The 144,179-nt window shown below is 43.4% G+C and overlaps 1 protein-coding gene across 5 annotated transcripts; it reads left to right on the top strand.

Annotated features, from left to right (window-relative positions):
• Nucleotides 1–24,742: 24,742 nt before the first annotated feature.
• On the top strand, nt 24,743–137,844 carry ADGRF5 (adhesion G protein-coupled receptor F5). 5 transcript variants are annotated; one of them, XM_068961032.1, is made up of 22 exons: nt 24,743–24,923; nt 81,168–81,293; nt 90,883–90,937; nt 101,338–101,508; nt 103,768–103,944; nt 104,076–104,182; nt 106,662–106,720; nt 107,957–108,102; nt 111,089–111,310; nt 112,331–112,534; nt 116,189–116,359; nt 117,500–117,619; nt 117,771–117,980; nt 120,877–121,089; nt 123,324–123,476; nt 125,362–125,570; nt 126,404–126,583; nt 129,756–131,141; nt 132,528–132,569; nt 133,443–133,502; nt 134,341–134,425; nt 136,506–137,844. In XM_068961032.1, exons 2-22 carry the CDS (start codon nt 81,192–81,194, stop codon nt 136,583–136,585), a joined length of 4,152 nt encoding a protein of 1,383 aa, XP_068817133.1. In that variant the 5' UTR covers nt 24,743–24,923; nt 81,168–81,191; the 3' UTR covers nt 136,586–137,844. The 5 variants fall into 5 exon arrangements, with proteins under 5 accessions (XP_068817133.1, XP_068817136.1, XP_068817135.1 ...); XM_068961035.1 differs by having other exon boundaries at nt 104,073–104,182; XM_068961036.1 differs by lacking the exon at nt 24,743–24,923 and adding an exon at nt 64,354–64,472 and having other exon boundaries at nt 104,073–104,182.
• The last annotated feature ends 6,335 nt before the right edge of the window (nt 137,845–144,179 follow it).

Below are 144,179 nucleotides of genomic sequence, written 5' to 3'. Positions count from 1 at the left end.
ATTCTTCATGCAATTTGAATAATGGGCCTCACTCTGGCCCAAACAGTTGTTTGTTTGTTTTCAAATTTTATTTATTTATTTATGGCTGTGCTGGGTCTTCGTTTCTGCGCACGGGTTTTCTTTAGTTCCGGCCAGCAAACTGCTTGTTGCCGTGGCTTCTCTTCCTGCCGAGCCCAGGCTCTAGGCACACGGACTTCCGTAGCTGTGGCTCATAGGCTTAGTTGCCCCACAGCATGTGGAATCTTCCTGGACCAGGGATTGATCCTGTGTCCCCTGCCTTGGCAGGTGGATTCTCAATCACTGGACCACCAAAGAAGTCACTGGCCAAAAGAATTCTGTCTTCTGTATTATTCATGTGTAAATCTGGAGTAAGAAGGAAGTAGCTCTGAATGTGGGAAAGAAAATATGGCTGGAAGAGATGAGGAGAGTAAAGCTCATCCATTGAATGTGACTGTCTATTCACCTCAACCCACCAGGATCCAGAGCCATTCACATCTCCCTGTTTTGTTTTGTTTTTTTGTCTAAGCACACAAATCAACACTTCAAGCTGCATTTTGGTATTTTCCCATCTCAGTTCTCTCCATTGTTTGCCACGCCCTTCTGGACTAGGCAAAAAGAAATGTATTTCCTTTTTGGTGATTGTTTGGTCTGTAGACCTGTGTGTGTGTGTGTGTGTGTGTGTGTGTGTGTGTGTGTGTGTGTGTGTGTGTGCGCACTGCCTGGCTGGTAGGTAGACAGATTTCCCCCACACCCTCAGGCTTTGAATGGAGCAGAAAGGTGGAGATTGTTTTTTAACTTAGTAATAACAATGATGTTATGAAAATAATTGAGACAATACCTAAGGCAGCATCAAAAACAACTAACTTAGATGTGACACATAGCAGCTGTGACTGTCATTAAAGACAAGGCCAAAGATAATTCTTCTAGGTCCTCAGACCAAAAATCATTGAGGCAGATTTTGTGTATGAGGGAAAGTGGGAAGTGATATCTTTTTTCCCCAAGTAGGATATCCCAGGTCTATTTCTGTATTTTTACAGTCTTTTTTTCAGATGCTATGATATTTTCCGCTTGGTGCACATGTATGTATACCTGTATTTATTTTAAAAAGCTGTAACTTATCCTTTCAATCAATCATTTATTTTGAAGGAACATAAACTTGTGTTTTATATTTTATTTTGTTTCATTTTATCTATTTGTTTTCCTCTGCAACAAATGGCAAAACCAGAAATAGTCCCAGATGAATGACCGTGAAACTGTCGGGGGAGTGTATAATTTCCTCAGTTCTGTCTCATCGCAAGAAAAATTTGGAGCGACGGATGGACCAGCGTTACAGCCCTTGGATGGACCAGTGTTATAGCTCCATGTTACAGCTCAGTTTTATTTAGAAAGTAAAATACATCCTTGAGGCATGAGGGCATGAAGACCCAAAAGATAGGAAGAGAAGAGAGGCCCCTGGCACAAATCTGGCTCCTCTTTTTATATGTTTTTTCTCCTCCCCCTGGGCCTGCCCTATGTAAATTGGGCTAGCTAGGAGAGCTGTTTGTTTACCCGAGGTCCTCACTTAGGTCCTCAGGCCTTTCTTTGTTCTATTTTCGAGGGTTTTTGCCTTCTTTATCTTTTAGCCACCGCCATTCTGGACTCCTTTTTCCTATTCTAACTACCTAACATTCTCCTCTCAAGAGGTAAAAGGCCCAATTCTTTGGGAATAGGGGCATTGAAGTCTTTCTGGCTACTTCCTGCTGAAATGGGATGGCAAGGGGCATTGGGCCTCTCCCTCTTGCTAGTCTCAAGCCTCAGAGTCCCTATAGCAGTGTCCACCTAAGGGTGAGTGATATTTTCCGTGGTCAGCCTTAGTTTTGTATATCCTTGTTGAACTGGCACCGCATGTTGTAGCTTGTTGACCTGGGCAGAGACAAAATGGGTTAGACAACTGATAATTCAGGGCAATCATAAGCAGCATAAATATGGTGATAACAAGGACTAGTAGGGGCATTGCTGCTGCTGCTGCTGCTGAGTCACTTCAGTCGTGTCTGACTCTGTGTGACCCCATAGATGGGAGCCTACCAGGCTCCTTCATCCATGGGATTTTCCAGGCAAGAGTACTGGAGTGGGGTGCCATCACCAATTTCCCCATCACCAGGAGAATCCCCCAAAGAGAGATTGTAGCCACCCCAAGAACTCTCCAGCTCATTCTTTGAGATCCTGTAGGGTCTGAATGTTTTTCTTGAGGATTGTGAGACTTTCTTTAACTTAGTTGGAGGTATTTACACAGAAACAACACGTCTCATTCAAGATGGCACAAGTCCCTCCTTGTTCAGGGATCAAGAGTTCTATCTCCTGTCTACCCCTGCCAAGCTGTGCTGGCTCTTTAGAGCTGTCCTGAGAAATCTTATCCCCAGAAATTTAATTTGGGGATGTTCATTAGAATGACACTCATTGGTAGTTCTGAATAGGTATCTGAGATCTCCCAGGGGCTCACAGGTGTATTGAGTGCCCTCTTCTGTTCTCTTCCACAGCTTGACTGGTGAGTAATGAATCCAGGAGTCATGTCCTGGTACCTTGACTGCTGTGGGGATAGAAAGTATTACAGAGTAGGGGCCCTTCCATGTGGGTGGCCCAATTTTGGCTTCTCTTTATATATGTTTTTTCCTCCTCCCCCTGGGCCTGCCCTATGTAAATTGGGCTAGCCAAGAGTGCTGTTTGTTTTACCTGAGGTCCTCACTCTGGTCCTCAGACTTTCCTTTGTTCTCTTTTCATAGGTTTTTCCCTTCCTTATCTTTTAGCCACCGCCATTTGGACTCCTTTTTCCTATTCTAACTACCTAACAAAATCAATGAAAATTAGGCATGGGAACCTTGATGTCACTGGAGGTGCCTCCTTTAGGTATCGATCCTGCTATTCTAATGACTTTTGAATAGCAATGCAATGGGCCTTTTGAATATGAGAGTAGGATGGGAAGCAAGTGGTCAAGCTACAAAGTAAATAGAAGAAAAGAAAGATAATTGTGATTCTGGGTCCATAAGGTGGCAGATGCCTGTGTCTCCATCTTAACACTGCATTCTGAGATCTGTTTATGGCCTGAAAGTTACAGGATCTATGGAAACAGATGAATTCCTTGTGGTTGCCCTACTTCTATGGCTCCAGCTAGAGGAAACTCCCATTTATTTTCTAAGTTTCTAGACTGGAACATGGTGGGGCACTTTGAGTTTTCAGGAGGTCAGAAGACACCTTGTCACACATGGTGGTTGAGTCTTTATATGTCTCCTTCTGTGACCAGATTCCTAGTGCTTTGAGTGTATGAACACATGGCTCATGCATCTCTATAGCCCCAGCCTTGCACATATTCTATGAGCTTTGTTCAGTGAAAGAAGGAATGAGGAATAGATTTAACAGGCAGAGAAACTTCTTACTGAGAAATTCTCTTCTCTCTACAACTGACTTTGTGAAGTGACTTTCTATTCATCGACTTTGTAAACATGGCCCCAAGACCTGGTTTGGGGCTAAAGGTGATCAGAAAAATGGAGAAACTTCTATTATTCTATAAGAAAATGCAGAACTTAAATTGGGGAATAAAAAACACATTTCATGGAAGCTAAATTTGTGGACAATTGGAAAAAATCATTAAAGCATAAAAATATAAATACATGACTGGTTAGCTGAAAGATCTTTCTCTTTCTCTCTCACACACACATACCCACAGAGTTTAAAAGATGTACAAGGACTGTGTGTGTACACGTGTGCACTAAGTCACTTCAGTTATGTCTGACTCTTTGCAACCCTATCCGCAAAGTCTCCTCTGTCCATAGGGACTCTGTCCATGGGCAAGAATACTGAAGTGGGTTGCCATGCCCTCCTCCAGGGATCTTCCCAACCCAAGGTTTGAACCTGCCTTTCTTATGTCTCCTGTGTTGGCAGGCATGTTCTTTACCTCTCAGTTCAGTTCAGTCACTCAGTCGTGTCCGACTCTTTGCAACCCCATGAATTGCAGCACGCCAGGCCTCCCTGTCCATCACCAACTCCCAGAGTTCACTCAGACTCATGTCCATCGAGTCCGTGATGCCATCCAGCCATCTCATCCTCTGTCGTCCCCTTCTCCTCCTGCCCCCAATCCCTCCCAGCATCAGAGTCTTTTCCAACGAGTCCTCTTCACATGAGGTGGCCAAAGGACTGGAGTTTCAGCTTTAGCATCATTCCTTCCAAAGAAATCCCAGGGTTGATCTCCTTCAGAATGGACTGGTTGGATCTCCTTGCAGTCCAAGGGACTCTCAAGAGTCTTCTCCAACACCACAGTTCAAAAGCATCTATTCTTCGGCACTCAGCCTTCTTCACAGTCCAATTCTCACATCCATACATGACCACAGGAAAAACCATAGCCTTGACTAGATGGACATTAGTCATCAAAGTAATGTCTCTGCTTTTGAATATACTATCTAGGTTGGTCATAACTTTTCTTCCAAGGAGTAAGCGTCTTTTAATTTCAGGGCTGCAATCACCATCTGCAGTGATTTTGGAGCCCCAAAAAATGAAGTCTAACACTGTTTCCACTGTTTCCCCATCTATTTCCCATGAAGTGATGGGACCAGATGCCATGATCTTGTTTTCTGAATGTTGAGCTTTAAGCCAATTTTTTCAGTCTCCACTTTCACTTTCATCAAGAGGCTTTTTAGTTCCTCTTCACTTTCTGCCATAAGGGTGGTGTCATCTGCATATCTGAGGTTATTGATATTTCTCCCAGCAATCTTGATTCTAGCGTGTGCTTCTTCCAGCCCAGCGTTTCTCATGATGTACTCTGCATAGAAGTTAAATAAGCAGGGTGACAATATACAGCCTTGACATACTCCTTTTCCTATTCAGAACCAGTCTGTTGTTCCATGTCCAGTTCTAACTGTTGCTTCCTGACCTGCATACAGATTTCTCAAGAGGCAGGTCAGGTGGTCTGGTATTCCCATCTCTCTCAGAATTTTCCAGTTTATTGTCATCCACACAGTCAACAGCTTTGGCATAGTCAATAAAACAGAAATAGATGTTTTTCTGGAACTCTCTTGCTTTTTCGATGCCCTTTCTTCTATACAAGGACAATGCTCTACAAATTTCTGCATGTCCTAAGTAAGTTGCAAAACATTTTTAGTGAGTGTAAGAAACGCCGCGGGAAGAAAGAGCCACCTCTATGGACCGTTGATCAGAGCCTTTATTGGGCGGTCACTCTCGGGCAGAACTCCCGGGGGCGGGTGAGCAAGGAAGCAAAGGGAGTCTGCGAGGTATGAGGGGTGGGGAAAGCTTTTATAGCCAGGGCCGGGCTCCCATATAAGGTAGAAAGCGCGGGCTACAGCGGTGGTTGGTGTCCAAGGGCTCCGTGTTGGCACCTGATTGGACTGCTTGGTTGTCGGCCTGCCTCCGGGACTTGTCTGCGGCACTCTGCCGGGACATGTCCCGACATGCCCGGGCATGCCCAGGCATGCCTCAACATGTCCGACCCTTCAGTGAGCTGCACACTCCTCCATCATGTTGTACTAGATTTAATTTAACCAGCTCCCCCACTTGGGGGGCTCTGTAGTAAAGAATTAATCTCACCCAAAGAGAGGTCTGGTATCCGACTTTGGCTGCGGGGAAGTATTCTTTTGGCAACTGAAATGTCCTGCCTGATAAGAGAGTCTTTGTTTACCTTGGGGTCTTGTGCCAAACCGGATAGTCTAACAGTATAATTTATGATGGGGTCCTTTGGCTACCCAGCACCTGTTCCATCTGCAGAGGAGCTGGAGACTAAGTAGGATACGCAACACGGTGATACAGGGAGTCACTCAAGTCTACAAGATGAACCCGGTAGACACCTGGGTCCACCAAGGACCAGGCGGCCTTCTTTGGGTGGCAATACTCTAGGTATAACGTCACACACTATTTTGAGGGGACTTCACACTGTCCATGACTCTACGGAGAGAGACCAAATGGAAACTCTGCCTCTAGAATTTTCTTGGGACTCTACCCTATCACATCTGTCCTTGGCTGATTTTAACCTGTAGTCATTCTTTGTAATAGACTATAACTATGAGTGTAATAGCTTACAGTGAGTTCTGTGAACTCTTTTGCTGGATAATCAGGTCAGAAAGTGACCTTGACAACTAACCTCAACTCTGCAGTTGGCATCAGACATGAGGGTGGTTTTGTGGACTATACTTCCTAATCGTACTCCCTCCAGCACAGGGAAGCCTGATGTGCTGCAATTCTTGGGGTCACAAAGAGTCGAACATGTCTTAGTGACTGAACAACAACCACAACTCCCTAACTTCACCGGAGCTTTACTATTTCCCTTTGTACTAAGTTGTCAAAGATTTTTAAATGAAAGGTGAGTTTAACATTTTGTAGACTAAAAAAGATTACCTTAAGTATACATCATTTGTAATATGCATTAGAAAGGCTAAATGTGTTAAGATATGGCTCTTAGAATTAAGAAAATAAAATAAGATGCTTCAATTTTTTGGAATGTATAACAAAATAGTAATATATAGAATGCCAGTGGATATGGATCTTTGATCATTTCCTCATATTAGGTTTGTAAAAGTAGAAGTAATGGGTTGAAAGACCTGGACATCAAGCTTGAAAGATGTGGAGCTTTGAAAGTGTAGCACAAGATGGGAAACGGGGGGAAAAGCCTTCCAGGTGGGTCAATGAGAAGAGGCCAATGAATGGAGGCAAGGAGGACGGGAGAAAATGTATTTCATCACACTCTTCCATTTGGATAATTAGGCCTTTTTTTTTTTTTTTGCACTAATATTATGAAGGACAAAAAGCTTATTCAAATGAATTTTCCATTGGAATGCCTTATATTTCCCTACTTAATGGAAAAAGAATAAAAATGTCATCAGCAGATTGTATTCTTCTTGGAAGTTGCAACCCTGAGTTCCAAAAAGAGACAGTTGGAATTACATTTGGAACCAAGTTCAGGTTTAAAGAGTGCCTACTTTGTGCTCCTGAGTATCCAGGGAGAAATTCATTCTCTTCTTAAGCATTTGAGTTGCTTAACCAAGTCCCATCAGAAGGCTGTCTCCTCTCCAGTTTTCATGCTCAGCTCTCACTTGCTTTTTTGCTATATTTCAAAGGAATTGAGAAGTGATAGCTATATGGCAGCTGTGTACAGACTGAAAGGGCATTGTGTAAGAGAGTGGCATAGCCCTGTAGTTCCCCATTTGCAGAGGAGTGACAGCTTGATTCAAATACTGGCTCCATCACTTACTCTGTGGCTGACTTTGGCCAAATACTTAACTTCTTCAAGCCTCAATTAAAATGTACCTAATCATACCAACTATGCCAATGGCACATAGCTGAACCAGTTTAATTGTTAAATGTTCTATGAACACCTATCTGGCTAGGCTAAGGGCACAAGAAGAGATGCAGGTGGAATGTGAGGCATAGGGAGCCTTTTCTAATCTAACTGGGAGATTTCCAGGTTCTTCTTATTTCCAGAAACTATGCTAATGCCTCCACCTAGGGTGGAAGACTTTGGTAGTGAGTACAAGCAAGTCATGACTTATTCTGATCTTCAACACCAAATAGGATCCTCCTTTTATATTCCCGGTCTCAGAAAATGTCACGATCACCGATCTCCTTGGTCTTTTGCCACCCTGGGCATTGTCTTGGCTCCTTCAACTTCTCACCGTGCCCTCTATCAACCAGTCTACTAGAAAATCATTTCTGCCTCTTAAATATTTCTGCCTCATCTTTCTCCTCGCTGCACCCACTAATTCAGAGAAGAACCTTGGAAACAAAAGTACAAAACCTGCCATAGTTTAAGCCCCGGGCTTTCAAGGCCACATCTGGGGATCACTGGAAGTCCCCAAAGTGGTCAAGGACTGAAGAAGTGTTCAAGGTTGTAATGTTCTCACTTTGCCTCATTGCCCTTTTCAAGCATGTTATATTGTTGTTTCTGCAAATATTTTGTATTATATCAGGACTGTGTGATGAAGCCATGTATAAATCACACAAGCTAATAATTGACTGTAGGCATTTAAGATTTTTCACTTTATATTTAAAATTACATACCATGCTGTTTGAAATCTCTCTCCCCTCAAACTCGGAATGTTTGTGTAAAGAAAAAAATAGCTGTTCTGTCTAAATTTTTACAAAATCCCCAGTAGACCTGTGAATCTATTCTTTTATAATTTACCTTTCTGAGACTGACATGTATGTGAAAAATTAATTTTGTGTTGATTGAAGCCATATTTCCTGATAGCTTAGGTAAATAGTTGCCTTAAAGTTTCAGAAAGATAGGAGCAAAGTGTTGAAATAAAGGTATCATTTGTCTTCAATGTGAATTGCCCTAGTGAATCTCAAAATGTTTGCTTTCTTGAGGGAGGGACTTGTCAGTTTCATCAGGCAATCCACATCTTATCAGGAGTTGTCTGTACTTTTGGGTCAAATAAGAGCACTGGAGAAAATAGCTACATTGGTGAAACAAGAATAATATTTATGAAGAATGAATTAATTACCCTCCATTAATAACATGTCATATTTATGGCTTTGCAAAACGATTAGCTTCAGGGAAAGCGATTACTTCCACTTTTCCCAGGCTCAAGTTTTGTTCTTTCCTTTCTCCTTCCAGAGGACAGAATGCCCTTCAGCATGGAAGCAAGCAGACCAGGTAGCCAAAATATCTTAGCAGATTCTGGTTGAAACAAACAGGAACAAACACGCTTGGAGAGAGTTTCTCTTGTTTGATGATATGGTTCCGAGATTTTTCAAACCAGAAGTTTTGAAAACAAATGTGTTCCACAGTCTCCCACCTCTGAGAAGCAGTTATTTATTCCTTTTCATACAGGTGTGTTTATTCCCATAAAAACTGAGATCTTTTTCTGAATCAGCAATTAGATTGGTTATCCTTGTATCGAAACTACAATGAGGAACCAACTCACATGGGTCAAAGTGGCCATTATTTAAAAGTCTACAAATAACAGATGTAGAAAACAAGTTTATGGTTATCAGGGGGAAAGGGGAGGGGCAGGATGAATTGGGAGATTGAAACTGATGTATACTCAGTACTATACATAAAATAGATAACAAACAAGAACCTAGTGTATTGAACTCAATTTAATTTCTATAATGACCTATATGAGAATAGAATCTAATAGAATAGAATTTAAAAGAGTGGATATATGTATAACTGATTCACTTTGTTGTACAGCAGAAACTAACACCTCATTGTAAATCAACTCCAAAAAAATTAATTTTTAAAAAGTCTACCAGAAAAATAAAAAAAAAAAGTCTACAAATAACAAATGTTGGAGAAGGTGTGGAGAAAATGGAACCCTTGTACACTGTTGGTGGGAATGTAAATTGGTCTGCCACTATGGAAATAGTATGAAAGCTCCTTAAAAAAGTAAAAATAGAGTTGCCATATGATCCCGCAATTACACTCCTGGGCATATATCCAGAGAAAACTCTAATTTGAAAAGATGCATGCTCTCCCAATATCTATACAGATCTGAAGAACCAAGGAATCCTGTTAGAGTAAATCAGTAATATGTTATTTGTTTCTTTCCCCCTCTTTTTTTAATGCCAAAGGAAAGGCAACTCCATGTCATTTATTTCTGCTTTCTGATGCTTTCTAACCCTTTCAGCGACCCTAATACCATAGACTAAAGAGTTTGTCTACACATCTGAAATCTGACTCATTACTCACACAATGGGAAGCTGTTAAGAAAAATTATACTTAACTCCTCAAAGGACGTTCTATTAGAGCCATACATTTCTCAATGTTTAAGACAAAGAAAAAATATTTAGTGAAAAATTGAGCCTGAAAAGATGTTAAAACTGGCTCATTTAGAAGAGCAGCCTTCCATCAATCCCTGTTTAAGTGTATTCAGCAAGTTTTTAGTGATGTTGTCTGTATATAGGGGATCATATTAGGAATAGGGAGGAGATAAGAATAGAGAGATTAAGACTTTGACTACAAGAAGCTCATAGTTTATAAGGGGAAAGAGACAAGGAATCAACCAACAGCAAAACAAGAAGAATGTCCTTCCCAGAGACGACCAGGATATTCTGAGAGGGAGGTATCCTTTAGTTGGGAAGACCATCTAAAGCTTCATGAAAGAGGAAAAAAACTGATATTGATTTTGAAGGATGCATAAGATATCTGCAAAGGGAAATCTGGGAGAATGAATGTGTACAGTGAGCAGCTTGACTTGAGCATGAGAGAGCCTGGGAGAAGGGCATCCAACTTAGAAGCCTATTTAAAAGTCTGGACATGCTGTAAATGATGGCCCAAATTAAGAAAGTGTAAGAAAAGCCCAAAAATGGAGGACCGAGAGAAGAGACATTGCTGAGATAAGACCGTGGGACTGACAGATGACATTAATCGTGGGCTAAAGGAGAGGACTGAAGGAACGACTGAGCTATTATCAGAAGGCTAAATGTGGAGAAAATGGCTTCATTAACACATTTGAAATCGGCTGAAATTCCAATATGGCAGGCAGAATAGTTTTAAAGGAGAGCGTTTTGTCTTTGTGAATGAATAAAACTATCCCTGAAAAGCTTATAATTTGTGCCTTAGTCCTTCTTAATAATTTGAATGGTATAATAAAATGGCCTTGTCTTCCAAACATATTTATTTACAGATATAGAGTGAACTCCAGGAGATGGTGATGGACAGGGAGGCCTGGCATGCTGCAATTCATGGGGTCGCAAAGAGTCAGACACGACTGAGCGACTGAACTGAACTGAACTGATAAATAGTAGATTGGGTCCTAAAAGCACCTGATTAGAGATGTCCTTTAATTTATTTTCCTCTTTAAATTCATGGGCATCTTTGTATGAAAGCTCTGGGCATTTTAATAAAAACAGAACCTAAGCCTTCTAACTAGGCAACCGATTTTTATTTTAAATTCAGAGTATTTTGACACTATTGGTCCAAGTTTCATAATCCACCTTCAAGATCAGCTTTGGCCAATGAAATTATTTGTGACTGTAAACTCCTAGACTCTCAATAAAGGAACCAAAATGATATACACAGAAACAATAGCATTTATTAGAACTGGAAAATAAAGGTTGAGTAAATGGAAAACAATTCACAGTATTTAATCACTAAAATAGTCCATTGGGCATTAGGTGATATTATTAAAGGAATAATATTATGTTCAATGTTTATCCAAGCATAATGATGTTTTTGTGGCAATAACAGAATAGTATTTACAGAAAACAATGGAAAATTTCTAGGTTAAGCAGGAATGATTTCGAAATTTGATGCTAAAGTGGCCAAACACAGATAAAATCACAGATTAAAAAATAATGAAACTAGTGATCAGTATCTAGAATGGAAAAATTTTAAAGGGATTTTAAATCAAGAGCCCTAAGATAAAAATATTTAGTACATAAAATTTTGAAGTATACATATCTCAAGTCAACTGAATTATATTAGTAATAAAAGTCTTCTTGTATGCTTACATTTATTATACAAATTATTAAAAACTACTAGATGAAGAAATAAAGAGGTGAACATTTACAAATGTTTTGTAGGCTTTTACATTATTTGTAAAGCTAAGAGTTTTGGCTTATATAAAAAGCTGGCAAAAACAAAACTTTTAATTTTAGGCATTGATTTAAAGTTTGCGAAGAATTTTGCTCAGATGAAGAAAAAACACATAAACCAGAAATGAACTCAACATAGTTTAAATTTGTTACCAAGAGACAAGATTTCAACTTTAGGATAGTAATGGCATTCTATGGACAAATGTAAAGATCATATATGTTATAGTCTCTGTCTGAAACATTGAATAAACCAATGTAAAATTCAAGCTTGCAACCATCATTAAACATGGCATGGCAATGCTAACTGAACACTAGTAAAGCAGTAAAATTTAATTTAGACAAGATGTCAATGCATAGCAGATTTAAGTCAGACAACAGAAGAGGTTCAAATATACACCAGCGATGGTCTTCGGCAGAAAATTAAAATTCATTTTGAATGTGAGTTTCCCGTGCTCCTTTGTTAGCTGGAATGAATTTTATTTGGTGTGAACATTTAAGCAAAACCTTGTAAAAAGAAAAGATTAGAGTTTAACTATTTCATTTTAAAAGGGTTAAGGATTTTTTTAAGGAAAATATGTTTTTATGAATCAAACGAAACTGCACATAACCTGCACGGTAAAGTGACATTCCAATAAAGTATTAAAACAAGGAAACAAAAATGTGCACATGAATGTAAAGAAGATTCATGTACAAATAATCCCCAGACATAATTGGTAAGGATGATTTTCAGTTTTTTATGTATCAGTGTGTTCTCTATTAGAGATTTGGGCAAATGTAACAACACAGTGGTATTTTCAATTTTCTTGTTACTAATGCTGCATTAAAAACTGAAAAAAGAGGACATTTTAAAACATCATACATGTCTAAATTTTGCTTTGAGAAATGGTTAAAATTACGATATGTGACAGCAATTTATATGATAAAACATCTCACAGAATTTTCTATGATAATGTTAATTTGTCATATGTGATTCTATTATTTGAACGAAACATATAAATTCGTGATTATTTCTCAATCTAAATATTTAAGACATTTATTGGGAATTCTAGTTGTCCCTTCCCCATAAATTTTCCAAATTTAAATCAACATATAAAACTACCTAGATGGGACTGCAAACTGGTACAGCCACTATGAAGAAGAGTGTGAAAATTCCTTAAAAAGCTGGAAATAGAGAACTGCTATATGACCCAGCAATCCCACTCCTGGGCATACACCCTGAGGAAACCAGAACTGAAAGAGACACATGTACCCCAATGTTCATTGCAGCACTATTTACAATAGCTGGGACTTGGAAGCAACCTAGATGTCCATTGGCAGATGAATGGATAAGGAAGTTGTGGTGCATATACACAATGGAATATTACTCAGCCATAAAAAGGAATGCATTTGAGTCAGTCCTAATGAGGTGGATGAAACTGCAGTCTATTATACAGAGGGGAGTAAGTCAGAAAGAGAAAGACAAATACCGTATATTAGCGCATATACATAAATATATGGAATTTAGAGAAATGGTAACACCAACCCTATATGAAAGACAGCAAAAGAGACACAGATGTAAAGAACAGACTTTTGGACTCTGTGGGAGAAGGTGAGGATGGGATGATTTAAGAGAATAGCATTGAAACATGTATATTACCATATGTGAAACAGATGACAAGTGCAAGTTTGATGCATGAAGCAGGGCACCCAAAGTCAGTGCTCTGGAACAATCCAGAAGGATACGGTGGGAAGGGAAATGGAAGGGGGATTCATGATAGGGGGGCACATGTATACCTGTGACTGATTCATGTTGATGTATGGCAAAATCCATAACAATATTGTAAACTAATTATCTTCCAATTAAAATAAATAAATAAATTAGAAAAATAAAACTATCTAGAAATGATAATGACTCAAGAAAGATTGTCTGAGTTGAATTATTATTAACATAACAAAATCTTGATAACAACATAACGTGATTTTGTTGCAGTTAAGACAAGAAAAATAGATTTTTATGAAATAAATACATAATTGGAAAGCTGCATATATCTTTATTTTATGAAGCATCCAAACTTTGCTGAGTGGTCAAGAGAACACCCAGAAGTGGATAATAATAACTTTGAGCCATCTTTGATAATTTGCTGGTTTATCACTCATTTTAAAACCACTGCTTAGTATATATTTTTAATATTATCATGATGACTAGAATTATCTCCCCAAAATGTTCATCTCCCTCCTCTATTTAGACCAGTTTCTTTCAAACTTTAGAGTTCAATATTTAAGTCTTTTTTATCCAAAATATTTGTTTCTGCATAATTTTATTACTAAGATTGTACTTATTTTTTGTGCTTATTTTTCTTTGCATATGGACAATTACATAGCTTGCATGGTTGGTTTCAGGAAGCCACTGGTTCATTTATTTCTTTTTTAATTTATTTATGCAGTATTTACTATGAGAATCAAAAAGTAATTCTGTATTTATAAAGTACAGCTAAGTGTCCATGAGTAAGTTACACAATTTCTCTGAGCTTTAATTTTCTAGCAAAGATGAAAGGCCTCATAGCCACCTTTCAGAATTATTATTAGAATTGAATGAAATGTCTTTCAAACTAGTATAATATCTGGTACATTATAAGTACTCAGTGCGCATGTGCTAAGTTGCTTAAAAAGCCGTGTCTTACTCTTTGTGACCCTATGGACTGTAGCTCACACGCCCCTCTGTCCATGGGCTTCTCCAGGCAAGAATACTGGAGTAGCTTTCCATGTCCTCTTCCGGGGGATCTTCCCAATCCAGGGATGGAACCAATGTCTCTAATGTCTCCTGCATTTGTAGGCAGATCCTTTACCACTAGAACCACCTGGGAAGCCCAAGTATTCAGTAAATGGTAAAAATTTTTATTGTTGTTAATTTTAGTAATTTTGTCTTTGTTAAATTTACATTCTGCCTTCCCAAATAAATGACTGTGTTTTGGAGTAGAACATTTTTGGTGACTTCTAAACTACCTTATCCTCATTTCTACCCTATTTGCATCAGATATGGAAATATGATGGGAACAATTGAAATAATTTTTTTTTTTTAATGGTTGTGAGAGTTGGACTATAAAGAAAGCTGAGTGCCGAAGAATTGATGTTTTTGATCTGTGGTGTTGGAGAAGACTCTTGAGAATCCCTTGGACTGCAAGGAGATCCAACCAGTCCATCCTAAAGGAGATCAGCCCTGGGTGTTCATTGGAAAGACTGATTTTGAAGCTGAAACTCCAATACTTTGGCCACCTGATGCAAAGAGCTGACTCATTTGAAAAGACTCTGATGCTGGGAAAGATTGAGGGCAGGAGGAGAAGGGGACAACAGAAGATGAGATGGTTGGATGGCATCACCGACTCAATGGACATGGGTTTGGGTGGACTCCAGGAGTTGGTGGTTGACAGGGAGGCCTGGCGTGCTGCAGTTCATGGGGTCACAAAGAGTCGGACATGACTGAGTGACTGAACTGAACTGAATAATTTTTTTCCAAATGACATTAAAGTTTTATTCAAACTCTCAGTGAGGTTAACATTCTGAAGTTAAAGTGTTTCTAAACTTAAATAGTTATGAAATTATGTAATTGCTCAGACTGTGAACTTCTTGGTTCTTTATTCTTAGGAACAAAACCTGACTTGGAGGGACCCTGGGCTGGAATTGTCACATCTTGGGTGGTGTTGGCAGATTTTTCTCCCTAAGGTAGCTGGGGATGATTAGGGACAAAGCATGTTAAATGAAGAAGATTCTTTGTGATTCTCAGTGAGGAATCAGGAACATGTTTCTATAAATTCAAGCTGATGCGAAGAATTAAGAGCTGAGAACATTGCTATTTCTGTGAAAAGAAATGACAGCTTATTGAGGCAGAGAGACGAAAGTTATCCCCTGGGAATGCACTGAATCACTAGCTTTGGGGCCATTTCAACAATGATAAACCAGAGGAAGTGGTTTCAATTCAGGGCTACCCACGCCCTGGTGTGAGGGTTCAGTGTAGGGAAGCCTTGATGGCAACTGAGTTTTCCTCCATTTCTCATTCCAGAACACAAAGGACTTGAGAGTACTGAGATGCTCAGTATTCTGTCTTTACAGAATACATTTTTTCATTGTAATCTTGGCCCTAGTAAGAGGCAGTGTACTGTGGAAATCGTACAGAATTCTTAAGACCTAGTGAACTTTTTGGTGTGCTTTCTATCTCACAGCTTTGGATTACCTGCAACCATGTAAATGAGGCTTTCTAAGTTTTCCTAGTCTTTAATAGAAACCATTGTCCCTTCTCTTTATCCATCCTAAAAGCCATCTGTCCTTATGCTTTTTCTTTCTCTTATTCATTTATTTATTCAAACAAGTATGTGACATACAGGAGGGTACAAAGCTGTTTAAAAGATGCAGCCAATGGATATATGTCAATGTATAGCAAAACCAATACAATATAGTAAGGTAATCAGCCTCCAAAAAAAAAGACAAAGACTGTCAAAATATTCTGACTTCTTAAATGGTCAATCCATCAATAAATTTACTAATAGGAAAAAAAAAAGATGCAGCCAAGATGCTTACAATATAGAATAAAAGATAAGCCAGGAATATACCAGGAAGCTACCATATACACCGGTGAGGGAAAAAAAAGAAAATGTTGCTGTTTAAATTGAGAAAAATACAGCAACCTTCTAAGGGGGTAGCATAGACAGGGAAGCTTATTTCAGAAGGTACTTCATTTGGGTCATTTTGGAGGTGGAAGCTAAAACTTGCTGGGCATTTGGATGTGAGAGTGCAAAACAAGAAGAGAGATGAGTTGCTTTGCATCATGTGGGTGAGAAGAATTAGAAACTGACACAGCAGTGAGAGCATGGGAGGAGGCAGACGTCAGAGGAAGAAGAGCCCAGGCATGTGAGATAAAGACTTTAGGAGAACACCATCCAGGAAAATTCCCTGTAGGGTGGTGCAGAGGGAGTTTAGGACAGTAATTTCAATGATCAGTGCAAGTTGTTTTCTAGATTTTGATGTAATTACCCTCTTCCTTTTCGCAGACTGTCAGCAAAGAAATCTGTTCCCCAGTCGCCTCAAAGCTAATGAGGCTCTGGGGAAATGAAGTCTTTAGGGTTCAAAGGCAGGAACCAAGCGCTATATCCTGGCAACAAGCCATTTGGTGCTGCTTCCAGTGTAGCCTCCAGTGAGGACAGCTCACAGGAACTCAACTCCTTCCCCCACCTCCTTCTTTGAGGATCCCAGAGGAACAGAGGGTGGGAAGCCTGGTGGAGGATTTCCCACAATACATTGGACAGAAACTCCTGCCATTCCTTTGGTTATCATATAGGAAAGGCTGATATCATCCCAGAAGATTGTGTGTTGGAAGAATCAAATAGGCTAATATGTCAAGGACTTGGCATATAGTAAACGCTCAGTGGGTTTTGGATATCATTATTATTATTTGAATATCTGGGTTATGAAATCATAAATAGATAATACACAAGACCAAAAAGAGCTACAAACCATAAGAGTACAAACAACATGTATTCTAGAATTTTAGTCATGGGAGAGCTTACCTCTGGCATCATTTATCGGAGACAGGCTTCTGGAAGAGCTAGATTTCTTGCTGCACGACTGGACGTACGTGAGACTGAAGGATGACCCCACCTGATGCTCCATTGGCAGGGAAAATCTCAAGGAGGTGAGAGATCAGGGCCTTGAGTGTAGGGATGCAGAAATCCTAGAGAACATTGCAGAGGAAAGAGTCAAAGCCTGAGCCAGATGCCAGTGATCAAGAAACAGTGGAAGAACAAGGGGTGGTGGCTGAGTACGAGGAGGACAGAGTGCGGAGGGAAGGGGAAGGACTTGTGCCTGAAGGTACGGGGTGGGGCAGGTGTGGTGACCAGAATGGGACACCCATCTTCTCCTGAGAAGGCAGAAGGCTTTAAACCCAGAGCCACATTTCGTACATTGGTGGACTACAGAGATGCCTCAGGGTAACAATCCAGGATGCAGAGGCCCAGGAAGCCCTGCATCACCAGGGGCTGTAACATCATCACAGTACCTTCTCCTGGGCTATGAGTGGCTCCCCTCTCACAGCTTTAAAGAGATATGGTCTTTGTTTATTTACTTTTACATCTGAGATGTTGACTCGCAAGGCTGGATGTGAGTCTGAGACTCACCTACCTCTCATCCGTTATCCACTAGGAAAGTCAGAGTTTAGAGAAATTTAGGACACAGCTTACAAAGCCACAGTTTCTTCCTCTATCACTACAACAAGAAAAATTCTTCAACCCACACGAGTTTGCTGCTAAAATTCCATCAATCAAACCAACCAAACAAAACAGGATTTATGCTCGAGGCAGAATACCTAAGTTTAGTTTTTAAAAACAAGTTTCTCCTTACATCATTCAGATAAATTTATTTCTTCTTAAACTTCCTAAGGTACACATATTTTTAGTCTTTGGGAAGTTTTTAGATGTATTCATGGAGGTTTTGCTGGTTCTCTGGTGAACTGTATCAAAAGAGTAGGTGGAGTGGATGATGCTGAGCTGTCAGTAAACATGCGGGTCTCTGCATACCTAAAGGGCCCCTGAGGACGCAAGGTTTCATTTCACGTGGAAGGAGTGAGTGAATCTGAGATGGTAATGCCATTCCTTCAAGGACTGAAGACAATGATCATTTTCCCAGAGTTCTTTTCCTGATTATTTTTTCTGCCACAGTTGCAGGTGAAGGATATGAAAAGAATGTGTCTAATCTATGACTCAACATATCTCTATTTTTTAAAATAATATTTTAGTGGCTTTGATCTTTTCTTTTTAAAAAGATAAACTATACAGAAAAACCAGCATCTCTATTACATGCCAGACAAATTTAAAGTATCAGTATTTTGCCATTTTTCTTTTTTACACCAAAGACATAGAATAAAATGTAAAATTTTATATTGTTTGCTTAGTCCTGTTCCATATTTTCCTTTGCCTGGATTGTATTGTGCATTTTTTCATTATATATCATTGTGTATAATTTTTGAAAGTGGCTTTTTTCACCTGGCCTTTTTTTTAATTTTTTTCAGTTAAAAAAATTATCCATCCATGTTGACACTTAGAGATCTGGTTTACTATTCCTGTAATAATATTAAAATATTTTTATTCATCTCCCTATTGATAGACATATACAGTTCTTCAGATTTTAACTATTAATAATAGTAATGATACTGAACACCCGTGTTTTCTCCTTATATATACAGGCAAGAATTTCTCTCAGATATACAGTAGTCAGTGGAATTTTGAACTCTCTTAGACACACCAGGGGACTCCCTGGTAGCTCAGAGGATAAAGCATCTGCCTGCAATGTGCGAAACCTAGGTTCGATCCCTGGGTTGGAAAGATCCCCTGGAGAAGGAAATGGCAGCCCACTCCAGTATTCTTGCCATGGACAGAGGAGCCTGGCGGCCTACAGTCCACGGGGTCACAAAGAGTCGGACACAACTGAGCAACTTCAATTCACTTCACTTTACTTTAGACACACCAGATTGCCCTTGCAAGTGATTTAACACTTACTAGTGTGAATTTCTTGGAGAAGGCAATGGCACCCCACTCCAGCACTCTTGCCTGGAAAATCCCATGGACAGAGGAGCCTGGTGGGCCACAGTCCATGGGGTCGCTAAGAGTCGGACACAACTGAGTGACTTCACTTTCACTTTTTACTTTCATGCATTGGAGAAGGAAATGGCAACCCACTCCAGTGTTCTTGCCTGGAGAATCCCAGGTACCGGGGAACCTCATGGGCTGCCGTCTATGGGGTCGCACAGAGTCTGACACGACTGAAGCGACTTAGCAGCAGCAGCAGTATGAATTTCTAATTTCCCTCAAAATGCTCAGAAGTATATGAGAATTCCTAGTTTTCCAAAACACCTGGATTTATGTCTTCCTTCTTTCCTTCCTCCCCCTCTCCCCAACCTCTTTCTTTTATTTTTCTTTCTCTTCTTTCCTCCCCCTTTCTCTTTTTCTTTCTTCCTTTCTCTCTCTCTCCCTTCCTCCCTCCCTCCATCTCTTTCTTTCTTTCTCTCCCCTCCCTCCTTCCTTCTTCTGTCCCTCCCTATCTCTTTCTCTTTCTGTCTTAATTTTTTCTAACACCTTCATTTTCCATGGGAGCATGTGACCGTGGTCTTATTTAGGGCAAACATTCACTTTCCAAGAACAACCCTGCTGATCTTTCTTGTATGTGTTCTCTCCTTGACAGTGTTGATATTATGGAACACACACTTCCTCTTTACCCCTCAGTGACACAATGAAAGTCATAGAACTCCTCAGTAGTCCCCTCTCAGCGTTCCATCTTCAGTGACAAATGTGATATTAGTAGTTGACAATGACTTAAAAAAGGCTAATGGAACATGACTAATCTCACCTCCAGTGTAGGTAGAGCCAAAGCTGGTTGGACTGACTTTATATTCAGGAGATTTTTGAGCTCGTGTAGAAGGAGCCCTGTATTTCCAGGAAGTGATCTCTGAGTATCCAGCAGATCATACCAGTTCTGTTACTTGCCATGATTGTTTGTGTCTCCCAACTCAGGAACCATTCTTCCCAGGAAAACATACAAACTTCCACACTGAGCTCTTAGGTGTGTTATTCTTTTCCTTCAAAAAATGGAATCAATGACAAATTAACTCAAAAGTGAAAAACAAAACAAAACATAAAAGCCTTTATGTAGACCTGCTTATCTGGCACCAAGAGCTTTAGGGAGCAGACTAGATTGATTGCCTAGAACATTCCTTAAAGATAAATCATGTTATGTCTTTAATATTAAAAAACTTAAACTAAAAACACAACGGGTATCAAAATTAAAGAAAAAAAAACCACACAAGTATACTGATGGCAAGATATTTCTGAATGGTTGTATATGTGATTGCAGTCTCTGAAAATAGTGTGTTAAAATTTGTCAAATACCTGAAATGTATGCCCCTTGCTTTTCAAGGTCATCTTGCCTCCAAGTAACTAGTTTCATTAGGTCCAGGCATCACTGCTTTTCCCTTGCCCAGAAAACCTGCATCCAGTTATGTTTTGTAATATCTCACTTTGAGCTTCCCCAAATTCTGCCCTTCCTGGAACTCTGTACCCTCCTAATGGTTCAACTGAAGCAGTTCTGCCATTTAGTATCATAATCAACTTCATTCACGCTTCATTCATAGTCAACCTCATGCTTCATTCTTTCTCTGTTTTTATTTTACATACTCAGGGAACATACAAAATTAAGCAAAATATCAAAGAAAACAGAGTTCTGCCCCTGTAAATTTCAAACATGACTTACTTCACTGATTATCACCTGACTTCTGTTAAAAGATCATTTTCAAAAGGTGACATCATCAGTCTCATACAAATATAAGGCACGTGACAAAGGTTTTATTTAGCTCATCTATTAATGAAGGGATGGTAAGTCCTTAAAGCTCTTTCAAAAACAAATCTCAAGAGTAGGTCTATTAGTGCAGGCAAATCAGGAACACTAAACTGAATTGGCTCATAGACGCAAAATTGACTCATATCCTATAGAATATTTGTATTTCTATGGACAAGAATCATCTGTGTTACTATCAGAATTATAAAACAGCCAAAATAATCGAAGATATAGACCATAGATTCAAAACCTCACACAGGGTCTGCAACAATACTTCGTGTTCTGTTGACAGGACACTCAGTCATCTTTTCACCTTTTCACATCTTTCACTATGTTTCTCGACTATTCCACTTTCAGTGAAAGTAACACCCATTAATTAGAAACAAAATTGAGAATCCATGAAGAAAATTCAAACTGTTGGTTTAAGGAATATCTTTGCTTTATTATAGATCTCTGTTGCTTTTGTTTAGTTGCTAAGTCATATCTGAATATTTTGTGACCCCATGGACTGTAGCATGCTGGACTCCTCTGTCCATGGGATTTTTCAGGCAAGAATACTGGAATGGGTTGCCATTTCCTCCTCCAGGGGATCTTCCCAACCCAGGGATAAAACCCGTGACTCATGTGTCTCCTGCATTGGCAGGTGGGTTCTTTACCGCTGAGCCACCTGGGAAGCCCCTTATAGGTCTCTACATATACTAAATTACAGTTAGCTGCACAAAACTAGATCTTCAGAAGAATACACCTTTACCTTATCTTTATAAGTATTATGTTATACATCTCTGCTACTACAGCTTTGTTCTCCAGTCCAACAACCTCAGCTGAGGCTTCTCAGTTAAACACAGCCTTTATATTTACACGAAGTGACCTTTTGGTCCAGAGAAACCATGAGAAGTAACCAGAACACACGAATACAGGCTCAGAAATTCTAGCAGGAACATTGTCACGAAGTATTCACAATCGTGAAAAGAAAAATAATTCTGCGACTTTCAAAAAGTTCCCAGACCCAGGCAAAAGACAGAAGCTAATTTCTGTGTCCTAACAGCTACTCTGTGGCACATCCCGGACTCTCTTCTGCCCTTTGGGTTTTAGGAAACATGGGTTTGACTTATTTGTGAGCATAGGAAAGGCACTGGGGAGTCATGTAGGGAACAAGGAGTTCTAGATACTTCTAGAGGAGAAGACGACCTGGATAGTCACCCCTCCCCCATCCCCCATCCCTCCACCCCCATTGTTTTCAAGCCTTCATTGGGCTCTCCTGTTTCTTCCTGCCTCTCCATCTTTACCTGTCTTCCTCGCTTCCTTCCACCATCCGCCTGCTTCTTCCCTCTTTCCTCCCCTCTTTCCCTTTCCTTTCCTCTCCCATCTGGCATCACCTCCAACCTCTTCCCATTTTCCTTCACCCTTTCTTACTAACTTCAGTCCCCCTCCTCTCGGCATGTCCAAAGCTTCATTTTCTGAATAGGGATCATTTCCTACTCCTAACACAGTCCCTATGGGAATGGGGATCGACAGCCCATGGCAAACTGTGGCATTTCAGTAACTGTTCAGCAATAGCCCTGCCATATTGCCCGTGAAACCACTCCACTCTGTCTGCCCGAATTTAAACGGTAAAACCATAACAACAATCTTATGTTTTCCTCTGAGTCATATGTTTTCCCCTTTTCAAAAAGTGGAGCTCTGTAATGAATAATGCTCCTCCTGCTAAATCTCATCTTACACAAAGCATGACTTTCCAAGTCCTAGGCTTAGGATAGATGCTGAAACAGACACCTTCATGATTTTATCAAGATTATAAGCGGGAGATGGGACAAGTGACAGACCTTCAGTGCCTTAAGCTGTGAGTGTTCGGAGAGAGAGAAGCATGGTCACCTAAGGATGAACACCGAAGGGGTCCAGCAATCCGAAAAGGACTTTCTAGAGGACTTGAGATTCGAAGGTTTAGGGATGTGGAGAGGGCATCCTTCATAAGAAGATTTCTAGGAGAGGAGAGGGGTGGAGAGAAGAGTGTGAGGAGAGAGAAGAGGATTAGGGCTCCGAGTCAGGTGGGAGAGGACAGCCAGTGCTGGTCCTGAAGGCATTGTGAGCCCTGTTCAAACATTTGGGCTTTCTCGTTAGGCTGCTGAAAGATTTTAAGCTTCAGATCATTTCACGAAGACAGCAATTGAGAGGTTGCTCTGACTTCAGGAGGGCTTCCCCTGAAGCAACTTAACATGCACGCACTGACTTCAGGGAAAAGAATGGATGAGGGCAAAGTGGTGGACCAAAGAACGTCCAGGAAACCACTGGGGATTTTAGCTCAAGGATGTGTCTGTGGTCTGTGCCTGCTCACACCCGCAACCCAGCCTCTGCCGCTTTGCACCAGCTTCTGAGTGCCCTGTCCTTCAAAGTCTGGCTGTCGCTCCTCAGAACGAAATAGCCAGAGTCCAGCCTCTTGATGACAGAACTTATTAGACCCAGCATGCCCACGGTTCCAACCTTCCAGCTGGACACCATGGGATCTTTCCGAGGAGAACCCCTCCCCTACATCCTCTGCTTTAGTTCCTCTCCAGAGTGCCCAGATAATTGTATTTCATGCATATTTCCTGAGTTTTTCAGATGTTAAAAACCACCACCAAGCAGAGGAAATTAACTACGTGTTGATCATGAGCACTAGCCCTGGGAGCTTCCGGCACCTAAGCTTAATGTTAACCCCTGTGACCCTGTCCTGTTACCTCATCACCAGACAATCAGAGAACTGTTCTCCAGTTATCACACATTCTTCAACCTCACTCCTCATCCGGCCTTTGGAAATGCTTTGCTGAAACCTTTTGTGGAATGTAGGACTTGAGGGGGGTGTGCCCCTTGTTCCCCTCCACAGCCCTGCAATTAAACCTTTCTCTGCTCTGAAGCCTGATGTTTCAGTTTGGTTGGCCTTAGTGTGTTTCAAGCACATGAACTTGTGGTTGGTGACTCTAAGGTAGATGGGCCTCACGGAGATACTAGCTACACAAGCCACAAACGACTCCCCTCCTCAGAAGGGTCTTGCACTTGGTTTAAAGATCTGCTGTTACCTTCTCAAAATTCTTTTTTTTTCTCAATTTTTTATTATTTCGGACCTGCCACATAATATCTTAGTTTCCCTGCCAGATTGAACCTGTACCCCCTGCAGTGAAAGCAGAGTTTTACCCACTGGACCACTAGGGAAGTTTCCCCATTTCAAAATCCCTAATTTTTGAAGGAGCTTCACATTTTCATCTTGCACTGAACCCTACCAGCTATGTAGAGAGGAGTCCTGTTGCTAGCAATCTAGAGATATTAGCCCTCAGAGAATTCTTTAAACCCTAGGGGAACATGGCCAGAGAGTTTGAGGAAGTGTTCCAGAATTAGACACAGACTATCATCAGCGTTTCCAGGGTCAGAGCTAAAGGGGTCTGTCCCTCACTGGCAAGCCAACCCTTCCCAGGCCCGTTCCCGCCTGCCTCTGACCAATGGCTCCACATCACAGCATCTGGAATGCGGCCAGAAAATTCTTCAGCTCTCTACAAGAGGATGAGGACGTTCTTGACTTTTGCAGAGTTAAACACTTGGAGAAACTTCAGGAAGAAAGCACTTGGTGCAAGGTTAAGCTAGCTGGCCCACCAGTCCTGCAAATTTTCATTTCCACGATTCTTAGCATGTTTATTCTCTTCTTGCCAGTGGCCAAAGGACACGTTTAAATGTCTTATTTCCTCCAGGGAGCCTGGAGAGAAGCAACCAGCACCTAATACAGGAAATCGTGAAGAGATTTAACACAGGCTCCTGTATAACTTCCCTTCCCCCAGCCTCCGCCTCCACCTCCAGCCACACTGAGTCTGTCGGCTTCTTCCTGCAACAGAGACTAGACGGCAGTTCACCTCTGCTCCCTGAGGTCCCTGTGAGTCCAAGGAGCTGGAGTCTGGTCTCGGGAAAACCCCACTCTCCCACGGCTGATATTGAACCAGAGGCGCTTCAGTGCCACCTTCCCAAAGTGGTTCTTTGGGGGCTTTCCAATACAGGATTAAATTTCAGAAGCCTGCAAAGCACAGAAGAGAAAGGTGGGTTCCTGTAAGGATTTTTTTTGTCTTGTTGACTGTGAACCAGGCTGTTCTGAATTGCGTGTCCACATGGCTTTTCTCATAGGCTGTGTGTTTTCAACCTGTGTATCTGGTTGAGGCTTATTCATTTATAGGAATGTGGAAGGAAAAGAGTGAGAGGGGAGAAGACCTTTGGGGATTTTGAATTTGTGCATCTTTGGATAAAGAATGCCGCCCCGCAGAGTACCTAGAACACGGAGCTGAGTCTTCTTCCCTTTGGAGAGAAATCTCACGAGAAGTTGCATTTGGAGGCTTCAATATAAAGTTAAAAAGTTTACCACCTGCCTTTCCTTTACAGCAATATAAGCCCCTCCTTAGATTTTTCTTTTGTTAGTCCTTTCTGAGTTTTGTTCCTTTCAGTTAAAGATGTCCTAGGGGATTTTCTGACACAAGTATAAATAGGTGTTTCTAATTTGGGGTGCTATTGAGTTATAAGAAATAAACAAGCACTGTGTTCAGGATCTGGTGGACTGCCGTGTTGTTTTCCAGAACTTGCTGTGAATCAATTGTTCTTCCTGAAGCTTCCTGAAGCTAGATGCAAGTGCCTCTCAAGTGATGGCTGAGAAAGCTAATTTTATTTGCTCTCTTGTGATTATCGTCTACAGGATCCTGTTTCCCTTGTTGTTGTTTAGTCACTAAGTCATGTCCAACTCTTCGCCACCCCATGGAGGGTAGCCTGCCAGGCTCCTCTGTCCGTGGGATTTCCCAGGAAAGAATACTGGAGTGGGTTGCCATTTCCCTCTCTAGAGGATCTTCCCGACCCAGGGATTGAACTCTTGTCTCCTGCATTGGCACGCAGATTCTTTACCAGTGAGCCACCTGGGAAGCCTTGCTTCCTTTAGCTGGTTGCTTTTTCAGTCCTTACTGGGGCTTGAGATGATGTGTCCACTGAGACCCAAAGCGGGGGTTGAGGTGGGGGGCGGTTGGTCAAGGTTTATTCAAATAACACTACACACAGCATGTTTCTATGATTTTTTTTTGCCTCTTATGTTTTTATTGTTTCATTTTTGTCCTCATAAGCAACTCTTTCTCTAGGAGAAATATTTTATAGTAAGTCCATAAAATATCAGTCAACTTACACCTGTTTATTTGAACGTTGACAGTTCTTTCCCTTACAGCTCTTTTCTTTCCTGAACTTTATTTCTTTCAGATGCTGAAAATTTCTTGCCACTTTTGCATTTCACCCCAGCCACAGTCTCCTTCCATTCTGTTCTCCATACTCTGCTATAGGGTTCTTGGGAAAATGCAATTCTGATAATGTCACTTTTCAGTGAAATACTTCCTTTGCACCCCACTGCTTTTAGCCTTGCTTCCTATAAGGTTGTCCAGGGACTGGCTGCCTCAGGACAAGCTGCAAGGGCAGCTTGTTAGAGATGCTAGTTTTCCATCCCCTCCCAGATTGACAGAATCTGCATTTTAACCAGGTCCCTGTGTAGTTCACATGCACTAAAGTTTGTGAAGCCCCAGCTTAAACTCTGATCATTATCATCCTGCCAGCCTCACCTCTCACTCCTGACTTTCCAGCTGTATCCAGTACCTTATAAATACGTGAGGGCTCTGCTGCCTGCCAGTGTCTAGGTGTGCAGTTCTCTCTGTCCCCAATAACTTCATTCATCTTTTCCACCCAACTGCTCATTGCAGGCTGATTCTCCACCCGCCTCATCCAGTCCACCTTATACTAAGTGCGCCTCAAGTCTGTGATTTTATGGCACTTACCAAAATGCTTCTGCCATAGCCCTTAGTACATTAAATGATGGTTGCTAGGTTTATTTTCATCCTTGAGGAGTTACTGGTCATTGATTTCTGAATGCATAATCCTTGAACCAATGCCAGATACATAGCTTGTACTCAGTGTTTTTGAATTCATGAATGAATGGATGGATGGACCCATGAATGGATACATTGTCCCAAGAACCCCATATCTTCAGACTGAGATCTTGAGTTTGGAGTTTTCCAAGGAGATTGCCAATCTCTATGACATTTTCCCACACTCTCCTTTATGAAATTTGCTGGATTCTTTTCTTCACCACATATTTTGAGTACCTCCCATGTGCTATACCTTTTTGAATCTTTTTTTTTTTTTAATTTCACCATGAATAGCTTCTCCTGGGAGGTGTTTCTCTATCAATGCCCCCATTCTCCACCACTCCATTCTCCGACTCTCCAAGACGGAGACTTACTCATTTTTCAGCAAATATGTATCGAACACCTTTCCCACACCAGTTCCAGTGTTACTCTCAAGGAATATGATGCCCGAAGACAGAGATGTGAGTCCTGCCTCCATGTAGTTGCCCACAGAGAGGGTGTGTTTTTTTATTTTCCTTGAGCTTGCTGCTTCTCAAAAAGCCTGAAGGAAAACTGGAAGCCTCATCTCTAACCAAAGCTGGCACATCCAAGTAAAGACAGCAGGAGTTCGAAGGCAGAGTGATTTAGTAGAAAGAAAGTTGGGCTGTGTTTCAGCATCTGATTTAGTCCATTACGTGCAACTCCCTTGCCAAGTGACCTTGTTGGGTGGGGCCACATCCATCTTGTGGACCTGGATTTTCTCAACTGGTGAACAAGACAGAGAGCAATAAAGAAAAAAAGCCCCTGTCTTCAAGAGCGAACAGAGAAGATACTATCCAGGGACCCTATGCACTCAGGTCTGTCATGTCACCGGAGGACTTGAAAAGCAGGGCTCGGTTGTTCCCTGGGTCAGACTGGCAAAGAGGAGATCTTAAGGGAGTCATTTCATATGCCCAGGGCTTAGCCATTACATTGTCCTTGTCACCTTCCACGGAACACAACGAGGCAGTGGCTTCCAGGGAGCAGCGCCCTGCAGCTTTGAGGAGTCCGCTTGGCATTCGCTGCTGGGTGGAGAGCTGGTTTGAAGTAGGGCAGGCGAGGAGGGAGGTAGTGTCATCCTCAGGCAATCTCTGCTTCTGGAAAACAGCCAGGAGAAGAGAAGGAAGTAGCTCCACCAAGTAGTGCGCGAAAAATCCAGGAACCTATGAGACACGGAACAAAGAAGACATCCCGGACCCCAGCTGCGTGCGGCATGGCTGCGAGGACTTCCGTCCTGATTGCATTGGGTTTTTTCTAGTTTGTGTTCATTTCACCCAGAATCAGAGGTTGGGAGCCAGCCTTGGTTTCCTTTGTCCCCAAGCTTTGTACCTGCGTGGAGTGCATACACAGCTGGGAGGAAACAAATGCTTTCTATTTGTTCTCCAGACACAACCACCAGGCTTAGGCTGCAACAGACTCTTTAGGCTTTTGCAAGGGACCACCCTTCCCCTGTCTGAGCCTTCCCTTCCTGCTCCATCATTGTGTGAAGCTTCCAAATGAAATGCCTTCCAGACATCCTGAGTTCCTTCTTGATTCCTATTCCTTGAGCATCTCTTTGCCTCAACATTTCCTGCACAACCAACCTTGCCACCTAGCAGGCAAAGTATTTTCTGCCGGTCATTTCCTAGCCTCTCAAGTTAGCATTACACCTTGTAGCGACAGAAAAAAGAGGTTCGCCTGCGTGAGGCGTCGTGGGCCTGTTGTGGGTCTCGGGATGTGTCTGAGATCAAGCTCGCCTGTACCGGATGAACATTTTTTTTTTTTCATCAAAGGCATAGAGTGGGCTTAGAAAGAGGCAGACCCACTTCTGAATCCTCCATCTGCCACTTCCTTTAATAGGTGGTTATATATTGAGTCTTAGATTTCTTTCTGAAAATGCAGATATTTACCAAGCAAGGTAGTAAAGATTAGTCATTTATAAAGTACCGAATATGTTGCCTCAAAAAATAGATCAGATCTCAAAAGAGGAAGCTAACCAAGATGGTGAAAATGATTAAAAAAAAAAAGTCATGTGCAGAATAGTTGAAGGAACCAGGGGATATTTGGAGTAAGAAGTAACTCTTGTAGTCCACGAAAGTTAAAGTGTTAGCCACTTAGTTGTGTCCATCTTTTTGCGACCTCACTGACTGTAGCCCGCCAGGCTCCTCTGTCCATGGAATTCTCCAGGCAAGAACACTGGAGTGGGTTGCCATTCCCTTCTCCAAGGGATTTTCTTAATCCAGGGATCGAACCCAGGTCTCCTGCATTGCAGGCAGATTCTTTACCATTTGAGTCACTGGGGAAGCCCCGTAGCCCATGAATGCTGCCTTCAAATATTTAAAGGTGGTTGTGTGTGGGAAAAGTGGTCAACATGAGTGGAAATTATAAGGTAAAAAGTCTTAGCTCAATGTACAGAACGATTTACCCACCATCAGAATTGTCTAAGCTGGGTAAGCTGCCTTGTGGCAGGGTGAACGCCCTGTTCTGGGCAGTATTCCAGGACCCTGGAAGCACGGCCGGGATGTTCCCAAAGGGATGCCTGCACTGGGTGGAGTGTGGGTGATGACCTCAAGGTCTTTCCCGCTCAAATCTCCTAAGAGCCTTGTGATATCAGGGTTCAAGTCCAAGCCACCAAATAAAGGTATCCAAAAAAAAATGATCAGGCTACAGATTGCCTGAGGCTGCCTTTTGACTAGCTAGCCCTACCCATCGTCTGTGATGCTTTTTAAATAGGTTCTTTGCAGCAACAATCAAAAGGTTCGACTTCCAGGAAAAAGAAAAAAAGAAAGGAGAACAATGAGATGGGAAAAGTTCACTCCAAACCACTCTTCTTGGGTTACTCTTCAACTAGATTGTGGGTTACTCCTTGTGTTACAAACAGGTTTCTATTTGATGGCAAATTGCCACATTTTAGGATATTTTCAACTGCACTGGGGTCAGGCAAGTAATAGCAAGACTCAAATCTTTGTCCTTGATTTCTGTTCTATCTATAAAACAAAAGCACAGCAATATAACTATGTATTCTTTGTCATCCAGAAATCTGATTTTTTTTAAAATTTTTATTTTTAATTGGAGGATAGTTGCTTTACAACATTGTATTGGTTTCTGCCATACAACAAGGTGAATCCACTGGAAGTATGGCTATTACTGTATCCCCTCCCGTTTGAGCCTCCCTCCCACCCCTCTAAATCATCCTGGAGCACTGGCTGAGCTGTATGCACTACACAGCAACTTCCCACTAGCTATCTATTTTACACACGGTAGAGCTACTCTCTCAATTCATCCCACCCTCTCTTTCCCCCTGCTGGGTCCACAAGTCCATTCTCTATGCCAGAAATCTAATTTTAAGAAGTGCAAAGTAAAGTAATGCCATCTTCTAAATTGCAGGGATTGTAAGTGAAGTATTTCCCTTTGGGGGGAAGAGGAGAACTGGCTGTAGCTGGCTGTCTGCTCTAAGTTCACCAACCATTATTTTCCACCCACCTTTCCTTTTCTGCTAAGTGAGCCGCATGATAACAACTTTCTGCCAGCTAAGGACCTGGAGACTTTTATGAAAAGCAGAATTTAGCTTAGGCAGAGAGGGACCTGTACTCAGCATCCACTGCTCCCTAGGATGTTTTGCTCATACTTCATCCTTCTAGGACTCAGAAGAACGTTCTGGTCTTGTCATTTTTATCCCTCACATCTTTCCGCAGTCGCTTGGGCAGCATCTTGGCATGCTTTTCGTTTTAGCAGTCTTTGTTTTGAAATCTCAGGGAAAAGAAACTGTTGTTCTTTCAACAGAAGCGGACATCAACAGATGATGTGTTTTGTCAAATCAAAACAAAACTACAGTATATTTTATTTTCCAGGTTTACCTAGGTTTCTTGAAAACAATTTTTAAAAATCCTTTTGAAATATAATCAACTATGCAGGACAAAAATCAGAGAAATCCATGCAGAGCAGCATGTTTATTTTTAGATGCACATTAGCAAGCAGCACAGCATAGCAAAGCGACTGTCTAACGTCCAAACTAAGGCCCTGGGAATTTCCTCTAACAAGCCTGCGCTTCCGCGCATTGTTACAGTACAAAGGGCCGTGTGGGGCCTGAGTGCAGGGCTCCGGGTGACCCCGCCCACCGTGAAATCTGGAACCTGTCATTCCTTAAGTTTACATGGTCCTCAGGGCCGGGGTCACTGTGCAGGTCGCCCCGGCAGCTCTGGGCACATTCAAATGAGTAGATGTGTATGCTTATTTCATCTAAAAATATCTCAGAGACCACTGATGGCGTTTCAGAAACAAAGGTTCAGCTTTCTATTTTTGGCTGTGGATCTCCTCAATCCTCACCCTTGCGGTGAAGTGGACTCTGGTCTAGCCCAGAAATGGGGCTAACTCTGGGTTAGATTACAATTAATAAAGTGGTTTTAAAGCATATTATATATATATATTTTATTTTAATCATAGATGCCTATACACACAGCCCCAACAGACACACACACATACACACACACACACACACACACACACACACGAAAAGAAATCTGACACCTGAACCACCTAGATCTTTCATATTATTCTAGATTAGTTTCTGATTCTTGATTTATCTGCAAAATGGATGCAACAAACCTCACATCCTATAAGTTTGAGGAGAAATAACATGCAGCATTACAAATAAACCGACCCAAACTAGACTCCCACTTAAAGTTTTGTATTTTGGCCCTAATATACTTTAAGTTGACTCTAAGAAACTATTGTCAGAAGCTCGGTTAGTGCTGGGTTAGTCGGTGGAAAGTCTTCTCTCTAAAGTGACATACAATTTGTTGTGTTTAGTTGCTAAGTCATGTCCACCTCTTTTGCCAGCCCACGGACTGTAGCCCACCAGGTTCCTCTGTGCATGGAGTTCTCCAGGCAAAGAATACTGAGGCGGGTTCCCATTTGCTCCTCCAGGGGATCTTCCCTACCCAGTGATGGAACACACATCTCCTGCATTGGCAAGCAGATTCTTTACCACCGAGCCACCTGGGTAGCCCTCTTGTAAGAATATTTGCCATCAAGTCTCCAGGGGTTTTTGTTGTTTGGAGGGTCTGTGTGTTTTGCTTTTGTTTTGTTTTGGTTTGGCTTTTTGCCCTTGCAGAGGAAGAGTCCTCATTTGTTACTAAATGGACACACTATGCTTGGAGAGTTTTCAGGCCTTGGTCAGTCTCTCCCCACCCCGGGGAAGGTGAAGGCTGCCAAGCTCAGGGCTGTGTCGGGGATTACCAGCGAAGAGGAAGAGTGGGTCTCAGATTTGCAAGCAGGGGTCCATACCTGCCCTGTGGGGTCTACTGTCTGCATCCCAGCAGCCGCCTGTGAGGATGGGGTCCGGCATGATCAGACACCCCGGGGGACCTGCACAGAGAAACGCCAGCCCTGAGCCCGGATGAGATGGCTGGGCTTTTTAGGCAGGTGGACGGCCAGGCCACCTCTGGGCCCACAGATGCAGGAAAAGGTGTTCTAGTCCTTTGGTGAAAAATGTGCAAATGTTAGTAAAAAACGCCTTTATGGATTGTTTTGTTTGCAAGTGTTTATTATCAGACACTCCTCAGGGGTTCACAGGGCAGGTCGCGAATGTCCGAAGTAGGGCCTGGGAATTTCCTTCCACCAAAGCTGTGCTTCCTCTCTTTGTTACTCCTCAAAGGACAAGTGGAAGCATTGCTCGAGAGCCTTACTTAACCCTTTCTTCTGTCCGCCTGCCCCATCGCAGACAAATCCATTTGTCAGCCTTTGAAGAAGTAGAAAAATTGCAGACTTGGATTGTGTGGGGACACCCACAGGTGCATATGCAGACAGGCTTGAATATATGTGTGTGTATATGTGTGTATATATGTATATGTATTTATGTGTATATGTGTGTGTATATGTTTGTATATATGTGTGTGTGAATGTGTATATGTGTGTATATGTGTATGTACGTGTATATGTATATGTTTGTGTATATACATGTATATGTCTGTATATATGTGTGTGTGTTTGTATATATGTGTGTATATGTGTGTGTATGCATATGTATGTGTATATACAAGTGTGTGTGTATTAGTCGAGAGGAGATAGATAATAAAGCATAAAACTTACTTCTTTTTTAAAACCTTTTTCTTTTTTATTGGAGTATAGCTGATTAACAGTGTTGTGATAGTGTCAGGGGGACAGCAAAGGGACTCAGCCATCATATACATGTATCTATTCTCCCACAAACCCCCCTCCCATCCAGGCTGCCACACAACACTGAGGAGAGTTTCCTGCGCTGCACAGTAAGTCCTTGTTGGTTATCCATTTAAAATATAGCACTGTGTACTTGTCCATCCCAAACTCCCTAATTACCTCTTCCCCCAACCTTCCCCCTCCAACCATAATAAAACTTGCTTCTTTTTTAAAATTCTCTTTCAGTATTACTACATACACCCAGTCGTTGTTCAGACCAGACAAAATTTCTACTTTATTTACCAAAACATACTTTCATAGTAAAAATGCTCACCCAATTTTAGCTCCCTACCCCCAGAGCAGGCCCCTCCTAGGATAATGGCTGTTATTCCCCTTTGGAGTCGGTAAAATGAGTGGAAACATCTTTCATGAACCAAGTTCTTTATGGAGCATAGGTCACCTGCCTGAACTCCACTAGGGACCAAGGGAAAGCAGAAGTTCTGCCTGTGAGAAAGTTCAAGCCCGTCTGATGTATTTATACCTGTATGCGATACATACACGCATGCCTTGTAGTGAGAGTACAAAGCAGTCAGGGAACTGTGTGATCCAAGTCCAGGAAGATCAGAAGAGGAACTCAAGCCCTTGTGTAGCCAGAGATGCTATTATGATACCCAGACACATTTTTCTGGTGACTCCACTGCCCTCACCTCTACAAGCACCAACACAGCCAAGTACACGCACACAGACTCACATACACACACGGGGGACACACAATTCACTCTCAGGAGACAGCTCTGCCATCTCAGAGGAAATTGCCTCTCAACCCCAGTTTCACAAAAGTTCCTTCTTCCACATCCATCTCTTCTCATTCTTTTCCTGCCTCCAAGGAAAAGACAGGCCTTTGCTGCATCCAGAGCTTGGCTTTAACCCCATCTTATCTCCCAATAGGCTTTTCAGATGGCACAGTGGTAAAGAACCTGCCTGCGAAGGCAGGAAACACAGGAGATAAGGGTTTGATCCCTGGATCGAGAAGATCCCCTGGAGAAGGAAATGGCAACCCACTCTAGTATTCTTGCCTGAAGAATCCCATGGACAGAGGAGCCTGGTGAGCTTATAGTCCATGGGGTCACAAAGAGTCAGACATGACTGAGAACACACACACACACTCACCCTCCCAATGGCATCACTACCTCACTACACGCTCCTCTGATTGGCTCCTCCCACTGTCATTTAAACCTGCGTAGGACCATCTCGTGGCAGAACCTTTACTGACCACGCAGCTACTCTTCATCTTCCCTTCCTCCTCACCATGAAATGCAAGAAAGAACTGTTGATGTTCACGTCCTGTGTCATAATTAACTACTCAACCAGCAAACGACTCTGTTCTGTCTCCTCATCTTCATGACTTCCAAGACTCTCTGAGACCTTCATGCCTCCAAGCCCACCTCACTGCCTTGTCTACAGCATGTGACCTTGTGGACGACACCCTCTGTGCTCTCCTCCTGCCTTCTGGGGTTCCAGAGTCTCCGAGTGTCTAACTACTCAGTTTTCTTTGCAGGTTCCTTTCACCTACTGTTCCTGCCACTCCCCAATGGCCACGATCTGGACCACCTTCCTTTCTCCATCTCCATCACCCCCCTGCTGAAATTCACCTCTCTGTCCAGAGTTCTCTTTTCTCCCTTCTCTGTTAAGTAAACTATTGATCATCCAAGGGCTCAGGCACTCACTCCATGTTCGACTCTTTGTGACCCCACGGACTGTAGCCTGCCAGGCTTCTCAGTCCATGGAATTCTCTAGGCAAGAATACTGGAGGTCTTCCCAACCCAGGAATCGAACCTGCGTCTCTTGCATTTCCTGCCTTGGCAGGCAGATTCTATACCACTAGCACCACCTGGGAAGCCCTCATTGATCATCCAAGTCTGCCTGAAATGCCACTAGATTACTTCCTTTTTACATGTCTCTCCATCCATGAGCTGACTTGTCCTCCAGGCATCCTCTCAACCCTTCCTTATAGTGCCTTTCGTATTTGTATTCTCAGTAATTGTTCCCATACACTTATTTCCTAGAACATAGAGATGCTTCCTCATTCATCTTTGTATTCCTCATCCCCAGCACAGCTCCTGGCACATTGGGTTTTTCACTAAATTATAAACAGTGGAGAATGTCAAAGGGTCATTTAACAGACACTTTAGTGAACTTGTCCCTAAGTTAAATGACAGTAAACGTAAATGGCTTTACTCTCTGGAGATAAATGGTATTAGTAAATTTTTATTTAGATATATATTTAAATTTTAAAAGTGCAAAAATTATATTTGAATGTAATTTTTAAAGTTAAACAACCCACATTTAGACTACTAACAATATTTCACTTTTCTTCAAGATGGAAGTTAGAATCCTGAGCACCTCCTATTTGAGTGTTCAGCCTCTGTTTAAAAGCAGAAAGGAATGACAATTTGGATTTCATGTCGGATTAAATTTCCCTCAGAGAGAATGTCTGAATGTGTCATGAATGACGCTGAATTTTCATGCACCTGAAGTGGGGTTGCCATGGTGGAGCAGGGCTAATATTTTGCCAAGGTTTTGCCACTTCACTATGCAGCTGGCATTACGTAAAATTTCCCCAGCTGCACCTGCAGGTCTTTTGAAGCCACGGAGATGGATTTGCTGAATTGTTTGAAGGAGAACCAGGGGCAGCCCAGGAGAATCAGCCTTATCACTGAGTCAGTACCAAATCTACTCAAGGTCCTGTCTCCCAGGAGCTCAAATGCACGGGTGGGTCTCAGAAGGTGGGGCCAGAGACTCATCCAACTCTGGGTGGTGATAGTATTCTACCTCCTCTCTGGGGCTATGAGGAGGAAACATAGGAACTGCTATTTATGTTGAAAAATGTCATTCCTTTAAATCTCTACATTAGGTTTTTGTAATAATGCATGTAAAATATTAGTACAAAAGAGCAGGAAACGGCAGGTAAAATATGAGCCATAGGTAGCATGGTTTGTCCAAGTATGGTTGAGAGATGGCTGGAGCACTGGTCAACATGCAGATTGCCAGGCTCTACCTAGATCTATGAAATCAAGGAGGAATGTGGGGCAAGAAGCAGGAAGTAGAGTTGAGCTGGGGAATCCACATTTTTTTAACCAGCACTTTAGATGGTTCCTCTGAAGTCTGATGGACATTTTATTATGCATCAATAACAATATATAGGAAACACCTGGCAACCTGTGTTTAGAAAAGTGTCTACACTGGGCAGGTCGTGCAATGGTAAAGAATCTGCCTGCCAATTCAGGAGATGCAAGAGATGCTGGCTCCATCTTTGGGTCAGGAAGGTCCCCTGGAGGAGGGCATGGCAACCCATCCTAGTATTCTTGCCTGGAAAATCCCAGGGACAGAGAAGTCTGAAAGGCTACAGTCCACGGGGTTGGAAAAAGTCAGACACGTCTGAGAGCACACATGTGTGTGCACACTGGGCACCCCGACCTTCTGTGCACCCCACTGGGGAGCTTAATGGTTTTGCCATCGGGGCTCATCTTTGATGCAGTATGCTTCCTGATGAATGTGTGGCCCTTTCGTGGGCTCCAGGTTTGGAAGAGAATCCTGTACCGTTCTGTAGCATCCTTCACACTGTCATTTTTAACAATTTGTGTGTTTATGTCTTGTCAGCTTGTCTCAGCATGATATATTATAGAAGCAAGAGCTGGATTTAGGATTTGGATCTACCCCAGATTCTTCCATTTCTTTGATCGCCAATCTATGTCATTTTTAAATGAGACTTGACAAGTTGATTAACCTTTCCAAGCTTCCCTTTCTCAAGCGGGAATAGCTAACTGGCTCCTAGCTTATTGTGAAAATTAAACATCATGCACACAGTTTTTTTAAAGGCACTCAGCACAGACCCTGTGACAGAGTGGATTCTCAGCAAGAGAGAGCAATTGAAAATAACAACAAATGAACAAGCTCCCACTGCATAGCACAGAAGACTGTATTCAATATTCTATGATAAACTATAATGGAAAAGCATATTTTAAAAAGAATGTCTATGTATATATGTAAATATATGTATAACTGAATCACTTTGCTGTACAACAGAAATTAACAGACCATTATAAATCAACTATATTTCAGTAAAAAAATAACAACAAAAGTTTCATCAACACCAACCACTCAGGAAAAGAGATTAAGTAATTTGTCCAAACTTACTTAGCCAGTAAGTGGTAGAACAAGGACGTAAACCAAGGTAGCCAGGTGCCACAGCCCATGTCCTCAATATTTTATAGCAATCCTAGTAATGTGCAACCTGGGGAGTCATTATCAACAAACAGGAAATGAGCACCAGACTATAGTGTGTTATGTGCCAGGATATAGCGGTAGACAAATAAGGCCCTTCCTTGGACATGAGGGTGGGGCCAGGAAAATTAGAGGATAGAAGAAGAGCTCACAGATCTTTTTAATGCAGTTCAGGAAATGCCTTGATGGAGGCAAGTGAGAGGCAGAGGTGTACACACAACTAGGAGTTAAAGCAGCTTCTTGCCTGGAATGACGTTGACTTGGGCCTTGAAAGACAATGGGCATTAGACCAGTGAAAATAGGGGAAGAAGGCAGTTCTAGGCAGAGGCTGGAGAACACGCTGCTGGCAGGGCACAGAAGAGGGTCAGAGAGGGGAGAGTAAGAAGAGAAGAAAGTGATGGAGAAAAGTGAAGCTGGGAGGGTAGGCAGAAGCCCTAATGATTCAGGGTTTTAGCTGAAGACAATTGTATGTCAAGCTTCCCAGGTGGCTCAGTGGTAAAGAATCTGCCTGCCAATGCAGGAGATGCCGGTCAATCCTGGGTTGGGAAGATCCCTGGAGAAGGAAATGACAACACACTCCAGTATTCTCACCTGGGAGATCTCATGGACAGAGGGGCCTGATAGGCTACTGTCCATGGGGTCACAAAAGAGTCGAACACAACTGAAGCAACTAAACAGCAACAGCAAATTGTATGTCACTTTAGAGAGAGGAGAGACTTTCCGTCAACTAACCCAGCAGCTGTCTCTCTGCCAGTGTTTCTCTAAATTTAGACACAGCTTCTGATTCTACTGGCCTGGACCTGGAGACCAGACACCAGTACTTTCGCAAACTGAGAAGCACTATGGTAAAAGAGTCATTTTATATCTCAGTGATTATGAAGCTTTCTTGTGCCTCAGAATCACCCCCTGCACATTTTTAAAGCACTGATATCTGGGTCTACTCCCAGAGTTTTAGATTCTGCAGGTCTGGAGTGGGCTCAAAAATTTGCATTTTTAGGAAGTTCCCTGGCAGTCCAGTGGTTGGGACTCTGCACAAAAAAGCGTTTGCATTTCAAGCAAGTACCTAGGGAGTGTTAAAGCTGCCAATCTTCAGCACTTTACAGAGGAGAATCTCGGGGTGTGAAGCCAGGAACTTAGGCAACAGTACTTAGGTGATTCTTAAGCTGCTGATTTGAAAATTCCTGGGAGGAGGAATCACTTAAATCTCTTGTCTTCTTTGCTCTAATGCTTCTTTAACTTTTAAATGTTGCCATAGTGTAAGAAAATCAAAGCCAAATATTCCTGATATTCTGGGTCATTTTGCCCTATGCTGCTGTGCTGTGCTCAGCTGTGCCTGACTCTGCGACTCCATGGACCGTAGGCCACCAGGCTCCTCTGTCCATTGGATTCTCCAGGCAAGAATACTGGAGTGGGTTGCTGTTCCCTTCTTCAGGAGATCTTTCCTCTCCAGGGATCAAACCTGTGTCTCCTGCGTTGCAGGCAGATTCTTTACTACTGAGCCACCTAAGAAGCCCTCGTTTATGCTCTGTAAGTGGTCAAAATATGGTGACTTGGAGGGTTCTTCGGAATTTTAAAAATCCAAAATTTGAAACGTTTGTTTGCCAAGCAGGAAGTTTGTTTGCAAAGCAGGAAGTCACTTGCTGCAGAGCAAACACTCAGGTGGAGGGCATGCCCGCTCCGAGGCTTTAGATGTGCGACTTTTGAGCAAGTTTCTCTCCATTTTTAGAACAGCTTGAATCTGAGTCTCCATGGAAAGGGCTGTGAATGTAGAAATGTGAGATGGGTGTCTTTGTGTGTGGTCAACCAGCTAAGGCAGGAAGAGGCTGGGAAACCCAAAGGCAATGAGAACAAGAAAAGTGAGGGCTTCCCTGGTGACTCAGATGGTAAACAATCTGCCTGCTAATAAGACTCAGGAGACTCGGGTTTGATCCCTGGGTCAGGAAGATCCCCTGGAGAAGGGAATGGCAACCTACTCCAGTATTCTTGTCTGGAGAATTCCATGGACAGAAGAGCCTGGCGGGCTATGGTCTATGGAGTCACAAAGAGTCGGACGTGACTGAGCGAGTAACACTTGACTTTTAAAAACCAAATCCTACCCAAACTACCTTTTTTAAATGTCATGGCCACAAACTAAATTTCTCACACCAAAGATTTGAAGAAAAATATTTGTAGCCAAAATAGCTAGTGACCAAATTAAAAATCTTTAATACCAGTGAGTAATGAATCAAAATAAGGCTCCCAGGAACAGAAATAATTACAAATCATAAAAAAGCAAGTTGCAGTGAGGGTTTTATTACCAATCTGGTGTCTTACGTTCCTCTCTCTGGAGTATTGAAATGCAAACACTTTTCTCAGTATCTGGAAGCATCTGGAAATCTTCATTCATCCAAAGAGGATTCAGCTCCATTAACTATCTCTATTTCATAAAGAACAAATGGACTAACTGTATGCTTGAAGGTTTTCCAATACTGCAATTTTCCAATTTTTGACCTTTGTTTACTAGGAAAATGAATTAATGGAGTTCCCCCATTCCTTGGGGGCTTCCCTTGTAGCTCAGCTGGTAAAGAATTTGCCTGCAACGCAGGAGACCCTGGTTTGATTCCTGGGTCCAGAAGATCCCCTGGAGAAGAGACAGGCTACCCACTCCAGTATTCTTGGGCTTCTTTGGTGGCTCAGATGGTAAAGAATCCACCTGCAATGCATGAGACGTGGGTTTGACCCCTGGGTTAGGAAGATCCTCTGGAGGGGGGCATGGCAACCCACTCCAGTATTCTTGCATGGAGAATCCCCATGGATAGAGGAGCATGGCAGGCTACAGTCCATGGGATCACAAAGAGTCAGACACGACGCAGCTACTAAGCACAGCACCCATTTCTTATCCTCACAATATATTCAACCTCTGATGTAAGTTACTTATGAATTTTAAAACAATGAGTTCAAAGGGAAGCTACTAAAAATAACTGAAGTGAACTATGATTGTATGAAAAGGAAATCAACAGAAAACTACTTTCATTGAGTCCGAGAAACAATAAACTTTTATTGACTCCCTCTTTCCCCTCCATTTGTTTAATTTGCACATACAGATTTTAGTGGAAACCTCCAGGCACACCAGTTTGGTTGCCTAGTTACTTTGTGCCTCTGCGAGCTCACAGGCAGTGGGGTGCCTTCACATTTCCTGATGTTCCCCCCCAACACTTTTGAACCCACCTGGGTTCCAGTCCCAGCTCAGCCCTCAGTTCAGTTCAGTTCAGTTGCTCAGTCATGTCCGACTCTTTGTGACCCCATGTACTGCAGCACACCAGGCCTCACTGTCCATCACTAACTCCCGGAGTTTACTCAAACTCATGTCCACTGGTGATGCCATCCAATCATCTCATTCTCTGTCATCCCCTTCTCCTCCTGGCTTCAATCTTTCCCAGCATCAGGGTCTTTTTAAATTAGTTAATTCTTCACATCAGGAGGCCAAAGTATTGGAGTTTCAGCTTCAGCATCAGTCCTCCCAATGAATATTCAGGACTGATTTCCTTTAGGATGGACTGGTGGGCTCTCCTTGCTGTTCAAGAGACTCTCAAGAGTCTTCTCCAACACCATGGTTCAAAAGCATCAATTCTTCAGTGCTCAGCTTTATAGTCTAACTCTCACATCCATACATGACTACTGGAAAAACCATAGCTTTGACTGGATGGACCTTTGTTGGCAAAGTAATGTCTCTGCTTTTTAATATGCTGTCTAGGTTGGTCATAAGTTTTCTTCCAAGAATAAGCATCTTTTAATTTAATTCAGCCCTGCTTGTGTTCAATCCAGATGCCTTGAGCTTGCCCATATAGCTGACCCTGTTTACTCGTGATTCCTACCCATAGGAAAGAATCGCTAGTTAAAGGAGGAAACAGTGAGTCTCTTTTGCTTTGATGATGTCTGAAAAAAAAAGGTGAATCACAGGGGGGAAGATAAGGGCCCCTGTGAAGACCTTTGTGGTGGAACATGGTAGGTGGTCTCTAGGACGGCACTTCTCAGAGTGTAATTTGCACAAGAGTCACCTAGAGAATTTGTTAATGATTCTGGACTCCACCCTGAGATTCTGGTGAGAAGGCTTGAGAGTCCCCATCATTGAACCTCATGAGCTTATTAAGCATTCTCCCCATGAGAATCATCCAGTCCAGGTGCTGATCGGTTCCCACCAGGAGGTTCCCTCTTATGGTATGAAGAGCAGTGGGCCCCAAGGTCTCACCACTGGCTTTGAGGTGAAGGAGAGGAGAAAGCTTCCCTCGACCTCTTAGAGTCACTGGCTCTGTCTGAAACTTGGACTGACAAAGGCAGGTGAGCAGGAGGAAAGTATACACATTTATTTAATACGTTTCCCATGACGATGACTCCTTTATGAAGAAGTGAAGACCTAAAGAGACAGTTAAACCTGAGTGTTTCTTCTGTGGTAGGGCTGGTGAAGAGTGGTGAGTGGAGGAAGGCTAAGGAAGGACAGAGTGGGAGGAAGTGTAGGGAACTGGCGAAAGCTTAGCAAGCTTAGCAAGTCCTCTTTGCTCAGATTCTTCTCAGCATCCCTGGGGCAGAGAGAGGGCACGTCTCACATGAAGGTCCTATGATCTGCTTCAGAGTGGAAGGGCAAGGGAAGATCAGGGAGACTTTCCTGCTTCTGCCATTTTCCCAAACTCTCACACTCCAAATCCCAAGATGCCGTATTTGGGGGGACACTGTCCTGAACTCCATCAGAGAGCAACCCACCTCCCGTGGCCTCATCCCACCACTTCCCTTTTTGATGGCAGCCTCCAAAGTGGCTCATTATCACTGGCCACCTAAATGCCTGATAGAACAGAAGTTACAAAAATATACAAGCACCAGTCAACAGGTGGTAGGGTCTAAGGCCAGCAGAAAGCAGGGCAAGAGAGGAAGATGCTTTGAAGACATCCTGAGTATTGTCTTTCTAGTAAGAAGTTTCAAAAACAAGCATTGGAATTAGTTCTGCAGGGAAAGAAGTGCCTGGGTTTCCCAAACACACAAAATTTAATTATAAATCATATTGACTCACAAACTACATGACGTAGAAAACATGTCTGGTTGTTGGTAATGGAGGATCACCTTGGAACTAGGATGGTAACTGGAGGAGTGCATTTCGCTTGAAAAGTTGGGATACACATTTGAAGGGTGGAGGGTGATAGGTTGACCTGCTTTGATTAATACGGATAAGAAAAATTGAGGATCCAGTGGAAAACCCAATAATAAGAGATTTGAACCAGTGAGGCTGGGGACGGATGGCACAAGGGTTGGAAAGGGGATTTGGGGAATGTTAGAAAGAGTAATGTGATGCCACCTCATCAACACACATGGACACACACACACACTCTTTATTACTTTTATGTTTCTGCATAGCATGTTTGCCCATCTGATAGATAACTTATGTGTTTATTTATTGTCAAAATTACTGTATCTGTCAAGGCCACACCAGGAAAGAAACCACACTCTCAAAGGTTCATTGAAAAGGTGTAGGCTTTTAGTCAACAGGAGATTTGCAGCACCGGGAAGCCCTTGATCACCTCCTGTAGGGCAGGAAAGGGTCAGAGGTTGGGGTGGGGTGTCAGAGAAGCCTGGCAAGACCTGTGGCTGTGGAAGAGGGGGTTCCCCAGAATCTGTGGCTGAGGATGGAGCAATGCAGCCACTGCCAAACTGTAGCCCAGCGAGGAGGGAGGGCAGCAGATCCCCAGCGCTGCTTTCCTCCCATCCTACCATCTCCTGCTGGGATCTCCTGCTCTCCCAGATGACGAGGTGCTACAGGGTGTGGAGTGGATCCCTCGGTGCACAAAGCCAGGCAGAGAAGGGTGGGGATGGACCGGGAGTCCAGCCAGCAAGCTCTTTCAGCTGGAATGAAGCTCCTCGGGGACAGTTGTGTTCATTACCGCTTATCTCTAGGGTCTCCGTTAGTGTCTGGTGTGCAGGTTTTTAACAACATCTGGTGAAGGAATGAATGATGCATGGCTTGGAAGAAGAGGCCTGGCATCTGATTAGACACATATTATACTAGTAAGTTATCCAGAAGCCCACTTGGCCCACTTCTAAGTCTTGCTTTGTGAGAAGACAGACGTGATTCACAGTACCCCATGGGTCACCATGCTGTACATCCAGCAGCACGACCACAGGTTCACGCTCCAGTGTCTACAGATGCTAGGACCACAGGAGGGGCTCACCCCCCAGCTAACTGCCCCAGACAGGACAGAAAGGCTTTTGGACATGGGCTGCTCTGGTTATTCCATTCTCATGGAGTCAGAGGCTCTGAGACCAAGCATTCCAGACTGGCAGTAAAATGGGGATGAAAATCATTCATCCCTCCCAGAAACATGAAGCTTGGCTGGGCGCTGACCCACCGTCTGGCATGGTGTAAACACTTAGCAGTAGCTGTAAGGATTGTTTCACATCTCTGCTCCTGAGAGAGGCATGGGGCCTGCGGCAGAGGCTCTGTTTTCCGTGCTGGATCCTTGATCAGGCAGAGGGTCAGGGAGAACAGGACAGCTCGTCCCAGAGGAGGCTCCGCCCCATCCCCATGCAGGGCTTCCTGCTTCCTTCCTTCAGAGTTCAGTGGAGCGAAACTGGTTTCCCTTCTGACTTCCGGGTCAGTGCCACAGGCACACTTTTTTTTCTCCAGGTGGCCTGGGGATGCTTAGAAAGAGACTGTGCCATTCTTCCTTCTTCAGGGTCAGGGAGATGTTTCCAGATGGAGATGAGACGAGAAGCAGGTAAGGGACTCCTGGAAGATGAGCTTCCCTTGGAGAAGATGGGCATTACCTTAGAGTCTGGGGATTCAAGTGGACTTCCTTTGCCAGAGAGTCTCCTCCACTTCTGTTTGCTGGTGCCAAATCCTTCCTCCAGCCCTTTGGGTCTGTATTTCTAATAGCACCACTCCAAGCTAAAGCAGAAGAGGCTAATAAAGACAGGATAGGTGACCCTCTAATACCAGTCTCCTGTAGTTGTGAGACAAGTTTACAAGACACTCTGGAATCCAGCACACAAAGGTGGGTGGTGGGGAGAGGTTCCTCTGGGTTGCAGGCAATAAGGTGGTACATGTCTGGGGAGAATTTAAGATCAATAATGAAACAAACTAAAAGTCTTTAAAAAACAAAAATGAGCACTGTGAAGTGGCAATTCCAAACAATGTCTGACAAAATGCTCTTCCTAAAAAAATCGTTTGTTGGTTTAAGTTCTCTATAATTACTATTATCACAGGCAAGTTTCCGTAATAGAATCTAAGCTCCTAGTTACCATATTTGTATTATCTTTTGATGAAGATTGTGTTCTGCATAGAAGTTAATTCAGAAAACTCTGTCATATACTGGCTCCTGGCACACAGGGACTTTGCTAAATATGCTGGTTCCAAGAATAAGTTCCTCATGGTTTGGAACTGTCTGAGGTTGCTCCAAGTGTGTCTGCGTGTGTGTTAGTCACTCAGTGATGTCCGACTCCTTGCTACCCCGTGGATGGTAGACCACCAGGCTCCCCTGTCCACGGGATTTCCCAAGCAAGAATACTGGAGTGGGTTGCCATTTCCTTCTCCAGAGGACCTTTGCATCTCCTGCATTGCAGGCAGATTCTTTATCATCTGAGCCACCAGGGAAGCCCCCCGGCAAGTGTCTCTATCCCCTTGCATTTGTACAGTACGCTGCCCTGTATACTGCTATGCACGGTCTGCCCCTACATTTGAACAGCAGGCTAAACATAAGCCAAATTAGCATGGTAATTGTATACACAAATAAACTGGGCAGCAGTTGCTTCAATTCTGTCATTTTGTGGGACTTCACAGAATTTTTACTTGTGTTTAAAATTTAAAACAGCAAAGGAGAGTACTACTTGCACAGTGTCCTCATTTTGTTTGACAAATACAGGTGTTAGCTCACACCAAAATGTTTTACTGAGAATTAATGTTTCCGTGAATTTTTTTTTCTTTAGCTGTTCTAAATCTAAAAACTTAACCAAGAAAATAAGGGTTATTACTGAAAATAATGTTCTCATATAAAAGAGGGGAAGGTTAATAAAAGATCTGTTCCAGATGTCAAATATGCTAGAGGCTTCCATGGTCCAGGATTATGAGTGCAGGTTGCTGCCTTATTCAATCTGAATTTACAGTGCAGAGGAGTGTGTGTATGTGTGTGTGATAAAGGTGTACATATGCAGGTCTGTACCTGTGTGTATGTGTGCATTCATGGGCTTAGGGAATACACACATGTATTTTCTTTGTCATTACATAATTCTTGGGAAAGTTTATGATGTCAATCATAAAAGGATACTTAAATATTGCTCTTAGTACACATAAATATCCCTAGACAGGCATTTGATGTATAAGGTGGTCCTGGCACTTAGGAAGGGACAATATGGGAGAATTACTGATGGAGGTCACTGACCCGAGGGCCGGAGGTCACTGATAAGAGTTCCCTTACTTAGTGAGGGTCTGTGCGCTTAGTCACTCAGTCATGTCCAACTCTTTGCAATCCCATGGACTGGTATGTAGCCTGCCAGGCTTCTCTGTCCATGGGGATTCTCCAGGCAAGAATACTGGAGTGGGTAGCCTATCCCATCTCCTGGGGATCTTCCTGACTCAGGAATCAAACCAGGGTCTCCTGCATTGCAGACAGAACAGCTGAGCTACCAGGGAAGCCCTTAGTGAGGGTCTAGAAGGTTCAAATAAAGAAGTTATATATGTGAACATCCCACTGGATAAAGCACAAAGACCAGATCCTTCTGGCCATAAATAAGATGGAAAAGGGAAGAACAGTTGAGGAATTCAAGAAAACACTAAAAATATATGTGGTTTTCCCCCAGTTAATGTTCCAGGTCAGACAAGGCAAACGGAAGGGGTGGGTCCTGGAGTAATCATATTGTTAAAAGGTAGCTGTGTTTTGTGTACTATGCATCAACGCTAAAAATAGTTCAGTGGTCCCAAGAGGCTGGCTTTGAATTATGGAGGGTGATGTAGTTAGGAAAGGTCTTGAACTTGGAAACTTGGACTCATTGTTCTGGCCTAGGTTGTGGAGTTGGAGGGGGCTGGGCAACCTCCATGCAGTGCAGCAACCCCTTGCTCCATGCTGGGTCGTGGCCCAGGGGCATAGCGCCACTGTGAACACTTTCCCTTCATCTCTTAACTCCGTCTGCCCCTGAAACACTCAGTACAGGCTAGAACCCAGGACAACTAAACTTTGGGTTTGCCAGCCTGATCACCAAGCACACTGGCAGGTCAGACAGACTCTCAGAGTTTGCCATCATGGCATGAAATGGAACAGAGGAGTTTCCAAAGAGATAGCTTATGCATGACTTAGATTTCAGGAGGCAGAGAATTCCCTCAACCTCTGGGTAGGGCACTCGAAAAACGAATGCTTTTCCCAATATTAAAACAGATAAGTTGCTTTGAACAGGAGCTGGTTTATTGAGTAATATGTGTAATATCTGGTATGTGCCCTTCCATTTCCTTCAAAAGCGATTCACTTCCGGTAAAATAACAAGTGGTGTTCGCGGTCTAATGATGGACTAATCGCGCTAATGACGGACTAGCTTGTTCCCCCAAGGCTCAGTCATGAGCCATCTGCACTCCACATCTCTGGGCTTTTAAAAGCACATTCTTCCTGCTCCCCAAGGAGCTGAAGTTCAGAAATGTTGATGGATTACCATTTGTGCTTCATTTTCCATCTTCATCACTCTTCCCCCCATTTTATGCTTCTCCCCCTGGAGCTTATTTTAGGCCCTTCTTGGAGCTGGATTTGAGAGCCATTGTTGTTCACAGACACAGGCATCAGCCCAACCTTTTCCGACTTCTTTCAGAAACAAACGCTGTCATTGTGCCTGACATAATATGTATTCTTGAAAGAGCGTTTTAAAAAGAATATATCATGGCTCCGAAGAACTGAGGGAAGTGGAGGTGGAGAGACCCGACTGTTAGATGTGAAGCAGCCTTGGAGCAGGGATTCAGATGGAAGGCAAGAGGTGTCCCTTGGGGTCAGCCAGCTTACCACAGGGATGGCCTTCGCTGGTTGACCAGAAGGTGATGCTGACCGAGTAATGTTACCCTTGTATTGCAGGTCTTGGGAAATTTATTGAGTGTCTCCTATGTGCTGAGGATTTCTAACTTTACCTTAAAAGTTGTTTTCTGTCTTTGGCTAAGATGGTGGAGTATCTCCTGCCCACCACCAACTGCCTCCCTGCTCCCCGCCCACCCCGGTCCGCATAGGGGGCTCCTGCAGCCTTATAAATGAGTGGGGGATCTTGGTGGGCATGGTGCGTAAGCAGTCAAAACCACTCCGTGTCTATGCCCTTGAAAATACTGGATTCTCCTGACAGTGTATAATCCTAGTCCTTGGAAAGGGATGAACCCATAAAATAAAATCTCCCCTTGATTCATTTGACGATCAGAAAAATATTCATTGAATACATACCATCTTCCTTGTCACAGTTACTTATTATTTTGGTACATATTTTCTTTTATAAGCTTACCTTCAAATTAGTCATTTTTAACTAATAATTTTTTTAAAAACTAATAGCTAAAAAGTAGATTTTAAAGGATCAGTTCTCAAGAATTCAATTTTTTTTCTTAAATACATTAAGTTTCATGGACACCACTTGAATGAAATTCAGGGGTGGTGTCCACAAAATTGAAAGGGAAAAAAGTCTTTATTTTTTATTAACACCTAATTGCCATATAGGATTTCCTTTAATTAGGAAGCTAAGTGACAAGCCACAGCCACAGTAACAGTACATATGACTTTGTCACCAAGCAATGTCATTACTGTGTTGCAGACCCTCAAAAATCTAGTTTATTCCCATCTCTTCATAAAGTGTGTGATAGTTATTAAACCTGTCTCATCAAAACTTTTAATTGAATAGATTAAGAAAGAAGCAAATATGTTACTGAATCACATTATTTTAATATTTTAACAACCATATTCCAGTATTATTATTTTGCCTTGTAATACTATTTATTTGTTTTATGCATTTAAAAACATTATTCTGAGAAAGAATCTTAGACTTCACCAGATAGCCAAAAGGGTCCAGGGCACAAATTCTGATTTCAAATCTTATTTTAATAGTCCTTTCAGCCAGGGCCAGGGAGATACAAGCTCTTTTAGTCTATGTCTAGAGATATCTTTTTCTTAAGATTTTTTTTTTTTTTTGACATGGACCATTTAAAAAGTAGTTAGTGAACTTGTTACAATATTGCTTCTGTCTTATATTTTGGTTTTTTTGCCATGAGGCATGTGGGACGTAAGCTCCCTGACCAGGGATTGAACCCACACCCCTTGCATTGGAAGGGCAAGTCTTAACCACTGGACCACCTAAGAAATATCTTTATTTTGCCCTCACCAATGAAGGTTTTTTTCAAGTGTAGAGCCAGGTGAGGGTACCCTGTAAGAAAACATAGGTGGAAAAGAATGCTGGGACCAGGGACCAGGCTAAATTTAGAGGGTAAATAGAGGAAGAAAGGCCACCAATGGGATGGAGAGGAAGGAGGAGAGACCCTTGGGTAGGAAGAAGATCTGAAGACTGGATGCCACAGAAGCCTGAACAAAATGGGGTTTCAAGGAGGAGGGAACAGCCAACTCTGTGACATGCTGGGTCAAGGACGATAAAAACAGCAAATGCACCAGTGACCGTGAAGACGTGGAAATGAGGGTGACTGTCGTGGGGGCCACTAGCGCAGCGCCAGGGAAGGAAGGTGGATTGGACTGACGCAGAGGTCAGAGAAGAGACACGAGGAAGTGGAGAGAAGCGTCGGTGTTTTCAACTCTTCGGTCAAGAGTTGCTGTGAAAGGAGCAGAAAGATATTGCAGTCAGTGAGGAAGGATGTCAAAGCAAGGCTTTTCAAGAGAGATTCTGGAGCATGTTTGTGTGCTTCTGGGACTGATCAGTGCTGAGCATGAAAGAGGAAATGGGCCTCAGAGCCAAGAGAAGAAAGAGGCAGGGAAGAGCAGGGCTGAGTCATCCTCTTACACCAGACAGAGGGATGATTTTAATGAATAAGCTGTTTGTCAGCCATCAGGCACAGTTAAGAACTGCTCTCTGAAATATTCCCCTCTTTCCATGGTTCTCCACTTCTCTCTAACCCCACTACCCTCTTTAAAAAATTTTTTTTATTAAGGTATAGTTGATTTACAGTGTTGGGCTTGTTTCAGGTATACCGCAAAGGGAATCAGGTGTCTGTATATCCACTCTTTTTAAGACTCTTCTTCCATGGAGGTTATTATGGAGTATTGTGTAAAGTTCCCTGTGCTGTGCAGTAGGTTCCTAGTAGTCATCTATTTGATATATAATAGTATGCATATGTCAGTGCCGGTCTCCTAGTTCATCTGTCCTCCCTTATCCCCCATTGCCCTCTTGCTATCTCTGTGAATGAAAGTCGCTCAGCTGAGTCCAACTCTTGGTGACCCCATGGACTATGCAGTTCAAGGAATTCTCCAGGCCAGAATACTGGAGTGGGTAACCTTTCCCTTCTCCAGGGGATCTTCCCAACCCAGGGATCAAACCTAGGTCTTCCGCATTGCAGGCGGATTCTTTACCAGCTGAGACACTAGGTCATTTCCATATTAAAGCCTCATTGATGACTTAAACTAATTCAGGCTTATATGCAGCTCAATGGAAATGGACAACATGTCCACCTTTCAAAGGCATTTGAGTCAGAGCAGAGGTTGTCCTTTTGCTTAAAGCAAATTGTCTCTGAAAGTATAAGTTTAGGAATTAGGGGCAGGAGGACATAGGTTTTTTCTGTTGCTTCTCAAATCCTCCCGCAGAGGTCTATACTGCTAATGTCACCTGGCACCCTATTTTTCAGATCACCATGGTGCCCTTCACTACACTTCCGATTCAGCTATATCCTAATATGATAGCAAGAACCATTTAACATTCTTTCTTGAAAGAATATAAGCACTGAAAAAATTGGGATGATTTATTTACAGCTTCATTTCTGGTACTAGTTAAATTGTGGACCAATCATCATAAAGAAAAAAGATTAACACAAGGTTAACACTGTCTCTGTCTACTCAGGAATCATCACTCTATTTTGGGCATTAGGCTTTGGGATCAATCCCTTACCTGTACCTGGAGAATTGTCACGATTTAGGTGAGACAAAAATGTATCTGAGTATCTGGAGAGGATCGGGGCATGCTCCAGGGCACAATGTTGAGAGTCCCACCTGGGAAGACGGAAGATCGTGATTCTAACTCTGTCTCTGACACTAATGGGCTCTATGAACTTGGTGAAGCCTCTCAATTCCTCTAACATGGTCCCTGGGAAGAATGATCCCTAGGCCACCTTGGCTCTAAAATCCTTTGATTCTGATTTTTCTCCTATCACGGATGACTCTTCAGCTCCTATTTGTCTGGTGGTTTTGGCATCATGGCTATTCACTCATCAGCTTGATAAATTTGGAGTTAGTTATTTCTCCAGTCAAAGGCAAAAACAGGGGAATCTCTGTTTTGGTGTCAGAGAAAGTGCTGAGGCCATGAAAACAATAAAGAGCCCTGGTGTCTGCACCAGGAAGGCACCTTAGGGGAATGGAGACTTGCAGCCCCAAACTATGGTCTGCTAGATGTTAGCAGGTTCCCTCACTGCTGCTGGAGGTATGTGAAACCTGCTGACACAGGCATCTGCACCCAGGACACACAATAGAAAAGCAGAAGTTATAAGAGGAGTGACCGCCCAGTGTTCATGAGCAAAGAAATCTGCACACTTGAGACCAAATGCAACTTCCTTCAAAATAGCTTCCTTCCCAGACCAAGACAAAAGGGCATACCCATGTCCCCCAGTACTCAGCTTTTCTCCATGATACTCACATGGCAGGGGGAGGAGGAGTCAACGACAAGTGCAGTCAGTCCGTAAGTCTGACATCATCTGCATCACGACTGGAGCATGTGGGTGATATATGTCACATCATGGGCATCAGTGAGCTCTTTTTGCTATGTGGTATGTCACCTCTAAGAGCTAAAGGTGGAATCTGAGGGCTAGACATGGTTCCAGGCCATTGCTGGTAAACCCTTCATAAGAAAAGGTCGAGAGACAAGGTCAACAAAATGCAAGAGAAGGCTGTTGATGGCACCTCTATGGAGCTGTCTCCTGAATCTGCCTCCATTTCCCCTCTATGCTGTCTCTACCTCTTTCAAGAAAAGGCAGGAAAGGTAGTCTTGGCAGTGATCCAAAACAGGGCTTTGCTTGGAGGGTACTTTGGATTTCTAGCCAAAGTTGATGCCATCACTGGAGACGTAAGGTGGGTAGAATATGGCTGTCAACTGTATCCAATTGGTCCAAAAGATGGAAAGCTTTACAGCAAAGCTTCTACAGGAAAGCTACTACAGCAAAATAAGTCTCTGAAAGATATGCACACCAAGAATGCGTAATAAATCTGCCCATTGGTGGAACGTGTCTAGTAACAGCAAGTGCAAATAAAACCTAAAAGGCCACAGCTGAGCATAAATATGAACAAGTCCAATTAGCAGAGACTCTGCCAAGATATACACATGAAAGATAAGAATGAGCCCATTTGTATACTATAAAACTGCCCAGTTATTTGTCGGTTCCTTCCTTGTGTAAGGACAAGTCAGTGCCAGAAGGGAATTTTCCTGGCCTCACTATAGTAAATACCAAAAGAGAGTGGACCCTGGGCCACATTGGGTCAAGAGGGTTACCAACATCTGGTTGTGAATTAAAAGGGAAAAAAAAGGCTACTCCATCCAAATGTGGAAGTATGTTTTGCAAGTGGAGGCTTCATGGACTTTTGTATACCCTTCTGCTGGGTATATACTAATATTGTGGCTTTCTTAACTTTGCTTGCATGTTAAACTTTCAAATACACTTCTTTGATGAACCAAATAGACATCTCTGCCCTCAGGGAGCTCGCACAGTAGTGGAGGATCGGAAGGTGGAGACAACCAGTAAAATATTAATAAATAAGTATATTGAGGGAGGAGCCTGGTAGGCTACAGTCCACGGGGTCACAAAGAGTCGGACACGACTGAGTGACTTCACTTTCACTTTCAAGTACATTAAAGTGTATTGGACGGCTTTCCAGGTGACGCTAGTGGTAAAGAACCCACCTGCCAATGCAGAAGACATAAGAGCCCTGGGTTTGATCCCTGGATTGGGAAGAGCCCCTGGAGGAGGGCATAGAAAACCACCATAGTATTCTAGCCTGGAGAATCCCCATGGACAGAGAAGCCTGGTGGGATACAGTCCATGGGGTAGAGAAGAGTGGGACATGACTGATGTGACTTGGCACACGTGCACAGTGTATTAGAAGTGATATATGATATGGAAAAAATTCATCACAGAAGGGGGTTCGAAGGGCTGAAATGTGACATATGGTGGTCAGGGAAGCCCTCACTAAGGAAACAGTGTTTGGAGCAAGGTAGGAATGAGGTGAGGGAGTGAGACAGGAGGATATCTGAGCTAAGAGCATCCAAGCAGAGGGAACAGCCAGTGCCAAGACTCTGGGATGGAACATGGTGGCTCACAGGGAGGCCAGCACAGCTGGAGCAACATGGAAAGAAGAAGAGGAATTAAGTGAGGTATAGTCTGTTCGTTTCCAAGGCAAACCGTTCAATATCACAGTAATCCAAGTCTATGCCCCAACCAGTAATGCTGAAGAAGCTGAATTTGAATGGTTCTATGAAGACCTACAAGACCTTTTAGAACTAATACCCCCAAAATATGTCCTTTTCATTATAGAGGACTGGAATGCAAAAGTAGGAAGTCAAGAAACACCTGGAGTAACAGGCAAATTTGGCCTTGGAATACGGAATGAAGCAGGGCAAAGACTAATAGAGTTTAGCCAAGAGAACGCACTGGTCATAGCAAACACCCTTTTCTAACCACACAAGAGAAGACTCTACACATGGACATCAGCAGATGGTCAACACTGAAATCAGATTGATTATATTCTTTGCAGCCAAAGATGGAGAAGCTCTATACAGTCAACAAAAACAAGACCAGGAGCTGACTGTGGCTCAGATCATGAAATTCTTATTGTCAAATTCAAACTTAAATTGAAGAAAGTAAGGAAAACCGCTAGACCATTCAGATATGACCTAAATCAAATCCCTTATGATTATAGAGTGGAAGTGAGAAATAGATTTAAGGGGCTAGATTGAGTGCCTGATGAACTATGGAATGAGGTTCGTGACATTGTACAGGAGACAGGGATCAAGACCATCCCCATGGAAAAGAAATGCAAAAAAATCAAAATGGCTGCCTGAGGAGGCCTTGCAAATAGCTAGCTGTGAAAAGAAGAGAAGCACAAAGCAAAGGAAAGATATAAACATCTGAATGCAGAGTTCCAAAGAATAGCAAGGAGAGATAAGAAAGCCTTCCTCCGTGATCAGTGCAAAGAAAGAGGAAAACAAGAGAATGGGAAAGACTAGAGATCTCTTCAAGAAAATTAGAGATACCAAGGGAAAATTTCATGCAAAGATGGGCTCGATAAAGGACAGAAATGGTATGGACCTAACAGAAGCAGAAGATATTAAGAAGAGGTGGCAAGAATACACAGAAGAACTGTACAAGAAAGATCTTCACTTCCAAGATAATCATGATGGTGTGATCACTGACCTAGAGCCAGACACCCTGGAATGTGAAGTCAAGTGGGCCTTAGAAAGCATCACTACAAACAAAGCTAGTGGAGGTGATGGAATTCCACTGGAGCTATTTCAAACCCTGAAAGATGATGTTGTGAAAGTGCTGCACTCAATATGACAGCAAATTTGGAAAACTTAGTAGTGGCCACAGGACTGGAAAAGGTCAGTTTTCATTCCAATCCCCAAGGAAGGCAATGCCAAAGAATGCTCAAACTACCGCACAATTGCACTCATCTCACATGCTAGTAAAGTAATGCTCAAAATTCTCCAAGCCAGGCTTCAGCAATCCAGTAACCGTGAACTTCCTGATGTTCAAGCTGGTTTTAGAAAAGGCAGAGGAACCAGAGATCAAATTGCCAACATCCGCTGAATCATCAAAAAGCAAGAGAGTTCCAGGAAAACATCTATTTCTGTTTTATTGACTATGCCAAAGCCTTTGACTGTGTGGATCACAATAAACTGGAAAATTCTGAAAGAGATGGGAATACCAGACCACCTAACCTGCCTCTTGAGAAACCTATATGCAGGTCAGGAAGCAACAGTTAGAACTGGACATGGAACAACAGACTGGTTCCAAATAGGAAAAGGAGTACATCAAGGCTGTATATTGTCACCCTGCTTATTTAACTTAAATGCAGAGTACATCATGAGAAACACTGGGCTGGAAGAAGCACAAGCTGGAATCAAGATTGCCAGGAGAAATATCAGTAATCTCAGATATGCAGATGACACCAACCTTATGGCAGAGAGTGAAGAGGAGCTAAAGAGCCTCTTGATGAAAGTGAAAGAAGAGAGTGAAAAGGTTGGCTTAAAGCTCAACATTCAGATAACTAAGATCATGGCATCCAGTCCCATTACTTCATGGGAAGTAGATGGGGAAAAGTAGAAACAGTGTCAGACTTTATTTTTTTGGGCTCCAAAATCACTGCAGATGGTGACTGCAGCCATGAAATTAAAAGATGCTTACTCCTTGGAAGAAAAGTTATGACCAACCTAGAGAGCATATTCAAAAGCAGAGACATTGCTTTGCCAACAAAGGTTCATCTAGTCGACTATGGTTTTTCCTGTGGTCATGTATGGATGTGAGAGTTGGACTGTGAAGAAGGCTAAGCCCGAAGAATTGATGCTTTTGAACTGTGGTGTTGGAGAAGACTCTTGAGTGTCCCTTGGACTGCAAGGAGATCCAACCAGTCCATTTTGAAGGAGATCAGCCCTGGGATTTCTTTGGAGGGAATAATGCTGAATCTGAAACTCCAGTACTTTGGCCACCTCATGCGAAGAGTTGACTTATTGGAAAAGCCTCTGATGCTGGGAGGGATTGGGGGCAGGAGTCGAAGGGGACAACAGAGGATGAGATGGGTGGATGGCATCACTGAGTCGATGGGCATGAGTTTGAGTGAACTCTGGGAGTTGGTGATGGACAGGGAGGCCTGGTGTGCTGCGATTCATGGGGTTGCAGAGTCGGACACGACTGAGCCACTGAACTGAACTGATACACATGTTCGGGGCTTCCCTGATGGCTCAGCAGGTAAAGAATTCACCTTCAGTGCAGGAGACACAGGAGATGCGGATTCAGTCCCTGGATCAGGAAGATCCCCCAGAGGAAGGACATGGTGACCCACTCCAGTATTCTTGCCTGGAGAATCCCACAGACTGAAGAGCCTGGTGGGCTGCAGTCCAAAGGGTCACAAAGAGTCAGACACAACCGAGAGACTGAGCACACACATGCATACACATAGTCATTCTTTTTCAGACTTTTTTCTCAAATAGGTTATAATAGACTATTGAGTAGAGGTCCCTGTGCTATGCAGTAAGTGCTTGCTGGTTATCTATTTTATATATAGCAGTGTGTGTGTATTAATGACTCCTAATTTATCCCTCCCCCCACATGTCCCCTTTGGCAACCAAATTTTTGGTTTTCGAAATATGAGAGTTTGTTTCTGTTCTGTAAATAAGTTAATTTATATCATTCTTAAAATTAGGTTCCACACATGAATGATATCATGTATTTGCTTTTGTCTGGCTTACTTCACTTACTATGATAATTTATAGGTCCGTCCAAGTTGCTGCAGGTGGCATTATTTCATTGTTTTTTATGGCTGAGTTGTATTCTACTGTATATAGGTACTATATCTTCTTAATCCATTCATCTGTTGATGGACATTTAGGTTGGTTCCCTGTCTTGGCTACTTGTAAATAGTGTTGCTAAGAACAGTGGGGTGCATTATCTTTTCACATTATGGTTTTCTTTGGATGTATATCCAGAAGTGGGATTGCTAGATCACGGGGTAGTCCTTTTGTTTTCTTTTCTGAATTACCTAGAACGTGCCAACACGGAACAAGGATCTGGGCATACAATACATAAGATAAGGCCCAGCCCTCAAGGCACTTACAGTCAATGCATTAAAATGATCATTTGAGTATAGTGTGGTACCTGCAGAAAGACACATACCTCCTCATTTGAGGTCAGTGAGAAAAAATACTTGACTCAGCCTGGGAGGACTGGGAAGATCTTTGGAAGAAATAACATCTGCTGCTTAACTGAAGACTAAAAATTAGCCAGATGAAGAAGGGGGAAGCATGACACAGCCTGGAATGTTCCGGAAAGACACATTTACTTGGTGCTTACATTTCTGCCTGAGCAAATAGCTCTGTCTCCAGTGAGGCTAACCCCTCAAGTCCTAAGTGATGCCTCATACTAACACAAATATTGATAACATGACTAGTTGAATTAGTTACTCAGGCTACACCATCACGGTCAGGCAGAAGTCTGGTTTCAACTTGCCACCAACTCCAGCATCTTAGAACTCAGACAAGGGCTCTTTCCCAGTGAACAGCAGCTGTAGCTGGGAAAGGGCAAAGTCTTCCCATCAGCACTGGCCTCTGGGTTGCAGCCGAGACCATATGGTGGTTCCATCTTTTATTGGTCTTTGTTTTCATTGTGAAGAGAGTGCCACAAGCACGGAGTGTTCCTAGCAACAAACAGGACAGCGGGTGAGAGAGGAATTGCTCCTCAGGGAGGCAAACGGACAGCCACCTTGACAACGCCCAGTCTGATGTCAGAGTTGACAGCGCCCCACAACCTGAGGCAAACAGGAAAAAGACAGTATTTTCAAAGTGTGAACCCAGGATCTGACTCTGACAGCAGGGTGTTTTTTAAGGCAAGAGGTATCCAAGTCAAGGTCCCCCACATTGTCACTCTTTCTTTATTGAAGGACAATTTCTTTACATGCTGTGTCAATGTCTGCTGTACAACAAAGAGAATCAGTTATATAGATACATATATCCCCTCCCTCTTGGACCTCCCTCCCACCTTCGCCCCCCTCCCTATCACCCTAGATGATGACCTAGAGGGGGTCATCACAGAGCACTGGGTTGAGCTCCCTGTTTTGTATAACAGCTTCCCACTAGCTATCTGTTTTACACTTGTACACATGAGGCTTCCCTGATAGCTCAGTAGATAAAGAATCCTCCTGCAATGCAGGAGACCCTGGTTCAATTCCTGGCTCGGGAAGATCCCCTAGACAACGGACAGCCTACCCCCTCCAGTATCCTTGGGCTTCCCTGGTGGCTCAGATGGTAAAGAACCTGCCTGGAAAGCAGGAGACCTGGGTTTGATCCCTGGAGGAGGGCATGGCAACCCACTCCAGGATTGTTGCCTGGAGAATCCCCATGGACAGAGCAGCGTGGCGGGCTGGAGTCCATACGGTAGCGCAGAGCCTGACCCGACTGAAGCGACTAGGCAGCAGTGTATATATGTCATTCCTAATCTCCCAATTCATCACACTCTCCCTTTCCCACCCTGTGTCCACACGTCCATTACTCTGAGTCTCTATTCCTGCCCTGCAAATAAGCTTGTCTCTATCATTTTTTTTCTTTTAGATTCCACATACACGTGCTAATATATCTCTCTCTTTCTGATTTACTTCATTCTGTATGACAGACTCTAGGTCCACCCACATCTCTACGAATGACCTCTTTTCTGAAGGTCTTCGAGCTTTCCTCTCCTGGACTGGGTAAACTCCCCTATCAGACATTCAATCCTCCCTTGCAATTACTTTCCAAAGCTCTCAGCCTGCAACATTCTTTTAGTGACCGCCCCCCCTTTTTTTGGAGTATAATTGCTTTACAATGTTGTGTTAGTTTCTACTGAACAACTAAGTGGATCAGCTATATGTGTACATACATCCCCTTTTTCTTGACCCTCCCTTTCACCACCACCCCCAATTCCATCCATCCAGGTCATTACAGAGCACTGAGCTGAGCTCCCCATGCTATACAACTGGCTTTCCTCCTATGTTTTCTCCATTCCTTCCAGTACAGCAGGTGTCATTCATCTACACTTATACTAATCCATTCAAGCTACCCCCAAAGGAACCAAATCTCATGACAGAGACAAGAAGATATATTTTGGAGGCATCTTCAAAGTGCCAGTCTGTGTGGAACCAGAGGCAAAGCTAGCAGAAAGCAACAGCAAAGGCAGTACCAAATCCCTCCATGTTATTACAACAAAAATCTCTTTCCTGCAGAAATAACATTTTTGTTGTTGTTCAGTTACTAAGTCGTGTTCGACTATTTGTGACCCCACGGACTGTAGGCTCCTCTGTCCTCCACTATCTTCCAGAGCTTGCTCAAATTCATGTCCATGGAATTGATGATGCTATAATAACAATAGCAATAGCCAACACTTAACACATGCTTACTAAGTGCCAGGCACTTTCATAAGCATTTTTACAGGTGTGGAACTCATTCAGTCTTCCCTAAAACCCTGAGGTAGTTCTTATTATTACTCTGATTTTGCAGATGAGAAAACTGAGGCACAGAAAGATGAAATAACCAAGTAAGTTTCTGAGGGGCTATGAGTGGGCAGATCTGGTGTCCACACGATTCACCCCAAGTTACTCTGGGTTTTCAAGACCCAGGTGTTTTTTACTACCTATACTTAATATTATAGGTTTTTAGTGTAAAAATGAATCTGGAATATCTTTGTCCATTTTGTATAGGAAAAGTCAATATGCAAATATTTAGCACAAGAAATTTGGAATACAGTAGACCTTTGAACAACATAGGTTTAAGGGTAATCACTTCTTCACAGCTGAAAATCTGCACATAACTTTACAATTGTTACTCTGTATCCTGGTCCCACATACAAGGAGTCAACCAAGCAACTGTGGGTCATGTCACACAGTGCCTTGAGAACCCCATGAACAGTATGAAAAGGCAAAATGATAGGATACCAAAAGAGGAACTCCCCAGGTCATTAGGTGCCCAATATGCTACTGGAGATCAGTGGAGAAATAACTCCAGAAAGAATGAAGGGATGGAGCCAAAGCAAAAACAATACCCAGCTGTGGATGTGACTGGTGATAGAAGCAAGATCCAATGCTGTAAAGAGCAATATTGCATAGGAACCTGGAATGTCAGGTCCATGAATCAAGGCAAACTGGAAGTGGTCAAACAAGAGATGGCAAGGGTGAACATCGACATTCTAGGAATCAGCAAACTAAAATGGACTGGAATGGGTGAATTTAACTCAGATGACCATTATATCTACTACTGCGGGCAGGAATCCCTCAGAAGAAATGGAGTAGCTAACATGCTCAACAAAAGAGTCTGAAATGCAGTACTTGGATGCAATCTCAAAAACAACAGAATGATCTCTGTTCGTCTCCAAGGCAAGCCATTCAATATCACAGTTATCCAAGTCTATGCCCCAACCAGTAACGCTAAAGAAACTGAAGTTGAATGGTTTTATGAAGACCTACAAGACCTTTTAGAACTAACACCCAAAAAAGATGTCCTTTTCATTATAGGGGACTGGAATGCAAAAGTAGGAAGTCAAGAAACACTAGGAGTAACAGGCAAATTTGGCCTTGGAATGCAGAATGAAGCAGGGCAAAGACTAATAGAGTTTTGCAAAGAAAATGCACTGGTCATAGCAAACACCCTCTTCCAACAACACAAGAGAAGACTCTACACATGGACATCACCAGATGGTCAACATCGAAATCAGATTGATTATATACTTTGTAGCCAAAGATGGAGAAGCTCTATACAGTCAACAAAAACAAGACCAGGAGCTGACTGTGGCTCAGATCATAAACTCCTTATTCCCAAATTCAGACTCAAATTGAAGAAAGTAGGGTAAACTGCTAGACCATTCAGGTATGACCTAAATCAAATCCCTTATGATTATACAGTGGAAGTGAGAAATAGATTTAAGGGCCTAGATCTGATAGATAGAGTGCCTGATGAACTATGGAATGAGGTTCGTGACATTGTACAGGAGACAGGGATCAAGACCATCCCCACGGAAAAGAAATGCAAAAAAGCAAAATGGCTGTCTGGGGAGGCCTTACAAATAGCTGTGAAAAGAAGAGAGGTGAAAAGCAAAGGAGAAAAGGAAAGATATAGGCATCTGAATGCAGAGTTCCAAAGAATAGCAAGAAGAGATAAGAAAGCCTTCTTCAGCGATCAATGCAAAGAAATAGAGGAAGAAAACAGAATGGGAAAGAGTAGAGATCTCTTCAAGAAAATTAGAGATACCAAGGGAACATTTCATGCAAAGATGGGCTCGATAAAGGACAGAAATGGTATGGACCTAACAGAAGCAGAAGATGTTAAGAAGAGGTGGCAAGAATACACAGAAGAACTGTACAAAAAAGATCTTCACTTCCAAGATAATCATGATGGTGTGATCACTCATCTAGAGCCAGACATCCTGGAATGTGAAGTCAAGTGGGCCTTAGACAGCATCACTTCAAACAAAGCTAGTGGAGGTGATGGAATTCCAGTTGAGCTGTTTCAAATCCTGAAAGATGATGCTGTGAAAGTGCTACACTCAATATGCCAGCAGATTTGGAAAACTCAGCAGTGGCTACAGTACTGGAAAAGGTCAGTTTTCATTCTAATCCCCAAGAAAGGCAATGCCAAAGAATGCTCAAACTACCGCACAATTGCATTCATCTCACATGCTAGTAAAGTAATGCTCAAAATTCTCCAAGCCAGGCTTCAGCAATACATGAACCATGAACTTCCTGATGTTCAAGCTGGTTTTAGAAAAGGCAGAGGAACCAGAGATCAAATTGCCAACATCCGCTGGATCATGGAAAAAGCAAGAGTTCCAGAAAAACATCTATTTCTGTTTTTGACTATGCCAAAGCCTTTGACTGTGTGGATCACAGTAAACTGTGGAAAATTCTGAAAGAGATGGGAATACCAGACCACCTGACCTGCCTCTTGAGAAATCTGTATGCAGGTCAGGAAGCAACAGTTAGAACTGGACATGGAACAACAGACTGGTTCCAAATAGGAAAAGGAGTACATCAAGGCTGTATATTGTCACCCTGCTTATTTAACTTCTATATAGAGTACATTATGAGAAATGCTGGACTGGAAGAAACACAAGCTGGAATCAAGATTGCTGGGAGAAATATCAATAACCTCAGATATGCAGATGACACCACCCTTATGGCGGAAAGTGAAGAGGAACTAAAAAGCCTCTTGATGAAAGTGAAAGAGGAAAGCGAAAATATTGGCTTAAAGCTCAACATTCAGAAAACGAAGATCATGGCATCTGGTCCCATCACTTCATGGGAAATAGATGGGGAAACAGTAGAAACAGTGTCAGACTTTATTTTTGGGGGCTCCAAAATCACTGCAGATGGTGACTGCAGCCATGAAATTAAAAGACGCTTACTCCTTGGAAGAAAAGTTATGACCAACCTAGATAGCATATTCAAAAGCAGAGACATTACTTTGCCGACTAATGTCTGTCTAGTGAAGGCCATGGTTTTTCCTGTGGTCATGTATGGATGTGAGAGTTGGACTGTGAAGAAAGCTGAGTACCGAAGAATTGATGCTTTTGAACTGTGGTGTTGGAGAAGACTCTTGAGAGTCCCTTGGACTGCAAGGAGATCCAACAAGTCCATTCTGAAGGAGATCAACCCTGGGATTTCTTTGGAAGGAATGATGCTGAAGCTGAAGCTCCAGTCCTTTGGCCACCTCATGCAAAGAGTTGACTCATTGGAAAAGACTCTGATGCTGGGAGGGATTGGGGGCAGGAGTCGAAGGGGACAACTGAGGATGAGATGGCTGGATGGCATCACTGACTCAATGGATGTGAGTCTGAGTGAACTCCGGGAGTTGGTGATGGACAGGCAGGCCTGGCGTGCTGTGATTCATGGGGTCACAAAGAGTCAGACACGGCTGAGCGACTGAACTGAACTGAACTGAACTGAAGTGAAGTGAAAAAAAAAATCGGCATGCAAGTAGACCCACACACATTATCCAATGATCAACTGTATTCTAAAATATGATTTAAGCTTTTTGATTCTGTCTAAGTGTCTTACTAAATTATTTATTGACCAAGGGTAGTATTTTATTTATTTTTTTATAGAATTATTTTTTAATTGAAGTATATTTGACTTACTGTGTCATGAGTGTTTTCTATAGAAAGAAAAGATTTATTTTTCATGATGATTCACCATTTTACTACAGGTAAGGCAATTAGTACTGGATTAAATAATAAGGCCCTTTATTGTGCCAGGGGGCTGAAGGGTAAAGAATCCGCCTGTCAGTGATCCCTGTGTTGGGAAGATCCCCTGGAGGAGAAAATGAAAACCTACTCTAATATTCTTGCCTGGGAAATTCTGTGGGTAGAGGAGCCTGGTGGGCTACAGTCCATGGGGTCACAAAAGAGTCTTACACGAGCATGCACACACATTGTGCCATTGATAGTAAACCCAGAGGTGACATACATCCACATCTGGCCACATGTCTAAGCATATCCCAGGGTCCAGCAAGGAAAATGACGTCCCTGTACTTTAAACCTATCACAGTGCACCCCTGAGTGCATAACCAGGCCCAGGCTGGCAGCAGAGAAGAGGTGAAGGGTCAGCTGTTGGGGGCACCACCACCATCTCCCATGCTGGTGTGGAATGGGCTGGAGAATACAATTGAGAATCAGTACCAAGAAGTAGAATAATAATGTTGACTTGGCCAAAAATTCATTTGGGTTCTTCCATAAGAGGTTACAGAAAAACTCGAACAAAATGTTTGCCAATCCAATATTTTGAAGGTTCATCCTCCTTTTGCCAGACACTTCACCCTTGTCCCCAGCCTGAATATGACAAGTAGTTGCTGACACGCCTACAGGATGGGAGCTCTGGCTGGAAGGGAAGGCTGGCCAGGAGGAAGGGAGATGATGTGGGACAGGGAAGATCCAATAGCTTGGAGGATTCGAGCCCAGGTATCCAGTTCTGGAGTTCATCCTCCATGCCAGGCTTTTATCAGAGCCTTCATAGCCTCAGCAGTATTATTATTCCACTTTCACACATAATAAAACTGAGTCTCAGTGAGGTCTCATCACGTCTCCAAGGCCCCATAAATAGGAATCAGTGGCCCTGTGGTTTGAATCCCTGCAGTCTGACTCTGGGGTCCTTGCACTGACACACTGTCCTGACATTAGGAGGGTATCTCTCAATGCAGTCTGGGGATGCCCTTTTTACTGGGGCACTTATAATGCAGATTCCTGGGCCCTAGGCCAGGGTCCATTCATCAGGCTTTTTGTGGGCAGGGCTTCAAAGTAGGAAGTTGAAGAGTATTCCACACAGAGAGATGTTTAAGAACAATGAGGTGACCATTTGTCACTTCCCATCTGTGTTCTGACCTTGGGCAAGTCACTGTTTCTCTCTGGATCTTGGTTTCCTTGTTTGTAAAATGAGGATGGATAGGTCACTTTCATCTCAAGAACTCTAATTCTAATTCATCTTCATTTTTTACTGCAGTATAATTGCTTCATCTAATTCATCTTTAAACCCAACAAATCAGCTACAGCCTGCCTTTTTTCCATGTATCTCCTTATCTTTAAACATTAGTGCTAACTGCGACAATAGATTAAATTACAGAATTTGTAATTTGATGCACAAATATTCACAGAGTTCCCCTGGAAAATCTGGAAGAACTACATACCTCTGAATGTGGTGTATTTGAAGGGCAACCCTCCCTAAAACCCAGGGCTAGGACCTAATGATTTCATTAGGTCTTCCCATGTTCAGGACTTTTAAAATCTCTGATTTCTTGGTGCTGCTAGAAATGATGCTGATTGATAATTTTAATTTTCCTTCTACTCTGAAAACACAGTCTCATTTAGTGGGCATCTTTCAAAGATTTAAACCAGGCATCCTACACTGGCCATAACCTCAACCCCATTTGCGGACTCTCCGGTTTCGTTTTCTGAAGTTTTTTCTCTGAAGAAAGGAAAGCAAGAATTAGGGGCTTTGGCCAAACAAGTCTGGCTACTCAGTGAATAGGTTTCCAGATAAGAAGGATCTGAAGGACTTCCCATGGGCGGGAGGGAAATAGCACACACCATCTGGGGAAGAGGACCAGGAAATCACTTCTTGTTTTCAAACAGCGGCCAGCCGTCGGGGATGGCTGTGTGAGGCTGGGAGGGCCACAGCAGGGAGGCACCGGTCAGAGAGGAGGCTGAGCTTGGCTCGGAGCTCCCAGTCCTGTCTGAGCCCTCCTCATGAGCCCAGCTTGGCTCGCCCTTCATCGAGCATGAGGCTGCGGGGCGAGTGGCCTCGTAGCAGAGAGCTGGAACTTTGTTAGACGTCTGATCAGAGCCGGAGCTGGCCTGGGGACAACGGTGCTGGGCAGGTAACAGGCATTTCTCCTACTGGGGTTTGTCTCTCTTGGTAGCAAGACCTCAGGGGCACCTAGGTCACTCTGAGGCTCCTTTTAAGGCACTTTTCAGTTACAATCCTCTTTTCTGTAGCTGTGACTTGCATGTTGCGAGCACAAAGCATGGCTGGCCAGGGGCATTGGGCGTGCGGCTGTTGGTCAAGTCGATGAGACTGTGTTTAGGAAGATGGAGTGTCAGGCAGTGAGCTGGGGTGCTTTTAGGATTTCCTCTATAATAAAAAAAGCTTTCCGTTTTCTATCTTTTTAATGAGTTTTCCCATCCCTGAGCCAGAAAACTACCATAGAGACCAGAAGGTTTGTGAATTGCTGGCTGTGGATCTCCACGCCAGGCAGCTGGGGAGGCTACCCTGCGTGTAGCAGGAGATGTGCAGATATTCTCACGTCCTAGGCAGTCTGGAAACGTAAAATGCAAGCTACCCACTTCCTCCCCCAACTACTGAATGGAAAGGGGTTTGCAAGTCAGCTCTGGGAAGGAGGTCAGATAAAGCACTGGGATCAAGAGCAGGCAGGCTTGCCTCAAGTGTTCTGGAAAGGAGGAGTTGCCCTATGGTGTGTGGTTTGCTTCAACTGTGTTTTCTCATACTTTGCAGAAACCCGGCTCATACCCCTTCACTGCAGCTCAGTTTTTCCCTTCATAAAGAGCTAATGTTTCTGGACTTTCATTTCTGAATGATGCACGTAATGCATGGTTATATTCTTACTATAACAGAATATGTCTCACAGTTTTTCAGACCCCACATGCCCCGTATGCATTAGTTTCCTTCCCTCCCCAATGTTATCCAGTCAATTGTTTGCCATCTATCTTACCAGTTAAGTGACTGATTTTTCTGTCTTCCCAGCTCTTAGGGAAAGCCAGGGCACTTAGGAATACAAATATTCTTTTTGTCAGATCCATGTATTGGTCTTTAACAATCCCTTCCCCTCACTGCAAAGAAAAAAATAATACATGGGGAATGTGAGCAGTTGTTTTAATATTTAGAAAAGCTTGAAATAGTTTTTTTTTTTTTTCATTTTTACCATTGTTATTTATATATTGGTTTTGGCTTGGACAATGCATAGTATTTGTAACAACCTCCCACGGATTAAATTCTAGATTTTTCAACTAGTAGTTTGGGATTCTCTCTTGAAGTCCATCAAAGGTATTTTGTTCTGGAAAATAAAAGAAGATTAACTGAATAGATGGGTGGATTTATGGATACATAAATGACAGCTAGCCAGCTAGATTAAGTAGTTGGCTCTAGGGAAATGGGGGGACAATGGGAGAGATTCCCTTTCTTAGTGAATAATAGATGAATTTAACATGTGGGTTCACTTTCTATTTCTTTTAGCTATCTGTAAAAAGGTGACCTTTAATTTTTTCCTTCTATTCATTATTATGAGACAAGTGAATTATAAATAAAATACTGTGAACAAATGAGTATGGGTCATGAAGAGAGGATTTGCAATGAAGTTACATGAGCAATGTCAAGTCTAAGAATAATCACAAATTACTTTTCAACTGCTATTAGGCATTTTCTTGCCCTTCCCAAGGTTTCTTTTCTCCAAACTAGAGGGCCAGTTGGCCCTGATTTTGGACATTCTCTGGTGCTTTCTTGATCATCTTGTTAAATTTGCCCATGTTGATTCTTTCTCTGGGTATTTTGATGAACATTTCACCCTGCTGCACAGTGCTAGCCCCTGACAGAGACCTCCTTCTCTTTCAACTCACTCATCACAGGTAAAGCAGGTAGTTTGTTCCCATTTTATGAAATACGAAACTGAGAGGCTCAGAATTCCAGGGGCACTGGAATGAGAAGAAGCCCAGATCTCTGCCTTTCCAACCAAGAGGCTGATAACATCATGAGAGTGAAAATCATACAGAGTAGAGAATGAATGTGATTGGCTGGATTCTATCAGTTTTGGAGCAACACGGGTTTCCAGTTGTGCTGGAAGTCTGTAGGTAGATTCAGCTATTGCCTGGTCCAGATTTGAGCACATTCTAACACCTGCCATTTATTGGCATCATCCTCAGCGACTTAGCAAAAGAAAATGGCGCCCAGGCACTTCCCTGGAACAACTGAGTGAGAATCTCTAGGGAAATCTCATGCTGTTTTGCTTGGTTGGTTTTGTTTGTAAATCTCCAAAGTGATTCTTTTACGCAGCGAAGGTTGAGAATTGAATCCAAACTGTAAGAGACAAAGTCTAAATAGTGAAGCAGAAGTAATACTGCTTCAGGTCGCTCAGAAGTTGGGGTCAGACATGCCAGCAGGGGTGAGCATCTTGTTTTAGGATCTGGCTGCGGCTGTTAATGAGTGGAATGCTGCCCCCAACACACACATCTGCAGGTGAGAATGAGGAGGCAACCCCAGCTCCCCAGACATGGCCCTATCTTTTGAGTTTCAACTGAAACCACCCCCTGGCTTCCATGCAGAGTCACTGGCTCCCTGTCGCTTGCAGAGTTTACAGAATCTGACGAAATGTTCCAGGTAAACAGGATGTGTTCTTCTGCTGCCAAATGACTATGGGTGGGAGGGGGTCATCCTTTTATTCAATGTCACTTTAACATGTGTCTCAATTCCCAGAAAAAGAAATACTAGTTATCTTTTGCCTGATCTGCCACTTTCTGGATTGATCTATATAGATGGGTAGAAAATAAATCAGAGTTGAGTTTTTGTTGTGTTGTTTTTCAGAGCTCTTTTTTTTTTTTTAATCAGAAAATGTGCCCCTAGAAAGCTTCCCTGCCAACATTCCTCACAGAATCCAAATTAGTATCGCTCATTGCTGTAATCTTTGTCTCTAAGTGGGGGCCCTCATAGGCTCAGGTCCCCCCATGTCAGGGACTTTCAACCCAGAGTAGCGGCTCTAGGAAGGCGTGTTGAGTTAAGTATCTGTGTTCACTGTGGGTACGCTATGAATTCACACGGCTCAGCATTTCAACTCACATTGCCTGATTGTGGTGATGATGGTTAAAATAACTGGAGTCTTGCCCGTTTCCTCAAAGATAATCACAAAAGTGAAACCTATAAAGTCACAGCTTAGTAGAAGCATCTATACTGATAGATGTGCAGAGAGCTGTGGAATTACAAAGACAGAGAATCCTTTCCTTTAACCAGTTTATACTCATAACTAGAGGCAAAGCACTGGTCCTGGGGATTTTAATAACAACAGGTAATGTTTACTGAGTACTTATTTTGTGCTAGGCACTGTGTTCAGTACTTTACAGAGGTGGTTAAGTCATGTAGTTATTTCAATAATCCCATGCCTCAGTTTCTATTATAATGCCTAATTTATAGACAAAAGGACACACAATTTTAACTAAGTTGCCCGAGGCACAGAAAGCTGGCAAGTAGGCAGTCTGACCAGTCCATATGCCTAATAACTATGCTGTGCTACAAAAACCACAATAGAGCTACAGAGAAATCCGCATGCCAGGGCCAGAGAAGCAGCCAAGGAGGGAGATGCGGTGTATTCCAAAGAAAGGCTAAGAGTTCAGATTTAGCAACAGAATTGGCTATTATTGTGTGACTTGGGGGGTGTGATTTAATTTACCCAAGTTTCAGTTCCTTCGTTGGCAAAATGGAGAAAACTGATAGTTCTAACAATATAGGGTTTAAGGATTAAAATGAGCCTGGCATATCAAGTACACCGTTTAGTCTAATGACCAGCATATAGCTGGTGGTGCTGGTTTAGTCGCTAAGTCATGTCCGACTCTTGGAACCCAAGGACTGTAGCCCGCCAGGCTCCCGGTCCATGGGATTCTCCAGGCAAGAATACTGGAGTGGATTGCCATTTCCTTCTCCAAGGGATCTTCCTGATCCAGGAATTGAACCCAGGTCTCCTGCATTGTAGGCAGATTCTTTCCCGACTGAGGGAAGCCTGGCATATAGCTAAAGCTTGATAAATGATAGCAATTCTTGTTGCTACTAAGGGAGTACAAAAGACCTGAAATAATGAGTAAATCTCAGAAGGGAGAAATGGGGCATTTCAGGTTGCCAAGAATAGTGTGAGAAGAAGTTAAGAGGTAGCAATCTCTTCAACCAATACTTAGTGTTAATATTTATGATGCATTTTGCAAAAAAAAAAAGGTACAATAAATGCTTGTGAGTAGGTCAGCCAGCCAGTTCTGTCTCCAAGCGGTACAGAAGAAAATTGTGTCAGAGCTGGGTTACATTCAGTTGTGGTGACCATGCTTGCCAGGTGAATTAGCCCAGATTTCCTCTGAGCATTTGAGAATGTTTAGAGTATCTGACATAATAGCAATATATGCTACATATAGAGTATGGCATAGTAGCAATAGATGACAAATAGTGTTCTAGGCAAATGAATTGGCAGATGGTATTGGATATTGGACAGGGAGGGAAAGAGGAAGGTTCAGGAGGTTGCTGCAGTCCTTCTGGTGATAATGCTTCTGAGGAGATGATACCATCCGCGCCAATATGGCGGCCGAGGGAAAGAAAATGCGGGCACTGGAGGTATTCACAAGACTGAGCGAATGGCTGAATTGCTCCTCCCATTCCTACCGTCAAGGCTTGTGACCCAGAATACCTGTGGGGTTGTGAGCCTGGGAACCTGGAGAAAGAAGCCAGCAGCTTGTAAATCTGGGAAGAGATGGGTTAGGAGAGAAGAGACACATTAGTTCTGGATGAGCTGAATTTAGACCCAGGTGGAAATAGTGCATTTGGGAAGATGTTAGAAAAGTGACTAAGGTGGAAATAAAGTTTGAGGGATTCTCATATAAATGGATAGTTAAAGCTGTACCCTAAGAGTGTCAAGAGAGATCAGCCAAGGACCCAGGGGAGGTTTGCAAGCCTACACTCAGTTGGTGTAGGATGAGGAGGACGGAATCATAGGAAGAGGGAAAGGAGAAAAGGCTGAAGTGAAGAGAGACCCCAAAGTGAAGTGAAGGAGAAAAAGGGGAAGGCATGAAGGAGGAGCAGCTAAGTGTCGTCAGAAGCCAACAAGAAATCAGGAAGGACGAGGATTAGCGAACATCACACTTTAGAAGATGCTTTTCATGATGAGATGAGGACAAAAGTCAGACTATCCAGATTAAGAAAATCTTGGAATGGCCATGATTCCCAGTGTGCTATATTTGGGGGGAGGGAATTTTAATCTGTAATATTTAATTAATATGTAATATTTAATCTGTAAGTTTTAATCTGTAGTTTTTTTCATTTTAAGTAGCACACACATCTTTTCTTCAAAATAGGCAAATAATTATTTCTATTGAAGTATAGTTGACTTACAATGTTGTGTTAGTTTTTGTTGTACAGCAAAATGATTCAGTTATACATATATATATTCTTTTCCATTATAAGTTATTACAAATTATTGAATATAGTTCCCTGTCATCCAGTATTCTTAAATTCTACCAAAATGCCTAGAGAGGAAAATAGAAATTTAAGAGAAGTGAAGTCATTGTCCAAGGACCCCATGCCTGATGTCAGGGAGATGGAGGAACTGGGAGGTGGGAAGGGAGGGAATACAAAGATCTAAGAGGGTCCTGCCAATTACTAAAATGTTGGAATAGTTTAAACCACGTGGTAAAGACATAAGTGCTACCCTGGGGCCCCTGGAGGGTCTGGAGTGTCGCCTCCAGTCTCTGCCCCCATCACTCAGTCGCTTGCCTTGGGCCCTTGGGCCCAGGGCCTCTGTTCTTGCAGTGACCAGAGATTGCTCTGATTGGCCCATTATCGTTGCTATTGGAAGACTCAGTATTATTTCAGATCTTACCTCATAAATAGTAGGACCACAAAACTGTAAGGCTTGGACCCATGCCCAAGCCCTTGGAGTCTCACAGCCAACCCCAGGGCCACCCTCCATGGCAGCTGAAAAACACCTCAGGCATTGTCTTGCCAGGGCTTAGGAAAACACTTCCACGTGGTAAATGAAAGTACCAAGATGGTTGAGACAAGAACAGAGTTAGGAACTTACTGGTTTCATGGAGATGGCAATCTCCTGCTCAAAGGTTTCAGGGAGATGGCAATCTCCTGTTGTAAAATCCTCCAGTGATTTACAACAAGAAGGATGAAAGGTTATCAACGCCACACACATGTGCGTGTGTTTTGGAAAACTTGACCCCATTGTGTACAAACAAATGTTCCTCTCTAATCTGATAGGACTGAGTTACCCTGACACAATGCTTCTCCTGAACCTTATTTTAAGGCAAAGGAAAATGAAACAGGAAAAAAAAAATTTTTTTCAAGGCAGTTCTTTTATTGGTATTGTGTTTCGTGTTTGTGTTAAATAAATATTTAGTTTATAGTTCTGCATGTGCAAGGGAGATTCATCTCATTAGATAAGGTCAGCAAAGGCAAGTCATCACCTCTTGCTGTTGAAAACACAGATTTGTGAAGGCAGGCTGTTAGAGGAGTCCTTGAGGGCTTTTAATCTGTACTTCTGCACTCCAGGAGGGAGGTTATTGATGCCATCCTGTCTTTATTGCAGTCTTGAGCAAAGAATAATATGCTTTTTGCTCAGTCACTAGTCATGTCTGACTCTTTGTGACCCCATGGACTGTAACTCACCATGCTCCTCTGTGGGATTTTCCAGCCAAGAACATTGGAGTGGGTTGCCATTTTCTTCTCCAGGGGATCTTCCTGACCCAGGGATAAAACTCGTGTCTCCTGCATCTCCTACATCTGCAGGTGGATTCTTTACCAACTGAGCCACCTGGGAAGCCCACGTGTGCGTGCTAAGTTGCTTCAGTCATGTCTGACTCTTGGCAACCCCATGGACTGTAGTCTACCAGGCTCCTGTGTCCCTGGGATTCTATAGGCAAGAATGCTGGAATGGATTGCCATGCCTCCTCCAGGGTATCTTTCCAACCCAGGGATTAAACCCAACTGTCTTGTGTATCCTGCATTGGCAGGCATGTTTTTTATCACTAGCACCACCTGGGAAGCCCATAAAGAATAATAATCTCAGTCAAATTTGCAAAGAAAGTCCTGAAATTTGCTACTACCATCCATCATCTGCATTGAGGAACTCTGCTTTGAATTATTCTCTAATAGTAGAATAATATATATGCATATTTATTTTTAGTCTCTCATCTAGTCTCTATTTTGATCAAAAGTACATGACTCAGGCATATATATATGTGTATATACAGAACAAAACATAAGAAGATATATCTTTGGCTTCTTTCAAAGAATACAATAACCTGTTCAGTTAGTCAGACGCAGGCCAAGATGCATGCTTGCCTTGTTAGTGTCCTAGCATACAATGCAATTCTTCTTTTGTTAAAAAGAAAGCCACGTATATAGCATCACCTTCTGTGCATGATCTGAAACCAGGAAGTTTACCTATGGGAAGAATTGCCACTCTTTCTCTTCTACTTTTTAACAAGATTTCTTGTGTTCTATGTACCTGACCTCCCGTTTATAGTTGAACAAAGCAGAGAATCTCCAACCAGGATGTAGTCATTTTCCTGAGCACTGAAGGGTGGGTAGAACTGAATATGCAGCAATAATGTTGAGGCAAAAGAGCAGGAAAAAAAAATGGAGATTCAGAAATCAGGTAAATCACAGGATTACTTTGGTTTTGCCAAACAGTGAAAAATAGTTTGAGCAAATAATTACTCTTACATCTCAAAGATTAATTTTCATATTTTTACCTTTGAATGGACAATGGAAAGATCTCTTGCACTATTTTATTTATTCATTTTACTTATTATTTAATTGTCAACAATCCATTTTGCAAACAAGTAAGCCAAGTTTCAGAAAGGCTAAAAAAAAAACTTTCAATTCAGGTTCGTATCTGAAGGCAAAGTCCCTGCTTCTCTATTCACTATTGCCTATGGGGCTGGTAGAGTCAGTGAATAAAACATCAACTGTGAAGGTTTGACCACAGTGTTTTTCTTTCAATGTTTATTTAAGTATCTGCTTGCATTTTCTGTCCCCCTCCCTTTTTTTCATAGTCTTTTTGTTGTTGTTGTTTTATTTTTATTTACTTATTTATCTTTAGGACATGCTATGTGGCTTGTGAAATCTTAGTTCCCCAGCCAGTTATCGAACCCCTGTACCCTGCTTTGGGAGCTCAGGGTCTTAACCACTGGACTGCCAGGGAAGTCCCAGACCACAGTCATAGTTTTAAAAGAAAAACTACTCCTAGCTCAAGATCTGTCTTGCCCTATTTTAAATGATGAAAAAGTTACCAGCTTTAGTCGTGAAAATGTGATAGATGCCAGATCTGAAAAATAAGATCCAGGTCATGGAGGGCCTCCAGCATCAGCAAACACCATTGTCTTTGTTCTGGAAGCAGTGAAGAGCTGAACAGAGGTAACAGGTGTGAAGAGTGCTTGCAGAAGGTCAATCTTGCATCTATGAAGATGGTAGGGTAGAGAGGAAAAGAAGGGAAGCCATCGCAGTGGTGCCTGTGTGGGGCAGTGAAGGCTTAGCTAGCAGAGTCAATCAGAGGTGGAGTAGACAAATGCAAGAGAGAGTTATGATTAGGCTTGGAAACGTAAGTGAGGTTACAATGGATTTGAAATAACTGTGAGAAATTTTAGACTCTTTGAACAGCAATGGGACCATCAGAGTCCATGTCTTTCACCTCAATTTTGAAATCATCAAGGGCTATCAACTCCTTGGCTTTGCCAAAAAGAAAATTGAGATGCAGAGGGGTGAAGTGACTTGCCCCAGATCATGAATGAATCAGTAGCAAGGTGAGGCTGGAACTCAGTTGCCTGGACTAGGGTTCACATAGAGAAAGCTTTGCACTTGTTGATAATCCCCCAAGAAGATCTCTAGCCCAAATGGTACCTTTTTCCCAAAGGAATAGATGGCTAAGTTTATAATTTTGTCGCTACTACGTATCAGCTCTTTGACCTTGGTGAGTTACTCATCCTTCTAACCTTCCATTCCATATTTGAATATGGAATAATTAAGGATAATTTAGTGATATTATAGGATTAATTAAGAGGGTTAAATGACATAATTCTTGAAGTGCCTCTTATAGCATTAGGCCTGAGACAGATGTAATAGCACTAGGAATACTGAAATAGCTCTAGGCCTGAAACTGATCTAATACCCATGATCCGTAACCACCACCATCACCATCATCACCATCACCATCATCATCTTGGCTGATAATTATTCTCCATCATTATACAACAAATGACTTGTCCGACTATAGGACAATATAGTTGTCATACATTGTCCGCTATAGGACCATATTATTATCTAGATTTTTTGAAATCCTTAATTAATCTCTTTAGCCCTGACTAATTCAGCTCCCAGCTGCCTTTGAGACACACAGCCATTGCCAGGTCTTAGTTTTGTCACCTAAAAAAATTGGATGTGTGTGTGTGTGTGTGTGTGTGTGTGTGTGTGTGTGTGTGTGTGTGTGTAGAGGGCTGGGGGTAGTATTTAAATGAAAGGCAAATTCTTTTTCTTTTTTCCTTAGCAAATCATTTGCTTTAAATTTATTTTTAGTTGGAGGATAATTACTTCATAGTGTTGTGTTGGCTTCCGCCATACAGCAATGTCAATCAGCTATATGTATACATAGATCCCCTCCTTCTTGAGCCCCCCTCTACCAACATCCCATCCCACCCCTCTAGGTCATCGCAGAGCACCAGGCTGAGCTCCCCATGTTACACAGCACGTCCCATTGGCTATCTGTTTTACACATGGTCGTGAATATATGTCAATGCTACCGTCTCAATTCATCCCACCACTTCCTTCCCCCACTGTGCCCACAAGTCTGTTCTCTACCACTGCATAAAGATTAATTCTAATCTGTCTTTCAGTTTTAACTGTCTATGTTTTGTGCTATAGTCAGATAACCCATTTTTTGATTTTCATAAAAACAGTCACAGTATAAATAATAAATATTGGGTAGCAGACCAAAGGGTCAGACTCACACTTCTTGGGTGATAAAAAATAAAAAGAAGTATCATTTTTATTGAATTCTGTATTAGTTTTCTCAGAGTACCATAATAAAGACCTGCAGACTGGGTGACTAAAACAACAGAAATTTATTTTCTCACAATTCTGGAGCTTGGAGGTCAGAAATCAAGGTGTCAGCAGAGTTGGTTTTTTCAGAGGCCTCTCTCCTTGGCTTGGAGATGCTGTCTTCCTCCTGTGTCTTCACGTGGTTCTCCCTCTGTGTAGGTCTGTGTCTTAATAAGATCCTCCCCTTATAAGATGACTGTTCATCACTTCTCAGCCCAGTATCTGTTCTTATAAGGTCACTGGTCATATTGGATCAGGGCCCCACCTATATGACCTCGTTTTAACTTAATGACCTCGTTAAACACCTGATCTCCTAATAAGGTCACATTCTGAGCTGCTGGGGGCTGGAATTCAACATATTAATTTTGGAGGGCACAAATCAGACCTTAACAAATTCAACCATGACCAGGCTTTTTCAAGCTTCATGGGCACAAGTCTCTAATCTCCACAACAATGCTGCAAGGCCAGTACTGTGATCCCCATTACTCATATCAGGAAACTGAGCCTCTGTGGGGTTAATGTCTCACCCACAATTAATAAGTGGTGAAGCTGGAATCAGAACACAGGCCTGTTTTGCATCAAAGCTGGTGTTCTTTCCACTATAGTCTATTACAGGAAAGAGGGAATTACTGGGGCCCTAAAGCCATTACATTCATTTTTTTTTCCAAGGCAGAGCATAAAATAGCTCTGCCTTCCCTTGTTGATGGTGACTGTTCAGGAGAACAATGTGCTCTCAGGGATGGTGGCCGAGCCTTCATCACAGTGGTTGGACAAGCTACCCTTGGTAACGTCCACTAAGGGCTCAAAGGACAGCTAAACATCACCCTTTGGGATGTTTTGTTCCCTTTAAACAGGGATAAGCCTCTCCACTTATGGTCTTCTCCTTTGCCTGAAATTCTCTTTTCCTTCCCTCATCACATGTTTAAGCATTGCCAATCCTTCAGGGTCTGGTCAGTGACCCTGGTCACTCCAAAATCCACCCAACTCCCCCAGGCCACCATTTTCTAGTCATCTTATTACTTCACACTGCAGCTCACTTTCCCCACCAGGCTCATCTGTCCGTGGAATTCTCCAGGCAAGAATACTAGAGTGGGTTGTCGTTCCCTTGCCCAGGGGATCTCCCTGATCCAGGGATTGAAGCCAGGGCTCCGGCATTGCAGGCAGTTTCTTCTCTGATTGAGCCACCAGTGAAGCCCCGGAGACAGGCCAAAACGGGGGCAATTCTTACTATTATTTACTAGCTGGGCAACCTGAATAAGTCTAGTAACCTCTCTGAAAGCCTTCATTTTCTCATCCATGAATTAGGAGGAAACACCTACCTCCAAGTCTTACTGTGAGGCAAATTAAGTGAACGAACATACTAATAATTACATTTAGGGCAGTGTTTGGTACCTAGGAGACATTCAGTAAATAGCATCTTTTAAGCTCACATTTTTCTTTCAGTCTGTTTCATGCCTTCCTGATATGATTGAGAGCTTTTTCGAGACAAGGAACATAACTTATTTCATTTCATGCATGCTTGACTTAGCACGATTTTAGGCCTATGGAATGTTCTCTGTCGTCTTGTAACTGTGCACCACATTTGATACTACGTGAAATATATGACACAACCTCAAGTAACAGCCTTGGCTGCTGAATTGCATCAACTATTGGGTAGATGACCTCTGAGTGTATACTCCCATGAATCCATTCATTCATCCACCATTGATTGATTGCCTCCTAAATGCATCCCCCTTAAGATTCTGTTTCTATGTAATATCTTTAGTGGAGAGAGGACTATAGGCTTGTGATAGAAAGTGCCAGGAGTGTGGCTAGGGCAATGGGATGCTGAAAGCAGGGACCTGCAGACCTCAAACCTCCGTCTGCATCAGAAACAGCTGGGGCGGATACAGCCACCCCCTCACTCCTGCCCCCACCAGAAATGCTAATTCAGTTGATCTGACATGTTGTTAAAACAGCAAATGAAGAGAGGAAGCAAAGAAATTCCCCTGGAGCTTATTCTGATGCGCAGCCAAGGATAAGAACCATTTAAGCAGATGATGCTTAAATATTCCAGCGAGCTTCCTTCTAGGGTGGTGCTACCCAGGGTGATGTTAAGGGGAAAGTTGTGCTTGGACCCAAGCCAGAAGCAGAGACCTGAACTGGAGGAAGGAGGAGGCACCTGGGCAGAGGGTAATCAAATGTGGGCTTTCTTTTACCTTCTGCCTTCTTTCTCCCCAGGAGGAGCCAAGGAGAGTATTAAGGCTGGGGTCCCCAGGGAAGAGGGGCTGAGGACACCTGAGAGCACAGCAGGGCAGAGCTGTGTAGAGCTTAGGAAATCCTTTCCAGAACAAGCCTCACTATTACCCTCTATATACTAAGCTTGGAATCACATCTTGATGATGACATTGGGTCATCAGACCTCACAGATGAGGCCATTTCATGAACAGTCTTTGTAACTTGCAAGGCGTACAACCCCTTGACTTCTCCTCCCACCCCTTCAATCAAAATTGGGCTGCTCAGAGCTGATGAAGGGATAGAGACCAGTTCATTTGAAGCCCTGGTTGTTCAGAAGATTTAGGAGAACAGTTCCCTGATGTGTTTCACGTCAGTTTCACAATGAATGTTCCTGGTGCATAATCCCTCTGAGAGGGAATGTGGTTTAAGACCGCTTCAAGTAATCTAGACCTTTGTCCTGCAAGAGCAGTAGTGCTGAGAATCACTGCCACTTCTTCCCGGCATATGATGTCAGGGTGCTTGGTTCCCCTCCCCCATCTTCTGACTTCACAGACAGGAAAATGGAGTCTGAGGAACCAGGAAGTTGCTCATCCATCACAAGGTTACTGCTGAGCATGAGGTCATACCTCTCAGCTTTTTCTAAGACACAGCAGGCTCATTTAGGTTGGTGAGTTTTAGTAGACAGTGTCCAGAATTTATAATTTCAAAGGATAAAGAAATTGAGAATGACATAAGATAATTCTCTTTTTCTGTCTCTGCTTGTCACTGAGTCTTTTAATTGTTGTCTGCCATTTATGCTGGAGAAGGAAATGCCAACCCACTCCAGTATTCTTGCCTGGAAAATCCCATGGACAGAGGAATCTGGTGGGCTTCAGTCCATGGTGTCGCAAAGAGTGTGACATGACTGAGCAACTGAGCACATTTATTCCAGGAATTTGGAATAAATAGGAACATCTTGGGGATTTACAAAAAAAGGGGGAGCCCTACTCAAGATATATCACCTTGATGGTGGAATTCTACTCTGAGCTTTTCGTTGGATGGATTGGGAATTTTTTCCCGTTAGCCAAGTTAAACAGCCTCCACTAGTTTCCTCACTGATAAAAACAGCTGGAGGGTTACTGAGACATTATTGATGTAGGTGAGAAAGGTTCATCTTCAGAACTCCTCCCAAACATAGTAGGAATCCTGAAAGCGAGACTGAGCTTTAGCTGGTATCCTTGTTCATATGGGTCAGGCTCATGCCATACTGGTTGTCAAATATTTTTAATATTACCTCTCTCTCAAAACAATGGCCTTCTTCCTTTAAGTGGAGGACCTTCCCTTTACCCTTATTATGTAACTGATGACTTATTTTGGGGGGCTCCGAAATCACTGCAGATGGTGATTGCAGCCAGGAAATTAAAAGACGCTTACTCCTTGGAAGAAAAGTTATGACCAACCTAGATAGCATATTCAAAAGCAGAGACATTACTTTGCCAACAAAGGTCCATCTAGTCAAGGCTATGGTTTTTCCTGTGGTCATGTATGGATGTGAGAGTTGGACTGTGAAGAAGGCTGAGCGCAGAAGAATTGATGCTTTTGAACTGTGGTGTTGGAGAAGACTCTTGAGAGTCCCTTGGACTGCAAGGAGATTCAACCAGTCCATTCTAAAGGAGATCAGTCCTGGGATTTCTTTGGAAGGACCGATGCTAAAGCTGAAACTCCAATACTTTGGCCATCTCATGCGAAGAGCTGACTCATTGGAAAAGACTCTGATGCTGGGAGGGATTGGGGGCAGGAGGAGAAGGGGACGACAGAGGATGAGATGGCTGGATGGCAACACCGAATTTATGGACATGAGTTTGGGTGAACTCTGGGAGTTGGTGATGGACAGGGAGGCCTGGTGTGCTGCAATTCATGGGGTCGCAAAGAGTTGGACACGACTGATCGACTGAACTGAACTGAATTGATTCTACATAGCTGTTATCTTTTTTCTGCATCCGGAGAACACCCCCTTCCCCACAGTGTGGTCCTTTCTATAATTGTATTTCTGTTGAATTGTGATTCTGTGGCTACAAAATAGGTCAACAGAGAAAAAGATGTCAATTTAATCAAGAACTATGTCCAAGGAAGGTGGGGGAAGTTGGGGACAGCAGAAAGCATTGGCCAGTGGCTATTATACAAAGGGACCAGACATGACCTTTTGGGGGGCGGGGTGTGACCATTTGGTCATTATCATGACCAAGGTAATCCTTGCTAGCTGACAAAGGCCAATATTACAAAGTGATGAAAAGATGTGCAGTCAACTCCAATCCCTTTAATACCTGAGTCCCTTCCTGGCTCTCAAGTATTAAGGGAGACTCATTAACTGAAGCTACTAACTTTTCTTTCCTTGATTAACTGCTTCAAAATGGAACCAGTTAGTACAGGCAGAAAGTGGATGCCTAAAAAGATTAAATTGCCTCTGAAATACCTGATTCATCCCCCAGACAGTTGTTACCCCCAGGCTAAATCAGCCTGCTCCATACCCACCAAAGGCTACTGCTTTTCAGCAAGGAATGAGTTGCTGCGCTTTCCCTATGGTAGATGCATCTGGCCTTAAATATCTATTCCTGTAACCTAAATTGTGAAGCATTTTCCAAAAGCCATTGAGTTGCAGAATTTAAAAAATGCATTTCATTGCCAGATCTGCAAATTGGGTCAGTTTTCCAGGGCCTTATGCTTCCTTCTCTCCCACTGGGGAAGAGGAAAAGGAGGCAGCCAACAACTGGTGATTGAAACATGACCCTTGCTGGCGTGTAAGTCTTGGCTGTCTCTCCGTGTGCCAGCCTGGCCAAGTCCGCTGATGCTCATGGCAAGGCCTGGACCAGTGCCTGCCCTTCCTGATGGCTGCCCTCTGGATTCTGCTGTCAGGGTGGTTCCACTGCAGCTGGCATCACTGAAGCTCTGCATGGCTTTTAATTACATTTGAGCCTCAGAAAAGTCAGTGAGAGAATTAGAGGAGGTCTAAGTAGCCCCATGTCATAGATAGACAAACTGGATTCAGAGAAGATAAATGACTTATTCAAGGATACAATTAGATTAGTTTTTTTTTTTTTCCCTGTAATTTTGTTTATTTATTTAAGGCTCTGTTGGGTCTTCACTGCGGGTCGGGCTTTCCTCTAGTTGTGGTGAGTGGGGCTGCTCTTTAGTTGCGGCTTACGGGCTTCCCATTGTGTGGCTTCTCTTGTTGCGGAGCCCGGGCTTCAGTTGTTGAGGCACGTGGGCTCAGTAGTTGTGGCTCCCAGGCTCTAGAGCACCGGCTCAGCAGTTGTGGCCCACAGGCTTAGCTGCTCCGTGCCTTGCGCGATCTTCCTGGACCAGGGATCAAACCCACGTCTCCTGCATTTGGCAGGCGGATTCTTTACCACTGAGCCACCAGGGAAGCCCCAGATGCAATTAGTTTGGTTCCTATCTCCTGCCCCTTTGTCAAGTATTCTTTTCACAAAAATATGGATTTTAAAAAGTCACTAAGGAAAGAAAAGTAGTTTGTCCTGGTCCCTAGACCCATAGGATCTGGGATTATTCCATGTGATTCTCTACTTTTCAGATGCAACCGTGATTAATCTGGTCATCAAAAAAACCTTGTTATCATCACCAGCGTTGTAAAGAGATAGCAATCAAGAATCAATATATGATATATTCTCTATTAATATTCTATGTTATATACTCTAAAAATCTCTAAAATATATCTTGTATTTTTGTGACCAGTTCCAGGATTTTTCATACTAATAGGGCATAGCCCATTAACATGGGTCTTAAAGTCAATTTAGGGGCCTCCCTGGTAACTCAGTGGTAAAGAATCCACAGGCAATACAGGACATGTGAGTTCGATCCCTGGGTCAAGAATATCCCCTGGAGAAGGGAATGGCAACCCATTCCAGTATTCTTGCCTGAGAAATCCCATGGGCAGAGAAGCTTGGCGGGCTTTAGTCCATGGAGTTGCAGAAGAGTCAGACAGGACTTAGCGATGAAACGCACACACAGTTTAATGGATTGTTGCCAGGCTTAAAAGAAGACATAGGGTAAGAGAATAGAACAGAATTGAAAACATCAGAGTGTGATGCATGTAGGCAAGGAAAGTACTGTTCTCTGAATCCTTTGGTTCATATGTACTGAACCATAAGGTTAAAAGTATTTCATACTGAGTAGTCTTTCCTCTTTCTCCTTTCTCTTTCCTCTTCTCTCTCCTTCTCTCTGTCTCTAGGAAACCTACCTAAAGATCTGCTATCTTTGTTCCATTCGCAGGTACCATCCCCGGTCTTCCCCAGCCACATTTTTCCTAACATTATCCTTTCATCACCCCAGGGTCTGGAGTGGACACTGTTTTCTACAGTTGATGCCTTTAAGCTCTTTCCCTTCTCCCCTCCACTGAAAATGCCCATTTGCAGTGTGACCTTGGAGTCAGCATTTCCTAGTCTTTTTGTAAGTTTGATAAATAAACAACTCTGTCTCTAAGCCATCTTTATTTTCATTGCAGGCAAGGCAACTCAAACTTGAAGACATGAAGTCCCCAAGGAGAACCACTTTGTGCTTTGTGATTATTGTGATTTATTCTTCCCAAGCTACACTGAGTTTGAGTTTAGAGTCTATTGTTTATCATTCGGTGAGTAAATCCATGTCTGCTATATTTCCCTGTCACATTTTTTTCCTGATTTCCTGGGAAAATAATAGACAGAAACTGGTTTACACAAATGTTCAGAGCCTTTGAGAACATGTCACAAATGGTAGGAGTGAGTGGTGGACCATAAGTGGTATTCATCCGACAATAACACCCTGGGTACAGCACGTCATACTCTGGAATCAGTGGTGGTGTCAAGGGAACATTCCCCTGGCTTCCCTCCTTAATGAATTTACCACTTCCAGGCTTGGAGCTCCACCCTAGGAAACTGACAGCACCATTGATAAAGCAGATTTTGAAGACAGAGGAAAATTCAAAGGAATTTATTTGTTTATTTTTAACCAGGAGCATCAGACTGAAACACATTTCAAGAGGTGTTAATTTGTGTCGTGTTATAATCACAGATCAATATAGTTGAAAGGGCCATGGGTGATCACCCAAGCTTTTGTAAAACAAATTAGCCAGGTCATTTTGTCCTTGGGAAGTTAATGGGAGTTTAGCTCACCCCCTTGTTCCTTGTGGGAATCACTGGGATCTTCTTTGCTTAGGCTACTCCATGCACCAAAGCGGGGCTTATTACTGATTATGAAATCTCATGGGACAGATGTGATTCTCTCTGGGTCTCAGCTTTTTCATCTGTAAAATAATGAAAATAATAGTATTGATTTGCTGATTGCTATGACTCATTGGAAAAGACTCTGATGCTGGGAGGGATTGGGGGCAGGAGGAGAAGGGGACGACAGAGGATGAGATGGCTGGATGGCATCACCAACTCGATGGACGTGAGTTTGAGTCAAGTCCGGGTGTTGGTGATGGACAGGGAGGCCCGACGTGCTGCAATTCATGGGGTCGCAAAGAGTCAGACACGACTGAGCGACTGAACTGAACTGAACTGATGAGAATTAAATTAGTTAATATTTACAAAATGCTTTAGACTGGTGCCTGACACATGTAAAAAGGCCTTATCACTGTTTGCTATTATCATTTCCCTTCTTGTATTTTTTTCTACTGACTTTTTGAAAAAGATATTTCAGTGTTACTTCGTTCAGTCTGTCACGACTGTTAGTTTTTCACTGATAGATGTTAGCATCAGAAAATGTCTTCTCTTTTCCTGGTTGGAGATTCTCAACTTTAATTCTCTGTCCTCTATTCCAGTTGTTGGTTCTGTTTTTGTGTTTGCTTGATCTTTATTCTTTATTTTTTGTGTAGCTTTTAGTATATTCCTTTGCTTTACTGGTTCTTTTATAAACAATGCATGTTTGAGATTCTTTTCTTTTAACCTGTGGAGAAGGAAATAGCAACCCACGCCAGTACTCTTGCCTGGAAAATCCCATGGACGGAGGAACCTGCTAGGCTACAGTCCATGGGGTCGCGAAGAGTCGAACACAACTGAGCGACTTCACTTTCTTTCTTTCTTTGAATCTGACTGTGACTGGGGAGTATAATTTATTTACATTTGATGTTATTTAAAATTCTTGCTCTTACTTTCAGGATTTTTTTATGGGTTTATGCATTTCTTTCCTCTTTTTCGTTTTTGTATCTTTCTTTGTTTGACCTAGGTCTTGTCTTTTTATTTATTTCTCTCATACTTTGGGAAGTATACTTTGTCTGTCTTCTTCCAAATTGCAATATGCAGGATACAACCCTTGCAATTCTATGCAGCAGCTTGCTCTTATAAATAGAAGGTGGAAACATTACTTTTCCCAAGGATGTGTATGGTCAGTACAGAAGTCTACTTACCCCATGCATATGGGGAGAAAGCCAGAGACTGACCTGATCTTAGCAATGGGGTCAGCCTTGCCTCTGTTCCAGAGATTCCCAGCATTCCTGGCTGCAGCGATGCCCTTCCACTGTGCCAGCTCTACCTTCGTGAACATCCATAACAGAGCTCCTCCATCAGCCTGGTAGACCAGGATATCTTCCTGGATATTCCCACCACCATCCTAAAGAGCCCCACTTTTCCCCTTTAGATCTGCCTTCAAGATAATATTTTCATCCAGTTCAGAGACTGAAGACCTCCATTGAAGAGACGCCCTTAAAACTGCCTTATCAGCTTATATGGCCCTAGGTTGCCACTCAGCTCCTATTGTAACAGTACACACAGGGTAACATACAGTGACGACAAATTAGCCAGGTCATGACACGTGATGACCTGCTTAAAAAAAATGACCATTGTCACCATTTTTAAGTGTGTATTTCAGTAGCGTTAAATATATTCACATTGTCACACAATCAATCTGCAAAACCATCTTGCAAAACTGAAACTCTGTATCCATTAAACAAAACCCCCTCAGCCCCCAACAGGATTCCAGCTCCTAGAGCTCACTGTTCTACTTTCCGACTCCATGATTTTGATGACTCTTGAGTACCTCATACAAGTGGAATCATACCGTATTTGTCTTTTTGTGACTTGCTTATTCACTTAGCGTAAATTCCTAAAAATGTATCTGTTGTATTAATAGTATGCATCAGAATTTCCTTCCTTTCTTAAGTCTGAATAAGGATCCATTGTATGTATATCCTAAGTTTTGTTAATCTGTTTATCCATTAATGCACATTTGGGTTCCTCTCACCTCCTGGCTGCTGTGAACAATGCTGCTCTGAACAGGGGGGTGCAAATATAGCTAGACAGCCTTTTGAAGTGTGATTGATGATGTAGCTTCTTAAACTTCAATGTGTGCATGAATCCAGCTGGGAACCTTCTTAAAGTGCAGATTTCAGCTCAGGAAGTCTGAGGGTGGGGCTCTGGGTGTTGCACTTCTGACTGGTTACTCTTGTTCCCATCCCAGTCATCACACTGGGAGCAGCAAGGCTGCAGATTCTCAACGCTGGGATCAACCCTGAGGGAAAAGCCCAGCTCTGATGCTCACTAACTTTGGAAATTCCATCTCATTTTTTCATCTCCCTGAACCTGTTTTCTCACATACTATGAGAAATAAATAGTGTCTCATTCTTCAGCTTCTTCAGGATTACATGTTCTCAGATCTACATGGCTTAGCATCATGATTGGCACACAGCAAATGCATAAGATTTGGTGGTTATTTTTACTATTCTGGTACAAATAAACCTGGGTTTGCATGCCCAGGAAGAAGATATTTTAACGGGATCCTTGCTGAGACAAGTGAGGCAAAGATGCAAAACTGGGTGAGATCTGTGACTATTTATTTGTTTGTCCTCTGGCTCCCTGTTTTTTTTTTTTTTTTTTTTTCACTTCTAAAAATGCCATCTCTCATTCCTGACTGTCTGTCTGCTCCCTTTTCAGGCCACTCCCCACCCTCCCATTACTTGTAAAGTTCAACAAGTGGGGCATTTCCTGGAATCGGTGACCTTGCATCTTCTGACTGAAGCTTGGCAAACAGGAAATCCCTTCTGGGCAGAGCTGGTCATTGTCCTCCGATACCCATCTGGGTACCTTTCCATGGACAGGCAGAGGCTCTGGGTTTTGTCTGGAATCGTACTCAGCATTGGGAGACCCTGGCAGGATCTGTGTGCAGCCTCATAGTTCCCCGAACTGGGGTGACGTGAGACTCAGGCAGGCAAGACTGTCCCCCTATGAGCCCAGGCCAGATGGGCACGTGGGCTGTCAGCACTGCCAGAGATGCATCACGTTTCTCATGCTCCTTGTTTTTCAAAATGTGAGGCTTGGAATGAATGAATGACTTTTCCAGTTAGAGAGAAGAAAAGGCAGAGGGATCAGTTCTTGGTGTGACTCCAGCACCTGCCTTCTTGAAATCCAGGCCCCATGACCTAACTCTCGGTGCTTAGTCGAATCCGGGTGGCCGAGGGTCTTTGCCCCCACCAGCATCACCAGTGAACAACCCAGAGGCTTCAGTGCTTTTACTATGTTTTCCCTCCATCTTCTCCCAGTGATTGTTGTTCAGTCGCTAAGTCATGTCTGACTTTTTGCAACCCCATGGACTGCAGCACGTCAGGCCTCCCTGTCCCCCACTGTCTCCTGGAGTTTGGCCATTGAATCGATGATGCTATCCAACCATCTCATCCTCTGCCGCCCTCTTCTTTCGCCTTCATACTTTCCCAGCATCAGGATCTTTTCCAGTGAGTTGGCTCTTTGGCCAGCAGGCGGCCAAAGTATTGGAGTTTCAGCTTCAGCATCAGTCCTTCCAATGAATATCCAAGATTGATTTCCTTTAGGATTGACTGGTTTGATCTCATTGCTGTCCAACGGACTCTCAAGAGTCTTCTCCAGAACCACAATTCGAAAGCATCGATTTTTTGGCACTCAGCCTTCTTTATGGTTCAACTCTCACATTTATATATGACTACTGGAAAGACCGTAGCTTTAACTGTACGGACCTTTGTCAGCCAAGTGATATCTTTGCTTTTTAATACACCATCTAGGTTTGTCATAGCTTTCCTTCCAAAAAAGCAAACAACTCAGTGATTACAGGGTTTAAAATCAAAAGTCAGTTATTCTCATAAAAAGCTGTGAATCCTCACTGAACAACGGAGCCAGTAGGTGACAGCTATGTGGAAGCAGCACTTAATTAGAGGTATTCCGTGAAAGTTTCAGATAATCACCATGAAGATTCAAGAAGTAGTTAAAGAGCAGAGGTTCTCAAAAACTGGCCTCCTGTCCAGGGATGTGCTGCTTAAAAAAAGCAGTTTTCTTTACCCTATCTGAGACCTGCTAAATTTGATTGGGGGAGGGAAGGGAGAGGAGTCTCATGCTCATGAAGATTAGAAGTGCTTTACAAGAGAGGACTGAAATGTACCTTGATTTTAATCCACTGTTGCCAGTGGCAAGTCATTAATTCTCTAGCGACCCCTGGAAAATGGAGGAAATGAAACCTTGGCCTGCTTCCCAAAGGTGACCTCCGGTAGTCACCTTCTCCTGGGCTGAGTCCCCCTGCAGCAAGCCCACAAAGAGTGAACAGAGAAAGCTTCCTGGTGGCTCCCCCTACCTCCCCCGAATCCCAGGGAGGATGGAGGCAGGAAGACAGCCAAAGAACCTTTCCTTCTGCCCAGGCTCAGTGCCAGAGCAGGCTCCCAGGGAAGTCGGGCAGGAACCAGCCTTATACATTGACTTTGTTATTTCTTGGTCCGTTCGCATCTTGGTAGAGCTGAGATAACCTCACAACAAAGGAGGCAGTGCCTGAGCTTGCACATCCCAAACATCAGTCATCATTCCTCTGTTCACGTCTTCAAGAACATTTGTGGACTCTCAGGTCCCTTCACATTTCCTGGGGACATTAATACTAGTCGCTGAAAAGAAGGCAGGGGTGGAAGAGGCAATAGAGAAAGAGACGAAGTACTGGTTAAGAGAGACGGGGTCACCGAGAAGAATAGTTTCCCCATGCTTTCCCAGGATATCGCCTGGTAAGATGATGCTGTGCCTGTGTGGATAAGTGCAGACTTAGGAGGAAGGTTAGCTGGGTTTGAGTCCTGATTCTACCATTTCAAGGCCGTGTGACCTTAGGCAAGTTATTTGACCTCTTCTCGCCTGTGTTTTCTCATCTGTGAAATGCAGATGAGAACAGTATCTACACCTTAGATTGTCATGAGGATAGAATAAACAAGCACACACCAAGCACTTAACAGTGCCTGGCACCGGGTGTTGAAGATGTCTTAGGAATTATTCTTCTTGATATCGTTAAGATGGGAGATAACTAGGAAAAAATGGCAGAGACCATGGAGGGCAAAACAAGCTCTGTCTCAGGTGGTGCTCTCTGGTAAGGGGACAGCGGTGGTAGGGGGTGATGGGAGTTCAAGGTAAACTACACACCCTGGAGGCGGGGGTTATCAGGCTCCTCTACTGAGACTTAAAGGAAGTTTGGGTTGGGAAACTCATCGCAGGAAAACTCACTTGGAGGCAGGGATGAGCTAGGAGCCCCGTATCAGGTCAAGGTGACGTTATAAGCTACAGAGCTGGCAGTGAGCCCAGCAGCAAAGCCAGTCAATGTCAGTTCTTAAAGAAGCCCATGTTGACAGTAGATAAGCTTTATGGAGATGAAGCAAGTGGTTTATGCAGTCGGGGGCAGGGGGTGGTCTGTGTGAATGGTGCCCCTAGACAGTGTGATGCCATGTCCCAGAACAGCACTTACTATGTCACTAAAGCTATTCTAGTGTTCTACATTGATTAATCATTTGCTCCTCACACCAGCCTCATGAGGCAAACTATTTGTATCTGTATACTACAGGTGAGGACTGAGGAACAGAAAGGTTAAGTAACTTGCTCAAGGTCACACAGCCATTTTATGGAAGAGCTAGGATTTGAAGCAATGTCTGCAGAGTACTTAACTCTTAACTATCATACTATCAGTTCAGTTCAGTCGCTCAGTCGTGTCCAACTCTTTGTGACCCCATGAATCGCAGCACGCCAGGCCTCCCTGTCTATCACCAACTCCCCGCGTTCACGCAGACTCACATCCATCAAGTCAGTGATGCCATCCAGCCATCTCATCTTGGGTCATCCCCTTCTCTTCCTGCCCCTAATCCCTCCCAGCATCAGAGTCTTTTCCAATGAGTCAACTCTTCACATGAGGTGGACAAAGTACTGGAGTTTCAGCTTTAGCATCATTCCTTCCAAAGAAATCCCAGGGCTGATCTCCTTCAGAATGGACTGGTTGGATCTCCTTGCAGTCCAAGGGACTCTCAAGAGTCTTCTCCAACACCACAGTTCAAACGCATCAATTCTTCGGCGCTCAGCCTTCCTCACAGTCCAACTCTCACATCCATACATGACCACAGGAAAAACCATAGCCTTGACTAGACGGACCTTAGTTGGCAAAGTAATGTCTCTGCTTTTGAATATGCTATCTAGGTTGGTCATAACTTTTCTCCCAAGGAGTAAGCGTCTTTTAATTTCATGGCTGCAGTCACCATCTGCAGTGATTTTGGAGCCCCCAAAAATAAAGTCTGACACTGTTTCTACTGTTTCCCCATCTATTTCCCATGAAGTGATGGGACTGGATGCCATGATCTTCATTTTCTGAATGTTGAGCTTTAAGCCAACTTTTTCGCTCTCCTCTTTCACTTTCATCAAGAGGCTTTTTAGCTCCTCTTCACTTTCTGCCATAAAGGTGGTGTCATCTGCATATCTGAGGTTATTGATATTTCTCCCGGCAATCTTGATTCCAGCTTGTGTTTCTTCCAGTCCAGCGTTTCTCATGATGTACTCTGCATAGAAGTTAAATAAGCAGGGTGACAATATATAGCCTTGAAGTACTCCTTTTCCTATTTGGAACCAGTCTGTTGTTCCATGTCCAGTTCTAACTGTTGCTTCCTGACCTGCATACAGATTTCTCAAGAGGCAGGTTAGGTGGTCTGGTATTCCCATCTCTTTCAGAATTTTCCACAGTTTATTGTGATCCACACAGTCAAAGGCTTTGGCATAGTCAATAAAACAGAAATAGATGTTTTTCTGGAACTCTCTTGCTTTTTCCATGATCCAGCGGATGTTGGCAATTTGATCTCTGGTTCCTCTGCCTTTTCTAAAACCAGCTTGAACATCAGGGAGTTCATGTTCACGTATTGCTGAAGCCTGGCTTGGAGAATTTTGAGCATTACTTTACTAGCATGTGAGATGAATGCAATTGTGCGGTAGTTTGAGCATTCTTTGGCATTGCCTTTCTTTGGGATTGGAATGAAAACTGACCTTTTCCAGTCCTGTGGCCACTGCTGAGTTTTCCAAATTTGCTGACATATTCAGTGCAGCACTCTCGCAGCATCATCTTTCAGGATTTGAAATAGCTCAACTGGAATTCTATCACCTCCACTAGCTTTGTTCGTAGTGATGCTTTCTAAGGCCCACCTGACTTCACATTACAAGATGTCTGGCTCTAGATGAGTGATCACATCATCATGATTATCTGGGTCATGAAGATCTTTTTTGTACAGTTCTCCTGTGTATTCTTGCCACCTCTTCTTAATATCTTCTGCTTCTGTTAGGTCCAGACCATTCCTGTCCTTTATTGAGCCCATCTTTGCATGAAATGTTCCCTTGGTATCTCTAATTTTCTTGAAGAGATCTCTAGTCTTTCCCATTCTGTTTTCTTCCTCTATTTCTTTGCATTGATCGCTGAGGAAGGCTTTCTTATCTCTTCTTGCTATTCTTTGGAACTCTGCATTCAGATGCTTATATCTTTCCTTTTCTCCTTTGCTTTTCACCTCTCTTCTTTTCACAGCTATTTGTAAGGCCTCCCCAGACAGCCATTTTGCTTTTTTGCATTTCTTTTCCATGGGGATGGTCTTGATCCCTGTCTCCTGTACAATGTCACGAACCTCATTCCATAGTTCATCAGGCACTCTATCTATCAGATCTAGGCCCTTAAATCCATTTCTCACTTCCACTGTATAATCATAAGGGATTTGATTTAGGTCATACCTAAATGGTCTAGCGGTTTACCCAACTTTCTTCAATTTCAGTCTGAATTTGGCAATAAGCCACAGTCAGCTCCTGGTCTTGTTTTTGCTGACTGTATAGAGCTTCTCCACCTTTGACTGCAAAGAATATAATCAATCTGATTTCGGTGTTGACCATCTGGTGATGTCTCTGTGTAGAGTCTTCTCTTGTGTTGTTGGAAGAGGGTGTTTGCTATGACCAGTGCATTTTCTTGGCAAAACTCTATTAGTCTTTGCCCTGCTTCATTCTGCATTCCAAGGCCAAATTTGCCTGTTACTCCTAGTGTTTCTTGACTTCCTACTTTTGCATTCCAGTCCCCTATAATGAAAAGAACATCTTTTTGGGGTGTTAGTTCTAAAAGGTCTTGTAGGTCTTCATAAAACCGTTCAACTTCAGTTTCTTCAGCGTTACTGGTTGGGGCATAGACTTGGATAACTGTGTTAGTGAATGGTTTGCCTTGGAGACAAACATACTATATGATATAACTAATGTTTTTAAGAACTTAGTATATTCCACATTGCAGTTGGCTTAATTCTCATAACAATTCTATGAGGTCGGCACTATTATTCCATTTTACAGAAATGAAAACTGAGGCTCAAAGAGACTAAATAACTTCTTCAAGGTCACAGGCGAGTAAGGGGCACAGCTCTTTAGCCTAGCAGTCTGGCTCTAGAGCTGGGTCTCAAAGCCCTTGACCCAAAAAGCAACCATAAAACCATCTAGGAGTAAAAGGGCTTGAGAAGGAGAAAATAATTTCTAAACATGCATCACCTAAATAGTCCCAAGGCTGCAGAAATACTGGGGTGGGGACAGGCTGAGGGAGTTCAGAAGAGAGGTTGTGAGACTCGTCTGAAGTGCCACCTGAATGACTCAGGATTCAAGCCCCAGTGCAACAGAGCACAGCATAATTTATATTTCTTGACAGGCCTCAAGCTGCAGGAACCCTGAGAGACTCAGATAGGCTGATTTCTTCCGCTTCTGGATCTAGTGACTGGTCTATAAAAAGTCAATGCCAAGGTCATATCCCAGAGGCCAATCTATTGCATTCCCTACCCTCCCATTGCTGGTGGCCCGCCATTCACAGGGCACGAGGTATTGACCCAGAGCCGCAGCCCTACGCTCAGCTTGAACATTCCTGGGCCTGTGAGCAGAAAACCATCATGAAAAGACATTGCTAACACTCACTGACTATTTTCTAAACTGTTCTTTCAGCTTCTCCATGAACATGAGCTAATGGAGGAGGGCCCAGTAAGACCAAAGCGAGCTGGTATGTAAACATTTCCTTGACCATCCTTTCTAGTAAGTCCCATCAAACAGCATGTGTTATAACTTTTTGAAACACTGGGATCTACATGATTTGGTCTCCAAGCACCCCAGGATTCAATTTCTAGAAGTAACTGCGAAGGCACTCCATTCTCTGTCAAATGACATTAAAGGGATCTTAAACACCTTCTATCCAAGTGTCCTGTCCCATCACCGCTCCTCAGATCCCAAAGATTACCCCATGGCCCTTCCCCCAGCAGCCCTGTAGCACCACCAAAAAGCCTGCTTCTCTTCTCTCAACCCAGTAGCCTTGCTTCTTTTCTTTTTCCTTTTTCTTTTAATCTTGGCTCCTCTCACTCCTCACTTAATCTCATGGATCAATTTAACCACTAGACCCAAGTCCTCCTCTGTTTCCCATTCCAATTTCCTCACTAAATTCCAAAGAAGAGGTCTGAGAAACACAGGGCTCTGCCTTTTGGAGGGTTGGGGGCAGGTGAAAGCTGTGAACACCTGCATGATGAGCCTCAGTGTCCCCTCCCCCATGGGAGACCTGGGGCAGGTGGTTCTGTCTGGAGGCTGCATTTTCCAAGGACCAGATCCTCCTTCCATCACAACAATCTTGTGATGGCATCAACCGGATGCTGTCATTTCCCTGCATAAATCCGATCATCCTCTCACATATCTCTGTATCTGCGAGAGTCACAGAGTCAGCATCCCACCCACCACGCCCCCTTTTCTTGTCTGGGGAATCAATTCATATGGATTCGTGTCTTGGAAGCTCTTCCATCAATTTCCCCAGACAAGGAGGGCTGTTTTCCTGGGTTCTCATTATCCATGACACATCCTCATGGCCCAACATCTATCCCAATGCATTGCAATTCTTTAGCTTCCTGTTTGCCACTCCCAGGAGACATGAGCCCCCTTGAACTCTCTTCCTCTCTGTAGCTTGGCCAGTAGCCCAATGTCTCAACAGACCAGTGAACAAATAAAGAGAAGGCGTGTCTCTGTCATAGCCACTTGTGTGAATTCAGAGGCTGTGTCCCTTTTCGCTAGGAGTCTGCTGGCTTTGTGGCTAGACCAACCATCTAGAAACTTCTTAACTTGTAGCACGGTGGTGAAATCGTGACTTGATCTATTCAATCTTGTGGTAGGAAAGAGACATTAGACTGCCAGAGCGAGCAAGCTTGCCCAGAGCGCAGGATAGAGGTATCTGGTAGACCCTTCATTGGCTATAACCAGGTCCGACTGTTACCCAGTGCCTGAAAGGAGAATTCGACCACATTGTTAATAAACTATCAAAAAGCTCACCAAAAGTTTATACTGTTGTTCTTCTCGCCTTCCCTTCCCTTCCTTCCCTTTCTTTTCTGTTTTAGCCTGGTTTTATAACCCTGTGGGAGTCTCACTCACCCTCCTCCTTGCTTTCCCTGAAGTGATTCCCAGCAGGGGTCTCCAGCCTCCAGGATCTAATGCCTGATGATATGAGGTGGAGCTGATGTAACAATAATAAAAACCAAGAAAAAAAGTGAAAGGGTTAGTTGTTCAGTCGTGTCCAACTCTTTGTGACCCCATGGACTGTAAACACCCAAGCTCCTCTGTCCATGGGATTCTCCAGGCAAGAAGATTGGAGTGGGGTGCCATTCCCTTCTCCAGAGGATCTTCCCAACCCAGGGAGTGAAGCCAGGTCTCCTGCTTTGCAGACAGATTCTTTACCATCTGAGCCATCAGGGAGGTCAAGTGCACAATAAATGTAATGTGCTTGAATCATTCCAAAACCAGCCCCCCCCAACCCCAGTCCATGGAAAAATTGTCTTTCAAGAAGCCAATCCCTGGTGCCAAATAGGGTGGGGACCACTGGTCTACAGTGCAGACTGTACTTCCTGTGCTTTAAAACAAGTATCATCATCTCTACTCCATCCCCGACAACCCCTTGAACCCTCCCGTCCCCATGACAGCAACAGGGCCAACGAGGTCCCCAGTCACATATTTTGAAAGACTTCTCTTCCTAAAATCAAACCACCTGTGTTGAGTTCCAGCTTCCTCAGGGATGGTTGGTGACCCCCACAGCTGGAAAAGTAACATCTTCCTGCACTTCCCAACTATTTGTGACCCTTGGTGACAGCCTGCGAGGTCAGCCGTCAGGGAGGAAACCACTTCCACGTCTAGGAATTTGACATTCCATAGTTTTCCCAGACACGCTTTCATTAAAAACGATCATGGCAATGATAAATCACCATGAGATGTTTTCTGTTTTTTTAAATATGTGGTCCTGTGTGCTCTTGGGCCTCTGGAGTCATTTTGGAAGTGTTAATGACTCAGCTCATCACCTGCAACAGATGGTTTGGCTTTGGTACTTTTACAAATCACTGAAGCAAGAACTGATCATGGAAAGTCCCAGGCACTAGGTCACGGACACTCAGGATGTAAGCTGCAGTTAAGAGCATCGCACCCCAGGAAAACTAGGAAAGCAACAGGAATGTTAAATCCAACAAGGGCCACACAGGAATGTCTGTGTTCTGGAGCCTTAATGCCAAACAGAGGCAAACAGAGGTTTCAGGAGAAAAAATTCTTAAAAGAAATTTTCTTTTGAGGCACTGGACCAAATATTTAGAGCTTTAGGTTTTGAAATAGAAATCACCTTTCAAGAGAGGATCAATACTCGCATTTTTTCTGAGCTATAGACTTCTTCCTCTATCACCTATTATGTATCAAAAATCTATCACACATACCCAAACCCACATATAGATACATACACACAAATATATGCATGCTTTGTCACGCAGTCGTGTCCAACTCTTTGCGATCCCATGGACTGTAGCTCACCAGGCTCCTCTGTCCATGGAGTTTCCCAGGCAGGATTACTGGGGCAGATTACTTTTCCTACTCCAGGGGATCTTCCTGACCCAGGGAATGAAACTGCATCTCTTGTGTCTCTTGAATCGTCAGGCAGATTCTTTACCAACTGCGCCACCTTGGAAACCCACATACAAATCTCCAAATATATTATTACTATACAGGCGTTGAGAGAATTAAATAATATTTAGTACATATTGTTCAATATTAATAGCATCATCTAGAGGGTACTTTTTTTGTTTGTTTTAATGTTTTTTTAATTAAAACAAATTTACTCGATTTTTAATAAAAAATGTTGTGTCTGAAAGAGCCCAAACTATACACTTGGTGCAGAGAAGATTTCATATAACTCCTGAAGGCAGAAGGAAGGATGTCGTGACATTAGCATTTTAGGAAAACTCTTTCAAAACTCTGTTAAGGAAGAGCCTGCACAAAAACCCAGAGGCCAGAGACAAGAATAGCGTAATACTTCCTGTTAGAGCAGAGTGGTTCTTGGGGAGCAGAAAAAAAAAAGCACTGGTCAGAGTATTCAGAATTCTGCCTCAGTTCCACCAGGACGTGGATTCCATTCCAGCTGAGAGGCTCGCAGAGAGAGAACTGGCGGAAGCCATCGGAAGTGAAAATTTGCCAGGTGGTTATGGCTGAAGGAATTAGGTGAAGTCAGCGCTGGGAGACCAGCGAGGATGCTCAGCAGCGCTGACCATCATGGGCCAGGTCTCCGGAATGACCTACGAAAGGGACAGAGGGAACACTTGTGAAAGACATTTTGAGAAATGAGTCAAAAGGACCTGGGGACAGGCTTGGTATAGGGGCAGCAGGGAATACACAGGCCTGGGTAACTGGGAAGGTGGAGGCTATAAGCAGAAGCCGGAGCTGGAATGAAAATCTTATTTTGGAAACATGCCAGTCAGCTGGAAACTTAGTCTTTATGGCACTCTTTCCAGGGGATTGAAAGCAGAAGTTTCTTGGAACTTCCCTGGGGAACTAGTGGTTAGGGCTTCGTGCTTCCACTGCAGGGAGCGTGGGTTCCATCCCTGGCTGGGAACTAAGATTGCACATGCAGCGAAAAACAAATAACTAAAGTGCCTGGATGGACTGACTTAAAAGTATTTTCTAAAAAAAAGTTTCTTGTTGGTTGGAAATAATACAAATGTATCCTCAACATCAGCTGTCAAGTTCCCCAAGCCAGCTTTTTGAGGTTAACTGGGAATGCGTCTCGGGTCCTGGACTGAAGAGTCCACACTGATTCTTCTTTGGCTTCAGAAGAAACGGCTGGTGGAAGAAGACACTGGGAGGAAGGGAGCCCCAGGATGTCCTGACCCCGAGCTGGAGGTGCTTCTGTCTTCGTGCCTGTTCAGGGAGAGCAGGGTTCCTACCAGGTTGGGTTGCCAGCTGCCAGCCTGGAAATCCTGAACTTTCTGCAGATCTGCAGTCTAGGTGTGCTGGCTCTTTTTGATCTGGGTTTAGGAAATGCAGTGCCTTCTCCAGGCTGGGGAAGAGATTTGCAGGTTTTCCTGGCATTCATCTTCCGCATGATAACTTGTGGCATTTCTGGCTCTGAGCCGGCAGTGGTGGTGGCAAAGTAAGGAGAAAGCAGTGCTGGTGTTCTCTGCCTGTTTGTTTGCTTCCCTAGCTCAAAAGGGAGACCTGATTAGAATAGAATCAGAGGTTTTGTTGACCTGCCAGCAGACATGTGCATAAATGATAATCCTTATTATGATCATCATTATTATTTCTACACTCTGTTTCAAAGTGGCTACTATATGCCACTTTGTTAGGGGTCTTCATACCTCAACTCCTTAGCAACAATTAAGCAAAGAAAACAGTGCTTCTAATTTACAAACAACCAAAACTTGGCTCACAGAGTTCAGTAGCCTCCCAGGTAAGAGGACATTTACCTCAGCTCTGGCTCCAAGTCCAAGTTCATAGTTACAAGTCATAGTTTTCAACATATATTTCTGGCTCTTGCCTATGAGATTCCATGTTATGGTTTGTTTTGTTTTTTAGCAAAAAATTGTCTCCAACATGTATTTAGTATGTATTTATTGAATGCCTTTTGGGCACCAAGAACATGAAACTCACTGACTGCCTGCTGTCAACTTTTAATCTGGTTATGAGGATAGGATATACACTGACCAAAGTTAAATTCAAAGTTTGTAATATGGAAAGTAGAGTCATCACACACTGGGAGTCTGCAAAAGGCAAAGCTACCGCCAAGGAAGTAGTAGCAGCTACAGAGAAATAGGTCTGAACTAGATGTAAGTTACTAACAGAACTGACTAATGATGGGTTGCACCACTTACATGGAGGCGAGTTTGATGTCATGTGAAGTATTCAAGGCAATCTAATAAGTACTTGACAGGAGTGTTTATAGAGGGCATCTGAAGAGTGGTTACCCAAGATGATCTTTAAAATACTCAAACAACTTCACAATGCCTTGATTCTGTGAGTCCTCAGGTCAGTAAGCACCCGTGGGCTCAAAGAGTAACCAGGTTGAGGCCTGGAAGAAGGAGCAGGTACGGGACAGAAGAAGGGAGGGAGGAGGGAGCTCCAGGCAGAGGGAATTCCAGGAGACTGATGGTGGTCTGGGGCTTTTCCTTGTGCATATATTGCAGGAGGAAACTGAGATCTCGCTAGCATATTTAGGGGAAGGTTATGTAGCTGTGAGTCTCAGAGCAGCTTTATTGAGTAAGAGGAACTATCACCACTTTATATGGTGCTGACTTTGATTATTTGGGTGTATAACAAGCGACTAGAATTGACTCTTTTCTTTAGACTTCACAGCCCAATGTTTTAAGCCATAGTGCTGTTCACCCTCCCCACCCCACCCCATCCGCATCTGTCCCTGGGGTTCTGGCAGTTTTCCGCTGCGTGAACAAACCTTTCTAAAGGCTAAAGGGAGAACCGGGATCTTTGATTCTCCACTGACAATGGTATAGTAGAGCCAGACGATGGTGCCAGACTGCTGCCTACTAGAACATGTCAGGAAACAAGCAGAACAGGTAGCTTTTAATATTTACCTGCCACAGGACTAAGGGGGAGAAACCAGAGAGCCAAATCTTCCATAATAAAGAGGCGTGGTCCCTGCTAGTCAAGAGAAAACCAGAGCGAACCCATTTTTCCTGGCGAAGTCAGCAGGCTCGTTCTCTTGCAGGTGGGAGGTTGATTTATGCATTGACTTCGTCTCTCACTTCTGAAAGAGCCATAATTCCCAGTGAAGTGGTCAGGCAAAAATCGCATCGTTGGCTTAAACAGCTGTGATTAAGACCCAGAACTGTGTGTCACAGTTTGTGGCCAACTTTCCAGAAATGTCTCTTTAAGATAAGTGCTGTGCGGCAGGCAGTGATTTATGGGAAAGGAGAGGGGAAATCCTGCCTGGTTTGTGCCTCCCAGGGCCGATGAGAGGCCTGTATCTGTGACATTGATGATCTGCCTTCCACTGGGGCATCGGTGAGTCTGTGAGAACTCAGACAAATAATACCAGGGTGAAGGAGCTCGAGACAAAGCACACTGAACTGTCTGGAATCAGGTGGCCCAGAGGCAGGTGAGGAGCACAGATGGGCATCTAAAATGTACACTTACAGGGCGGAGGCACGGTCGGTCGTGTTCCTCCTGGGTCCCTTGTAGCCTCAGCAGGACCACCAGCTTCGCTGTCCCAAGCTCAGAAGTCCTTAGGTTTGGAGGAGGCAGAAGACAGAGAGTGGTCTTTTGACCCCAAATCATGCCCCCTGACCCCACCCTCTGCAGTCATGCTGATCCTGAGCATCTGGGCTTCCTCGCTTAAATTCAGGTACTCTCCCTAGGGCATTACAGGGACTGGAGGCCCAGTGGTGTTTCCATGTTCTTTTTGCCCATAGCACAATGATACTCCAGACGGGGAGAAACGACCCAAATTAGGAAGGGCATCTTCTTCAGCCCAGGCTACAGATTTCTGGACCTAACTGATGAAGATTCTGCCTTGACTCACCTGAGTTGAGGCTCCAAAGTATTTGTGTGTAGAATTCCCTACCTGTGGTGATCATCAGCCAAGGGTGGGGACCACTGGAATAGACGATTCTCAAGGACCAGCCTGTACACAGCTTTCTGAGTTACTACGCCTGAGTTCTTGAGCCTGTTTGAAGAACTGACCATTTTCAAGAAGATATTTCTCTATTAAAATTTCCCCATCCTTATCAGTCTCTGGAGAATCGCTGCTCAGGCTGAGGGTTATTCTGAAACTCCCTTAGAAGTTGTCAAGAACATAAAATACGGATGAGGAGAAGAGGGTCTCAGAGGCTCGTGCTTTAGTGATTACTTGCACAGGGACTTCCCTGGCAGCCCAGTTGTTAAAACATCGTGTTCCCACTGCAGGGGCCACGAGTTCAATCCCTGCTCAGGGAACCAAGATCCTACATGCTGCTCAGCAAGGCAAAAAAGAAAACTGACACAAATGCCATAGGCTAGAAATCACTAAAGTCACAGGAACAGTCCTCATTGGAATACACTTTCACAGAGCTATTTTATTATTCCTTTATTTTCATATTTATGTATTTAAATATTTATTTATTTGGCTGTGTCGAGTCTTAGCTGTGGCACATGGGATCTTCTTGAGTCATGTAGGATCTTTCTTGGTGGCACAGAGACTCTCTAACTGTGGCACAGGCTTGGTTACTCTGTGGCACATGGGCTCTTCTTGAGTCACGTAGGATCTTTCTTGGTGGCACAGAGACTCTCTAACTGTAGCACAGGCTTGGTTACTCTGTGGCACATGGGATCTTCTTGAGTCATGTAGGATCTTTCTTGGTGGCACAGAGACTCTCTAACTGTGGCACAGGCTTGGTTACTCTGGGTCATGTGGGATCTTAGTTCCCAGACCAGGAATCGAACCCACATCCCCTGCATTGCAAGGCAGATTCTTAACCACTTGACCATCAGGAAAGTCCCCTCTTAGTATTATTTCAGGCTTTTGGCTCAGCTCCTTGTAGGGTCTCAGCGGAACTACCACCTTGGTTTCAGTGGGGAATGACATCCAGGAATTACCATGTGCTTTTCAAGTACATGCTTGTTCTCCAAGCATATAGAGAAAGGTGGGCTCAGGGATGGCTTACACTGCCTTCAGGCAGGCACGGAAATCAGGCTGGGATCAGACCCTAGGAGGCAAAGATGCATGTGATAAAGTGGGTGATGTGGGGTTGTTACTGACCTCACTTATCACAAAAGCAGCTAGTGTCCAGGAAATCCTGTTTACATTCATTCATGCGAGGGGAGTAGACTGACCACACCAAAGAGGATCCTGGAGCTTCTGAATCCTCTGGAAAGTATAAACATTGCTGCATTACCTTTCAGGAAAAAGAATGTACTCTCAAACAGACCTTGTAAATATCATGCAGCCACCATTGCAAACGTTCCTAGAAGACAACATACAGGTTAGGACAGCTCAGGAGAAGATTAGCAGTCCTTCCAGGAAGCTTGCTTTTCATCATAGAATCATTTGCAATTCAGAAAGAAAACAGGAAACCTCAAGATATGCCGCAGTATCATGAGATTCCATTCTAGGTTTTAAAAGTCACTGTGTTCTACTTGTAAATACATGTTTATATGGAGGAAACATAGCTTAAGAGGCATTCGTAATTTTAAGAAAATGTGCACAGACATCTTTAAAGGTTTGAGTTAATTACAGCAAGTTGATGAATGCCAAAATGAAATAGTTCTCAACAAGTTTGATAAATAAAACCAAACTCCTAGAAAAAAAGAGTTTACACCTCTAAATGGACAAATACTACCATTTTCTGCAGTAAATGTTTATCAGTTGGAGTTTCCCATAGTAAATGTATTTCATTTTAAGTTTGCACATAAATAATTCTTGGAATATTTAAAACAAATCTTACAATATTATGAGAGAAATTCTTTGCCCTTTTAGAAAGCAGATATAAATTTTAATGTTAAGGTTTCAGATTTATATATAACATCATGTATATTTATATATTATATATTTTATATATCACATATATTATCATTTTAAATATATATAGTCATATATAACCATATTATACTTCCAGATTTTATATTTTTGCAGATTTTACTTATATTTTGAAAGGAAAAATTTTACAAGTATTCATTAATCTTTTCCTTACTTGACCAGCAAAATAAAATAAGCCACAACTTGCCTTCTCAAAGCATCTGTATAAAAAGATTCTCCTATTTGCCAAAGGCTCTGCATTAGCTACTAACTAAGCCCATGGCTTCAGCTCCAGTTATGTATTTCAGCCAAGAGTGAGCCAAAGATTCTATCTATGACATAAAGGTGAATCTGAGGCTAAACTCAGAAATCACAGGTTTAACAAGAATCTACTGGACATGAATTTATTACGTGCTGGGCTCCATGCCAGATGGAGTGGGTAAGGCCATGAGAAGCGAAAGAAGCAGTTTCTGCCCTTAAGAAGCTTACAGCCAGTGGCCCAGATGTGATGTCATAGTGGAAACTATGCAGGCACCTTCTGATAGATCTATTGTCTGGCTTGCCTGGTGTGGGAAGCAGACGCATCTAGAATACCATCCAGGCAACCAATTTGGAGACAATTTGGAAAAACAAAGAATTGCTGAAGGTCTGTTTTATTTTACTTTCCAATTTGCCAGTTTCACTTTTGTCGAGTGTCTATCATGTTCTGGACACGGGAGATACAGAGTGAGAACAAAGAGTCCACACTGCGTGCACAGGCTAAGAACAAAGGGAATTAACTAGATGGCTTTTTCCAGAGGTCTTCAGACCGTGCATCCTTGAGCTCTCAAAACACGTGCATGACCACTTCACGGTGTCAGGAATGTACTGACTCATTCTGGAGTCAGGACCCCGGCTTTGATTGCCTAGACAGTTGCCAAGTCCCCCTGCTGGGTCTCCCTGCTTCTGTTCTTGTCTCATTAGAGTCTGTTCTCACACAGCCTTGGACATCAAGAGGGGTTATGAGAATGGAGAGGATGGGCAAGTCCTCATCTTGGTCTGTGAAGCTCTCAAATGCCTGGAGACCACGGTGCTGATACCAGTTAGATCTATTTCATTTCTCCTCTAAATAGCAAAGTCATAGAGAGGAAGCCCATGAAGGGAGGACTTGGTGGTGATCAGTAAACAAACTTTTCTTTCTCAGTAAACAAGCGTAAAATAAAAATGTTTATTAGAACTTCTTAAAGGGTGATGTGTCAGGCATCCATGTGTCTCCATCACTGGCTTTTAAAAAATGTTTTATTTTATATTGGCATATAGTTGATCTTCAGTGTTGTGTTAATTTCAGGTGTACAGCAGAGTGATTCAATTATACATATACCTATATCCATTCTTTCTCAGACTCTTTCCCCCATATGTTATTACAGGGTATTGAGTAGAGTTCCCCATGCTATATGGTAGTTATGCATATAGTATTATATGGTAGTCCTTGTTGGTTATCTACTTTATACATAGTAGTGTGTATATGTTCATCCTAAACTCCTAAGTTTCACTGGCTGTAAGTTCTAAAATGTCCATCTGTTCTCACTCCTCCCCACATGGTAAGTGCTCACAGCCTTTGTCTGCTTTCTTTCCAGTTGCCGTAAGCAGCCCTGCAGCTCAAGAGTTCACCGTCGATGTTGAGATCAGTTTTGAAAATGCCTCCTTCCTGGAGCCTATTAGAGCTTACTTGAACAACCTCAGTTTTCCAATTCAAGGGAATGACACTGACCTAGCTACCGACATTTTGAGCATCGAGGTGTCAACAGGTGAGTAAAAGGCCTGTTGCTTGAAAGAGGAGGATTGAGTTAATCAGAAGAAACTACTCTGGGCTGCTTACTGTTAGAGGGGGATGTGGGGTGTGAAGGGGAGCAGCCTGGGAAGAGGGAACCTCAGACAGGAGGCGATGGGATGGGTGGGTGAGGAGACTTACTGACCCAATATTTATATCTTAGCACCCCAAATTTCCTCCACCCCCCTTTTCTATGTCTCCCCCTTCCACGCTTCCAACAGCTTATGTTATAATCCTTTCAAGAAAGGCATTTTTAATTAATGTTTTATTGAAGTATGGTTGATTTGCAATATCGTGTTAGTTCCCACTGTACAGCAAAGTGAGTCAGTTATATATATCTATTCATTTTTAGATTCTTCTCCCATATAGATCATGACAGAGTATTGAATAGAGTTCCTTGTGCTATTCAGTAGGTTCTTGTCAGTTATCTGAAAGGCATTTTAACTCCTAGTACACAAAGCTGAGTATTTTGAAGGCCGGACAATGTGTGTCAAACACTAAACAATACCTGGAATGTGGTAGGTGGTCTGGAGATGGTCACTTTTGCCATCCTCTTAAGGCATATTCATTTTTCACGTGGGAGTCCAAAGTTATTCAAATCCCACCCCCACATCAATCTCAAAAACAAGCAAATGAAAACAGCACCAACAAAACAAAACAACCAAGAAGGCTTTAGCAGTGGGATTTCAGGTCAGTAAGAGAGAGATTTTTGACCAAGAGGGTCTCGTTGGTTTCCTTTGAATTACCAGTGCCCACCACACTCACTAGCAGCCGCGGCTTCCCTGTTTCCGCTTCACCCTGTCTACTGCTGCTTCACAGGACGGCAGCAGTGTCCAAGGATTCCGGGGGACTTGGGTGTCGCTCCTATTTCAGCAACAGTTCTTAGACGACTTTGCTTTGGAAAGCCATCCTGTGGGCCTTTGCCTTGATGCCCGCCTGCAGAATTCCCAGGAATATGGTGTTAGTCCAGTTTTAGATATAACCTCAAAGTCTTCAGAGCATTTTTCAATGTCAGTTTTCAATGGGATTAGAGTCTGCTTGGGCTGTTCACATCTGGCTTGAATATAAAAGGCACAAGTTTAGAATTATATTCTATATTTGTTATCTATTGCTTCCCCAAAACTTAGCATCTTAAAACAACAAACCCAGGATTCCCTGGCATTCCAGTGGTTAGGACTCTGTGCGTTCACTGCCAAGGGCCTGGATTTGATGCCTGGTTGGGAAACTAAGACCCCATAAGCCACATGGCGCAGCGAACACAAACAAACAAATAAAAGCAGCAAACATTTATCATGCTACACAGTCTCTGAGGGCCAGGAATCCAGGAAGAGCTTAGCCGGATGGCTCTGGCTCAGGGTCTCTCGTGAGGCTGTAGTCAAGCCATCAGCCTGAGTTGCCGTCATCTGAAGGCTCAACTGGGGCTGGAAAACCCACTTCCACGCTCACGCGTGTGGATGCTGGTAGATCCTCAGCTCCTCCACAGCTGTTGGCTGGAGACCTCAGTTCCTAATCGTGGGCCTCTCTGTGACATGTCCTCATCAATGCAGCTGGCTTCCCTCAGTCCAAATGATCAGAGGGAGAGAGAGAGAGAGAGAGTACATGTAACCAAGAGGGAAGCCACTTTGTCTATTAGAACTCAATCTCAGAAGTAATATAGCACCACTTCTGCTGTATACTATCGGTCACCCAGAACAATCCTAGCATAATATGAGTCACTGTTGCTCTTTAGTCACTAAGTTGTGTCCAACTCTTTTGCAACCCCGTGGACTATAGCCCACTAGGCTCCTCTGCCCATGGGATTTCTCAGGTAGGAATACTGGAGTGGGTAGCCATTCCCTTCTCCAGGGATCTTTCCAACTCAGGGGTTGAACCTGTGTCTTCTGCATTGGCAGGTGGATTGTTTAGCACTAAGCCAGAAGGAATCTATAAAAGGGTGTGGGTACGCAGAGGCAGGGATGGCTGGGGCCATCTTACAGGTTGGCTGCCATATACTCAAAGTCTGAGAATCTGTTTACCACCTTAACACTGTAGGCAGAGGCTGGGATAGTTGGCATTGCCCTCTTTTAGATGGCCATGCCTCACAAAAGGTGATATGTATGGGAATTACATGAACCTCATGCAGAGCCACTGAACTTCCCAGAAGGGCAGTATGGAGTGGCGTTAGGATTTCCTACAAGCGTAAGTACTTGTAATCTATAAATTGCACTTTTTTTCTCCTCACTGTTCTGGTTGACAGTCTGCAGACCTAACGGAAATGAAATCTGGTGCTCCTGTGAGACAGGGTATGAGTGGCCTCAGGAAAGTTGCCTCCATAATCTCACTTGTCAGGGACATGATGGTTCCTCTGCAGGGCGTCACTGCCATTGCCTTAAGGGACTGCCTCCCAAGGGACCTTTTTGCCAGCTCCAGGGAGGTAAGTAACTGCTCATTGAATGTTTGTTTGTTGAGTGCCCATTTGCTTTCAACTCAAGAAAATGTTTCTCTGTCCTGTGTGCACTGTGCTAACATGGGATTTTTTAAAATATGGCCCTGTGTTCTTAGCAGATGTTATCCTGAGAATGTCGGTCAGACTCAATGTGGGCTTTCAAGAAGATCTCAGGAACTCTTCCTCTGCCCTGTATAAGTCCTACATGACTGACCTGGAAACAGCGGTAGGTTGTGGTCCCAGGAGTCTCTTCACCAACAAACTCTGAGCTGAGCGGAATCTATTGCATTTACAGTGGGTTGTTTGCTTGAATCTCAGAATTCATGAAGCTTATGTTGAAACAATTTCTATACCTCTGGGATGATGATTTAAGAACTGCTCAAATCATACTGTGTTCAGAGGATGTTTTGACTTCTTGACCTGATATCGTCTTGACCCATGACATCATCTTGACCTTTGACATCATCTTGACCTTTGACATGATCTTGACCTCTTTGGCTTCATCTTGACTTTTGGCATCATCTTGACCATTTTGACACCATCTTGACCTTGAGATCATCTTGATCTACCATCTTTGACATCATCTTGACATATAGGTAGAAATTCTTCCCAGAATAGAATTGATTCAGATAAAATGTGGTGGCATTAACTCACTAAAACCTGTTCAAAGGCCCAAAGCCTTGGTCTAGAAGTAACAGATGGTGCATTTCTATTCATTTTTACACACCACACTGATGAAACCCCTAATATCTTTTGTGCAGACCAGTTAAGTCTGACATAGAGGATTCCACACCACTGGATACTAGAGGTCCTTAAGCATTCACACTTAAGGCAGATTTAAATTTACTCATGTAGATAGGTTTATCTGTGTCATACTTCAGATGCCACGTACCAGAAACAGACTCACAGATCCAGAGCACAGACTTGCTCCCAAGGGGGAGTGGAGGAAAGGACTGGGAGTTTGGGGTCAGCAGATGTAAACTATTATACATAGAATGGATAAAAAACAAGGTCCCGCTGGTAGCATAGGGAACTATATTCAGTATCCTCTGATCAACCATAATAGAAAAGAATATGAAAAAGTATGTATGCATATGAACATCTGCTCATGTTAAAGAGTATTCCCTCAATGTAAAATGTGTGCCAGACACTATTCTAAGTGCTTTACATTGGATTAATTCATCTAAACCTAAATACTTTGGTTGAATCAACTCATTTGGAATAGAGCTTCTCAACTGGGTGTGGCACAAATTGCTATAGGTAGACTGATGTAATGACCCCCCTTAACTCTCCAGGCAGCCAACCGCCTGCCTCAAACCAGTCAAGTAGGGGTTAACATTTGTTATCGGTGCCATGATGCAATGCTGATACAGGAGAGGTCTTGGATATCCAATTTGTATATCAGGCATGTAATAGTTCTGCACAGCATGAGAATCCTCCTCACGCACACAAGTCACACTACACATATCACACAACATAGTATACTTTTGAGGAAAAAAGACAGTAACATATTAATTGTTTGATTCTGCCCATCCAGCTCCCTAACACAGCACTTTGCAGGTGTAATCTACCCTGTAAATGTAACTTGATTCAAATAGAATCTCCTGCGGAGTTGGAATTCAGGGAAACAAAGTGGAGTTAAAAACATGAGTAAAAGCCACATTGGCTCAATCAGAGCTGTGATATGTTTAGTGAGGAACAGGGCAGTGTATTGGTCACAGGACGACACCTCATAGATTTCCAACTTCAGGAAATGTAAATTGACTGTGGCTCCCAACTGCTGCCCACTACCAGAGAATGAGCAGGGCAGATCTGTCTAATAAACACCTGACTCCGTTGAAGGCTAGACTGTACTTCTAGGCTCAGTCTAGATGATTTCATCTAACTCCGCCCCACTCCTGTTCAGTTTCACTTGGGTCTGCTGGCTCTGTCTGCCTTCCCTGATGCCTCCTCATTGCTTTCCTCTAGGCATTTCCCTAAGTCTTTTTTTTTTTAATTTGTTTGTGGTTGGGCTGGGTCTTCATTGCTGCATGAGCTTGCTCTAGTTTAGTGAGTGGGGCTGCTCTTCTTGTGATGCGGGGGCTTCTAATTGCAGTGGCGTCTCATTGCAGAGCAGGGACTCGAGGCAAGTGGGCTTCAGTAGTTGCAGCACGTGAGCTCAGTAGCTGTGGGTCTCGGGCTTGGTTTCCTTGAGGCATGTGGGATCTTCCCAGACCAGGGATTGAATCCATGTCTCCTGCATTGGCAGGTGGATTACTACTGAGCCACCAGGGAGCCTCCCTAAGTCAATATTTTTGCACATTTACTCTGGCGTTTGCTTCCTGGAGAACCCAGAATGACCTAGGTAAATAGAAATTAGTTCTCCAAAGATTTGACAAAGCTAGCGCTTATTCGGCCACTTAGCAAAATATACAGAGAGCATTTTACCGAAGGAGATAAGAAATACGGGCTTCCTGGTGGCTCGGTGGGTAAAAAATCCACCTTCAATTCACTAGACACAGGAGACACGTGTTCAGTCCCTGGGATGGGAAGATCTCCTGAAGGAGGGCATGGCAACCCACTCCAGTATGCTTGCCTGGACACATCAGAAGTGACCGAGCATGCACACACGATAAGAAATACACACTTTTTATTCTGTTTCAAATCATTTGACATATCTTTCAGTGGACCTTGATTAATGGTACTTGTCTTGCTTTATTTTCCAGTTCTGGAAGGGTTACAGTATTTTACCAGGCTTCAAATTGGTGACAGTGACAGGATTCAGGTAAGAATGCTATAATAGGGTAATTTTATCCAGTGGCGGGCTCAGTGGTAAAGAATCCGCCTGCAAGGCAGGAGCCGCAGGCGACATGGGTTTGATCCCTGGGTGGGAAAATCCTCTGGAGGAGGTCTTGGCAACTCACTCCAGTATTCTCACCTGGAGAATCCCATGGACAAAGGAGCCTAGCAGGCTACCATCCATAGAGTCAAAAAGAGTCGGACACAACTGAAGCGACTCAGCGCATGCACGCATCCAACGGCAGACACCAAAAGGTCAGTGAAAAAGCAAAAGCCTGTTAGAGGAGCACCGTCTGGGATGCCCAGTGGGAACAGTTTGATAGAGGTGAAGACAATGCCAGATTTCCGGGGCTTAAAGGGGAAGGAAATAATGAGAACACTAGCTCACTCCTTAGAGATACACCTACCTAGAGGGAAGGTGAGAAAAAGATTTGTGTTATTCTATGCATGCCTGAATTTTGCAAACAAAGACGTGGCATCTAGAAGGTCAGAAATACAAAAATGAAATGATGTCATTCAATGATGCCCTTATTTCATTTTTTTTAACATGTATTTATTTGGCTGTGCCAGGTCTTAGTTGCGGCACATGAAATCTTTAGTTGCAGCATGTGGGATCTAGTTCCCTGAACAGGGATCAAACCCAAGCCTCTGCATTGGGAGCATGGAGTCTCAGCCACTGGACACCAGGGAAGTCCCAAATATGCCTTTATTTTAGAAAATTAGCCAGCCACGGCTATCACGTTGCACAACACCATGTAATGCCTCCCCGTGGAGTTAGGTGCCCTGACAGCGCTGAGTATGTTTGCCCAGTGTCTTGAAAAGTCACTTGCCAATTGAAAAATTAAGAATGTTTCCAGAAGCATTGAGGATTTTGACTTCACTGGATATTCAGCATAGCTGGTAACCCTGGGTCAGCATGGCTGTGAGCCAACAGTCTCTACCTTGTAGTTAATACCCTTTGACCACTTGTGGGATTCAATTCACTCCACCCCATCTGGCTATTCTGGCCATTTATGTTACCTGTCTGCAGACATTTGAGTGTTTGAACCCTGCCTCAGGCTTTCAACTAGAGCTTAGAAATAAGTGGATTTCAGTGGACCCTCAAAGAAAAAGGTCCCCAAGCTCTTCCTGCCATTTTGCTTTCTTATGCAAACAAACCATAAGGATCTAGACTCTTCCAGGTCACTTACTGCTTTTACTGAACTGAGTGGTCTCCATGCAGGCCTGGAAGTGTGGTTGTGACGTACGAAATCACCACAACAACAACAACATCACCTGCGTTAATGCATAAAGCGAACGAGAAAGTCACACAGAACCTCAATCAGACCTACAAGGTGGACAGCAATTCCTTTCAGGTTACTTACAGCAGTAAGTAGACTATTGCTGCATTCTTCCTGTGTGTACATTCTACTTAGATGTGGTGATAGTATTTAGCATGATGTGTAAACCTGAGAAGTCACATGCCCACTTCCTCTGTCGAGAGAAACTCTCCAGTTCCTGGCATACAGGCTTTGTGCCTTCTCCCCACCATCGGCCACTTTGGCACCTCCTTTGGTTGGTGGCAGGCATGGAGGGTCCTAGCAGGGAGAGATTTTACAAGGCCACAGAGCCGTCTGGCCACAGAGCCATCTGGTTTAAGGATTTTTTTTTTTTTTAGTTAACAGACTCAAAATATTCAAAAAGGAGAACTAACATTGTGATGGTTGTTGCTGTTGTCACTCAGTCATGTCTGATTCTTTGTGACTCCATGGACTATAGCACACCAGGCTTTCCCATCCTTCACTATCTCCCAGAGTTTGCTCAAACTCATGTCCATTGAATCAGTGATACCATCCAACCATCACATCCTCTGTCTCTGGCTTCTCCTTCTGCCCTCAATCTTTCCCAGTTGGAAAAGACCTAATGAGTTGACTCTTCGCATCAGGTGGCCAAAGTATTGGAGCTTCAGCTTTAGCATCAGTCCTTCCAATGAGTATTAGGGTTGACAGACCCAAAACCTCCCCAGAAGTAGAACTAACGTTGAAATGGTGGAGGGGGGAGGTATTTATGAGATACACTGATACTGACCAGGGGTGCATTGTTACTTTGGAGCAGTAGTTCTCAAAGTGTGGCCCCACCAGCAGCATCCGCACCATCTGGGAGCTTGTTAGAAAAGCAAATTCTGGAGGTCACCCCAGACCAACCTGCGCCAGCCTGTATTTTGGCAAGCCCTCCAGGTGATTCTGCTGCAGGGGAGATTTGAGAACCACCGCTTCGGATCACATATAGCAGTGATAAGAGTCCTGGCATTTCAGATGCTCTCCCTCATTTTCCAAATGCGCTATAGAGTTGGGCTCTGTTGTGTAACTAGGTGGGTGGATCTACTGTTACCGGGGGGACAGCAAGGGGAGTCAACTGAGCAGAGATGTGATGAGCAAGCGATGACTGGCAGCTGTTGTGCGTAACTCAGGCCCATGGTTCACGACTGAAGGGGACTCCTCTTTGGAACAACACAGCCCACCATGGGGACGGCACTGAAGGGACTGTTGCAGGCACAGCTGGAAGGAAAGGCACCTCTTCTCAGGAGTGAGACCATCCTTACAATGGATTCATACTCTATCTCTTTACATTCAGGGCTAATATTTTTTGACATCCTATCATTCGGGAAGGAGAGGGTGGGACAAACTGAGAGCAAATCACCCTCAGGGTAAGTAACATCATTTTGCATGCCTCAGGTCACTACATGAAATATGCACAGGTGGCCTTGCTTCTGAATAGTTGACTGTGATGCTCTGAAATCTTATTTTATTCAGGAGCCTGAAAAATGTGGCAAGAGATATTTAGATACCTGGTTATTTTGAATATCATAGCACCCAAAATTAATTCTATGGTATTTTAGTCCCATGTTTACAGTACGAATGGGCTTCCCTTGTGGCTCAGCTGGTTAAGAATCTGCCTGCAATGCGGGAGGCCTGGGTTCGATCCCTGGGTTGGGAAGATCCCCTGGAGAAGGGAAAGGCTACCCACTCCAGTATTCTGGCCTGGAGAATTCCATAGACTGTATAGTCCATGGGGTCGCAAACAGTCCGACATGACTGACTGACTTTCAGTTTCACTTTACAGTAAGAACAGGGTGTGGCCTGAGCATAAAGAACCATCCAGAAGATGCCTCCCAGAACCTTATTCTTCAGCGCCTTAGATTTTCTCAATACATGGAATTCATGAAAAACATAGCTCAGCTTAGAGGGAAAACCTGCATGTTATATAAGCCATAAAAGCCCCCAAATAGCGAGTACTGTGTTTTTCTTTCTGTCTGTGAAATGACTGAATGCCACTTTTCTCGAGAAGTTCACTGTGAAACCAATAAGAATAGCTACGGTCCCTCCAAGTCACCCCCCACAAGATAGCTCTCACTGCTCCTGTTTTCCAGACAAGGAAGCCAAGGTTCAGAGACGCTCAGCAAGCTCCCCAGTGCCACACAGCTATGCCTGGCTCAGAGCCGGAATTCAAATTCAGATCTGTGTGTCTATGAAGCTGCCACTTTTATAGGCCCATCGGTGTTAGGTCTTTAAAAAACGTCTAATTTCCCAAGCACACTTTATTGTAAAAAATTAATTGGTTTTCCCACTTTTAATTTATCAAAGGCACAAGACAGAGCTTTCCGTCAGCGTGAGGTATCAATTATCAGTAACAAACAGTTGATATTTCTCAAATCAGGGGCAAAGAAACTTGATGTTTAAGTTAGTTGGTGTGACTTTTTCATAAGATATGCAATTTTCTACCAGACTATTAGAAATTTTTTCTTGCGTTTTTACTTTATAAATTTTACTGAAGTATAGTTGATTTACAATGTGTTAATTTCTGCTGTACAGCAAAGTGGTTCAATTATCTATATTTATATTTGTATGTTCTTTTTCACATTCTTCTTGACTGTGGTTTATAGTTCCCTGTGCTATACGATAAAACCTTGCTGTTTATCCAACGTATATATAATAGTTTGTATCTGCTAATCCCAACCTCCCAATCCATCCCTCCCCTATTCTCCTTCCCCTTGGCAACCACAAGAAAATACAAGTTCTTTGTATCTGTGACAGACTATTTGAAACACTGAAAATAGATTTGGGATCCCCATTAGCATCATTGACAACTCTTAAGTGTGCAAAGATCCCAAGCTAGAAACCGTGTCCCTAAGAGCTGGCTCGGTCACTCCCGGGCCCTCAGGTCCTAGCTGTCCAGGGAAAGAGTATGAGGAACACGTTGCATCATTCATCACCACGGAGACGTCTTGAGAACACCAGTGGTGGTAGCATTGGGGAGTAGCATTAATTCCATTCATTTGCTTTGGGATCCTAATAGCTTTTGTTTGGGTTTCCAGATGAAACGAAATTCTCCATCACACCAGAAATCATCTTTGAAGGAGATACAGTAACCCTGATGTGTGAGAATGAAGTTTTTTCCACCAATGTGTCCTGGATGCACGTGGAGACGGGCCTCGACATCCAGAACAGCACTGAAGTCTCCATCTACACCTCCATGCTCAACAACATGACCTCCGTGTCGCGCCTTATTATCCACAACATCACTCGGGTTTACATGGGTGGGTTGCCATCCAGCAACTGGGGCAAGGAAAGGAATGAAGGGCTAAGAAAGAATCAAATTGTGGTAGTTTGTATAGACAGCCTTTTCCTCTTCAAAAAGAAGCTCAAATTTTCACAACTGAAAATCCCATGGTGAATGAGCCAAGCAAATTTAGCCTGGGGAGACAAATATAATTTTCCACATTCACCGAAGCGTATGAGCTGGAACCTAAGACAAAAAAGCAGGCTTCTTTTTTTTTTAACATTTTTTTAAAATATGAGAAGAGCTTTGTTGAGGTAGAATTGACATAGAATAAACTGTACATATGTAAACTTAATATGCTTACATTTATAATTTAAATTATAACTTGCAGTATAATTTTGCACATATAGTTTAATAAGTTTTGGCATGTGTGTACACCTGTGCAACTACCACCGTAATCAAGATAGTGAACATAGTCATCATTGCTCTCCCCAAGTTTTCTTCTTCTCTGTTGTAAACCCTCCCACCTGTTCCTCCACAGCAACCACGGAAGCATAACTCTTACACCTGACATTCTAAAATTTAATAGCATCACTATAATCCAGATGTCAACAGAGGCATCTCATTTTCTCTGAATGAGAAACTGGACTGCAGACACATGGATTCTATCGGGTGTTTGTTGACTCTGACTTTGCCACAGAGTTAAATAGGATGCCAAAATGATCCACAATCTTCTGATTCTCCAAGGTTTTCCCATCTTCCCTTTGTACCTCTGAAGCATCCCCACACATTTTTTTCTTACCAGCAAGGACTCAGATTTCTGCTTTTTCCTTAGAACATCTCTCTACTCCTCACCATGTGGTATCAGAAATATCTCCTTCAACCTTCAATACCTCCTGAATATTCCTTTAGGGTTGCTTACAAGAAGTCTCATATGCTTTTGAAAATGATGTTTCATGAAGTACCACCATGATACATGAGATGAGGCCATCCTTCTTCTAGGGAACTAAACATGTGTAATAGTAATAATCCATGTCTTTTTGTGTATTCGCTACAGGTGAATACATTTGCAAACTGACATTAGATATTTTTGAATACGCATCCAGAAGAAAATTGGAAGTTATACCCATCCAGATACTGGCAAGTGAAGCTGTGGAGGTGATGTGTGACAACAATCCTGTGTCTTTGAACTGCTGCAGTGAGGTGAATGTGAATTGGAGTCAAATTGAATGGAAGCAGGAAGGGAGTATAAGCATTCCAGGTGAGCCTGTTAGAAACCTTTTTGCAAATAGGGTTTTTGCCTTTTGGCCAAGTAAAAGTGGAGATGCGGTGGGTAAAACAGCAAATGTCAGGTAGCTGGGTTTTTTCTAGACCTCAGACTGTGGAAGAAGTACTAGGTTTGAGGTCAGCTCCAGCTAAGCCTTGCTAGAACGAAATTCCCAAAATATGTACATGTAAGTGTCGCGTGTGCTCTGTGCTCAGGCATGGCCAGCTCCTTGTGACCCCACGCACTGTAGCCCAGCAGGAATACTGGAGTAGGTTGCCATTTTCTCCTCTAACAGATCTTCCCAGTCCAGGGATTGAACCTGAGTCTCCTGCGGCTCCTTGAATAGCAAGTGGATTTTTTACCTGCTGAGCCATTGGGGAAATCCATAAGTGTCATGCCTGGGTTGTAAACAAGATTCTGGCAAAGAAGATTCAAGAGGGAGTGATGGGATGACATAGGTTTATGGCATCTCCCCTGTAGAAAATCTCGTCCCCACTTCACTTTCCTTTCCCTCTTCAGTGAAGAGACAAAGATGAGGTCATGGGTTTTGCCTTGAAGTCTGACTTGGAGTCGAATTCCTGAGTCTCTCCTTCTGGTGTCTGTTCTTCCCACTTATTATCTGACTCTGTGTCTTTGGTTCTATATCTTTATCTATCAACCTGTTTGTCTCTCAATCAATGTCAATTTCTGATCCTGTTGGTTATCTGAGATCACGCTTGAAATTCCCCACCTTTCAGTTTGTACTGATGAATAATAAGAAGTGAAAAGTGAAAGTGAAAGTGAAGTCGTGTCCAACTCTTTGTGACCCCATGGACTGTAGCCTACCAGGCTTCTCCATCCATGGGATTCTTCAGGCAAGAAAACTGGAGTAGGTTACCATTTCCTTCTCCAGGGATCTTCCCCACCCAGGGATCGAACCTGGGTCTCCGGCATTGGAGGCAGATGCTTTAATAAATAATAATAAGTAGAAAAAATTAAAATAGCAATAGTGGTCTTTTTTGTGTAATGATTATGATCAATTTTTTAAAAACATGTTATCACTTGAAGAAAATTTTATATATTTTAATTGGACGATAATTGCTTTACAATGTTGTGTTGGGTTCTGCTGTACAGTATGCACCAGTTATAAGTATGCACATATTGTTATCACTTTAATTACATTTAAATTTGACCACAAGTTTGAAGCAGGCATTTTTTTTTCCTTCCATTTTCAAATAAGGAAATTGAGGTTCAAATTCAATGACTTATCCGAGGATGTCACAATAGAAAAAGAAAATAATTCACCTTGCTTCACAGTCTTTGTCTTGGCCACACTATATCACACATGCCTGGTGAGTCAGCCTTGGCATGAGCTGATCCAGCAGAAATTGTACTGTGAAACAGAAGACTGTTCTCTGCCTAGAAATCTCACATAGGCAGTTCTTCTCTTAAGAAATGACAGTATTATGTGCTCATCTTCCAAGTTAAAAAAAAATCATTAAAGCAATTGTAACTTTAGCCATGAAATCCATAAGTGTGGTGGAACTTTTATAAAGCCTTTCCTACTGGACAATATTAAATCATAAATAAAATAAGGATCAATTGAGATGTAACATTTTCTGAGCACATCTAGTTTGCAAAGCACATTTGTTTCCACCTTAAAGCACTCCGCAGAATGGTAAAGGCATCTGGTAACTGTTGAACAAGTTGACATATGGTCCATTTAGCCACTTCCTTGATTGTTAAGGAAGAGGAGGTGTAGACATCCTGAAGGAACTGCCAGGTGGGAGAAAGACCTTGCACAGTTCCCGTGACACTGACTTAGACGCTTTTAACTGTGAGTGGTGAAAAGCCTCACCCTCTGGCAAAGGAACCAGGAAGTCTACAGTACAGATGCTCAGGGACCTCTCTGTGGCCATCCCTGCTACAGACATTCTTAATGCCCTGGGCAGGCTCAACCAACAACAGAACAATGGATTTCCTGCCACCCAGCTGGGGCTGGCCTCACGGGGACACTTACAGGGGGTTCTCTGATGAATTTAACCTCTGCTTTCTCTAGACACCTGTCCTCTTTCCTTCTCCTTTGCCCTCCCCTCACTGGGGCCATCTTTCTCTAAATTCCACAAGTTCTCTTAGCAGCCATTTTTCTAAATCAGGAGAAAGCAATCTAGCTAAATAATTCACCCCAATGTGTTGGAACTGAACGCATCCCCTCATCTCAGAAATGATTGCACTGGGTTTTCAAAGCACTTCTGGCAAGGGATAAGATGGAAAGGAAGTAATCCATAGTGTCAGAATTTCTAACTTTTAAGAAGATGAAGGTGGTCTTTTTCAAACAGGTTGGGCTTTCTGGGGTTTTTGGGTATTTCAGGGCTTGTGGAATCTTAAAGACTGAACTCTCCAGGGACAGCGAAAGTGCCAAATCCTAATCAGTAGATCGCTAAGGAGCTCCCACATTTTCATCTTTTAAATAGAGACAATGGTACCCATTTTGTGAGACTTTTGAAAGACGAGAAAAGAGATAATAAATGTCAACATTTAAAACAGAGTTGAATACGTTGAATCTGCCACAATAACTGCTGTCTGATAATGATGATAGCTTTGAAAACCATGCCTTCACTTATCCTCAATGTCCTGGGAATTCTTCATTGGATATTATTTAATCTTGAGCAATAAACTTGTAACTGCCTACCACCTCTACCCTGGAAAACAGAGTGCCAACTTACAGGCTGCATTTAGTACCTTCCATTGTTCTGCAGCCAACGGAGAGGGATGGAGTGAAAGGTCCTGAAGGGAGTGGAGGAAGTAGGTTTTCCAAAAATGCGTGGAGGTATGAGCCTTGGAGATGAATGGACATTTGTACCTATGAACCAGGAGGTATTAATAATATACCCAAGGTGGGAAATCAGTTTGGTGTTCTGAATCACCATTTGGGAGACTGGGGAGAAAAGCTGGTTCCTTTTCAATCAGAATATTTTAAATATCATTGATCCTCCAGCTAAGGCTGAAAAAGATGCATTTATGTTAGAGTTCATCAGAAGGGTTTTTTCTTTTCTTTAATTTTTGGAAGATTGTCAGTGTTTGAGGCACCCCACTCCAGTACTCTTGCCTGGAGAATCCCATGGATGGAGGAGCCTGGTAGGCTGCAGTCCATGGGGTCGCTAAGAGTTGGGCACGACTGAGTGACTTCATTTTTGCTTTTCATTTTCATGCATTGGAGAAGGAAATGGCAACCCACTCCAGTGTTCTTGCCTGGAGAATCCCAGGGATGGGAGAACTGCCGTCTATGGGGTCACACAGAGTTGGACACGACTGAAGTGACTTAGCAGCAGCAGCAGCAGTTGCGATGTGAAAGCTTCTCATTGCAGTGGTTTCTCTTGATTCAGAGCACAAGCTCTAGGGCCCTTGGGTCTCCTTACTTGTGGCATATGGGCTCACCAGTTGTGACTCCCAGGGTCTAGAGCACAGGCTCAATAGTTGTGGTGCACGGGCTTAGTTGCTTCACAGCATGTGGGATCTTCCAAGATCAGGGATCAAACCCATGTCTCCTGTATTGGCAGGCAGATTCTTTACCACTGAGCCACCAGGGAAGCCCCCGATTTGGCTTCTTTGCTACCAAATCAGAGTCAGATAACTGTGACAGTAAAAGAACATCTTATGTCGTTGCAGGAAATGCTGAAATAGACACAGACAGTGGCTGCAGCAGATACACCCTCATGGCCAATGAGACTCAGTGTCCGAGCGGGTCGTCTGGAACGACAGTGGTCTACACGTGTGAGTTCATCAGTGCCCACGGAGCCAGAGGCAGAAAGGACATAGAAGTGACATTCATCTCTGTAGGTAAGGACTCTTTCACTAGTATTTTGGGGCTTGCCCCCTCAAACCAGGGGCTGCCAATGAACTGGGAGCATCCACGAGCAGTGAAGCCGGACCTTCCCTGGTTGTGAGAGGGTGGTTGGGGTAAATCACACAAGGGGTTTGCATCTCTGCTGTTTAAATTCACATGAATTTCTTACAAGGAAGGGTAAGAGTAGGAAACAGTGGTTGCAGGGAAGGAACCGCCTACGCTGTACTGAGAAGGCAAAAAGCTGAAGTAGGTTTCACACTCCGATTAGTCACTGAATAAGGAAGGAATCCCATGGTCTAAGAGTCGGACACGACTGAGCAACTCTCACTTCACAAGGATAATGCCGTTTATCTCCTACTTTTTCTCCCATAATCCCATTCTCTCTCCCTTGAATTGCAATAGTTTGGCTCACTCCCCACCATCCTTCATTCCCACCTTTTCTCTCCCGTTTTATCTTTTTCAGAGAGAATGCAGCAGAAAGCTTTAGGAGTCTGGTATTTCCTGGTTATCTTACAGTTGTTAACAAGTGGTTTTTTATTTTTTTCATGTTTCAATTAATTCTAGGACTCTTAAAAGTATCATTTCTACTGCTTATATCTTAAAGCATTCTAACTTCACCCCTATATCAGACGCTTAAAACCTTCTGCTGCATTCTCTGCAAAAATTGGGCAGGCAAACATGTTTTTGCGCCCATCACACAAAAACAATTTAGATAAATCATCAGTCCCCACTTCTGAACAATTTGGGTGTCTCTGCTTCTCAGTCCAGATATAATTATTTGGGCAGTGTAATTGCTGTGATCCCTCTGCTTCACAAGTCATTCCAGAAACCACTCATCTGCTTGGTAAGCACCGACTGGGTACTGGACCCAGTGCTGATGCTGGCGATGTGAACGAGGACACACATGAGAGGGTCCTGCTCTTAAGGAGCTCACGTTTTTATGGAGAAGAGATACAAAAGAGAGAAATGAAAATAACTATGGCATTTTAAGTTATTTCGAAAGAGTAGAAAATGGTACAGTCATAGGAACTGAGCCATTAAGTCTCCCTTGAGGTACCTGGAAGAGGTTGGAGGGGAGTTTGGGTTAAGTCAACACTCTTAAGTTTGCAACCTTTTGCCCTGCTGATCATTAGGAGATAATTCCAGCCACAAAGGGGAAGTGCGCGAATCCCAAAGGCTTGTGATGGAAATGAGTACAGTTCAGAGCACCACCAAGAACAGCCTAGAAACAAGTAAAGCCCCGGAGCAGCAAGGTACCAATGCCGCGTTGACCCCAGTAGAGTCAGGACCGCTCATGCTTTCTGTCTCCATGTGAAATTTCACTCTATGTGGACGTCACCAGAAAGACTAAACGTTATACTTGTTGTTGGTTTTCTTTTGTCTGTTTTATTTGCATTCTTTTAGCCAAGCTAAACATAACCCCGGACCTAATTTCTGTTTCTGAGGGACAAAGCTTTTTTATAAAGTGCATCAGCGATATGAGTAACTATGATGAGATGTACTGGAACACTTCTGCTGGAGCTAAAATATACAAAAGGTTTTATACCACGAGGAGGTATTCTGACAGAGCAGAGTCGGTGTTGACAGTGAAGACCTCAACCAGGGAGTGGAATGGTGAGTGAAAGCCCAGATACCCTGCACCCTGGTTCTGGGACCCCTAGAAATACACTGGAATCATTACCATCCATGAAGGGCCTGGCCTGAGCCATGCCTGTGCCAGCCACTCTACATGTCATACGTCATCACTCAAGGCAACAGCCCTTTGGGGGAAGATGTCACTATTCCCATTTTCCAGATGTGGAAAGTGAGGTTCAGCGAGGATAATAAATGTGCCTAAGTGTCCACAACTTAAGTTGTAGAGAAAGAATTAAAACTGGTCTTTGATTCTAGAGCCCGTGCTTTGCTGTTAAGAAGATTTTTTGTTTTAATTTAACTATAGGTAATTTACAATGTTGTGTTTAGTTTCAAAGTGATTCAGTTTTATATATATATATATATTTACACACACATATATGAAGATATCATGTATATGTGATATATATAATCCCCATGTAATCACATATAATCACCTATATATGTGATTCAGTTTTAAATATAAAGCAATTCAGTTTTTATATATGTATGTGAGTCAGTTTTTTATATGAAGTGATTCAGTTATATATATATACATATATGTGTTCTTTTTTAGGTTCTTTCCCATTATAGGTTATTGTAAGATATTGCATATAGTTCCCTGTGCTATACAATAGGTCCTCATTATTCATCTATTTTATGCATTAATTGTATGCATATAATTCCAAACTCCTAAGAGGATTGTTTTTTAAAGTATTTTTACCAGATTCTTGTTTCACCCAACTGAGGTATAAAAATTCTTCCTAAAGGTTTTATATGCCTGGTTCCAAAAGAGGAAAGAAAAACATTTTTGTTTTCTACTTATCCCTAGATACTGTTTAAGTTGAGAGAAAATGCAAATTTTTGAAAGGAAATGAAATTTGATAGGATTCCTTTGATAATAACTGACATTTCTTGAGCTTCTGCTGTGTGGTAGACACTGTGCTAAGTATTTAACTACATGAATTAATTTAAAACAATAAACCTAGAGGAGAGTGTCCTTATCATCTCCATGTCACAGATGAGGACACTGGGGCCCAGAGAGGGTGAGAAACTGCCTGAGGTTATGTATGCGTCTGCTGAATGGCGGAGCCAAAGGGAAAAGGTGACTGGCTCGAGGCCAATTTTTTTTTTTTTTTTTTTTTTTTTTTTGGTGGGGGTTCTGCACTTGTGGGATCTTAGTTCCCGGACCAGGGATTGAACTAAGCGTGGTGTCTTAAAACACTGGACCACTAGGCAAGTCCCCAGAAGCCAATTATTAACTACTTTGTTCTAGAGCTTTTCATGAATTACAGGCTTAATCAGTCCAGATCCTGTGAGTTCCAGCTCATCTTGGTATTTTCCTATAAGGAAGGCTTAGGCAGCACTGTAGCAATAACTGCTTCTTGTCTGGCTGGACTTGGTGGATACCATCAGGAATGGGAAATATTCTCATTTCTCCTATGCTGAGCTCATACTTGCTCTGCCCAATAGCCCTTTCTGACTATCAGACAATATTGAACTGTTAAACAGTCCCACTCAGGTTCTAAAAATCATCTGTTCTCATCAAAATTGACTGCACTTTTCTATTCAATGTTAAGTTCCCTCCCTCACAATGGGAATCGGAAGGCATTTTCTCTCTGGTCTTTTCTACTTGTTTTTTCTCTGCCCAGCAGCTGCTCTGACTCCCCCAAAGTTAGAGCAAAGAGAAGGGATGTCAGCAACATTGAAAGGTCCTACTGAACTGTAGATGCTGTTATAAACTTCCGGCTGTCCCCACAGCAGCTGACCCAGCAGCGGCTCATTCCCTGATGGGCTCTGGTGTGAAGTCCAGTGGGAAAGGTGGCTTTCATGAAGGTCAACCCAAGCCCTGTCCACAGTCCACTCTGCTTCACCAAGCACTGGGCGTGCAGGCAACTCCTGCTGCAGCTTTCTCTTTTCACTCCTGCAAAGTTGAGTCGGCCCATTCTCATCTTCAGACTTTTCTAGATAAGCGTCAGACATGTAATCCCAGAGTCTACAGGACAAGCTCTCCCAAGAGTTCACCATCCACTTCCCCCTCCTTCCCCCTTCCCTCTGCTCTCCTCAGCGGTGCCACGATGTGCCAGAACCAGAGGCATCTACTCCCTTAGAGACGGGTGTCACAGGACCCCAGGGCTCCAGCTCCATCTCACTGACAACTTTCTTCAAAGAACTCCCCAGCCCAGCACACACCAAAATTCTCATTTTTTCCCTCCTGGTTAAAGAAAGAGCCTTGGAGGAGGTCTTGGGAACCTGATTTGAAACTCGATCCCACTCCAACAAGCTGTTTGACTCTGGATAAGCCACTACATTGTATTCAAAAGTAAGTGAATATTTCCTTGAGGATGGGTTCAAATGCATAGAGAGCCCAGGAGGGGACTCGATGGAGTGTTTTCTCATCTAGGGCCCAGGAGGAGTCACTGTGCGCTTGTCCCAGCTTGACAAGGAAACCCAATCCTCTTCTTAACTTTTTCAGCCAATGCCTTCCTGTTTTTGTTTTTTGATTTTGCAATGGCTTTATTAAATAAAATTCATGCACTATAGAATTGATTCATTCAAAAGATACAGTTCAGTGGCTTTTAGTATACTGGAGTTGTGCAAACTTAAGCATAGTCGACTTGAGAACATTTTCATCACTCTCCACCCCCACCAAGAGAAATTCCATATGCTTTACAAGTTAGCTCATTTTCTCCCAAAGCCCCAGCCCTAGGCAACCACTACTCTATTTTCTGTTCGTGTATATTTGTCTCCTGTAGTCGTTTCACAGAACTGGGATCATACGATACGTGGCCTTTTGCGTCTGGCTTCTGTCACTCAGCATGATGTTTTTGAGGTTCAGCTAATGCCTTTCTGGAGCGATGACTTTTGTTCCGTCTCATCTTGGCTTCCTTCCACTCAGGAACCTATCACTGCGTATTTCGATACAAGAATTTGTACAGGGTCATGGCCAAAGATGTCATCGTGTACCCGCTGCCTCTAGAGTCCAACATCATGGTTGATCCTGTGGAAGCTGCAATTCCATGTCGAAGCTCCCGTCACATCAGATGCTGCATTGAGGAAGATTCAGACTACAAGGTCGTTTTTCAAGTGGGTTCCTCGTCCTTTCCTGCTGGTAAGATGCCCACTGCTGAATTGTTAGGACATAAGATTCCATATACGTGAAGTCTACATATTTACTGTTAAAGTAGGGGTAAAGAGATGTAAGGATTCCATCAGACAGAATGTAACGGAGGACTCCATGAGGCTTTTCTGCCTTCTATTTTGCTATGCGGCCAGTGGCTCGTTGAAAAGTGAAAGTGTTAATTGCTCAGTCATGTCTGACTCTTTGAGATCCCGTGGACTGTAGCCCACCATATAATTCTCCATATAATTCTCCAGACAAGAATACTGGAGTGGATACCCATTCCCTTCTCCAAGAGATCTTCCCGACCCAGGGATCAAACCTGGGTCTCCTGCATTGTAGACAGATTCTTTACCATCTGAGCAAGTGGTTTGTGACAAAATCTTGAGAGTCAGTGAGAGTGGAGCCCATTGTTTTTAGTGATGGCTGTTGAAGACCATATTAAGTTACTGTCACGAGCCTTCTACATGTTCCATATAGTAGACTAGATATTCTGATCATCCCTCCCTCTATGCAGGAGTTAGCATGCAAGCAAAGTACCACAAGAATCCTGTAAATGCACAGTTGAGCAGCCCAAAGAGTAACAGAAACAATCAAAAAGAATTAGAGGAAATGTTTTTGCTAATGATGGGATGCCCTGAAGGCATTTGCCAAAATCAGAAACCCAGAATCGTGAATTTCAGTTTGAAAGCTCTGAAATGCATGAGACAGAAGGCCTTGATCCCAAGGCAGTAATTAAGGCACCCCACCCACCAGCACAACGTCAGGGCCCTCAGATGATGACGTGCTTAGTAAAAGAATAAGAATCTAGGGGAAAAAAAAAACCAAAATTCATCTGCCAGAGTTAAGAGCTTGGCCTCATTGCTGATAAAAGGCAAAAATTTCATCTGAGAATTATGACTGTCTTGCCCAGGTTTGGGGCTTGAATTTATACTACCAATGTGGTCCAGGAACTCCAAGCTGAGGAATAATTAACTTAAGAGGGTCCACTGGTAGCACTCAATGGTACCTGACCCCCCAAAAAATAAATTCAAGTCCTGTCTGGTAGAATGTACCTTCCACCCAGATCCCTCAGGATTCAATCAGATAAAAGGTCAACCAAATATGACTTCACAACCCCAAATCTCAACTCACTGACACCATCACCAGGAATTTAGGAGCTCACTCATACTTTCAAGAATGGTTCTTGGGGACCTCCTGCTTAATACAGAACACAGTGAATACAGGAGGAAATGAGAAGGAGATCAAAGAAGTGGGGCATGCAGATTAATATCTAGAAGAGCATATGTCATAAAAGGCAATATAGAGAAATTAGATACCCCAAAATGAGCATTAACAGATCAAAAGAACAATAGAAGTTCAGAAAGGTGGGGAATCCCATAAAGACTAGACAGTGTGGAGAAGGATGCGTGGCAGGCGGATATGAAATCAATCTGGGTACTGAAATATTTAAGCATTTCAACATTCTGTGGTAAACACGCATGCGTTCAGTGTTTTCTGTGTGCCAAATACTGAGCTAGGCACTAGGGATGCAAAGATAAATATGACCAGGTACCTACTCTCTAAAACCTTAGGGTCTGGTAGGAGTTGTTGTTCAGCCACCCAGTTGTGGCCAATTCTTTGTGACCACATATGCTGCAGCATGCCAGGCCTCCCTGTCCCTCACCATCTCCTGGAATCTGCCCAAGTTCATATTCATTGCATCGGTGACGCTGTGCAGCCAGCCATCTCATCCTCTGACACCCTCTTCTCCTTTAGTGAAGTGTGAAAGTCGCTCAGTCCTGTCCGACTCACTGCAACCCCATGGACTATGCAGTCTGTGAAACTTTACAGGACAGAATACTGGAGTGGGTAGCCGATTCCTTCTCCAGGTCTTCTCTTCTGGTGACCTCTAAACAAATGCAATGAAAGCAGGATAGGATAAAAGTGCAGAGCATCACGGGGTTTTGTAGATGGAAGGATGCTGAGAAAGCATTCTGATGGTCCGAAACTGGGTGGGCATAGACTTGGAGCCGTGAATGGTGGAGGTAAGGTTTCGGCCAGCACGCCTGCCAGTGCAGGCTTAGTTACTTCTAGGCAAGTGACATTTTGAGAACCACATGGAAGATGAATGTGGCACATAATCTTGAAAAGAGTTGAAACAAGTTTATCCACGTTGGATGATTTTAACAAAATCCGTGCTTTGAATACTTATGTTGTGACTTCATTCTTTGATTTCATTTTAGTAAAAGAAGTTGATGAAAAGCAAGTGTGCTACAAACATCATTTCACGGCAGACTCAGTTTCCTGTCCAGAAAATGTGGATGTGTTTTGTCACTTTACCAATGCCGCTAATAATTCAGTCCAGAGCCCATCTATGAAACTTAACCTGGTTCCTGGTGAGAGTGCTTTTAATTATTTTAAAATGTTACAGTCATGAGCAGAGATTCATTTATTGATTCACTTCCTCATTCATCCATCAATAAATGTATGTTAATCTCTTTCATGTGGCAAGACTTGAGCTAAGCATGGGGGATTGAAAAGAAATAAGCTATGTTTCTTGGCCTCACATCTAGGAGACAGACACATGTGATTTTAAAATGTTATCACATATAGTGTGGTAAGTTCTGCTCTAGAGACGGTTGTGGGTGGCTAGAAGAGGCTATCTGATTAACTCTGGTAGTGATTAGGTGGGAAGAAATTGATTAAGAAAGCTTGGCAGATAAAGCCATATACCCATTGATTCTGAGAGTTGAAGCCCTGCCCTCACCAGTTAAGAGTGGATGGTGTTTGTGTGGGGCTGAGGCCACTGTGAACTTTCAGCAAAGTTCAGATATCTAGTCTACTTTATGCCCTCATCAGCACTGTTTCCCAGAGCTACAGAAAAAGAATCAGAGGGACTTGCCTGGCAGTCCAATGGGTATGACTTCACCTTCCAATGCAGGGGCTGTGGGTTCCATCCCTGGTTGGGAAGCTAGGATCCCACATGCCTCGGGGTCAAAAAACCAAAATATGAGACAGAATCAATACCATAACAAATTTAATACAGACTTCAAAAAATGTTCCACTTCAAAATATCTTAAAAATAATAAAACATCAGAAACTGTCTTTCCCATCCTTTGTCATCGCTGAGCCAATGCCACCTCATATACTATTTTTCAAGGTAAAAAGATACTTCTGGGCCTGCATCATAAGCAATCCCCTGGCCTCAGAAATCATCTCTATAAAAGACCCCATGATATTGAGGGATTTTTGGTCCTTCTCATCGGTGTTGGTATCTGAGGCCCAGACACCAAAGTAGCAAGCAATGAAGAGCTCGCTGTGTCTCTGAGTCACCATCCCTTGACCCCACCAAGCACACCTCTTCCAGAGGGTAGCCAAGGTCACTTCTCCTCTGTCCTCCCGTCTTAGCCCAGCTGCCATCATGTTTTATTCTTACCTTTGTTCTCCTCTTCGTTCTTCTTGCAAAGTCTGATTCCTCAGCCTTTTCCCAATAGAAAATTACTTAGGTATTTTAAGATTTTTCTACAGTGGCTGAGAACTCAATAATTGCTAAAAGATGATGGGGAGGTGGTTCTGCTCATCAGAGAGTCCAAGTTCCCTGGAGATGGAGCTTCTCAACAAATGCCATTTTCCAATGAAGTCTGGTCTTAGGTAGAGGAAAAGTCAAGTCATCCTTAAGGGAAACCAGAAGGAATAAATGCTTATAAATATTGTCTAGAACATTCAGGTCATGGATGCCTAGAATTCCTACGGCTAATTATAGCTTTAGATTAAAATGGTGCTTCTTATCCTTGGCTGCACTCAGGAATCACAAGGATGCTTTAAAAGCTGTTGGAGCTTGAATTTCAGCCTGAGAGGTTCTGATCTACTTGGACTGGAGTGAGCCTGGACATGGGTATTTCCGAGGCTCCTCTGGTGATTCTTAGGCATCAGAGTTGAGAATCCCATACATGAAGATCCCATGCGTCCCTAACACTCAAGGTCACCTGCATATCTTTTATCTGGATGAGTACACATTAAGCTCTTGTTATTTTCATGGCTTAGATTTTACAGGCAGCAAAGAGAAAAATCCTGGAGATCGGAGGTGGGAGTGAGGCTTAGAGGAAAAGCCAGTGCAAATTAGAACCAGATCTGTGTGGAAACTCGGAAAATGAACTGAAAGTGAACTGAAAGTGAAGAAGATGAGTTCAAATATCAAAATGCCACCTAAGCCTGGTCCTGTTTCAACTATCTTTTCTCCTCTTTTCAACTGTGCCTTTTATGTCCACGTTTCCAATGCAGGGGAGAGCATCACTTGCCAGGATCCTATCCTAGGTGTTGGGGAGCCTGGGAAAGTCATCCAGAAGCTTTGCCAGTTCTTGAACATTACCAGAAGCCGTGAGAGTCCTATTGGAGGGATCATAACTTATAGATGCGTGGGTTCCCAGTGGCAGATTGAGAAAAATGACTGCATCTCTGCTCCAATAAATGCTCTGCTCCAGCTGGCCAAGGTGATCCTTAAACCCTTGTCTCTGAGCTCTTGGTGGAGAGCTGTTAATTTAGCTGAGCCTATTTCTTAGCACTTAGGAAAATGGACTTTGAGCTGCTTTGTGTTGCTCTCAAAGCTACACTTGTTTATTTCCGAAGAAAATGCAACCCTAGACATGCTTAATATTTTGCTTAAATACCAATAGAGAGGCAACACAATGTGTGTTCTGCCCTAGGGCCGGCTGTGTGCCTTCACCTTGGTTTCCGTTAGCTCAATGATAAAAGTCATGTTGGTGAAGTCATCCCCTCTTTTGAAGAATTTTTATATCAAGCTAATAGTTCTAATCTTTTCAGAAAGAAACCAAAATAAAAAGTAAGATTCAGGGACCTCCCTGGTGGTTCGGTGGTTAAGAATCCTCCTTCCAATGCGGGGGACACAGGTTCAATCCCTGTTCAGGGGAACTAAGATCCCACACGCCACAAGGCAACTAAGCCTTCACACTGCAACGAAGACCCAGCACAGCCAAAAAAAATTAATTAATTTTTTAAAAAGTAAGGTTCATCAATAGGAAGAAAAATATTGGGCTTTATGCTTTTATAGGTCTGAGATTTCCTTTATCCTTACAAGTCATCTATAGTCCTAGAAGGGGCTAGCTGACCTCTCTTACCTAGAGTAGAAGTGAGTGCCATGTGGCGAGGACATATGTTTCATTTCATCAAAATAAATACTTCCACCTCTCATGCTTATGTTGCTGAGAATGCAAGAGTCCTCAAATTCCATGAGTTACAATAAATGAGTTGCACATATATATATATTTTTTGTCTTGTCTGATTGTGTTGGCTTTTTTGTTCTTAGGCTTTGGTTAAGAGCCCCACCCAAGATGAGAAGCTCCCGTCCTACCTAGGGAATCTTTCCATTAGCACAAAGCAAGCGAAACTTGAAGTCGACTCATTTTCTGGGACCCTGGGAGCTATTATTAACATTCTGGACCTGTTCTCAACAGTTCCAACCCAAGTGAATTCAGAAATGATGACGGTGAGTTTGTTCGTCTTACAGGAGTCTGGCTTCTCATCTCTTCATCCCTCAGCATTGGGGTCAAGAAATATAACTTCTCTCCACTGCAAATTCTCTCTTTTCCTAAGCAGTGCCTTGCCAGCTCTGGCTTTTAGCATGTGTGTGTATATCTCGGGATCTTAAGATGATTTTTTAAAAAATCTCAATAGTTTCTTCATTAAAAGAGAATGAATTCTTACCTGCTTTCTAAGAAAACTAGGAATGAAAGGTTTTCGGAATATGTACAAGGTGGGATTCTCAACAATCTCTCACTAAACACGACCTTTGATGCAATCAATGTTCTTTTTTTTTTTTAATTGAAGTATAGTTGGTTTACAATGTTATGTTCATTTCTGCTGTACAACAGAGAAAATCAGCTATACATATACATATAGCCTCTCTTTGGGGGATTTCCTTCCCACTTCAGTTGGGGGCTTCCCTTGTGGCTCAGCGGGAAAAGAATTCACCTGCAGTGTGGGAGACGTGGGTTCGGTCCCTGGGTTGGGAAGATCCCCTGGAGAAGGGAAAGGCTGCCCACTCCAGTATTCTGGCCTGGAGAACTCCATAGGCTGTATAGTCCACGGGGTCACAAAGGGTCAGACGCGACTGAGCGACGTCCGCTTTCACTTTTCCCACGTCTGTTATCACAGAGGACTGAGTAGAGTTCCCTGGGCTGTGCAGTAGGTTCTAATTCGCCGTGTATTTCACATGTAATAGTGTAGGTATGTCAGTCTCAATCTCCCAGTTCATCCCATTCCCCTTTTACCGCTTGGTATCCATAGGTTTGTTCTCTACATCTGTGTCTCTATTTCTGCTTTGAAAATAAGATTATCTATACCATTTTTCTGTATTCCACATATATGCATTAATGTACAATATTTGTTTTTCTCTTTCTGACTTACTTCACTTTGTGTGACAGTCTCTGAGTCCCATCCACATCTCTTCAAATGACACAATTGCATTCCTTTTTAAGGCTGAGTAATATTTTATTGTATACATGTACTACATCTTTACCCGTTCCCCTGTTGATGGACATTTAGGTCGCTTCCGTGTCTTGGCTATTGTAAATAGTGTTGCAATTAACATTGAGGTGTATTTATCTTTTTGAATGAAGGTTTTGTCTGGGTATATGCCCAGGAGTGGAATTGCTGGATCATATGATAGTTCTATTTTTAGTGTTTGAAGGAACCTCCATACGATTTTCCATTTTGGCTATATCAATCTACATTCCCACCAACAATGTAAGAAGGTTCCTTTTTTTCCAGCAGTTAGTGTTCTAAGAGGAAAGAATTCACCCACCAGAGTTCAAATGAAGATACTTTAGTGAAGGGATACTTAGGTAAAACTAGGAATTTTTTAAAAAGTGTGAGGCAACCAGAGACCAGAAACATTTAGAAACCTTTACCACCTTGAGGATTAACAGGAAGAGGAGGGAAATAGTGCACCCATAACCTTGGAGGAGGGATCACTGAGCAGGAGCTATAGTATGGGAAGGACATAACTATACCAAAGATATGCTGACGGTAGAAATGAGGATGCAGCAAAAACAGATCTCAGCTTCTTTCTTCTCTCATCATCTCACCTCCTGCTGATGTTTCTCACTGGACAAACCCAACCAGAGGCAACCGGCAAGCAGCTTGGGTTACAAGAGTCCCAGGAGCTTATACAGATCTCCGAGGGCTGTTTAACAAATTGCCGTAAACTGGGTGGCTTATAATGACAGAAACTTCCTCTCTCACACTCCTTGAGGCTAGACGTCTGAAATCAAGGTGTCTGGGGACCATGTTTCCTCTGAAGGCTCTAGGGAAGAATCTTTGATCACCTCTTCTAGCTTCTAGTGGGTTTTCCTGGTGGCTCAGACGGTAAAAAATCAGCCTGCTGATGCAGGAGACCCAGATTCAGTCCCTGGGTCAGGAAGATCCCTGGAGAAGAGAGTGACTGCACACTCCAGTATTCTTGTCTGGAGAATCCCATGGACAGAGGAGCGGGTGGGCAGCAGTCCATGGGGCTATACAGAGTCAGGCGAGACTGAGTGACTACCACGTTCGCTCCCAGCTTCTAGTAGCTCCAGGCATTCTGTGACTTGTGGCTGCCTCACTCCAACCTCCGACTTTGTCCTCACACGACTCATTTTCTCCATTTATCTCCTCCTCTTCTGTCTCTTTTAAGGATACTTGTCACTGGATTTAGGGCCTACCCAGGTAATCCAGGATAATTTTTCTCTCAAGATCCTTAATAACATCTACCAAGACCCTTTCTCCAAATCAGGTCACATTCACAGAGTTTGGGAATTAGGACAAGTCATTTTGGAGGCCACCGTTCAACTAACCCCAGGGCTCATTATTTCAGAGAACAGAACCAGGCGAAGAAGGGCAGAGAGAAGCCACTTCTCTCCATGGAGATAAGCCACAAATGACAATTCCAAGTTTATGGGAGAGAGAATTAAAATGTCAAGCAAAAAAGAAAGGTGCCTTTAATAACGCTCACGTGTCCTATTTGATGCTCATCATTTGAGACGGTCTTCTGAGACCCTCTCACCATTGCTGGTGAAATACCACCCACCCAAAAAGCCTTTACCGGCTTGAGATTTAAAAATAAAACATAAAGCAATTAATAAATATCTCTGCCAGCCTGCTGAGTTGACCTTAGTGAGTTGTATGGGTGGTTCTCACGATCACGACTGCTAAACATTTCACAAAGTCTTGAAGTTGGGGGGGTCCATCCTCTGCTAATTTTCCCCATAAGAAGGTGGATCATTGTCCCCTCAGCCTGTGATGCTGCATTTTCCCCTTCTCTTTTCTTCTTCCCTGTACCCACTTAGAGCTTCCCAGATGGCTCAGTGGTAAAGAATCCACCTGCCAATTCAGGAGACACTGGAGACTCGGTTTCCATTCCTAGGTCAGAAAGATCCTCTGGAGGAGGAAATGGCAATCCACTCCAGTTCTCTTGTCTGGGAAGTCCCATGGACAGAGGAGCCTGGTGGCCTGCAGTCCATGGGGTTACAAAAGAGTCTGACATGACTTAGCAAATGAGCGTGCACTCCTGCATGTACCCACTTAACCCGTTTCCAAGGAGATGTTCTGTTTTTTTCTCTCTCTCTCTTTTATGATTGAAAACATTCAGTTGGTTTGATCTCATGCCTTGTCAATTACAGCACGTCCTCTCCACGGTCAATATCATCCTTGGCAAGTCTGCCTTGAATACCTGGAAGATGTCACAGCAACAAAAAACCAATTATAGCTCGCAGCTATTGGATTCAGTGGAAAGATTTTCCCGAGTTTTACGGGCAGAAGACAGCATCATCTCCCAACCTAACGTGCAGATGAAAAGCATGGTAATAAAACCTGGCCACCCCCAATCGTACAGGCAGAGCTTTGTCTTCTTAGACTCTGACCTCTGGGGCAACGTGACCATCAGTGGATGCCAGCTGGAGCACCTGCAGCCAGATTCGTTTGTCGTCACCGTGGCTTTCCCAACTCTCAAAACCATCCTCGACCGGGATGTTCTGGGAGAGAATTTTGCCAACAGCCTGGTGATGACCACCACCGTCAGCCGCAGCATAACCACACCATTCAGGATTCTGATGACTTTCAAAAACAGCCACCCTTCGGGCGGGATACCCCAGTGTGTCTTCTGGAACTTCAACCTCGCCAACCACACCGGGGGGTGGGACGGCAGTGGGTGCTATGTGAAAGAAGTCACCGAGGACAGTGTGTCCTGCAGCTGTGAACACCTCACCTCCTTCTCCATCCTCATGTCCCCCGACTCCCCAGACCCCGACTCGCTCCTGAAAATCCTGCTGGATATCATTTCCTACATCGGGCTGTGCTTTTCCATCTTGAGCTTAGCGGCCTGCCTCGTCGTGGAGGCCGTGGTGTGGAAATCGGTGACCAAGAACCGGACCTCCTCCATGCGGCACACCTGCATCGTCAACATCACCGCTTCCCTCCTGGTGGCCGACGTCTGGTTCATCGTGGCCGCCGCCATCCACGACCATCGCTTCCCGCTCAACGAGACGGCCTGTGTGGCCGCCACCTTCTTCATCCACTTCTTCTACCTCAGCGTCTTCTTCTGGATGCTGACCCTGGGCCTCATGCTCTTCTACCGCCTGGTTTTCATCCTGCACGACACAAGCAAGTCCATTCAGAAGACGATCGCCTTTTCCCTGGGGTATGGCTGCCCTCTGGTCATCTCAGTCATCACGGTGGGGGCCACCCAGCCCCGGGAGGTCTACATGAGGAAGAATGCCTGCTGGCTCAACTGGGAGGACACCAAGGCCCTGCTGGCCTTCGTCATCCCGGCCCTGATCATCGTGGTGGTGAACATGACCATCACGGTTGTGGTCATCACCAAGATCCTGAGGCCTTCCATCGGGGACAAGCCGAGCAAGCAGGAGAAGAGCAGCCTGTTCCAGGTCACCAAGAGCATTGGGGTCCTCACGCCGCTCCTGGGGCTCACCTGGGGTTTCGGTCTGGCCACCGTGTTCCAGGGGAGCAACGCTGTGTTCCACATTGTGTTTACCCTCCTCAATGCCTTCCAGGTATGCTCTGCAGGGCAGCACTCTCAGCGAGGATCTGCAATGATAGAAACACAAATAAGGGCAGGAATGAGGAAGGGTTTGAGTTCAGAGGAGGCCCTGGCCCTAAAGAACTCAGCGAAAGAGAAAAGGCACGTTCCTCTGCTCCCATGGAACCTCATACCTCTTATCACCTGCATTATAATTTAGTTGCATATGTGCCCCCCTGCTAACTGCCTTGATGATGCACATGGGAGGAAAGTCCCTCCACTACACTGGATTCTGCTATTTATCCAGTGTTATCTTGATGCCATCTATTATATCCTAAACGCAAATACCACCATTAAACCAAACAGCCTCTCCAGTTAATTTCCACAAGCATTAAATGAGCTTTGCCTTGGTGAGGTGGAAGCACCTCTCTTACTTATCAGTATATCCCTAGTTCCAGCAAAGAGCTTGAAACAGGCTAGAAGTTGGGTAACCTTGACAAATGAAGTGAATGCTTGGTACCACATAGTAGGTTCTCAGGTAACATTTGCTGAAGGCTGAAAGAATTCTGCTCCATTCATCATATGAATGGGCTTCCTTGGTGGCTTAGATGGTAGTCTGCCTGAAGTGTGGCAGACCTGGGTTTGATCCCTGGGTTGGGAAGATCCCCCAAAGAAGGAAATGGCAACCCACTCCAGTATTCTTGCCGGGACAATCCCATGGGCAGAGGAGCCTGGCAGGCTACAGTTCATGGGGTCGCAAAGAGTTGGACACGACTGAGCAACTTCACTTTCATGGTACGAAAATGAAACAGACATTCCCTTTACTCTCCAGCAGTGCAAAACTAATTATAATACAAGTCACATTGTTAGGAGGGCTTTAGCAGAGGTGCAGACAACAAGCCTTTGGAGCACGAGGAGAGGATGCTTGATTGTGATTCAACCAATAGATGAATGGTAACCCTAGGCTCCCATGCACTGGTGAGTAGGCAGGGCATCTGGAGGTGATGCTGAGACATCACCCTAGATGCTCATGCCAAGACCACACAAATCCTGCTACTCCAAACTCACGTCTAATGATGTCTTGACTAGGAGGGACTGATTTTTCTACCTCATGCCCTATGCTCCCATTACAACTATGGGGGCTACTGTAGACATAAGAGGCATGTTTAATAACAAAACCAGCAGAACCTCCAGCTTACAGTTCAGTGGAAGTAGGGAAATTGAAAATATCCTTATAACATGGAAGGTCCCTTGGTGTGGACCTGCCACATCATTGTCACCTACTTGACCATAAATGCAGCTGTAGAAAGAAGGAGCTTACAAATCCTATGCTATGTGAACAAGAGTTTCTATTTTGCTAGACAAAAATATGATTAGTAAATAATATGATTACAGTGCACCTCTCTCTAATTTTTTTCAGGGATTATTCATTTTACTCTTTGGATGCCTCTGGGATCAGAAGGTAAGAACCGTGACAGTGATGCTCCTAGAAAAGTCTAACGAACCATGACGTGTTAGGTTGACAATGGCCTCTTTCTTCTTTAACCTTTTCATTTTAGATTGGAATAGAGCTGATTAACAATGTTGTGATAGTTTCAGGTGAACAGTGAAGGGACTCAGCCATACATATGCATGTATCCATTCTCCCCCAAACTCCCCTCCCATCCAGGCTGCTACATAACATTGAGCAGAGTTCCCTGTGCTCTAGAGTAGGACCTTGCCCGTTATTCATTTTAAACACAGCAGTGTATACATGTTGATCCCAAACTTCCTAACTATCCCTTCCCCCCACTCTCCCCTCCTGACAACCGTAAGTTCATTCTTTAAATCTGTGAGTCTGTTTCTGTTCGGTGAATAAGTTCATTTTTTCATTTCTTTTTAGAGTCCACATATAAGAGATGTCACACAATATTTCTCCTTCTCTGACTTACTTCACTCAGTATGACAGTGTCTAGGTCCATTCATGTTGTTTCAAATGGCATAATTTCATTACTTTTAATGGCCGAGTAATATTCCATTGTATATATGTGCCTTCTTTATCCATTCCTCTATCAATGGACATGTAGGTTTCTTCCATGTCTTGGCTATTGTAAACAGTGCTACAATGAACATTGGTTTGCATGTATCTTTTTGGACCATATCGCTCTCTGGGTATATACCCAGGAGTGGGATTGCAGGGTCACATGGTAGCTCTGTTCTTAGTTTTTTAAGGGCCCTCCACACTGGTCCCCATAGTGGCTATTACCAATTTACATTCCCACCAGCAGTATAGAAGGCTTCCTTTCTCTCCATACCCTTTTCAGCATTTGACAATGGCTTCTCTTAAACTCTGCAGGTGCAGGAAGCCTTGCTGAATAAGTATTCACGGTCAAAATGGTCTTCACAGCACTCAAAGGTAAATAGTTTCTTTGTAGAGACTTTGAAAAACCCCTCTCTCCCCACTACCAATTGTAGTGTAGTGTAATAATTATAGATTATGCCACTGTGTTTGCTTTGTACTTGATTCTGCCTTTTAATCAAAACCATGGCAATGAACTAGCATTTAGATGCTGTCCCCACATCTTAAAATAGGGGTTATAGGGGCCAATAGCACAGATAGTATCAACTGGAAGCTAAGACCAAATTTCAATGAGAAGCAATCTTCTGGGGAAACTCAAGGCCATTTATGAGCCTTGGGAACCCAATTTGAAGAATAATGATGAATTTTGTCTGGTTCTTCTTGGAAAATAACTTTGTTTTCACATGTCAGAAGATAATAAGCCTTATCAAACAGTAAAATATGTATTTGGAAGTCAATTGCCTAATATCTATGATGAGATTCCACTGTTTCAAAAGGTGGCTTTCCTGCTTAAATTGAAAGTGGTATTCACTCAGTCACGTCCAGCTCTTTGACACCCAAGAACTTAAGCCCTCCAAGCCCCTCTGTCCATGGAATTCTCCAGGCAAGAACACTGGAGGGGGTTGCCATTCCTTTCTCCAGGGGATCTTCCTGATCCAGGGATTGAAGCCAGGCCTCCTGCATTGCAGGCAGATTCTTAATGGTCTGAGCCACCAGTAGGCTTTCCTGCTTAATTTGTCTGAAATAGAAATTCAGGTTCACCCAGGCCCTCTCCTTAGGTGAGATGAAAGATGCAGGCAGTGACTACGAGAGGGCAGCAAACAAATCATCTTACAGATTCAAACCGGACCTTGGACTAACATGTTTACTTTGTAATTCTTTTTTCCTTCTCTAGTCAACATCCATAGGTTCATCTACACCTGTATTTTCTATGAGTTCTCCAATATCAAGAAGATTTAACAATTTGTTTGGTAAAACAGGTACGTAGCATCCTCTGGATGTCTCCTGGGTTGACCTAAACGTATTTGCCCTGGAGGGACAGCTCACCCCTAGTGTCCAACTGTCCACTTCATAACATTGACCCACAATGGCCTTATTTGGGGCAGAGTTTAAACACTTGCTTATATTTTCCCAAACTACCAGGAGGTTGGTACAGAGGGCAAATGCCTTCAGCCTGCAGAGAACTCTACATCAAAACCATATCCACCGTAAAAATGGGAACTGTATGTTAATTGCTATCCTGATCAAACACAAACTTCTATTCATGTTATATAAGAATAGGAAGGTCATAGTTCTGGGTTATGGTACAGCAAAGAAAATTAGAGGACCCTACCATAGCATCCCAAGCTGTGAGTTTCATTTCTATTTTTTTCTCTTTTTGGAGTGTTCTCGTTTTATACATGGGCATTTTTAAAACCTTGCATACGTATGAGGGATCACCCGAGTTAGCTATTCTATTAGGGACATGTGCAATGAACATTTTCTCCGTTTAGACATAAGATGAAGGATGTGAATGACTTTGGGCAGTGGGTCTCGGCTGTTCTGGCAAGCTGAAAGCCCTGTCCCATGTCACCCCGACTCCTCACCTCCTGCCAGGGAAAACAGGCATTAGAATTCCTTCTAGCTCCTCCACACTGAACAGATCTCTCAAAAGAAGTGTATGAAATGTGTCGAAAGCCTTCCAGACTGTGGCTCTCTGGATAAGAGTGAATTTGGGGAATGCCTATTAGTTATTAAAGCTCAGGAGAACTAGGCATTTGGGGCTTCAGCTTGATGTTTTACTCATGAAACTGGAGGACCTTCGCTTTTGGTTGGATCTGTTGTGAAATCATCCGAGATCCAGGGTATGTTAGAACATTTCCCCTTGGCGGGCATTGTCCCTGGATCGTGTTTGTGGTGCTAAGTCGCTTCATTGTGTCCAATTTTTTGGGACTGCCTGGACTGTAGCTCACCAGGCTCCTCTGTCCATGGATTCTCCAGGCAAGAATACCAGAGTGGGTTGCCATTTTCTCCCCCAGGGGATCTTCCTGATCCAGGGATCAAACCAGCATCTCTTAAGTCTCCTGCATTGGCAGGCAGGTTCTTTACCACTAGCGCCCCCTGGGAAGCCCCGGATGGTGTTTAGTATTTGCATTAAAGTGAGAACAGTGAAAACTCTATGAAATGATTCCACAGAATCTGAGTTACACACTATGTAAGGCCAGTGAAGTGTATTCCCTGCTCCTGAACCAGTCAGATCAAGAGCTGGGGCCCAGATCCCGAGGTCCTAGGACCCGAGACTCCCGGCAGCTGCCCCTCAGCCTTTCAGGGTCATTCATGCTGATCCACGGTGGCCTATTCGAGGGCTCCATAATCACTGTAACTTTGGTTTATGTTGTCAGCAGCCCCAAGGGCTCCCCCAGGCAATGATGGAAACCCTGTTAGCCGTGGCAGTCCGCCCATCTGATGGTAGGGTGGGCACTGTGTCACCTCCCCTGCCCAACACACAGCCCCTACTGTTCCCCTGCTCTGTGCCGCGCCCCCACGCTGGCATCAGTCCGTGCCGTTGCTCCCTGCTACCCCCACCCTCAGCACTTCTGTTGCCATCCCCTGCCTCCGGCTGCTTTCCTGGTCCTGCCTCTTCTTCCCCTGCAATCTCCTCTTTTCTTTACTTTCCTCCCTTTCCCTGGCTCAGACCCCTCCTGGGAGCTTCCCCAAGTCACACCAACCCAAGGGGACCAGGGATGTTCCTCCATATGGATGTCCCCCAGGCTGTTGCATGAGGCAGCATGCAGAGGGCTGCCCGTGTCAAGATCGCCCTGTCCTCTGTAGAAATCTGGCTGCTGGTGTGATGTGAAGTAGTTAGTGCTTGACTTATCGGCTGCCACGCATGCTTGAGAACAGCTTGGTTTGTTCTCCAGGACTTCTGGGTCTGGGGAGGCGGGCAGGCACGGGTTCGTTTCCAGGCATGGCTTACCTGGCTCCTGCAGTACAGCGCCCCCTGGGCGATCAGCAGAGAGTCACACCCCAGTGATCACGAAGCAGTGTGACCTTCAGCTGAGCCGCTGTTCTGTTTTTTAGGAACATACAATGTTTCCACCCCCGAAACAACCAGTTCATCCCTGGAAAACACGTCCAGTGCTTATTCATTGCTCAACTAAGGACAGGAAAATCCAGCCCATGGGACCTCTTGGGAAACAGTGGATGTGCTCTGCAAAAGAGATCCTTTCCAAGCCATGGGTAACATGTTTTTTTCTACAGGCCTCTGGGAGCAGATGCTTAAGAGACTTTTTCATGAAGGAAGAGGCTTTCTTTTGTAAAGACAGACCAAAGGAAATTGTTGCGTTTATGTTGCTGCCCCACCCCTGTCTCCTGTGTGATACCAAATGTGTATAGTATTTAATTGAAACTCACGCCAACTTCTCTGTCTATATTGTAAAATAGAATTTCAGAGACATTTTTCCTTTTCACACCCTGGGCCCAAAGATAAGCTTTGATTAAAATAATAAGTAAAAGGCCAGGACTTAGGAAGCTCTTCAGTGAATTCTAGGAAGGAAGGATGGAAGAGAGGAAGAAAGAAAGAAGACAGGGATGGAGGAAACTACCAGGAAAAAATATAGAGAATAACAGAAGGACCACGTGTTAAGATTTCTATGTTAATGACCCAATACTTTTACTACTCAGATAATGCAACACTGAAAATTAAAAATGACTGCAAAATGAAAACTGAAAATTAGCCATGGAGAAAGTTGAATATTTTCCTGGTGTTTTCTTAGCTAAGAGAGATCAAAAAAGAAAAAAAAAAAGGCAATGAAAAAATAGGGAGGAAATTATATCGTCAAGATGCTTTTAAATGAATGACAATATTTACAAGAATTTCACAGAAGACAGGACTCTTCTGATGCTAAACACATACATATGTGTTACTGTGTGTTAAGGTTGGAGCTAAGAGGAATTAATGGACAGAGGAAGTGTGGTTAGATTATTAGATCCCAGCTGACCATCTGCTGATTACATTTTTATTATTAATAGTTTAGCAGAACAGCCTTAGGTTTTGGTTTGTTCCACTTTTTGTAAGCAAAAATATATATATTTGTCTATCCATTCATTTCCAAATGTGATATATTGCACTGAAAACAGACCCTCCCAACTGTCATGAATTATATTTAACAGCTTTAACCAGGTACTTTTCTGTGCATGCTAGAAAAGATTTTAATGATCTTACAGTGTTGTATATTATTATTTTTGTAGTTACTGTGGATTGAGAGGCCCTGGATGTGCTGTATAGCTCTGTGTTAATTCTTTCAGTTCCTAAGTTCCCAGACCAATATACATTTGGAGTTTTCTGCTGTCTAAATGGCATTTATTCTAACTACTTAGAAATCTTCTGGAAAAAGCTCTACAGCCGGCTAGTCTGTGCTTCTAATGACACTTTACCTTGATGAACAGATGGTGCAGATTGTTTGTGAACTGTGTGCATGTGTGTGTTTCACCTGTGTGTGTGTGCATTTCATAAAAATATAATATAAATATTTATTAAAATATTATCCATAGCAAAGTTTACCATGTGCTGTAGTTACAGGAACCAAATATTCCAAATCAAAGTCTGATCCTAGGGCCATAATGAAATAGTATAAAAAATGTGGGACTTCTCTGAAAATACGGGCAATGTGGTCTTCATGAGGATGGATCTAACAGGTCCAACCATCAGGAAGAAAGGACCAAAGAGGCTGAGATCCAATGACCATTTATTCACTGAGGTTTGAAAGAGTTTTCTTTTAATAATTTTACTGTTTAAAATCAATTCCTTTTATTTTTAATTAAATTCTACCTCTGTCTCTCTTTTCTTTATGGGAAGGGAGAGATTGGACAGACAGAAATCCCAATCACGTTTCAAGGAAATGAACTTCTTTTTTTTTCCTTTTTCTACATACTCACAAGTGACTTAAATACACCCACATTTGCCAGCAAACTGTCACATCATTATCCCAACTGAAGAGTTCATTATTTAAAGTCCCTGAAGGAAATGATTATAAAGCTCAGAATTCTCCAGGGAATGATCAACTTTGGGCAGAAGTTGGTACTGAGAAGACAGAGCCAGAGGTTAGGCTGGATGATCAACTGAATTCGATTTAGACATCAGGAAAAGAATGGCTTTACTGATTTGGTTTCTGGGGTTCTATCCATGAAAACTGAGACAAGGTTAGACAGTATTGATGTGATCAGCCAGGGAAAGCATTGCATTCAGAAGGCTGTGGTTCTCCTGTTCGAAATCACAAAACTATAAGAAACACTGACCACCCACTTCTTAAGGATCCTCTGGGAATCGTTGTCCTGAACTTTGTAATGACAGGAACCTCCAGTGGGGCTCCCCAGCATGGGGATCTGGTTCTTTGCCAACGTTCATTAATGGAGGCATGTTCCCTCACCCCCGATGCACACACACACATGTGCACACACACACATGTGCACACACACACACGTTCAAGGTGTGCCTGTACCTCCCCCCTTTCAAGTCAGAGTGTTGGATCCACGTTCCAGAAAAGCTGTGCAAACAAAACCCTGGAGAAGTACAGTACATGCTGGCTCTCTGCTCAACTGCAAGAGACATAGTTCAGTCACCGCTCTTTGCCAAGAATACCCTGAAATAAGCCACAGAACTCAACACTGTAAAAAAGAGTGGTCTTATGAATCTGTTTATTACAGCAGGAGCCATGCTTGGCCCTGGGGTCACCTGTTTTCAAACAGCAATGATTTCAAGGCTCTGGGCAGCAGATTTCCGAGGGAAGGAAGAATGGGAACTCTGGTGTTGGCACAAAGTGAGATGCGGCGCCTACTTCAGCAGGAAAGTGTCCACTACTTTCCCACGTCCCTGAAATCTCTCAGTGTATAAAGCCGGTTCCACTGGGCAAAACCTTCTTGCATTAAGAGACTTTCTGGTAAGTCAGTTTCTTGCAATGGAGTCTATACTGATGCTTCAGAGGCTGTGAGGTCAGGGCATCCACCGCTGAGCAGTGGATACAAACTACAGAGGGAGTCTCAGCCCAGAATAACATTCTGAGCCCAGTGCCACACATCCTCTCCTGGATGAGTCATGCATCGGCCACCCTCCCGTCCGAGTCATACTGTTTACTTGGAGAAAGAGGTAAATACAAGTCCGTGGGGGATTTCAGGATCTAGGTTGCTAAGGCCAGAAATTAAGAAAGACTGTGGGAAGACATAGCCCTTTGTGGTTTGTGTAGGGAACTTCACAGAGGTTGAAAGACTAAAACAAAAAAGTTTTGCGGAGATGAGAAAGATTATAGCAACCAGCAAGCACAGAGGAGGCAGAAGACATTATCCTGAGTCACAGGTCACAACCACTTCAGAAGACAATGGAAACAGTCGTGAGGTCATAGAAGTGGCCTGTGGGCAGAATGCACTGTGTTTGTGGCAGGTGAAGGTGCTGTCGAATGGGGCTCCACGTCCCCTAGAGAAAGTCAGTGACTCAGGCCAGCAGAAGTGTGATTCCCCAAGTGTCCAAAATAAAGGAGGGGCTTTGTAGTTTTTGAACACCCATGAAAACAGTGTCTCATCATTGCAGAGGTATTAGCTTTGAAGTGCGGAGAAAACGATGGCACCCCACTTCAGTACTCTTGCCTGGAAAACCCAATGGATGGAGGAGCCTGGTAGGCTGCAGTCCACGGGGTCGCTGTGAGTCGGGCATGACTGAGCGACTTCACTTTCACTTTTCACTTTCATGCATTGGAGAAGGAAATGGCAACCCACTCCAGTGTTCTTGCCTGGAGAATCCCAGGGACAGGGAAGCCTCGTGGGCTGCCATCTATGGGGTCGCACAGAGTCGGACACGACTGAAGCGACTTAGCAGCAGCAGTAGCAGCAGCTTTGAAGTGAGATGCTATAGGTTTCTAAAATTATGACTTGGGATTTTCAATCATGTCTTAATAGCATTCCAGCATACAGCTCTGTTCATGGGGTTCTTGACTCAGTGGACATGAATCTGAGCGAACTCTGGGAGATAGCGAAGGACAGGGAAGCCTGGCATTCTGTAGTCCATGGGATCGCAAAGAGCCAGACATGACTTAGCGACTCAACAACAACACATATCTCTATCTTTCCCCTGCTTATAATAATAAAATATCTAAAAAGATGGTGTGAAGCTTTTTTTTTTAATATAAATTGTCTCCACTTTTGCAATAGGCTACTGCCACTATTTCAGACTTCTCCACGTCCACCAGAATTTAACTCCTTCTTCTCCAGCGAATGAACTTCTCTTCTCCAGGCGTGGGGATGTGGGTGGGGGGTGTCTGAAGCTCACAAGCTGAGGGCTAACATCTTTGCTCACACAATTCACGTTCCCACTCAGCATATGAAGCCCAGAAACTTAAGAGGCTTTAAACAGGAGACCTGGAGGTAAAGTTTTCAGGACCGGACTGTGGGTGAATCAAATTTAAAAAAATGTCTGTTCTGACATTGGCATGTGGCTTGGTTGGCATTTTCATGGACAGCTGAAAACACAGCCCTGTGGCTTCTGTGAGCAATAGATATTTCTGCAACAGGTCCTGTATTTCCCAGATTAGTTTTATATGGCTGTGTGACATATTACCACAAAGTTAGAGGCTGAAAACCATATCCGGTAGTTAGCACACAGTTTCTGGGCATGGTTAACGCTACCTTCTGCTCAGAGTTTTACCAGGCTGAACTCAAGCTGTCAGCTAGGGCTGTGGTCTCATCTGAAAGCTAGGGTCCTCCTCCAAGCTCAGCAGTTGCTTGGCAGATTTCTACTCCTCAGTTACAGGACTGAGGTCATCCTTAGTTCCTGGAGGTGTCTTACCATCCCCTGCCCTATAGTCTTCTCCCAACAGGGCAGGTGGCTTCTTCAAAGTCAACAGAAGAGCTTCTGTGGCCAATCTGAATCTCTGGTACTTCTTCAGTCTCAGATCTCCAGATACACTTTTAAAGGACTCACCTGATTAGGTCAGGCCTGCCTGGGATAATCTCCCTTGAGATGAACTCAAAGCCAGATGATGAGGGACCTTAATTACACCGGCAAGATCCCTTCATCTTTTCCCTGTAATGTAATCTATTCATGGGAGTGATATCTCATCAGAGACACAGGTCCTGCTCACAGTCCAGGGGAGAAGATGACACAAGTTTTATCTTCAGATTATTTTTAAAACAGAAGTTAAGGACCCCACACTGCTCTGTAGAATCTGTATGAGGTCTGAGCTGTAGACATGGTGACCTCCAAACTTTCCTTTATCCTTAGGCGTAATCACCCAGAGAAGGGTCTCTCTGGACAGTATTAGTAATACGGCTTGTGTGCTGCAAATATGTTCATCCTATTCTGTCCGCTGAATATGCAAATACAACCAAAGTCACCTTTCCCAAAGGCATGGCTTCCAGGTGTGTGGGCAACTCAGGGAAAGGGTGTCATGTGGGAAAGCTTGATTTGTCCAGATGAAAAGAGGCTCACAGCTCTGCAGCTGACAACCTTCCCCACACTGTGTGTGTCTGGTGTGGCAGGTAGAATGAGCCCAGGAGCTAATATACCATTGAGGTTTAGGTCAACAGGGCAGAGATCTGAACACACAGGTGCTGGCCTGTCCTCTAAGCTTTTGTTCATCAGACCTCTCACTCCTTAAAAACCAAACCAAAATGCTTCTCATGCTGGGCTCGTCACCTTCGAGTCCTCCGCCACCAGTGAAGTACTGCCACCTGCAGGTCATATTTGGGACTGCAAACGTTTTCATCCCGTAAGAGACTCGTGTGTGTGTGTGTGTGTGTGTGTGTGTGTGTGTCTGTCTGTCTGTCTGTCTGTCTGTCTGTCTGTCTGTCTGATAGTTGGTTAGTTGTGTCCGACTCTTTGCAACCCCACAGACCGCAGCCCACCAGGCCCCTCTGTCTATGGGATTCTCCAGGCAAGAACATTGTAGTGGGTTGCCATTTCCTTCTCCAGCCACTATGGAGAACAGTGTGGAGATTCCTTAAAAAACTGCAAATAGAACTGCCTTATGACCCAGCAATCCCACTGCTGGGCATACACACCGAGGAAACCAGAATTGAAAGAGACACGTGTACTCCAATGCTCATTGCATCACTGTTTATAATATCCAGGACATGGAAGCAACCTAGATGTCTATCAACAGATGAATGGATAAGAAAGCTGTGGTACATACAGACAATGGAGTATTACTCAGCCATTAAAAAGAATACATTTGGATCAGTTCTAATGAGGTGGATGAAACTGGAGCCTGTTATACAGAATGAAGTAAGCCAGAAAGAAAAGCACCAATACAGTGTACTAATGTATATATATGGAATTTAGAAAGATGGCAATGATAACCCTGTATGCAAGACAGCAAAAGAGACACAGATGTATAGAAGTCTTTTGGACTCTCTGGGAGAGGGAGAGGGAGGGATGATTTGGGAGAATGGCATTGAAACATGTATAATATCATATATGAAATGAATCGCCAGTCCAGGTTCAATGCAGGATACAGGATGCTTGGGGCTGGTGCACTGGGACGACCCAGAGGGATGGTACGGGGAGGTACAGGGAGGGAGGTGGAAGAGGGGTTCAGGATGGGGAACACGTGTACACCCGTGGCGGATTCATGTTGATGTATGGCAAAACCGATACAATATTGTAAAATAATTAGCCTCCAATTAAAATAAATAAATTAAAAAAAATAAAAGTGGATCATAAAAAAAGAAAGTGAAGTCATTTCAGTCATGTCCGACTCTTTGCAACCCCATGGACTGTAGCCTACCAGGCTCCCCCATCCATGGAATTTTCCAGGCAAGAGTACTGGAGAAGAGACTCACGGAGGGAGTGAATTCTCAATGCTGGGGTCCCAGGTTCCATCTCTGGTCAGGGAACTGGATCACACGTGTTGCAACAGAGTTTGCATGCTGCAACTAAGACCCAGCACAAGCAAGTAAACAGATAAATATTCTGAAAAAAGATTCATCGATCTCTCGTGGGATAAGCTGCTACCACATGCCTACATGGGTCAGAGGACTTTGGAATTTTCTGGTCATTTGCCCTGATGTCTTTTTTTACTTTGTGTGTGTGTGTGAATATTTTTATTTTTTTATTTTTATTTTTTGGCTGTGCTACATGGCAGGTAGGATCTTAGTTCCCCAAAAAGGGATGGAACCTGTGCCCCCTGCAGTGGATGCTTGGAGCCATAACCACTGGACCAGAGGAAAGTCCCTGTCCTGACGTTTTTCTTTGTAAAATAATGTATACATCATTCAGAAAGGAAGACATTTAGTTTTGTATTTTGAAGCCTTCCTCCCCAACCCTGACTTTATGAAGTTTATACTTTATTCATGTAAATGGGAAGAAAAATATGCTTCCTAAAATCCTTTATGTGCAAAGGAACACATTTTGAACTATTGAGGAATGTGGGGAGGGCAGAGTGATCTGGTTGGACTATAAGGTGAGTCACGTATATATATATATATATTTCATTGGCTGAACCTCACAGCATGTGGGATCTTAGTTCCCCAACCAGGAATCAAACCTGAGCCCCCTGCATTGGAAGCACAGAGTTTCAACCATTGGGCCACCAGGGAAGTCCCACGTGTATTTTAAATTTTGTAGGAGCCACTTTACAAAACATCAGGAGGTAAAATGAATTGCAGTAATATATTTGATTTAACCCAACAGATCCCAAATCTTGGCATTTCAGGGTGTAATTTATGTAAAATTCTTAATTAGCTATTTTATATTCCTGTTTGTTTTAA

The sequence above is a fragment of the Capricornis sumatraensis genome, chromosome 22 (assembly GCF_032405125.1).
Source record: "Capricornis sumatraensis isolate serow.1 chromosome 22, serow.2, whole genome shotgun sequence".
NCBI classification, from domain to species: Eukaryota; Metazoa; Chordata; class Mammalia; order Artiodactyla; family Bovidae; genus Capricornis; species Capricornis sumatraensis.
Note: the sequence above shows the minus strand (reverse complement) of the source record. Positions and strands in the feature narration are given on the sequence as shown.

Bases quoted from the DNA above. Each gene is read 5' to 3' on its own strand.
- ADGRF5 (XM_068961035.1), top strand. From the start codon at position 81,192: ATGAAGTCCCCAAGGAGAACCACTTTGTGCTTTGTGATTATTGTGATT. The intron at 117,620-117,770 runs GTACCAATGCCG...GCATTCTTTTAG, and splicing joins TAAAGCCCCGGAGCAGCAAG to CCAAGCTAAACATAACCCCG. The intron at 121,090-123,323 runs GTAAGATGCCCA...ATTTCATTTTAG, and splicing joins TTCCTCGTCCTTTCCTGCTG to TAAAAGAAGTTGATGAAAAG.